The sequence below is a fragment of the Strix uralensis genome, chromosome 8 (genome assembly GCF_047716275.1).
Source record: "Strix uralensis isolate ZFMK-TIS-50842 chromosome 8, bStrUra1, whole genome shotgun sequence".
Classification (NCBI taxonomy): Eukaryota; Metazoa; Chordata; class Aves; order Strigiformes; family Strigidae; genus Strix; species Strix uralensis.
Window position 1 is genome coordinate 30,859,058 of NC_133979.1, and position 103,378 is coordinate 30,962,435.

Here is a 103,378-nt window from a genome sequence, read left to right on the forward strand (position 1 = left end):
TGCCACCCCAGGTCTCCTTCATCCTCCTTCCCACAAGCAGGAATATCTCGGCATCTTCCCCAAACCCACCCAAACGGGCTTTTGCAGAGATGAAGTGGAAGTTAGCTTGCATGAACCATTCCGGGGGTGGCCACCAAGTCACCCTCCAAGAAGCTAGCAAGCCACAAGCACTGTCCCCGTCTCTGCTCACCTGAAGCCCAGCGGCCAGAGGCTGCTCTCCTGCCAGCAGACGTTTGCTCCCAGCAAAATGCAGGGGAAAGTGGGACTTTTTACTGCAAGAAAAAGGGAGTCACTCCAGGGACTGGTGCATGTGCTCAAGAGCAGCAGGAAGAGCTGATGGGTTTTGGCACAGTGCTGAGGCTGAAAACCTAGCTGCAGCTCCAGACCTTGTTTTGCAGTGACCTGTACCAAGAATTGGCTTTTTCTTTTTTCTTGCCAAATGGAAAGAAAAAGAAATCCTTCCAGGTCAGAGGAAAGAAAAGCAATTACCCATGGGTCAAGTGAAACTATCTGATGCAGGGTTGAGTGCACTTTTATACTCCCCAGACCAGGAAAAGATTCAATTTCCATCTGAAAAAACATCTAAAAATAAAAAGACAAAGGTTTTTGGGGTCACTACCACTCAATTTTGGTTTTTAAGCTGAAATGACTTGCTGAATTGAACCCCACTTTGCAAAGCATGGGTCAACCCAAAAGTGCAGAGGAGTGGGGAGGGGACGGGCCAATGCATCGATCTGGAAAATTTCAGCCACGCTGATACAGCACCAGCCCCAGAGGCCACCACAGGGGCCAGCCCAGGACCCCTCATGTCCCCAGCCTGCAGCTCGGGTACCCCAACCTCTGCTCCTGCCAAGCCCGGCTGCGTGCCAGGAGGGGGGTGTTTGGCCGCCTCCGCAGCACTTTGTTCATCCGAAGTGAGCTGTCATTTTCCAGCTTCCTCCCCGCCAGCCAAATGCTTCCTGACAGCCCGTTTAAAACTTACAGCACCCGATTACTGCCACGGCCAGGCAGCTGCTCAGAGACACCAGGAGAAACTCTTCTCTAACCCCCACCCCCCAAAACAAAATCCCTGCCCAGAGCATCACTCCTCACCCTTCCCAAGCACACCCACACCCAGGGGCTGCCAGGGGGAACTGGGGCCCTTTTCGAGCTAGTCCTGGTTCAGCTCTGCTCTCACACACATGGCCCCAGCTGAGGGGACCCCATCACCAAAATGCCAGCACCCCAGGGGGGAGGAAAGCTGCCCGCCCCTGCTCCCCACACCTGGCAGGGCTGACCCCAGACATGGCCTGAGTCCATTAGCGAGTTCCCGGAGCGCACACCTCGCTGGTGTTTTGCTTAACCCCAGCTTTTAGGAAGAGCTGCAGAGCTGCACTCCCTTTCAATTTTTAATTTGCTCTAAACATTTTGGTCCTCTCCCCTGGGGACTCCCAGTCGATAAACTCTGCTGGCAGCACGGCCGCCCCATAGCTATGGGGAAGGTGGAAACTGGGGGCAAAGGCAGCTGCACCCCAAGCTGTTCTCCTTTGGAGGAGCGGGACCCCTTTGCAGAGTCACCCCAAGACAAGGGGCACCCACACAGTGAAAGGGCCCCCAGTGCCCCATGGAGATGCTCCTCAAGGAGGATGGGGGACCCCCAGCCCCTCCTAGAGGGATCTGACACCTGCAAAGGCAGGGTTGGTGCAGGGCAGAGGAACATCACTCTCCTTTTCATAGGACACCCCCGTGGGATCGGGTCCCTCCAAACGTCACAGTTTGCTTGGGTTCACCCCGATGCCTGGCACAGCCGTGCCCTGGAGCAGGGACACGAATACAGAATCACTTTCCAGTCCCAGAGGCGTCTTTCTATTTTTCCACTGCCTTAAGCAACAAATGTACAAGCAGGGACCCGCCGGGCATGAGAAACACAACTGGAGAAACACGACCTGAGCTGCTCTGGGAAGGGAGGTACCACTGCAGGGCTGGGAAGGTCAGCCCAGGTCACCCTGGAGCAGGCGAGTGGCTCTGGGTGGGTTTTCTGTCCCTCAGGTGCTGGGGGCAGGGGGGTCCAGGCTCAGGATTAAGGCTCAGCTCTTCACGCACCTTTTCTCTTGATTGAAAAGGGGTGGAGAACTGATCAAGTACTCGCAGACAACAGGTGAATGGCAACAACTCATCGGAAAAAAAATACCCTGACCAGTTAAGCATCAGAAAATGTACGTTGGATCACAGCAAAGCCTGGTACACTGCCTCCAACAGGTACCCAGGGAGTCCGTGCAAAAAGGGCGATGCGCAGTGGTCACAGCCCAGAATGTGCTCCCTCCCTCCAAAAACTGGCAGATTAGGGAGCTCCCAAGTCACAGGGGACGCCTTGATGCTGCTCAACCCCTGCTTGCTCCCTGCCACGAATTTGCCTGCTCCCTTTCTGCACACATGTGTGCTCCCAGCGTCCACACACCGCGCCTTCCAGACCCCGCCAGCATCTCCCCATCCCCAATTTCCCAGGACAGCCCATGCTGAGCAGCGGTGGGATCCACCCCCAAAAGCCCCCAGTGACACCTCCAGGCAGCTGCGGGACCCGCTGTGCCCCAGGCAGGGAGCGGGGACAGAGGCAGCCCCAGCCGGGCAGGGGGATGCTGCCCACCCAACCCAGCAGAGTCTTCCTTTGCTCCTCACCTGCCTCGCCCTCCCAGACTGCCCACCCAAGAGAGGGGTTTTAGGCTGAAGGGAGCCGAGGCACCAGAGCTGGCCTCAGCCACCACCCAGCAGTGACGGAAACAGGGTGCCAGATCCTCCAGCCCACCGGCCCCCGCTGCAGCCAAGGACAGGCAGGGGAGGACGTGGGGGTCTCCTCTGGACACCGCGCCCCAGCCTCACTTCTCACCTCCCTGAAACCAAAAGGGGACTTCTGCAGCAGAGAGGGTGGCATTGGGGACAAACCCTCTGTCGCCCAGACAGCTTCGAGCAACCTCAGCTCCGTCTCAGTCACTCTCTGCGCCAGACAACAAACACCTGCGGCACGAGGCCCCGGCCCAAACACGAGACCAGAGAATTCAGGCAACCTCTGAACCTCCCGCAGGGCCGCACAGCCCCTGCTCCAGCCACAGCTCCTCACCTCTCTGCTTCCAGCTCCTTCATTAGCCTTCCACATGGTCGTTTCCTAAGAAGACCCACCTTTTCTTTCTCTCTCCGCATTTTTTGGCCCTTTGACATCCATAACCACCCCTAAATGCTGAAATTAAACAAAAAGAGTCATAGAATGGTTTCGGTTGGAAGAGAGCTTTAAAGATCATGTAGTACAATCAATAAGCTTCTTAGGCTGGGCTTTTATCCATTCCAGTATTAATGTTAAGCCTTACCTCACGCTTTTCTTGGTGTTTTGCAGTGAAGCATACCTCGGGTATGTTTGCAGGGGGGCACAGAGCGGCCTTTGAAGCCCCTGAAGACCCAAGGAACAGTTGGAATGCCAGAATGCTGGCATTCACCAGCAAAGCAGTTGAACGCCAGCATTCATACCCAGAGCACTTCTGTTTTCACAGCTTTTCTCTGCATTAACAAACTCAAGCCTAGGAGGATTTCTTGCCCCAGGCAAGGAGCTGCATAGACACAGCCAACGTCACGCTTTGAGCTTTCTCTCACTGGATTCTTTACAGATCTCATTCGCTGTCTGTAACACGGGATTCCTGACGTTTCATGCGTGTGGCATCCTAATTCACCAACAAATCAGAGCGTTCTCTTCTTGGGGAAGGAGGATTCTTTTTGCAAGTTACCAGCACCTCCATGGACCGAGGCCTCAGCTGGGATACAACCACTGCTTCTAACAGCAAAGTGTGTGTAGAGCATCCACTGTGTTAAAAACAAAAAACACCTCCGCACACAGTATCAAAACTGCTCGTGCACTGAAGGAGGAAGGATAGGTAGCCAGTTTCCCTCTCCTAAACTTAACAGATATATATATATATATATCACAGTGTGACACACAGCTGTTCTCCTGAACCATTACACTAAAGAGCAATAAATCAGGACAATGCCAGTACAACACAACCAAACTATTCCTGAAAATAAAAACATTTATCACATGTACTGGGGACATCTGAGAAGATGTCAGATTCCAAGTTTTTCAAAGGAAATGACAGCACGGTCGTGCAGAGGGCCTTTGCTGCTCTAGGCAGCCTTCCTCGGCAGCTGCTCCAGCTTCTCCCCTCTTCTCACACCTTCCTCCTCAGGCTGGGGACCCACTGGAAGTAGTCACTGGAAGTGGCTAAGCGTGCAGCTGCCAACACTGAAGACAGCGTGGTAGGAGGGACGTAGAGTTTCTGAGACGGCCTTTGGTCAGACAGCCCGCTGGCACCACACAGGCCAGCCGCCAGACTCCCAGGAAGGTCTTTGTTCTTCATTTTCTCTTCATCTGCATAAGGAGGGACACAGAAAAGAAAGATGGTATCTACACCGGCAACTTTAAGAGCTCCAGTTTAGATTAAAATCCCTTTTTCCTGGACCTTACCAGGTCACAGCAAGAGGACTGGACTGCACACCTATTTGATGAGCCTGACACAGTACAATCCAAGGGCCTCTCTCCCTCTCCTCCCAGTGCTGACCCCTGTTTCCTCAGAGGTGGGAAATCAGATGTGAATTGAGTAGCTCCTGTCTGGAGAACTGGGCCTCCACTCCAGAGGGCAGACAGCGCTGCTCCAAGGCACAAACAGGCACTGCTTTCAGCAAATCACTTAATCTACCTCGTAAATTGGGCAACTCTCACATGGGTGTTGTAAATTCTTTCATCATTTGGAAGACGAACACCCACAGAGGGACCTTATAAGGTTTAAAAAATGCTTTTGTCCCTTACAGCTGGGAGATTGAGAGACTCTCACTATGAAATGAACCCTGCCTAACGTATGGAGCGGAGAAACAAGACTTCTGCATGAAAGCAGCAGAAAGTCTAGAAAAGACAACAAATATCAGAGAGAGAAATAACCCTCGATTCATTTGTTCCCATTAAGCACTTAGAAAATTCATTTTGCTGCACAAAGGTCAAACCGATGCATTGCATCCAGCCATCTGTTACTGTCACATCTCCATCCCACAGAAACACCACCATTTTCATCTGCTCTAGCAAAGAAGCAGCAGCAGTCCAATAGTGACTGCAAGACTCGTAACACAGCAGCAGACTGCTCAGCTTTCCACTGATTTAACTTTTATTGACAAATCTATTCGTACTGTTAGGGTTGTCCAGCATAAATGGTACTGCCATTAGTAGAAGAGAGGGATGTACAGCTTCATGAAGTTGGGCCTTGTTGGAAAATCTTTCTATCTGATCAGGGTCATCTTGGCTCATTTCTGCTGGTTGCTTGGAGTAGATAAAGGAGGTGTAAGTGTCTTCCACTGACTTGGATAAGACAGCAGGCATTGAGGACTCTCCAAGAGAATGAGGTGTCTGAAAATGTATATAAAAAAACTCAGGACAGGGTGTGATTAGTGCACACTCAGTTCATTAGCTGCCCTGATCTTTATTATCTCTCAAAGTCCACAAAGAACTGGAATGTCAGCAACTGGATGATTAAAAAAAAACAAACCAAAAGAAAAAACTAGTTACTCACAACCTTGGCCAAAGGGCAGCTTTTCCTGCACAGCAAGCTGAAAAGAGTGACAGATTATTACAAGATACAAATCACCATGTCATAGCAAAGAGTTAACAGCTGGGTCATCTCTCAGCAGTCCCACACAGAATAAATGATGACAACAACAGTGGGAGTTTCTGCAAGGGAGCAGGAACCGAGTCAAAAGAAGTTCCTCTGCATTTTTGCTTAAGAATACAAATTAAATTTAAGTTTTGGGGATGACTACCCATGTCTCTGCCACAGACAGGGACTAGAGCCAATGTTTTTATTTGTTAACTCCGTACAGAAGAGAAAAATAGTGAAACGACAAGCAGCAATTCACCTTGCCCAAGCACAGCTGTTCATTATTCAAAAATTAGGTGCTTGCTCTCTAGTCTTCTTCTGTTGTCAAGGCAGCAGAAGAAAGGCATCCATCTTCAGAAGGGGCGAATCACCATCCAGAGGTGCCTCACCGTTTGATGAGAGCGTGTTCAGAGGATTAGCCCAGAACAGAACTATTGTTTTTATAGAAGCAGATTGAAGCAATTTAAATTGGCCCCCACAAGGGGATCATGAGGTGCTTCTGAAGCAGCAAGGAGAGCTACATGGCTGGGCAGGAGAAATTCAGTGCCAACAGGATGCCAAGACAGAGTAGTTTGAGTGACAGGCATCACTGGAGTCCAATTAACCAACTATGCAGCTTGATACCACCAGCCCACTGAGAACCTCTGCCTAACATGCAGTAAAAAACAGAGTGTTAGGACAAGAAAATAATAATCTTTTAACCTTGTTCTTGATCTCCTCTTGGCACCCACACTATCCTTGCTGGGGGACAGGCAGTGTCACTGCCATGCCAGGTCAAAGCAGAAACAGACAGGGTGCAAGGGCAGACACTAAAAATGTCTGTTAGCATTGGAAAAAGCTGGGATGGAAATAATCTTAAAAAGCAGGCTGTTCAGAGAAGAGGCAAACAAGACACGATACCCTAGAGAGTGCTGTGAGGGGCAGGAAGTAAGGTAGTATCTACTCTTCCTCCCGATTCACACAATTAACAACACCACCACTGAAAAGGAAAACGAGCAGTGAAAACTAAAAAGGAGAGAATACTACTTGGTGATGCTGCAAGTGCCACAAAACCCTGAGGCCAAGAGATCAGCAGGAATCAGAGAAAGGAAATCCTCCCGTCTGTCCTCCTAACTAGCTGACTGGTGAATTTTTCCCCCCTAATGTCTATAGACAAGATTATTTTTTCATCCCACACTTTCGTTCAACAGAAATTCTTGTCAGTTCTTCTAAAATCGTTAACAGAGATCACAGCCAGGGACAGAAAACATGCCCAGGACTGATCTGATCCAGTCAGGAAATTCCTGGGCTTCAAAACTCACAGTTTAATACCTGCAGGGGAGAATTTAAGTCTGCTCACGAGGACCCTATTGCTACCTACCCACCTGCCTCCATCTTGTCTCATCTCATCATACTTTATCCCCACGCTTGCTACCAGAAGCTTTCCTCTTGGTCTCACTCTCTCAAGGTCCCTTTTCCCAGTTTGTTTTCTCTCCATCTCTTTCAGGTAACATCCCCCAGAGACACCCATTCTTTCAGCTCTGCTCTAGACTATCTGAGAATCAACCTTCCTCCTCATCCTTCTAGAAGGCATTTTGTCTCAGCCACTATCAACCTCCAGATGTAGAAGGAGCTGTTGTTATCCAAAACCTTGTATGCACGCACCCATTTCCAGCTCATCAAGGCTTTCTGTGGCTCAACAAACCCTGAGTGATATTGGCTCCCCGCTGAACCCAGAGCGGAGCGTTTGCAGAAGGCCACGCCGCGTGCCCTGTCAGACTCATCACCACCTGTTATTTAAGGAAGCAAGGTGGTGACACCAGCACCACTCAATGCCTCAAAGCACAGCCCAAAAGGCAGCCCTCCCAAACTCATCCTCCTAACTCAGGAAGAGGCCCAAGTGATCCAGAGTAGCCCCACAATAACTCCCAGTAACCCTGAGGACTGTGAATGGAGGGGAAAGAAGAGTAGTGAAGAAGGGCCAGGTTTCATCTCTTGTTTCCACAATACCTTGACGTGCCAGGGGAGCACTAGCAGATCATCAACAACACTAGAAACAACAGCAATGAGGAAAACATACAGCTCTGAGCCCATGCTAACAGCCAGTCACTTTTAAAAAAAAAATATAGGTCAAAGCGATCAAAGGGTTATTCAAATAATCTCAATACAAGAACAATCTCTCAACAGCAATAGCTGAGAAAAACGCCCCTACCTTAACCACTGCCATAATCTCTGTAGGAGTTTCACTTGTATCCTCCTGCACAAGTTCAGGGTCTTGGTCTGTTGCTCTTGGGACACTCACTTCATCCAAAAGTGGCTGCACATCATCCCATGTCTCCTTCTTAGCAGACAGCTGCCATTGTTAAGGAGATGGACAAAGCAAGAAAAGGTACAGCTAGTGTGGGCAGAGGAAAGCAGGGTGCACTGAGGCAAATTACAGAGCAATCAGATGATTCCACTCAGAGATTAACCAAGAGAAACATAAAGCAGCTTTTCTGTTCTGTCCTGAAGTTTTAACATTTCTATCTGCAGAAGTTTGGGCTACTTGCAAAGGACAGAAGGAACGTGGAAGGACAGGAAATAATGTGAACAAGAAACTGTCATTTTAACTTCTCTCCTCCACAGTAAAACTTACCACTTGGAAAGTACAGTTTTATCCAAGTAATGTTTTCTGGTTATTGCTTGCTGCCTTCTGAGAAGTCTTACCATGGAGAAATGTCCTAACATAGCAGGGCTGATACTACAGTGTCCAGCCATTCTGCACTTAAGGAGGACAGGGGGGAAAAAAAGTTGTTAATCCTGACAACTCTAAGATTGGACAATGAGAAGGGAGTTCCCCACTGCTTAAGAGGAGTTACCAGAAAATGCCAGCTAAGCAGTAAGAAATGTCCTGTTAGACACATTTCATTCCAGTTCTAAACATTTTGAGCCATTTTGTAACTGTCATTGACGATTGTGCTAGTGATGCACCAAGGAAGAGAAGGAAACACTTCGGGCAGCTAACCAGAACAGCAGAGAAGGAAATGTTTAGTCTTACACAAGAGAGATCTAGAGGACTGCAGTTTCTGAAAAAGGATTCTTATAAGACCCTTGAAATGAGACATGACAAAACCTGGATGCATTTACATTCCTCTAGTCTCCAAATCACCAGCTATGTCTGACATTTACATAAATGTATCTTGCTTCAGTTAACCAGTTAGGGTACTCTCCTGATTTTTCCATTTAAAAAAAAAATAATCACAATACACAGAGATTTGCAGTCTGTCTCACATTGATTTCTTCCAAATACATAAAGATGCTGGTTTGTGTCCTTCAGTTCAGATGATATATTGACGTGCAAGGCCATTAAGAGCCAAGATATACAGCTTACATAGAGCTTCTCTAGCATAGAAACACAGTTGGCTAAAACAAAACCTAGGTAAAATGACTGCTTTACAAGTTACAAACATTACACTAGCTTTTACTCTTATTTCAGAGATGTCAGAGAAACAGCCGCAGAGCAGGCCCGCTGTTGAGGTGTTCAGCAGCTGACATTTACTTAAAACGTGCTTTGGCCCCTGTAGTAAAATGTGTCATGAAAATACTACAATTTAGATAACACAGAAAAGCAGAGACGGTCACTTGCAGACAAGTGTTCCTGGTGTTTCTAACGGTACTACATTAGATTGCACTCTAGACCTGGGTTTTACTTCCTGCTTAACCCCTCTGTTCATCAGTTTCTCCATCTGTTAAATAGCAAAGGGCTCCTCTGTTGAACATGCTCTCAAACCAAAGGTGTAAAGCAGTATCCACATCTGGCTATCGTTCACCTTTAGAGTTATCTTTTTAATAAACTGGAGTTGAATACAACTTACCTCCTGCAACAAACCAGGATTGAAAATTGCTTCCTTTCAGATAAGTTTAGAATGAGCAAGACCCTTAAAGCAAATAATATACCACTAGTTCTGGTCTTCTCCCACATTTAACTGGTACCCCAAGTTATTGCACATCTTTGCCAAACCCCAGAGATGCAACAGGAAAACACATGAAAGTACTAAGTCAGACTGATCTCAAGAATCTGGTACTGGTCTGAGTTCTCAGAGTCCATTCTGTCTCTAACTGAAGAATTATGGTGCATATGGGAGGTTAGAGAAATCACTGAGCACACAGACTCCCTGAAGTCTGCAAAGGGATCAGAGGACAAGCAGCTAGAGATGTATTTATGGTCCACATGTAATTGCTTTTATATTATGGTTCTGCTTGCTTTTTACAATAGCAAAAAAACAACTCCACAAAAAACTGCATGAGACTAAACCAACGCAAGTCTACTGACCGCTGGGGCCAATTTCATTGAACAATAGCTACGCCCCAGTCAAAAATCCCACCTGATCACACAGTTCATCCCCATCCTGCTTTGAGGTTGCTGTTTCACTATCTCCACCTAGAGATTCCTGCTGTAAGCAAAGGCCTGGCTCCACCAGTTCAACATTCTCCTGCTTTCCACTGGGCTGAACATACAAGGCCGAAGGATTCAGTTCCTCAAACCCCTAGGAACAAACAAAAAAACCACCAATATAGTAAAAAAACCCATGTTGTAACTACCACAAAGAATAAATAGGATTCAGCAAATTTCTAATTGGTTTTATGAAGAAGCACGCTACCACCAGTTAGTTCCAATTCCTTGCAGAAATTGTCTTACTACAAAAAAATCAACTCCCCTCCCTCCGGCAACAAAACTACTGAGCAACGCTCTCCTCCCCCCAAAACTGGACACACACATGCAAAAATACAATCATAGGACCTCATCCTGTCCAAACAAGCATTTTGCATCTACTGAATAAAACAACAGATACAAGCACTCTGGGCTGGAAAGCCTGAATTTCTGCTGAGATATAAAATTGTGGCAGTACCTTTTAAAGGGTTTTCATTTCAGTAAGGGTTCTTACTGAAACTGAGCTGAGACATTTAGATAATGACACAGATGGGCCTAAATCATCAATGCTCTCTGCACTGCCTTACAACCTGAACATCTGTCCAAGGCACAACATGCAATCCACCACAGTTATGCTGTCCAATACTGTACATTTCACCAGCAAAGTATAAGACTTTTTAAACCACAGACATTTTCATAATTCAGTTTGTTAATGGCATAACCAATCTCCAATGTCTAGAGCAGAGAAGGCCAAAACTATTTAACTATCCTGTTCCTCACCCAACTGCCCCTGCCACTATGTAACACTACTTTAAGTGAGACACTAGAAATCTGATCAGCTTGCTCTCACTGTTTGGATGAATCAGGGGCCTCCTAAATTATGACTAGGAAAACTTGCTGGAATTAACAACACATAGTCAAGTAACTAACACATCTCTTAACAACCTCTCAATTCCATCTCAGTTTGCCCTTAGGCTGAGAACATCTGTAGCTATTTTACTTTTCCGAATTATTTATACAAGATGTGCACCAGCTTCAGATGATTCCGCAATTCTAACAAGCTAATCAACTTCAAAAAAAATGGGTAAGACAAAACCCTTCCAATCCACTGTTAGAAGACAGGATGAAAATATTAAGTTCTACAAAACCAGAATGTCTCCGTTGCACCATCAGATTCCACCTTAACCAAAAAGCAAGCTTTTGGTAAGTTAGAGGATAGCAGGGAGCACCAGTTTTGCTCTTCACAAAACTACTTGCTTCAAGCTAGAGATCTTCCCATTACAGGCACTCAACCGATCCTTTCCCTGCCCTTCCTTTCAGCAGCACGTGCCTCCCTCCTGACCTGGGAAGGAGTGTTCTCTGCACAGACGTCAGCGCATCCCCCATCCCTCAAGACACAGTGGAAGTAGACATCCTCCTCAGTGGATGTGTCGCACAGGAAGAGATGCAAAATGCCGTTCACATATTCATCCACAATGCCCACAAGTAGCTTAGAGCCACACAGCTTCCTGAAGAGGAGAGTTGCTGCATTGGACCACGTACCCTGAAAAAGAAACAAGAATGTAAAGGTACAATAAATAAACCCACATCCACCGCCTGAGACTTTCCCTTGGGGGCACTTGTCAAAAAGGCAATTAAGCTAGGTCAGGCTAGGGACAAACACAGGAAAGTCAGGTGGACAAGCTTCCCAGCACTGAACTAAAACTACCCAAAGCCAGCAATGCTAGTTACACTGGGAATGCCCTTTCACCCTAAATATCTATTTCCAAACATGGTTCGATGGCATTCACCAGTGATTTTATCACAATTGCCTAAAATACAGTTGTTTGGGGTTTGTTGTTTTTTTATTCCTGGAATCACGTGATCATAAATGCTATAATTATCAAAAGTTTTTAAGAAGCTGCTAAGCCTCACCGCAATGAAAACTGTGATTCTTTAACCCTCAAAAAACAGAGGAAATAACTTTTTAAAAATAAATGTCTTTAAAATACAGAAGAAGCAACTCTGCTGACAAGCTTTCCTTCAGAGATTGTATTTCTCAGGCTTCTTGACCAAGAGGTTTCCCAGCACAGAGGAACTTTTTTATGTCTTCTATAATTCTTTGGCTATGCTGACTGCATCAAAGCAACTCACTTAAAGCTCTGTCATCGAAGAAATTTTTAAAACAGAGGGATGGAGCTACTAAGGCTTCAGAAGGATCCTGGAGAACTACTGGCAGGGGAAGAAACAAGTTTGCTCATTTGCTTAGCAGTAGCTACCTGTTTCTGCAACAATATAAGCAAGAATACCCTGATCAAAAGGAAGCCAGACAGCGGAAGGGTGATCACTTGCAGAGACAGATAGACTTACACAGTCATACTCTGCTGAATGAAAGAGCAGCAGTTCTGCTGTAAACATCAATGGGACCTGAATTAATCCAAATGTTTGCCCTTATCAGGAGAAAAAGCCAACCTCTATTTGATAGCTCTCATACATATGTCAATAAACAAAAGTGCATGTGAACACATACCTCCACGGGTTTTACCCAGGCCAAGGCACATGGGATGGCCTGAGCAGGGAGCTTCAAGTAGCACCACCTACAACACAAGACAAAGCCATCACCATTACAGCAAAACCAGAGCAAAACCAGACAGAAGAGCGGAACTTCCTCCTCTTCTGGGTTTTAAAATCAGTTTAGGACTAGAGGCACTTACTGGATTTTGCACTTATGAATAAAACCCAACAGCAGCTTTCCAAAACACTCCATATCCAGAGAATGGGAACAGCAGAAATGGCAATAACAACTGGTCCCTTATGCCTTCCCTTGTGCAAGCATCTTCCCATCAAAACCCCTCATGATTACAAAGTTATGGACAGAGAGCAATGACTTGTGAACCAAGAATGCCAATAGCCAGGCACAAAGAGGCCAACAAGAGGGAAGAAGCAAATAAATATGGAAAAGGTACTTGAATTGCAGAAGAGAACAAGTACCTCTGACACTGCAAATGCATCCCACTTGGAGCGATGTCTGTGCAGGAGGAGGATTAGGGAGCTTGCCCCAAAGTGACAGAAAGTGGCAAGAGGAAAGTCTGAGGAACGAAGGCAGAAACAGGGAAAGATTTAGCCCAAAGTCACTGTGAGGGAGTGAAGGACAGGGTTGATGCGCAAAGGGCCCAGAGCGATCAGCAAACAGGTCTTAAACATCACCTCAAGCATTAGCATGTAAGCAAGGAAGCACCTGCAAGGCACCGTTAATGGAATAAACCCCCAGATCCTTTCCAGGGCATCTGCACGCTGAGATGTCCTTCCGAAGAAAGATGGACCAGTCAGCTTCATCTTGATCCCTGAGAAGGTGATGGAACAACTAATCCAGGGAACCATTTCCAGGCAAATGAAGGACAAAAAGGTAACTGGGAGTAGTCAGCATGGATTCACCAAGTCATGCTTGACCAACCTGACAACCTTCTACAATGAAATGACTGGCCTGGTAGGTTAGGGGAAAGCAGGGGGGATTGTTTACCTTGACTTCTGTCAGGCTTTGGACACTGTGTCCTGCAAGATCCTTGTAGAGAAGCTAATGAAGTACGGGCTGGATGAGCAGACACTGAAGCAGACTGAGAACTGGCTGAAGGGCCAGGCCCAGGGAGTGGTAGTCAGTGGTACAAAGTCTAGTTGGAGGTGAGGAACTAGCGGTGTACCTCAGGGGTCAATACTGGGTCCAATACTGTTCAACAGCTTCATTAACGATTGGGATGATGGGGGAGAGTCTCCCTTCAGCAAGTCTGCTGACGATACGAAACTGCGAGCGGTGGCTGATACACCAGAGGGTCATGCTGCCATTCGGAGGGACCTCGACAGGACAGAGGAATGGGCAGACAGGAACCTCATGAAGTTCAACCAAGTCCTGCACTTGGGGAGGCACACCACCGGTACATGCTGGGGGCCAACTGGCTGCAAAGCAGCGTTTTTATCATGAGGGTGACCAAGCACTGGAACAGGTTGCCCAGACGGGTCATGGATTCTACACCCTGGAGACATTCAAAAGCCCTCTGGACATGGTCCTGGTCAGCCTGCTCTAGATGGCCCTGTCTGATCAGGGAGTTTTGACAGGATGACCTCCAGAGGTCTCTTCCAACCTCAACCGTTCTGTGATTCTGTCACCCATGTGTAATTTACTTACTTGAGGAATCTCAGCCAAGACTTCCGGACAATTTCGAGGTTTCCGTAATCTGGGTAGAACACCTCTACTTCTTGGTCATTGATCACACGGTGGATGATAATGCGGTACCACCATTTGGACACCATCACACAGCAAAGCTGTCCAGGCTGTACTGAAGACTCAGGCATGATATAACGATCAGAAACAAGTTTATTTGAGTAACAGTGCCTGCAAAAGATCATAACAAAAAACTGTGTTTGGTAGGATGGAGGAGATGAACAAAGAGACATATACAGGGCTTCAGAAGAATCCTGATTTCTCCAAGTCCCCATGACATGAATTTTCAGGAGTTGTTTTAATAGATGCTTTACATCTCCCTTCTGCTACACTTAAACTGAAATGACAATAAAACATGCAAATGCAAACTTTTTAACATTTGAATGATATTCTTGGGGTCCAACAAAAAAAGTTAATGAATGGGGATTAATCAGAGGCTAAATACATTCATTCTCGTCATTAATTTTTAACAATACCTTGACATGTTAGTACTTTTTATGCTCCGGTTTCTGGAGTACTGGCTCACAGTATCTGTCTGCAGAGTCTGTAATCACACTTACACATGCCCCATGGATATCAAGCATTTACTTTGGCACGCACTTAACAGCAATTGTAGCACTGTCATGGTGGAACAGAATCCCAAATGTATAATGCAATGGACACAAAGCCACTGATGGGGCTTTGCTTTCAAATATAGATATGACAAAGGCCTATGACCTGTTGCTTTTGGTACGTGTTCGAGATGGAAGTTAAAGCCTTAACCGAGCACATTAGCAACAGTAGCACAGACAACAGAGAGGTGCAAAGGAACCCTAAAGTTCCTTTCCATAACTTTACCAAGCTTTTTAAAAGTTGAGGACTGTCTCAGACACAGCCAAACCACTGTGAATTGCTATTAAACCACACTTATTGCTTGCTAGTTAAAAGGAATGGGTAAGCATTATGAGTATGTGTTTCAGTACGGCACCAGCATCTCCGCATCAAGTGACCAAGCCAGCAGTGACCATAACTAACAGCTGGGAGTCCTGCTCCCTCAGCGCAAACACACACACACAACGGGTAGTAGTACTAAATCTGCACAGCATGTTCTCACCTCATCTCAATCATCATATCCTGCAGTTTATCAGATGTTTCTCTGCTGCAGATGTGGATGTAGAACTGGCTAGGAGAGATGATGAATTCCACAAAGACGCCCACCATGCACCTTCTCTCCAGTGGTGGTAAACTGCAAAGGCTTCTGTCCTGAACAGCATCTGGGGGGATTTCTGGAGTCATTATCAACTTGTATAGAAGGGACTGCTCCAAATCTTGAGGCTACAAAGTGATAAGAGGAAGATGGCATTCAGATGTCTCGTCATGCACTGAACACACTTAACTGGCCTTTCCATTAAGGTAAAAAAACAGTTTTTGTTTCCTGGGGACTTGCGAATTACTGAATATCAGAGAATCCCAACAAGTTGTGCAAACTTGGATTAAAATTCTCCCTGTGACAGAAGCATTCATTTTCACACTTCTTCTCTCCCTTCCTTCTTTCTTCCCTCCAGTGTAAGAAGGGGTGCAACAAAAATACCTTGCCCATATTCCTGCAAGGAATAAAGGAGAGGAATTGAAGTCACGTCACATATTTAGCCAAAAGTATTGAATGGCTATTGCTCAAAAAGCAAACAAAACAAAAACTCACACCAAAAAACCCCACACCAAACACAACCCATGTTTGTTGGATTTTACCCAAAAGATGCTATTTCTGTGTTCTATGACCATGAAAGAGTATGCGACTGAACCAGCAAAACTCTATCTGAAAATGATTCAAAAGTGACAGAAGGCACAAATGCATCTCACTTTCACACTAGAGCTATTTCCCAAGGATAAAAACAAACAAACCCTACAAATTTGGTTCTTTTCTCACTCAAGACAAATTTGTCCATGAGTGAGCTGTTAGCACAGCTTACAATTTTGTGTTCTTCTTTAACTGCTGAAAACATTATTTCTCTTGAACTAGTGTGGATGGGAACCTTAATCAGACATCAGCTACTTTCACTGCCTCAGGAGCTTTTTTTTGTGCCAACAAACAGCACTCCTCCAGTGATCAGAAGTCAAAATTATTTCCATTTTACACACTGTGAATATGCTACAAGTTACCACTGCATTATACATCAGGCAATGTATGGGAAATTCGTCTTCCAGCACACACCCCATTGCTTATATGGCTAAATTCAACCGCAAACAATGGTTTTTTGCAATACTGGCTCTTTTAACTGTTTTTTAAAGAAGCAGGTAAGAGTCTCTCCTTTGGCAGACTGAGCAAGGGCTAATGCCATTGAATTTTTAGGAGTTAAAAATTTTGACTAAAACATTAAGTTAAACAGTGAGTTAACATTTTTGAGTTAAAGGGCAACTGAGGGAATTCTTGCCTGAGCCACAGCATCACCTCTAAAAAAATCTTTACATTTCATGGATTTCCTCCAAGAAGTGCCCATGAATAGTGGCATTTCTAAAGGACAGTTTTTCTCTGAGAATGCTCTTTACATCAGACTGTTAAGGGCACACAGAACCTTTAAAATCTAGCTCACACATGGGTAGTGACAACAGACATTTCTTTGAAAGACGTAGGTGGTGTGTACTTCGAAACACGTTCACAAAAGTGCAACAAAACTCTAAAAAGATAAACCAACAGACAAACTGTAAAACTAGGCTTACAAGAGGTATGGCTTGCAAGCCTGGCTAACTCCTTGTCCTAAGCCCGCCTGGCAGCTGCCAAGAGTGGTGTGGATGACACCTTTTCTTCTGCTCAGGGCAGCAAGAAAAAGCTGGTGAGAGCAGCAGCTCTATATACTTTTCCCTTCTCAGGGCTGAGCAGACTGACTCAGCCCTTGTCCCTCATCCGCCCCTTACAACACTTCCACTACCAGCCTCTTGCGACCAGATACTTGGACACCTTGCAGCAGGGCGGGGATCAGGTCACATCTTTCCCCTCTGTCTTGCAGCATCCCAATGAAGAAATGTTCATTGCATACCCAAATGAACACGTTCCAACCTGCTTCCTCCTCTTTAGGGCATTTTTGAAACAAAACGACAAACTCCGTGTTTCATGACAAATGTTAGTTGTACAAACATCTTCCAAGAGCTATCCTGCTAGGATCTTTAAACAGGTTCCCTTTGAGACACAGAAGAACAAAAATCTGGGGGTACCTGGACCACATCCCCCCTTTTTTACCCTTCCCACAAGCAGACTTTGTTCGACCTAGGTGAATTCACCATGAAGTTCATCACACCAAACTACAATATCTTTAAAGAATCAAAACAGCCTGCCAAAAATCTCTGAAGTGTATGTTTTATGAAGTGCCGCACAAAGTCCAACTCGTAGTCCCAGGCTTCCAAGTTCATCAGTAACAAAACACCAAAGTCAGGAAGAACTCCTGGGACCCCTTCCCTACCTATGTGCTCCAACCGTACAGCTACAAGACAAGCTTGGCAGAGGAAATAACTCTCAGGAGGAGGCTCTTCCTTAGAAAAAGAAGGCCTAAAGATGCTCAAAATTAAAAAACAGAGGGGACACAACCAAATTCTTCCAATCAGCTTTGGCAGTTCAGAGCTTCTGTACTGTTCTCCATCCCTTTCTAAAAATACACTGCCAAACAACAACAGAATAATCAACACTTTCAAAGTCCAACCAAATAGCAGAGTTGATACTGCAGGAATCAAGGTCTCCAAGGACCATTCCCCAGCTCTGTCACATAACTGCTTGATGCTTAAGCCCTGCCTACTACGGCAGGGGCAATTCCACACAGCTAGTCTCAGACCGAAGTTATTAAAGTCCAATGACAAGTAAGTACACCAAAATCCCCACTATTACTGGGAGCAAGATCATGCTTAACTGACCTCAGATGATCTGCAACATAGATCTCAAGACCAGAAAGAGACAAGAAAAAGATCTAGCTTGGATGGCACATAAAGCTATGTGCCAGGTCACGATGAGTCTGGTCACCTCCAGACTCATCTAAAACAGGTACAAAAATTTTTGGAAGCAGCAGTGCTTCAACAATGCAAACTCAACAGAAACAAAAGCAGTAAAAAGAGTATCACCCACTGGATTAAGACATGAAAAAGCTACAGATCGCTTGTCCAGCCACTTACTTGTTTGAGATCATCACCCAAATTTACTGCTTGTGTTTCCACTGGCTCTGACTTCTCTTCCGCTGTCGGGTGGAAGCTCTCTGTCTCACAGCTGGGTTCCAGAGGAGGTATCTCAACCACAGGTGGTGCTGCTAAGATGATAATTTGACTGTTATTCTTTGTTGGACTGATGCAGTGTTACATATTAAACAGGAAGAGAAGACATCTGAAAATGACAGTCTGAAAGCACTGGTAGTGTTTTCCTCATCTCTCGTAGCATTCACAGCCACCACAGTCATGAGGATTCACTCAAAAGGCATCCTTCACTGTATTAATAAATTAAAACAAAACAAAAAATCACTTGCTCTTACAAGCATGCTAAGGGTTAAATCAATTGCTAGAACGATGCTAAAATGAATTTTCCCCAGAAAAGTCAGGAATTTGGCAGAAACTGTATATGATTTTCTGCCTTCTCTCATAGCTGTTATGGGAATGCTGAGGACATCTGCAGTCTCTTCTGTTTTCTTTTGTGGAACACTGTAGTGTAACGTTCAGCCTAGTGCTAAACATTCAGTCTCAAAAAGCGCATCAGAAAGGCTTTAGCAGCCTGCAGAGCAGACGTTCAGGAAATCCTTCTGGTTTTCTCTATTGCCTAGAATGACTAGAAATTCCAGTCCTACACACACATTCAGAAAGTCCGTACTCTGAATGGGCTAGACATCCCTTCTTTCACCTCACACCAAAAAACGATGGCAACCTGCTGAAAACTTCTGGTTAAGCCCTCTGCTACCAAGACAACTCCCTTGTGACAGCTGCTTCTGCAGCACCCCACAGTCCTTCTGTGCTAAAACCCAGGGGAACCAGGACTACTCCAGCAACTGGAAGTGCAGCAACATCCATGTGAAACACAGTTGCTTGGCCACAGCGCTTGCGAGAGCTACGTGCTTTCAGCTAGATAACGTATCACCTCACCTTGGGGCACCTCTCCCTTCTCTATCTCACTTGCCATGTGCTTCTTCAGGATTAGCAAGGAACCTGCTCTTGTCTGCTCAACCACAATGATATCAGACATGTTTCCAAGGACTTCAAACATGGAGGAAAATCCATATTGCGTATACTGGAACGCCCGGCCAAAGCGTCTGAAGAAGGCCTTATCAAAGTCCGAGAGCAGAAGCGGTGAGGAACTCAGTAGATCCTGCAGCTCAGCCTTCACCACTGCTGGCAGGATGGGAGCCCTGTTCCTCTGAGGCAAGTTCTGTGGATTCTTTGAGGGAGAAGCAGCATCTGCCTTTGTAACAGCACTCTTCCGTGCCCTAGGACCTCTCCTCTGTTTGGTAACCAGTCTGGCAATCGCTTTAGTGTTCTCATCTGCAATGGCTACAACAGAAGGAAATCAACTATTAGACTACCAAAACAGCGCACCATTAAAAGCTCTACACGGGCAAAACTCCTCTTCTTTCCTTTCCTTCCTCTTCCCCTCACCCTTTTCAGAAGCAGGTGTCTCCTTCAAAAGCAATCACACTAAATCGTGGCTGATTTCTAGCAGGCCAACCACTTTTCCTCTCCCTTTGCACACTGGACTGAACCATTTCAACAGCCAATGTCCAATCTGCACCCTCATCCCGATAAATCCAGATCCAGGTAGGAAGGTAGGTCAAATTCTTGGATACAGGATCACCAGCTGTTGCGTTTTGTTGTGAAAACAGGAAATGGCTCGTCGTTCCCCTCAGCCAAAATCACAGTAAACCCCCACTGTAGAGCACCCACCTACCCAGGCAAGGTCTCCCTGGAGAGCAGCCCAGGTCTTTTCCACGCTTTTAAATTACTTTTTCTTGTCTTACTGTAGCACTCTAAATAAAAATATCATTTCACCCTTCCCAATCTTTGCACCCACCATTTGCTTCTATGCCTGTTCCCCAAAGAAAAGGAAAATGGAAAAGGTTCTTTGATATATACTAAACTTCCCATGGGGTCAGGTAGGGAAACATTCACAGCTTGTCCCCAGAGGCCCCATCCCTGGTTTTGGCTCCTGCTATAGTCTGCATTTACAGGAAAAGTGATGCTTACCAGTTCTAGTGTACATATAAGAAATGTTACCGCAGTTTCTAAGCTAAGTGCAGAATGTACAAAAATAACTAGAACCCTGTGTGATTCTTCAGGAGCAAAGAGTGGAAAAGCATTAAAAGGCAGATCAAAATACAGGAAGAAACATCAAAGACAAGAAATTAAACAAAGCTTTATGAGAAAATGAAGGTACGTGACCTGCAGCCCTGGGAATTCATCCTGCACGTCCCCATTTTGGAGCACCACTTCATACCAGTATGTGGTTCCAAACAACTTCACCCATAAGGAAACAAAACCTCACCTTTAAGGATAAAAGTGTCTTTCTCGTGAGGACAGATTCTGACAACTTCAGGCATATCTGCCACCAGTTCCAAGATGGATTGGAAGCCCAGGTCACACAGAGGGAGAGGTTTGCCAATCATGGCCGTGTACTCCTGCTCCAGTTCTGCTGGGGTTAAGCCATCTCCGGCAGCTATTAGCAGCGATCTCACCTCCTTCTTCAGCACCTCCATAAGCTGTGCCTGCTTCAACATGTCTGCACTAAAGGGGAAACAGAAACAAGCAGAAAACAATCTGCTGCCACAGCTGCCCAAATACTGACAAAAGACTTTTTACCATTTAACAGCTGAAGGCTGGTGGGGGTAGCAAGCAGCAAGCCAGGTTCACCAACAGCCATTACCTACCGTCCCCTGTATTACCTGGCCTGCACCCCTGGAACTGCCACCTTTGGCACCCGCTGTCCCAGCTGAGATCATGGCTCCTCCTGCGTTTGCTGCCTGTCCCCATAGGATCACGGCCCCCACGACCCCTGAGTTTTGTGCACCCGTAAACCCCCGCCCCAGGCACTGCCCTTTACAAAACCTGCCTCTCCACAGACCCCTGCGCCCCTAAACCTGGGCCTGGGGGCCCCCCCAAGAGGCCCCAGGGGGGCCGCTGCCGCCTCCGGCGGTCCCCACACGCACCGCGCCATCGCACCGCCTCGCTCCCGCGCGCGCCGCTCCGCGCCTGCGCGATCCCTTTCCCGCCCTGCCGCGGCGCGAGGACGGCGCGGGACCACCCCGCCACCGGAGCGGGGCCCCTGGGGCGCAGCGCGGCGGGCGGGCGGGGCGCTGGCGGCCATGTTTCCTCTCAGGGCGGGCGGCGGCCGGGCACCGGTGGGTGGCCGGTGGCGGGCGGGCAGCGGCGGCAGCCTGTCGCCACCCCCGGGGCCTGCACAGAGCCGCTGCCCCTGCCTTCCGAGTAAAAACGGTAGGCGCGTTTCCCTTCCCACAGGAAAAGTTAGCGCCTTGCAAAAGAGTCACAGACAAAAAGGGACCAATTCCTTTAAGGCGACAACGTTTAAACCCTAACACCAACGTTATTAAGAGTAGTCTTGTAGTTTTTAGTCCCATCTGAGAGGAAAATCCACAGTGGAGGTGCTGAGTGACTTTCCCACAGCCAGAGACTGTGGTAAACTGGGTTGCAATGGCTATTTCCTAAAGGTTTGCAGTTCTTTTGATATCACGGAATCATCTAGGTTGGAAAAGACCTTGAAGATCATCCAGTCCAACCATCAACCCAACATTAACAGTTCCCAACTACACCATGTCCCTCAACGCTATGTCCACCCGACTCTTAAACACCTCCAGGGATGGGGACTCCACCACCTCCCTGGGCAGCCCATTCCAACGCCTAACAACCCGTTCTGTAAAGAAATACTTCCTAATATCCAGTCTAAACCTTCCCTGGCGCAACTTGAGGCCATTACGTCTTGTTCTATTGCTTATTACCTGGTTGAAGAGACTCATCCCCATCTCTCTGCAACCTCCTTTCAGGGAGTTGTAGAGGGCGATGAGGTCTCTCCTCAGATATAGTATACTTCAAATTTGCTAGTAGCTATGGTTAATGATTAGTTAATGATTAGTTCCATATAGGAACAACTGCTAGATCAAGAAGAACAAGCTTCAATCTCCAAACCTTAGAAAATAGGTAGAACATTCTGGACCATAAAGACAATGTCTGGGATCGTTCTGAGGATTAATTATTTGACAACTTGGCAAAGTGACTATTTGCTTACTTAACTTGGCAACGAAACTAACTTTTGAGTGTCCTTAAAGTGAACTGCCTTCATTATAATACTAAAAACCACACCCACAGGTCAAAAAGCCCCCTCCCCTGGTTAAGACCCTTCCCCTGAGCATGTGTAGTATTAGAAGCATTAGGTAAGCTGTATCATACTTGTATGATAGTCACTAACCAGTATCTAACAGGTGTGTTCTGGAAAAGCACTAACTTCTGATTTTTGTGTATAAAAGGAGCATGAAAACCTGCTGTTGGTGTGCTTGATTTGTGGAAAAGTCCACCGAGCACCCAGGCCTGAATAAATACAATATCTCTCCTGAGTGTGTTAAGACTGGGTTATTGCATGCTGGGCATGAATCCGCTTTTCAGGTAACAATTTGAGAAACCCACTCAACAGTGGGGTTGATTTCCATACAGGGACAAGTTTCCATATGACAAGAGGGGCTGAGGTTGCACATTTCGGGACGGCAAAGGTTGCAAAACCATCAGCACATGCTCTCAAAGCATCTCCCCATCCCAAGGTAATAGCCAAAAACATCCCATGGGGACAGAGGAGTCGGGACCCGTTGGTTGAATTAAACATCAGACAAAACCAGAAAGCTGCAGGTTTGTAGGTGTTAATTGTGCCATGGTGCTTCTGAAAAGAAATCAGAGTCCGTGCTGCCCGGCCAAAACCAGACCTGAGCTGCCATTTACTGCTGCTGCTTAAAACATCACCTGCCCTTTCAGCAGCTGGAGACTATCTCCTCCTGCCCCACGCTGGCCAAGTGATTAACACAAAGTGAAAAAGGTCTCTGGAGCACTTCCAAAGCAAATATAGACACTGTATGAATTTGTTAATTACGCCCCATTTCCGCCCAACTTTTCTCCTCTGCCATTCGCTCCCTCCATCCATCGCTTCCCCGGTGACCTGCTGACGAGGCACCCAGCACGACAGAGCAGAGAAAGCAGGGAGCTTGTGCTCCTGCCCTCCCTGCCTGCAATATCCTGACTCTGGGTGGGCCACAAGTCTCCAATAAAACAGGAATCCATGAAAAAACAAGAGCAGCACCTCCCCGGCTGACTTCCCAGCTCCCACCAGCCGCTCCTCCACACCAGAGACAGGGCATCCCCCAGCTCAGGACTGCCCTGTTGACAAGGGAGTCACCGCCTTATGTTCCAGCCTCATCTTGCTGTAGCGTGATTTCTAGCCAGGTGCTGGTTTCTTTAATACAGTCAGTGACTTTAAAGCACTTTAAAAGTGTTTCTTGAGGAGGTTTCTGCAGATGTCACCACAGGCTGTGCAGCATGGAAAGTAAAAGCTCCTGTTTGCTTTGCCACGCTCCTGCTGTGGAAAACTATGGATGCATTTAGGCACAAGCTCTTTTGCGATTTAGAAGACAGATTCTCCAACAGCTCTAACCCTGCAATGGCCTCCATGCTTTGCACCCATTCAGGAAAGTTCGTGGCTGAACTGGGACCAGCTAATTTCCCTCCCTGATACAATGTGAGGTGACCCTAGAGAGAGGGAGTTTGCTGCTGACATCTCACCACTGTGTCAGCCAAAGGGTTTCTAGAGAGCAGACCAATGTGAGATGCTACTCACCCAGCCATTCTCTGCAACACCCCCTCCAAACACTCCCGAGTTAAGCCACTGGTCTCACCAGCAAAGGTTTTTCACTCTGGTGCTTGTTGTTCCAGGCCCCTTTCACCATGTGAGGTCTTCAGAGCCACATGTCTGACAGTGACTTTTATATTGCTTGTCAACAGCTTTGCAGAAACCATCTACTAAAAATCATTTGAGTGCTTTTGATTGTAGTTTATTTCCAAAGGCAGGAAGATACAAACAGAAAGTCTCCCTGTCTATGTTTATCCTTCCTTCCCATCTCCACAGCAGTGTGTGATGAGGGCAGAGCAGCTGGGAAACAGCTTGCTCACTTCACTGTCCATTACATCTGACAAGCCTGCGATAAACTTGAAACAAGCCTCCTTGATCTGACACCTCCCCTTCTCTCCTCCCCTGCCTGGTTTTCCTGCCTGCAGTAATAAATTCAAACACGAATTCATCCTACTCCCACAGGCAGCTGCATGCTCCTTGGCACAGATGAAGATGGATAAGAGGTCTCGGAGCTCTTCCAGAGACACTCATAGGAGACGCAGAGAGTCCCCAGCTATACAGAGCAAACGAGAAAAGAGGGAGAGCAGCAGAGAAGCTGGCAAAGGAAGGGGAGACGTAAAGCAGGAGAAAGCAAAGGAGATCAAGAGCACCGCAGGGACTGACGGTAGGGTGCACACGTCCACGGTGGTGGACGTGGATGAGGTGATATCTGATGAAGAAATGGAGGCAATGGCGTTGCTGGACAGCGAGCGGCAGGAGGAAGGTATGGCTTACGGAAGGGAAGGGACCGGAAAGCTTTGGGCTTTTTGAGCCTGCGTGGGTCACAGTATGACTCTGCTCTCTGCATGGTGACTGTCATCACACCCACCTGGCACAGACATGTAGTTATGCTCAGGATGGGATATGGGAGACTCCAGCCAGCCTCCCAGCCAGCTTCTGCAGTCACTCCAGGCAGACCAGTGCTGTCTAGCAAAGCAATGAACTTTGCAACAAGCAGTTACATCCACAGCATCCTTCACGCTTCAGCTCACTGCTCCCCAGTTCTGTTCATGTTCTATTCTCTTCCTTTTCTTGCTTGTCCTTCTTTAGGCAGATGGAGTTAACTTTAATGCCAGTTCACAGCCCAGAGAACTGCACTGCAGGGAAGAACTGCGCTTGAGGTGCACACTCGTAGCTTCCCCTTCTGGATAACATTTAAGAACAGCTCATCTCCAGGCTGTGTGTTTGTTAGGCAGATTCCCAGCCTGCCACGACAGGAGGGAGCATCATGAGTCTTTTGGCAAGATGACTGGGCCTCTTTGGACCCACCATCACCACAGATGCTGTATTACAGGATGTGTATTACAGGAGCCAGCATCTTTGTCTACTTCCATGCCAGCAGCTCTGCTGCCCTAGAGTGACACAAAGGTTCAGACTTGCTCCTGTCTCTCTGGGAACCAATTTTTCACAACTACCTCTTTCTGTCTCAATTACAGGAATCTCAGCTAGTGAGCAGTGCTGTGGAGCTGTAGTGATCACACAGGTTCTTGGGATCTGAACCTCTCTCGGGAGCTGGTGGCTCTGCAGAAAGCTCCAAAGGCAAAGAAGCAGGGATGAAAGGGCTAGAGGAGATCCAGAATGGGAGGGATGCAGGGATGCTAACTTCACTGCTGGAAAACACGGTCTACTTTCTGGGTCTGGGTACACCCAGAAGTAACCTATCTATTTTCATGCCGTACCTGCAGATTTTCCCTCAGGCAGGAGCACAACAAAGGGCAGCCAGATCGAGAGGACCCACACTCACTTTGGGGAGATGTAGGAAGTAACATTCATCTGGGGCTGACCACCCCAGTCAGCCTCCAGCACCTCACTGTGACTGCTGTGAAGCACACCAGAGATTACAGCAGCACTCGTTGCTTGGTCCCACTGCATTAGGGAGCTGGGAGGTGACTAAAATCCTATTCCAAAAGGACCCGAGATACTCTGATAGGGAAGGGCACTTCAGGATGTGCATGTTGAAAGCTATCTCTTATTTACAGTCTTTCTCTTTGCCATTAGCTTATCTTTGCAGATAAGCTTCTGGGATCGCAGCTCAGCCAACAAGTTGCCCATTCCAAGCCTTTCAGTGCTGCTTGGTAGCCACAGGTCTTCAAGCTAAAGGCTGCTCTCTAGTCAAGGCACTATGGAGAAGCATGGCTCAATTTCTGCCAGTAAAGCAGAGACAAAATCTCTCAGTCCATCCTGGCAGCTCCTGGCTACCTGGGGCAGAGACTATTGTTTAACACAGCTCTAGAGAGAGACAAATTGTTCACATACACTGGGTTTAGGCAAAGGACAACACTGAAGCTGATCTGTGCAGGCACTTGTCAGGCCATCAGTATTTTGGAAGCAGTCCTCTCCTAACACAGTCATGTCGGATTTCTCCCTAGGTGTAAAGTCTCCGGGTCTGGGCATCTGTGAGTGGCTTCTGACCATCTTGTCTTTCCTGTTCGTCCTAATGACCTTCCCCATTTCTGTCTGGTTCTGCATGAAGGTGAGAAGAGTCATGGGGCCTCTCTAGGTTTAGTATTTGGTGTCTGATGTGGATGTAACCCACTGGTTCAGCATGTGTCAGACGTGAGCGTAAAGCTGTTTTGGTGTAAGGCCCTATTTACAGTTCTTTAAATCATCATTAATTTTGACTTATGCTTTATCACATGTTGCTGCCGTAGAGGGCTGCACAGGGGTCCAACCACTGCCTAGCAACTACTCCTGCTGCAGAATCAGCAGGCAGGGGCTTAGGTTTCTCTTTTTTAAAACAAATTGCAAATCAGTTCACTTTCAAACATAATCTTCAGCCTACCCAGCCCAGAGATGGCTGCATTGCAAGGAGCAGCAGGGTAAATGGGTCTTGCATTACAAATTTTGAGAGATCGATCTCTCTGTTAATAGCAGATTTTCCTCTCTTCCTCCCCCTTTCTCAGGTTTATAGCATGGCTACAAGTAGGCATATTTTGATTCCCACTTCTCATGAAATTTCACGTGCATCTTGTTCTCAGCAAGAGTGTCAGTATTATGGGTCAGATTTTACACACATGGTTCCCTTAGAGGAAAACAACCAACACGGAAAGTTTTAGCTCAGGGTGTTGAAGTTTGGCCAAGCAATAAGGAAGGAGAATGCTGGCCTCATCCTGGGAAACCCTGGGCAGCTCTAACGTTGGCTGCTCTCATCAAATCTCGGTCTGTCACAGGGCTGCTCATATGCTGCTCACACAGAAGGTCAGCCAACAGTTCGGGGCCAGGCTCTCTGCGGGGGTAAGGGGACTCAGAGACGGGTGACTCCACTAGCTCACACCTGCTGAAATACTCCCTTTGCAGGGCTTTCCCAGAATGGACTTTCTCTGGTACCAGTGAGGCCCCTTTCCCCAGTCCTACACCTTCCTCTCCAGCCGAGCTTTTATTTCCCTTTGCAGGTAGTGCGTGAGTATGAGAGAGCCATCGTTTTCCGACTTGGGCATCTCCTTCCTGGCAGAGCCAGAGGGCCTGGTAAGGTGTTTACTGAGCCCCTCCCAGCCATGTCGCTCCTCTTCTTCATGCTCTGCCAAAGCTCACATGCTGGTGCCCTCCAAGTAGGCACAGCCAGACAACAGATGGGATATCTTTGCTCCCTTCCTCTTAGGGCCAGTAGATTCTAATGGCTTTTCCCATCACAGAAGTAGCCTCAGAATTTGGGCCTATGTGTTGCTGTTCCTTTGTAGTTCTGCATGCCAAACTCTCCCCTGTTCCCCAGCCAGAGCAGGAGAGGCAATTTCTATGGTTCTGATGATCACCAGCTGCCTTTCTCTTCCTCCCACAGGCCTTTTCTTTTTCCTTCCCTGTCTGGACACGTATCACAAGGTAGACCTTCGCCTCAAAACCCTAGAGATCCCCTTCCATCAGGTATGGCTGCCACTTCCTCTCTATGTTAATTTTTGGGTCTCTTTATCATTACATGTCCCTGTGACTGGTCACGTGCTTGACGACAGCCCTGATTTTCCCTTGATGTTAAGAAAGCAGCTTATGCTTAAGATAGTGGTTCTGGTCCCAGGTCACACAGCACCAATTCATTAGCCATAAGATACTGTTCAGCATTGCCACTTCTCAGGATCTCACTGCAGATTTACATTGGGCTTTCTTCGCAAAGCCCCAGCTCCTGGATTCCTGTGAATATATGAGAAGTCCCCCTTGTATCCCTGCTGTTACACTTCCAGCCTTCATCCCCCCATAGAAAAATTTGAAAAAACATCTCAAAGTAACCCTAACAGCTCAGAAAATAGAAGGCAAAAAATTCAGCCCCTCTTCTCCTTTGGGACCTGTTGTCTGTGCTGCTGCATTGCCAGCAGGACTGTCCTTATCTGGTAGCATCTCCAGGCTCCCCCCCGCCAGTGTACAGAAAATCCTCCTGGAAATACAATAACTGAGCACACACCTCAGGACACAGCCTGTGCGCTCCGAACAGGAACGGACCAGGCAGCAGTAGGCAGGGAAACACAATGTAGGACAGTGACCTGCTCGTTGTCCCTAGCTCAGCAGCTGGACTGAGGAGATGGACACTGAGATGCTACTCAGGGAACTGAGATCCAGAGGTTATATAGTTTACCCAAGGCCAGTCAGTAGCAGAGATGGAAACTACAAAGACTACCATCCAGCTAGTCTTCATTCTCTCAATTGTGTGCTTTTCTGTGCTACCTTAGAGTTGTCAGAACCAGCTCCATCTCACAGAATCATCAAGGTTGGAAAAGACCTTGTAGATCATCCAGTCCAACCATTAATGTAACACTGACAAAGCAGTGGTCATCTCCCCTAATGTCTTCTGCTTAGGTGGTGACCAAAGACATGGTTACCTTGGAGATAGATGCCGTCTGCTACTACCGGTTGGAGAATGCCTCTCTTCTGCTCACCACCCTGACCAGCATCTCCAGTGCCATCCAGCTGCTGGTGCAGACCACCACGAAGCGCCTCCTGGCACATCGAGCCTTCTCTGAACTTCTCTTGGAGAGGAAGAGCATCAGCCAGGAGATAAAGGTGCTTCCACCGTGGGGAGAGAGCAGAGCAAGGCTTGAACTGAGGCTCTAAAGAGAAGCTCAGTTGACCAGTCCCTGAAAATCACAGGCACTGGTTTGTGGAAGGGTACAATAACATCACATGTCTCCTTCACTGAAAAATGGGAGATTCTTCTTATGTTTGTTTTTTGACTCAGATCAGTTTAGGGGAAGGATACACAGTGTGGGCCCATGCTGAGTAGCAGACAGTATGGTGTGAGGGGCATGACGGAGCCACTTAGACCAGCTTCATCAGTGCTTTGTGATACCCCTGCTTCAGTATGTACCCCATACATACCCATTCTCATGAGAAATGTATTCTGCAGCCCGAGTGAGTTGCCATAAAGCCAGTATACCAGTATATATGGGATCTCCAGTAGCACGTCTTTGTGGCCATGACACATGTACATGATGATACCAGTCAGGAACTGAATGTGTCCTGTGGAACTGAACTGGTTCCACGCTTGAACCAGTATGGACTAGTTAAATTGTTCTAAACCCCTGGGGCAAAGATGAATTGGAAGTAAAGTGAGGGAAGTAAATTTATTTCTGAGAGGCTTCACACAATAGCACACAAAAACTAATAAAACTGCCTTACAGTGCCTTGAATTAATGTCTTATTCCCTGTAAGGGGCCTAGGGCAGGGCTGGTGTTCTCCCCCTGTTCTAAAAATATTCCTCTTCACAGGTGGCTTTGGACGCAGTCACAGGCTGCTGGGGGATCAAAGTGGAGAGAACAGAAATGTAGGTATGAAATGCTGGTAGAGGGAGCTTCCCTGGCACTTTGCAAGCACCTGTCCTGCCCTGCTCACTGCTGCCTGCTGTGCCTCCTGCTGTGCCTCTAGCTCTCTTCTTGCTGCTATTCTGCAGAAGGCAGAGCCTCACCTCTCCCCATCCTCTTTTCCCTGCCCCTTTCAGCCTCTGCCTCATGCAAAACTTCCACGTGCAAAGACTGTGCTTGCTCCTGCACTGACAGCCAGGACAGGATCCTTAGCTGGGAATCTCCTCACCATGTCACTGCTGCTGCAGGCAGAGTTTGCACCCAATTCTGGTAGCCCAAGAGGTGTAGCAGGCACCCAACACTCTGCATCCCACCCTAGATCGAAGGCCCAAGGGTCTTAGTACTGGTAGGGATGGGCTCATCACTCAGAAGTCCATGCAGAAAGGTGGGACTCACTCATCACGTAGAGGGCCATGGAAGAGAGAGCCAAGCAGGGAATGAGTAAATCTATGAACAGAAGGAAATTCATGTGCCTACCTTGAGAGCAGTCTTGCAGTGGATTCTCTGCTGTCTCACAAAGAGTGAGTTTAGGCTTAAGCCTCAGAGGCACAGAGAGAAGAGGTCTCTCTGCTCCCTCCCTAGTGATCACACAAGCCTGGTCATTAGAGAACCAGGCTGGAAAAGAAGGATGGGAATGGAGGTAGAAGGCTAGAGTGAAACACTAGATGTGTTTTCACTAGAGTGAAAAGAGGGACACCCAGGGAGCAAAGAACATGAGTGAACTGCTCTGCAGAGACTGACTGATGAGCCCACTCCAAGCCTCAGGCTGACCAACCAGTGCTGCCAGGAGAGCCTAGAGCCCAGCTGATCCCTGTCCTTTACCACCACAGCAACAACGTGCAGCTGCCTGCTGAAGTCCGGCAGTCCCTGGCTGTGGAAGCGGAGGCCCAGAGACAGGCGAAAGTGCGGGTATGCCAACTCTGAATACTTTTCATCTTCTTCCAAAGCATCACTCCTTCCTTGCCCACCTGTGGTTTGAGGTCCCTGGGACATTCCACACTAGGATACAGCTCTGGGAAGATAAGTTTCCTTTAATTTCTGTTCAAGAGCTGTGTCCGGCAAGGGGAGCAGCAGCAAGAGTCTGGGCCAGCCCAGCGGAGCGCCAGATCTGGTACCTGGCCTACAGGCAGGACAGACATACACACAAAGAGGTCTGGGGTTATCCTTGGGCCTACAGTGATCCCCACGGGAAGCTCTTCCTCAGGGTTTCACTCTCCTCTAGGCACCCAGTGCAGGGCTGTCACCACCATCAGGTACCCTGCACCTTGCTCAGCCCAGGCTGGCTCTGTCCCTCACACTGAGCTGCTCAAGAGCCTGGGTAAGGCTGGTGTCCAGCACCCTCCCCAAGCCTAGCCTGGGGGCTGCCCTCTCCTATGCTTTTGCAGCAAGACTATGTCCAGTTGTGAGCCCTGATGGGCCTAGGAAAAACAAGTTAGACTTGAGCTCCCAAACTTTTGTGAGCATCGAGGTCTAGTACATATGCTGTGATCTTCAGAGTTATGTTATAATCACACTGCCCTTGGGAATTTCATGGTGGCAACCTCCCACTATAATAAACAGTCCATCCCTCCTTACTCCTAGCCTCACAGAAACCTTTTTTTATTCCTCTCCTTGGTAGGTGATCGCTGCCGAGGGGGAAAAGGCTGCTTCTGAGTCGCTGCGGATGGCAGCTGAGATCCTGTCCAGCGCCCCTGCTGCTGCTCAGCTCCGTTACCTCCATGCACTGCACTCCCTTACTGCAGAGAAACCTGCTGCTTTCATCTTGCCCTTGCCTTTGGATGCCATGAACCTGGTTTCTCCAGCTACCCACAGTCCTCCAGCAGTGAGCAGCCTCCTCACAGACACCGCAAAGCTCCCAGAAAGCCCAAAAGACAAGAAGGACTCACCCATGCTCTAAGAGCTGCCCCAGAAATGGTTGCCACGCTGGCTCTGCTCAGTCCTGCTCAGAGAGGAGCAAGGAAGCTGGCCCGCTGGCAGCCCACCTGCAGGTCCTGGTCTGGCGGCAGGAGGGAAGGCAGCCCAGGCCTGTAATATAAAGTGGATTGTACATGGGAGAAGCCTCTTGATTGTTTTGGAAAGGGAAAAATACGGAGCACAAGGAGCAGGGCTGGGACACGTGAGCAGGGGGTTGAGGGAAGAGGGGTGTCATCCCTTCCCCTTCACAGGCCCAGAGGCACCTTGACACCATAGGGCCTGGCCCCTGGGCTCTGACCCCTCTTGCCCCATCACCTCGGCAGGAAGGACAGACTTGCCCTTAACTACTTAAATGCCCTTTGCCCCCCAAACTGAAGAGCAGGGCAGGTGGAGTGGGAGCCCGACAGTCGGTGGGGGAACAGGACAGGGCTGAGCACGCAGGCAGGTTGGTGGGTGGTTCTGCAACGAGGGAACGAGCTGGGTCCTACGGTGTAGTCCCAGATGGGGGATTTCAGTCACCACCCATGCGCACACACACACACACACACACAGAGGCAACCGAGGTGTTTAGCCCTAGTTCTAAAACAGGAGGAAAGGGCAGCCTTTAAGGCTTGGCACTTCCCTGCAGGGCACATCAGCTCTGCAGAGGAAAGGCAGGCTGTGCTGCTGCTCGCTTCCGCTGGGGGGTGAGGCAGGACCAGGTCTGAGCTTCTGGCCATCTTAAAATCTTAGAGGTGATCCGTTTAACCAACTCCCCCTGAGCAGACAAGGGGGAATCCAGCACTGCTGGGGAGGAGCCAGCTGAGAGCCTTGAGAACAGTCATACTTTAGCTTGCTGCAGCTGCCTCTACACACGGGGAAGGAACAGAGAAAGCCCTCAAAACTCCTATAATCCTCAGAACTCCTACGTATCTTTCCTGCCAAAAGCTATTTGAAATGCCCAGGGACCTACAGTTACTGCAACCCTTTCCCTTGGGAAAGATATGGAGCACTCTCAGAGGAAATACCACTGCGCCCAGTTTCTCTGATCCTGGTGCTTGCTCCTGCCCTTTTAGTTGACCCGCAGCATCTCCCCTTGCTTCGAAGCAGACCTCCCCTGCACAGCCCTCCCCAGGCCCAACGTTCTGCTGCTTGGTGGCCTGTAGAGGCCAAGGTAGAGGGCACTTTGTGGCCTTTCTCTTACTTGCCCACACAGTAGCTGGCCATCATGGATGCGCCTAGCAGGGGTCGCTCACTCTTCCATTTTCACTCATTTTATTCAGTCCCTCTTTGCCTCCTGGTAACACTCCCACACGTTGGCACATAATCATTGGTAATACTTCTGTTAAATGTGGCGCTGTCAGGAGGATGGCCTGCAGGTACTGGCTTAATACTGCTATGAAGCATGAGGACCCCACTTCTACTAAGTACCACATATTCTGTATTTAACCAGCCCCTTCAGCTCCCTGGAGCCCCCTTCTCAGCACTCAGTCCTCCCATAGTATTCGCTCTACAAGTATTTGCCTTTTTACAGCAAAGACACCTGGCGAACCAGCCCCCTTACAAGTGGCTGGGAAGTGGGAAAAATCCACTTGGGAACTTCTCAGTGATCACATAAGCATCAGATCTCCAGGTGTAAACTCACATCTAAATCATTCCGCCACTGCAGCCTTCTAAGGAGAGGGCATCGAGACAGCTGTGGCTCCTGCTTGTGTGGCTGCAACAGATCTCAGGAGTGATCCACTCATGGAAAACTAGCTCTGGGAAGTGGAACAGCTCGGTAATCTTCCACTGGCGAACATGAGCTGTGTAGTTACTTCTCTAAGGCTGGTTCTGGTTATTTCTCATGCTGCTGGAGTAGGCCCCCGTTACCCTGCCTAGGGCTAAAGGGCGTAATACTACACAGAGTGAGCTGCAGATGATCCTTTCTCTGAACGCTTCTCTGGATGCATTTCTGAATCTGTGTAAAATGATCCATGCAGACCAAGATTCCTTGGCACATCAAAGACCAACACCTCTACAGATAATGTCTCAAGGAACAACACTTAGCCTGAGAATGACACGGCACAACGTCAGGGCACGCACATTACCCTAATTGCACTCATATCTGCAGAAGTCAGGCACAGCTTTTTCAAACATGTAGCTTTTCTGCAGTTACAGAAAAGGCAAATTATAGCTTAGAGGCTTCTCAGTTCCAAAGAATACGCCTTTTGCTCCAGCAGGATCTTCTCTCTTTCACATATACAGAGCTGGCAGAAACTTGTCATTTTACCTTGAGGAGATACTACATTCAAAAACCTTGCAGAAGGAAAACATCATTTAAAAATGTACTTCAGGATTAGTGATATATGATGTTTCCAAAATAGAATTTACTCTGAGGGAGTTGGCAGGGGTTTTCTGAGCCAATGTGATTCCTGACAGTTTCACTGCCTGCTCTTCCAAGTTGAACCCAGGCAGCTCTGCAGAGCCTGGGCCTTGCAGAGCTCTGTAGCTATACAGACTGCCCTGGGTAAGGGACCCAACAGAGGCGGGAGTCCCAGGTGGCCACCTCACCGGGCAGTTTGGCCTGTTGAGGCTGTAGGGGTACTGCAGATGGGGAGCCAGGGGGCTCAGATGCCAAACACAGAAATCACAGGGAGATGGATCATTTAAATGCCATCCCACTGAACTGGCATCATCTGGAGTCTGATTTTGTGACCTTGGTTGCAGGCAGTTCTGTGGCAGCAATTTGAGAAAGGCCTTCAGGATCATGCACAGCTCCAGGCTGCTTCATGCTTTCTGAAAGAGGGACAAAACCTTCAAAAGAAGAAGATTCAAAGACACACAAAAATTTGTCCACACAATTCTGTACAATTTCTTCCTGACCACTAACTGGTAACTGGATCATCTGAACTCCAGAGGATGAAGGAAGTACCCATTATCAGATACACAACCAGGCCATGCTGGCATGAAAAAACATCCTTCATAGGAGAGGAAAGAGGTGCAAACAACTTAATTGCATGATCCAACAGGGATGAGGCAGAATGAGACAGAGCAGCAAGAGATTGATGAACACAAACAGGAGGCAAGCACGAGGGGAGGGGAGGGAAGGAGGGTGCACAGGCAGGAGAGATGTGGGTAGGAGAAATTCAAGGTAGCAATGGTATTACACAGGGAAGACAAACTGTAAAGATATTAGAGCTGTGGGAGGAGACAGAGGACAAGCAAGACAGATGTGGAAGTGGTAGAGCCAGCTAGAAGAACAGCATAAATGCTGAGATGGCAGAGAGATGTTGGGGTAGTAGGTAAGGAGTAATGGCAGTGGATCGGGGGTGAAATACTACTATGAATAGGCACGAAGAAACTACTCAGGCATTGCTGTTCTTTAATGTTTGATTTTTCTGGATCCCTTGGACTGGCCAGAAGTAGAAGCTTTGGGACTTGAGCAGGCCCTGACTTCTGAGACACTTTCTTGGAAACATTTTTCTGAAAGAAAAAAACAACAAACCAAAGCCATTAAAAATACCACAGAGTTAAAATGTGCCCAGGGTGTCACATCCTTAACAAACAAATTAGCCTCTCCTCCTGCTTTGATGTCAGAGAGACCAGATACACTGAAGGACTAAGGGAAGAAGTTTTAATTCCCATTCTTTCTCCTTCTCCACATATTATATCTGTGTGGATTCAGCTGAGAAAGGACACACAGAAATCCTTCCATGCACAACAAACATGTGACCTAAGGAACTCCCTGCCACACCGTATGGGCAAGGTCAGTAAGTCAGCAGTGTTCAAATAACTCCTGGAGACAAGAGTGTCCTGTGTTATAAACACAAAAGTTCTGTGGCCTCTGAGAGTGAAGGGACCTGGAACGTTATTTCTTTTCTACCCCAAAATCATTGATCCCAAACAGATCTTCTTGACTGTAACAGGGAACACTCACTTACAGGGAAGATGAAGCCAATTAGTGATCACCTCGATAGAGGCCCTGTGTCATATGTCAGAATCAAACAAAATTACTTTCTTTCAAAAGCAGAGCACATTCTGTGGTTCTTTCTGTCTTGATCCAAAGTCATGGTAAAAGTCTTATTGCTTGGCATCTGACAAAGAGTCTAGACAAAACCCTGGGATGTGCCCAGGAGGAGAAGGTCCTGCACTAAACGGGAGACGAATGAGGTGTCCTCAAAGACTGCTTCCTTCTCTGAGTCTAGGAGAGGGTTCAGAATATTGATTCTCCTGACCTTGCCCTTCTTTGTGTGTTACTTCTGGGGTGACTTTCCCCTCTTTCTCCAGCTCACTCTCTAGCTCTTTGATTCTCTGCAGAGCTTCTTCCAGCTTCTCTTCAAGACCTTCAGATCTCTCCTCTGCATTCTGAGCATGGATCTCCGTTTCTCTGAAACAAGCAAAGATAAGGCTGAAACCTGAAATCTAAGCAGCTGCTGGCAGGATACCCAAAAGAAAGATTTAGAAAACTGAAGGGTTCAGTAGGACTGACTGACTCTGTAAAACACATTTATGGTTTCAGAGAAGGGCACTGTTAAATGATCTATAAGGGGCATCATGGCACATCTATGTAAACCCTGCAAATTGAATTAATTTTAAAACTCAAGTGTTTTCTAGCAAAGGGTCTTCGCTGATCTTCACTGTGCAAGGATAAATACTGACCACAGTCAATTCTATTAGCAAGACTAAGGAGATGGGCTTACCCTGGATAATGCAAGCTCACAGACAAAACAAGAAGTATGAGGGAATGTAATTCAGAGTGCCCAAGCCTCTTTAGGCACGGAAGAAGTCGTTACCAAACACAAACCTTAATGTGGTTCTGCACAGAGACACTTGGGTGTCCCTTCGTTGTGTTCCCCCCAGTTAGGCACAACATTTCATGGCTGTACCTCCCAAGCTCCCAGGCCCTAGCAGGTACTGGAAGTGCTCAGCTGCGATCACATAACACCTGTGAGTGCTAACAGGACCTGGAGTATTAAGTAGTCTTGCAGAAAATCATCATGAGCACACCTCTGCAATGTACCTCATGAGTACACAAAATGAAAAGTCTGCACACAGATGAAGGAGAGCTGACATGGGTCATGTCTTCAGCCAACATAAATCATTGTCAGTGGCCTGAGACAGTCAGAATGGAAGGAAGGCAAAATTAAGCCAACGGATATTGGATGAAGCAAAACCTTATCAGAGACCAGAACAGGCACTTCCATGGGATGAAACACTGCCCCGCTCATGCCTCCAGCACAGGACCAGTACTCACAAGAGCTGCACCTGCAAATTTTCCAGCACTGCCAGGGCTTCAAACTCTTTCTGAGAAAAGGGAGTCGACGACTTGGTGGCAGTCATCTCCCTCTGTTTGGGAAGAGCAAAACTTTCTATAAGTGAACGTGAAACCAACAGTGCTGCATTTCATCTGCAGCATGTGCCTGGTTTGGTGCTGGTGTCTCAGTGCACAGTCATAGCACACAAGAGCTCTGTATCAGCAAAACATGGAAAACCAGAGGCTACTTCAGGCACTGAACTGATCTTGGCAGTAAAAATAGATTAAAATGCTTTTCTGACTCAGACAGGGAAGTCTCACTGGCTCAGAGTCTTGGGTTGCTGGTGTATTCCCTGAGATATAGAGGTTGGAGATGGCTGTAGCCTGACCAGGAGTGAAAAAACCAACAAAACAATACTCAGAGAACAGAAAGAGGCAGCTCCTCACAGGGTCCAACAGACATAAATCAGTTTTTAATCATCTGAAGAAGACAACCAGGGTTTTTCTGTAAAAGTAACTGTTGAAAGGCTCCTAGTCTAAGCTTTAGAAGGTAACTGTGATTTCCAGGGATTAATTTCTGCAAATCAAATCAAAGCCCATAAAGAAATGCTCTGGCATCTCCCACTGTCACTCTGCACCAGCTGCTCACCTCTAAAGAATGGAGGGCAAGGCACACTCAGCAATGCAGCATGCTTAAGGAGTAGTAAACAATCACTGGATGGTCCCAAAGATCCACAATTCCTGTACTTCTAGGCTCCGCTCTGGATGGCTGACTGGCCAGGGAATGGCTGCAAAAGGCAGACCCTGTGACTTCTGAAGAGCAACTTTCCAAAGAGCACCATCTCAAAGGCAAGTGGAGAAAACAAGGAGGACCTAGGAGGCCAAAACAATCTGAACTTCTTGCTTCCCTACTGTTGTGGGATCTCCCTGATTCTCTGAACCCACTTCAACTCCTCCCACATGCTCTGCACCAAACCATTTTCACCATCTTAGTCTCTGCAGATAGTCCTGGTTCAGACTACACACATCACCCGTTACTGGTCCCACGGAGGTCCTGGGTCTATGGCACTAATGCATGGGTCAGGAGGACAAATTGCAGTTGTGGTAACTGTGTTAATGATTATTTAAAATTGCAAGAAGAGAGGAACTGGAGAGAACACCAGCACCTTGCACTGCCCCAGCAGGTCTGATACAAGTGTTAAAGGGGGTATCATAACAGAGTCTGACTAGACAGCTAAAACCCAGCTCCAAATCTCTGCCAACAGGCCAAAACCATTGGTGTGGTGGAGACTCCTATCCCTGTAACCGACATGATGTCTGACTTCAGAGACTTCAGGTGGATGTTGGAGTCATGTCCTATGTATCTGATCATGTCTGCAGTGGCTGCGTTGTCCTCAGTCAGATAATCCATACCAGCACCTGACTGCTGCTGAGAGAGAAAATTACAAGAAATAGGAGATATCTCTAGCCTAGTGGCATTCAAGACAGCTGTAATGCCGTGTTTCACATCGCATACACCAAGCAATAATTAAAAAGGCCCTGCTGGAAAGTAGCATATTGCAGCTACTAGAGTCACCTGCATAATAGAAAATTCCTCCTTTACTTCTAATGTTTCTTCCTCTGTTATGGGTTTTCTACTGCTGTCAGCATCTTCAGCTTCAAGTTCTTTCTGAGTTGAAGAAATGGTAGTGTCCTTAAGCTTCAATTGCAATTCCTGTAAGGCACCGTAAGGATCAGGTGAGTAGCACAGTCCCTTTGTCCATCCAAATAACCTAGGCAAAACGAACTAGTCTCTGACTTTTTCTTGCACATATTTAGACTTGGACTTCAGCCAGCTAGGAGAGTCCTGAGTATGAATACATTTCAAATCACAAATGAATATGCTAATTACTGAACATTACATAAGCAGGACTCACTGTGGCATACCAGCTTTGTATAGATCATGGCAGGGAGAAAAAGAGAGGCAGCACGCCAGCTATAGCACTGGCTGTACACAAAGTCATGAATAATGTCACTTTGCTTGGGGGTTGAGTTCAGAACTGATGTAAATAAATTGTTCAAGACAATATATCTAAATCCATTTCCTCATCATCTGAATTTAACCTATTTTGTATGAAAGTAGACCAATGCCAGGCCAACTGTCTATAAAACACATCTAATTGTCACAGGCAGTCTCAGACATCCATCTAGCCACATAAGGAACTAAACTAGTAGTTCAGCCTGATCTCCTGGGCAAGGCAACCACCAGGATTCCAGCCAAAGTCCACCCCAACAGATGAAGCAAAAGCTACCATGCACCATGACGAACTGATCTATCAGTGGGGTAAAATCTCCTAGCTCCACTGACGCCCTGGTTTTGCCTTAGACGTGCCCTCACAAGAAGCACTGTGATTTTTAACCAGTTCATCATAACACCTCATAGTTCTTAGCTGCTGCTTTGAATGCGTGTAGGTCTCCATGTGAAACCCTCCCTTAAACTGAACCTCGTTAAGGAAAAGTTTTGAAGCAGACCTTCATTCAAACTGGTTCAACCTAGAACAGCAAATGCAGCCTATATATACCTCTGATCCAAACAGGTTCCTCAGTTCTTCTAAATCCAGAAAGGAGACCGGAGTGCCTTTGATCTCTGAAAGGAGAAGGCTACATGCTTGAATCCAATTACAGCACTCAGTCTGGAAAGACATAACAGAAAATGATCATTTAGGGATTACTGAGCAGAAAAAAAATAGCTGTTATTATATTAATTCAGTCAGCTAAGTAATTCCACCCTTCTGTCTTTATCTGTTCCAGGGACCTACCTGGACCCTTCCATCCTCACCCTACAAAGGAAAAGGAAGACACATTTCTCCAAGCTCTCAGACATGGCACCTGTCACCAGCTAATCACTCCCACCACCTAATTCCTTCAACAAGCTCCTCCTCAGGCCAGTGCAGAACAGCTGTCACAGCTGCTGCCCCAGCCCACGTGGAGAGAAATGAGTGTAAATCCCAGGGATTAATTTTTCACTCACTAAAGTAACACAGAACAGAAGCACAAGTATTTTCAATCCCTGCAGAGAAGCTTCTTACATTCCCTGAGGCAACGCTATTTGCCCTGTGCTCAGGAAAGCTTTAGGCTTCAGAAGGGTCTACCTCTCACATTCCTAAAGCACAGGCAAAGCTCAGCTAAACACTGGCAATTACACCGGTAGCAGTTAAGAGCTTTACCTCCAAGTGTAGAATAAAAAGGTGGTAGGTAGGTCATTTGACTACAAAAAGTTTCAACTGCATCTGTATAAAGGTATATTGCACCAAGTACCTCCAGGAAGTCCTAAGCACTGCTCAAGTCTGGATGTACATGGCTCTGGCAAGCTTTGAACCAGAGATGAACCTACTGCCATTCATATGGAATAAATCTCACAAGAGAGCCCTTATATATGTGCCCCGAAACAGGGTAAGGAAAATATTAAAACTGAACATAGCCTGACCCAGGTTTATTTGCTTCCCAGGACTGCAGAGTCAGTAGGAAACTTGGGGGACCAGGGTAATCCATTGGAGTAGTGGGAGTCTTCCTCCTGCTTGAAACCTTCACATATATTTTTCTCCACCTTTTGCAAAGCAAATGCAGTCTCATCTACCCCAGACCTAGACAGCTGGAAACACAGGCACCTTTTACCTTGATCTTATTCAGCTCCTTCAGCTCAAAATCAGCTTCTGAATCCATCTCAGACTGTTTCTTTCTAACAACGGCATTGACAATCTCATGGCAGCAGCTGCAAAGATGCAGAACGTCAGCAGCCCTGCAGGAGTGCCCTCAAATGTTTTATTCCCTTCAGCCAGGATCCTGCTGCTATCAGCAAGGCACAGGAGCTATCTGCAGACCTCTGCAGAAGAGAAGTCTCCAGAAGAGCAATCCTTGCCTGCCCCACTCCCACAGCGACCTCCCGGACAGCGTGTCCGTGCCAGCGCTGCACTAGCCCACAGCGGACGTGTGAGCACAGATCCCGAATCAGGTGCAGACTTTGCTCCAGGTGTCCTGGACTGCAGACTCACTGCCTGTACTGCCCTTATGTCCTCTGGCAGTCATCCGCAAAGGTGTGGGCAGAGCCCATGCAATCAGATGCAAGCATGTTTTATAGCAGTACTAGGTATAAAGCAAGCACTGCCATTCTCTTTAGGTGTTCCTATCTTATTAGGTTCCCTACATATTCCAGTAAGGTCCATTTAGGACCTGGAAAAAGATCCAAGGACAACCAAATTGATGGGATCTGTTGCCATGATCAATCTCTCAGCACACTACACATTTTCTTCTTGAGAAAACCCCCTTAGATGAAATTGAAAACCTCTGCTGATACCTGACTATAGAACCAGAGAGTCTGCCCATCTCTGCAACGAGCTCTTCAGCTTCATGGTGCAGCTTACAAGCCCTCAGAAGTCTGAGCTCCTCATCCGTCTTGGTGTCTGACTCTTGCCACTGGCGACACTCCCAGGACAAGCGGTCTGCTGTCATGTGTCTCAGCAAATTCACCAGCCACAGGGTCAGGTTTCTGTGCAGTTCAGTCACCTGCACAAAACATTGGAGCAAATCTAAACCAGTAATAAATGGTCTTGCCAAGTAGCCTGAAGTCAGTGCATTTCACATAAGTCAATGTTCTACCTAATTCGATTTGCAAACTGACTGTTTATCATTTTTTTCTCCCATATTCATTCCCATTACAAACACTTCTTTTACCATCATGGATCTATCCTTCGCCCAGTTCTTGTTTAGGATCATATGCTGCTTATCAGCCATGTGGCACTTTCTCTTTTCCAGAATTCAGCAACAAACCAAAAATCACACACCACGCTTATAGAACATTTAAAAAAAAAAAAATAAATCTAGTGAGAGCCTCTAGTCTACAGTCCTGGGAGAAAGAAGTAAAACCACAGAGGGCTAGGAGTGAAAACAGCTCTCTGAACAGGAAATATCAATGTTATTCCAGAGGAAATGCTTGCTAAAGATGAAACAATAAAATTGTGTTCGTGTGCTGTATAGGAGACCTTACAGCTATTTTTAGAGGAGTTCTCGGCTCCTTTGGCTGGAAGACAAAAACCACAACTCAACTCAAACAGGAAAGAAGGTATCAAAACAGAAACAAGCATTCCTCACAGCTATGCGCTGGCCGGATGGAAATGAAAGGGAAGGGTGAATACTAGATATAGTGCTCTTATCCCTAGCAGCTTCAGGCTTGCACTTACTTTTTCATTAAGATGCATGATGTTCTTCTCAACCTCATTATTCATGGACAGAACCCACTGCTGAATCATCTTAAAAAATTCTCTAGGTTCCACCCTGAAAAAAAAACCCAAATCCAGAAACAAAGTGACCTCTAGTGCACCAGACCCGAGGATCTCCTGTCTAAAAGACACCCTTTGCTTCCCAACTCAAGGAAAATAACATATTTTAGTACACCATATGCTGGAAACATGACACAGGCATTTTTGTTAATGCTATAGTTGTGGGCAAACTTGGCATTTGCAAGTAATCTCTTACATATATGTTATGCACGTGCTCTGCAAATAATTTATTTCCTGATGATATTTACCAAAGACAGTAGAGCACCACAAGGAGGAATATGCCCCCACAGATCTGACTGTAAATGAATCACATATTTTGGTTTTTCTTCAAATGTCAAGATTTCCCAAGCAGGTGGCAGTTCTGAGGGAGACAGTGATGTTCCAGGAGCGATACTGAAGCCAACAACTGTTTCCACAGATATTGCCAAATCAAATCAAATGAAAGGCAGTCACCAATCATTTTAACACTTCATGCTGATCACATTTATCCCACTGCCAGTTTCCTGTGCCAGGGTCAGCACAAAAGAACATTTCTCTCTCCTTGCAAGTGTAGTTTAACATACAAGGCCAGCCCAGACACAATTAACACATCTGTCCTTACGGGAAATGTGGTTTCTTATCACTCTCAGCTTCATGCAACTGGCTGGAGCCTATACAGCTCATCACTGCATCCACCTGGGCCAGCCACCCAGGAATCTTGTGATAAAATGCCCGCAGCTCAGCTTTGTGCATGCCAGAACCTCCCTTCGGCTTTTGCACCTTGAATAACCAATCTTCCATACTTCTCACCAAGGCTGTCAAAAACCTAGCTGTGCCTGCAGGGGAAGAAAATATGAATCTTTAATTACAATTCTTTCAGCCAACAAAAACAAAGCTGAATTCAAAGAGGGATGCCAAGAGGGATGAACAGCCTATGTGGGAACTGGCTACACTTAGGACTAAGAATGAGCTGTTTAGTAAGCACTAAATTGAAAGTAACCTGAAAGAAAATGGGCTTGATTTGAAGCTCTGACTTTCCTTCTTGTCTTAGCAGATTTGGCTACCTCATTGCAAAAAGGCTTAATGTAACTCTTTTTAAAACAACTTTGCAGTTACAACTCGATTCTCCAAAGATGCAGGTGATACAGTATGCACAGATGTGCAAAAACACCTGGACAAGGTAGTAAATGACTTGTTTATTCACTCCTCTGGCACATGCCGATGGATATTATCTGTTTGTTGGGGAATATGTTTGAAATGTAACAATGCTTGCTCTTGATAGCCAATGTTTAAGCTTTCTTTAAATCCTGGTGATGTCCTGGCCTCCACGATATCTTATAGCAAAGATGGCATATTAAGCACATGGAGGTTGTGACAATTTTTTTAAATATTTGAATGATGTTGATGCATGGCTGTTTTCCCACTGTACAGCTGTGGGGTAGAACTGGTTAGCTTCTGCTCTGGACTAGGAGAAGTGCAGTGAAGCAGTGTTGGGATGTCCAGACTGGTAAGAAAGGGAAGAGGTTACCCTCTGCAGAGCGGAGCCTTTCAGAGCCCCGCTGCGGGAGCCCCGCTACCAGGCATTAGTTTTTAATGGCCAGGAGTCCAAGAAGAAGTAGTAGGAATAATATTGTTAAAGTTTTCCTGCCATGCAGCATCATCTTAAGAGCAAAGAAGAAAAGAGATGGGTTGCAGAGGGGCATGGGATGAGGGAGAATCTGAGTTCTGATCACTTAGATGTCGTTTGGCTATACTAGACCTTATACAGTATTCTGGATCCTTATTAAACAGCGGCTTGCTTTGGGAAGGCGGGCTGTGTCATTGCATTTGTCTTACAAACTTAATCAAGTTTATATCTTCAGCAAAAGAGAAGACCTAACTGGAGAGGTCACTCTCGTCCCAAGTGCCAATTTCAGAGTCAAACCCATCTTATCCTCACAAAGAAGGTGCACTGTGAAGGCTTTAAGAAGTGATCAAGGAAGACTGAATGAAAGCAAAGACCTTAAGCCAAACCTTATAAATTTCATATAAGTCCTTTCTTGTATCTCTTGTCTAAACCAATCTCATATCTCATTGTTCTCTCTCCATCTTCATTCCTTGTCATCAAATATCAAACCCTTTGTATTTCCAGCACATGCTGCTTGAGACCAGGTAATCAGATCTTAGAAGATAATAAATACTTCAGGTAACTGAGTGCCATTGCCTTACAGGACACAATTACCATGTTCTCACTATTGTCCCTTACCTATTCTTTATAATCTCTTTCATTTTCACTGTTTCTTACCAAAGATGCAATGTAAAGAGAAGGGATACCTTTTCTTTTCTGCTAAAAAGCCATTACATTACAATGCAAAAATGAATCCAAGCCATTCAAAATACAGTGCCTTTTATAGATCAAGAGAATACTTCTCTGTAGTCCAGTTCTCACAGCCTTTGTTAAAATAAGCTAGAATCCCTTTTTCTGGAGTTTACTGGCTGAAGCAATTTTGGATCATATGTCTGTGCTGTGCTGCCTAGCCCTTTGTTCAGATCACAACTAACTATCAAGGCTTCTGACAATCTGCTGTTAACTTTTTGTCATGCTGGTGTCCAGCCAATTATGGCCCCATTCCTCCTTTTTTCTCTCTCTTTCTAATGAGAACTACTGGGAATATTTATTTCCTTTAGCTGTGTCTTCAGATGGACAGACCTATCATTCTATCTCAGCTCCTTTCGTAGGCTGAAATATAACATGTAGGGTAAGGTAATGTAGGAAAAGCACAGGATAACCCTGAGTGAAAGAATAAGATGACAGTATGAGAAGCAGCTTCGCAAACACGAGTAGCACTCCCTGACAGCACATGTTCAGTTTAGCTTTACTCCCCTAAAAGGAAATAAGATGATTAAAAAAACATCAGAGATGAAACTATTCTGAAATCAGAAACGAGTCAAGGTCTTGCAGAGGCAAAGGTTGAGAAGGTTAGTTGCAAATTACCCAAGAGTTGTTTGTTATCTTACACAGGACATGATAACTCTATATCAGCAAAGAAAACATGTATTTACATACTTTTTTATCAGGATAATTCAACATCTAGATTAAGATAACTTTGCGTTAGTGATAGGGTAATAAAAAAAGTATTACCCTCTGAGAGTGTTATCTGGTTAATGATCTTCAAAGTGATGTTTTACTTCACATTTTAAACATCCATTCTTTCGTTTTACATTTATTTTCTTTTCCATAAATTATCCACATAATCACAAACCACCCACACTCTCTCTGAACTTAACACATGACTTCCCTGTGTCATATCCGCATTGCATGTTCTTTGCACTGTACATTTAAAATTTCGGATATTCTTTTTACGTGTGACTGCGAGTCAAGTTTCTTGGAGTTTATCCCTTGAATGCTCTTGATTCCCAGCACATATCTGGAGGTCAGATTTTAGCTTTGGAAAAGGCCAGTACCGATTATGTCAACTGGTCCCTTATTACCCACTACTTTCCTGACATCCCCAAGGAAAGACTGAACTACAGAACTGGTCAGTCCTTACCGTTATTCCCACTTATCCTTGTGTTGTATTGCTGGTGGAGTTCATGTGCCCTTTGGTCGATTTCTGCCAGGGCAGCGTGCTGTGGAGGCAACGCTCCAGCAGAGTCCTGGTGTCGACTGAGCACTGTTTGTCCCAGCTCCGTCCAGTGCTCCTGCAGGCTGGCAGTGTTCCTCAGACCTTCCGTCCGCCCTTGGTGCACTTCCCCTCTGTACTGCTCTAGGTCTTCTTTTAGCATCTGAAAGGAAAGTAGCAAGCTTGCTGTGCCCCCAAAAGTTGGATCACCCCTTGGCTGCTACAGAAAGGTGATGGGAATCAGGTAAGAGAAGCGTGCGGGATCCATGAGCATAAAGATATTGCAAGTGAGTGGATAGCACAATAAACTGGAAACTTATTGGTGACAATTCTGAGTGCTTCTGCGGGTTAATACCATTTATCAGTCACCAGAGCTGTCAGGCAGACAGTGCTCAGATGCACCACTAAGTTTAATGCACTGGCCAAACCATGATATTGGTCAATTATAATTTCTCACGTGTAGACTCTCAGCTTAAGCTTCAGCACAAAAGATTTGACCTGATATGTTTTCGTCCACATTTGTGATGGGCAGAGATGCTGGCTCAGCTAACACATGGGAATTTGCTGAGCAGATACCACTCAATAATATGACCAGTCCCCCAAATCTTACATTTATCAAGTTCTTGATATCTTGTAGGATTTCATCCTGCAGCTTTTCATTCATTGGAGAGGAGCTAAAGCAGAGGGAAAGAAGGGATGAGAGCTGAGAGAAAAAACTCCTTTAGTATCCAAGGTAAAACCAAGAGTCAAGATATATACTCTATGCATACCAAGTTAGTGATACAAATTGTAACTTGAAAGAGAAGTAAAACCCACCAGGCCCTACTCAGCCAGGGATTTTTATTCTCTCACTCAACACAAACATTGGGTGTCAGTTAAGAAAATATGTTACTTCCAGCAAAGACAAAAATCAAATTCAAACATATATTGAAAATGCAGACATTATTAACTCTATGATTGAAATCTATAAAGTGATGTCTTTTGTTAATGCACATGCTGTGTATATTTCTGCATTTTGTACTTGCATTTATGCTTTGTTTTATTTAACATATCACAACGAACTAACAAAAAGCTTGCAAAATATAATGACCTTAACACAGAAGACGACTGGGTTTGAAGCCTCATGAGTCTCACATCTGTACATGAGAGAACTGAATGCTCTATTGAAGCACTAATGCCTGTGCATTCAAGTTAAAATGAATCAAACTAAATAGAAGAATTCTGTTACAGCAATGACAGCTGCACAAAGGACACTCTGGTTTGCAGCAGGAGGGTACAATCCTTGCTCCACTGAATTCAACCACAAACCCACTGGAATTACCATTAGCGACCTGATTATCAAAATAAACGTGTCAAGCAGAAAAGTGGAGCAGCGAGGGACGTGCAAATTGCAGATCATACCAAATCTCACTACACCTGAGAGTCAGTGCACACTTTGCACTGGGCCAGTGAGACCTACTGTCACAAGGCAAAGGTTGAGGGAGCTGACTGCTACCCCTGGTCCCTCTGGGCCACTCACGAGCCACTGCTGTGGAAGTACTGAAGCTGCTTGTTGAGGCTGCTGCAGACAATTCGCAGTTTTCTCCAGCTGGACTCTTCGGAACGTTCTATTTCTGCTCCAATGCGACCCAATCTCTCCCTGAACTGCTCAGTCTCTTCCTGCAGATCAGCCAGGTCTCCTGTGTCCTGCAGGCATTGGGCAAGACAGTGGGAAAAGGGACTGTTGTCATGATTATTTTAATATGAGTTGGAGGAATTGTCCCTTTGCTCTAGCTATTTTGAGATGTGTACATATCAGAGATCTGGGAAATGTCTGTAATTCCACAGCACAGTCCTCGCAAACCCTGTCAGAAAGGACTAGGGTGGCTCACCCTCCCCAGGCATGCTAGAACTGAGAGCTTGACTCCTTGTTGCTTGTATGCTACCGAGAGACTGTACAGCCCCATACCTAAGAGGCCAAAATTACACTAATTACAACTAGTTTTGGTTTTATAGAGAAGGAATGGGGTGAGGGAAGAAAGCCACAAAAAAAGGGGAAACAGAGGAAAAAAGAAAAGTCTGAAGTAGAGAAAAAGGGACATGGAATAAAGAGAGAAAAGCAGACAGAGACTGAACTCATTCAAATTTTAATGCTCGTTTGAAACTAGACTATGATTTGAAAATTGAAATAACAGCCAAAGTACCTAATGCTTTACTGAGACCTGTAGAGCTACATAAATCACACATACACACAGTTTCAACAGGTACCTATCACAGGCAGGTCCCTACCTTTGAGGCCAAGAGGACTATGAAATGCTTGAGAACGTTGGTCAGTGTCTTTTCACTAACATGGAGCCTACGAACCAACGTCAGCTGGTCTCTGTCTATTATCTGAAAGAAATGTTATTATCTGCCTTGTTTTCTTCTGAGAGGAAAGGCATCTGACAGTAACATGGGAGCTTTACCATAAATGAAATGAAGATCAAGTGGTTGAGTCCACTTTCCTTACAATTAAATCTCTAGCCTCCAAGACAGCCCCAGAAGTTCTGCTAACACATCTTAAACTTGAACGGCATGAAGTAGGAGATCATAAAAGAGGGGGACACAAAATCAAGGAAGCACAGAATTAACCAAGAATGATATTTTGTGAGGAAGTGTAAGAAATCTGGCTACGATATTCTAAGTTGTGAGGAATAGGAAACTTATTAGTCAAACTGATCTCTGAATGGAAATATTAATTTCACAGAAGTTCTTCCCTGCATGGAACCTGGAGATCTGTACCAAAAATGCTGTGTGAATTAAACAGTTTCCATTTAAAAAACACACATGTGAAATACAACAGACCTCAGAAAATGAGGTTAGGGCAGGTATGAGATGTGTTACTACCCAATTGTATTGAATAAAATTGTTCTTTGGGATGAAATCTGCCCTTGGAACAAGACTGCTAGCTATGATGGCTTATACCTTGCAACGTATGACTGATCTCCTGCACCTACCTTCAGAGCCAAGTCATACGCAGCTGAGCTGCAAACACCTCTCTCTCGGGCTAGCAGCAGAACTTGCTCTTCCAGTCGTCTTCTCTGCAACTCGTATAACTGCTGATACTCTTCCAAAAGGCTAGAAGAAGGGAAAGACAATGAAATATGTTCATCTGTGTTTCTCATTCACATTTACCATCTTTCTCCCAATTCCTAAAGCTTTTCTTAGACATTTCCTCTTCCTCCTTCCTTCCTCAGTCACCTCCCATACAGCCTGCAAATTCACAGGTCCTCTTCCCCAAGCCCCTATGCCTTTCTGTCGATACTCCCATTGTGAGTTTCCAATCAGTATGAATACAGATGTCTGCTGGGACTAGACTAGCTGTTTCCCTCATGACACGAGGTTCCTGTAAGTGAATCTGCGTGCCTACTCGCTCTCCACAACTCTGATACCAACCACCTAAATCCCTGATTTCTTAAGTATCTGAAGACATCCACAGACCCCTCAGAAGTTCAGAGCTGCGGGCTCTGCTAGACTATGAAGAACTCACTGTCTGTGAATGTGGGGTGAAGGAAAGGGAATACCAGCACCTGAGCAACAAATGCAACTTTCATGACTTAAAACTAGAATGCTTTGAACAGCTTTCTATCTCTTGGAGGAGTTTAGGATTTATAGCAAATTAACAGCATTTGTCATAAACAGCCAAGCTCTTTCCCCAGAAGGAAACCAGTCCTCACCTCTCCTTCCCAACAACCCTGAGAGAACAATACCAGCATGCTGCAGAAATCTCCCAACCTCAGCTTTGAAAGCAACTTACTTTGCATTCGCCTTAGCCTCCTGCATGTCTGCAGCTAGCTCCTCTTGAGCTTTTTCTGCTTCTTTGGTCACTTTGTGGTCATGTTCTCGTACCTCGTACAGCTCGCTGAAACAGCAAGGAACAGTCTTAATGCAGCTTAACCCAACCCAAAGGTCTCTACTCTGGCAAATACAGACCGGTGGGCCCTACGCTATCACACGGGGCTCTCTTCCTCCACACAATCATCTCACTGTAGGTGTGAAAGGCATCTTGAAGACCTCCTCTTCCCATGCACGCGTGTTGCACCAACAACCCCTTTCTGCAGTCCCCCACCAACGAACCTCCAGCACGCTAAGGAAAGAAGGTGGCTTTGACATTATTTGGCACCAAGAGGGTGCAGTGAGAGTGTGAGGAGGCTCAGGTGTCGTCCCTGTAGCTCTGCTTCAAATCATAACACTGTCTCCCTGCTCCTATGGGAGGAAGATTAGAAAACCGAACAAAATCAATGGACTAAGTTTAGGGCATAGAGATAATTTCTTAGCATCAGGCAGGATTCAGACCTGGCCAGCTGTTCAACAGTTTCTTTAAAATAGAGGAGTTCTTCAGTAATATGTCTGCTGACCAACCGCTGTGCCATCATTTGTTTGCAGAGGGTCTTCATCTGTTCAGGAATCCGCTCCAAGAGACTCACGTACCTCTGCCTGCAGTAAAATGAGTAAAAAAGGGTATTTACCTGAAAGCACAGATCTCTCTTACACCATCTGAAGACCCCTTCCTTTCACTGTACAGGAAGGTACCTAGAAGGCAATCTTTTGAGTGTTTGGACTGCAGATTTTAATAACCCTGGAACAATTTAATTGCTACAAATAGTGGTAATCTGAGCATGGGAACCCTGGCCGTTTTCTACGTGTGAAAACTTCCACTGAAAAGTCACACCAATAAGGTGCCCACACTGTCAAGTGTGGTGACACTGCCACAGAATTCAAGCTCCAGGTTTCCTAACAGAGGCTCGTTAGCCCCAGCTGTAAACTAGGTGGGGAAATCCCATTTCACTCCTGGCATCAGACCCCACACCTGTTACATCGCGACGGGCTAGCTTGGCTGGGCCAGGACATTAGGAACGATCTGCAATAGCTGATACCACTCCCAAGAGGGCACTGTCATGAATCAAGAGGGGGGGCTAAGGGTTGGCTAATGATGACCTGAGCTTCGAAAGCAGCTGTCCTCTCTCCACGCAGTCCACGCTGACCTGCCGAATCAGCTCATGGAAAACGATGTTGTAGATGTTCTGCTCCGCCTTCATCAGCTCCAGCGTGTTGTGCAGCTGGCAAAACAGGCGAGAAAAATCACAGCCTTGCAGAGCCTGGTCAGCCTACTCCTTTAACAACAGATCAGCGCCAGTCTTATTTCTTCTGAAGCAGGTTTCCTTCTGAGGCCAAAATACTAGTAAAGGTAGAAGGGGGAAGGGAAAGACCCATCCTGCATGCATTCACAGATTCATTTTCAAACACGTTATGCACTATCCTGACTACTCTCCTGTCAACATCCATGGGAGCTTCTCTGATAATTCTAGCTGGAGTTCCTCCTGAGGCAATGCTCTGCATTTTTCAAAAACCCTTCCCCACCACCAAGCAAGAATAACACAAAATAAGGCAAAGAAAGGTAAGATGTTCTTTGACATCTGCTTTTTAGGTGTATGAAGGTTTCCAATGGCCCATTTTGTAACACAGCAGCCTATCTCCCAACGAAGAGATGAGACAGCGACTGCTTTCATTCCCCCATAGTAATAATACCAAATGCATTCCTTTCTGGCATTTTTGCCAGAAATGTAACTTTCTACACCAGCAAGTTATATGTTTGTTCTTTGTGGATCAGACAAAGATGAAGAGAAGCTCAGGAGAAGAAACTCCTGGTTATTATAAGACCTACAGGCAGCTGACTTGGGCAGAAACTAGCTTCCAGCAGGCACCTTAAGCGCAGTAGGGAAAACAAGATGTTATTTTTCTGGGTGCAAGGAAGTTATTTGGGTACAAGTGAGTTATCCACCTGTGAAGGTCCTGTTACTCTGATTAGCCTGTCTACTCCAGCTTTTTCCAACATGCTGTCCATCACCTCCATCAACTGGATGACCTCTAGCCTCCCAGAAGGTTGTCTGACAGACCAAAAAGTGACACATCATTATTCTGTATAGCATATTATAATATTTTCCCAGGAAATGGCTGTTTTTTTCCAACAACTTCATGCAGGGTGGTACTTACATGGATGGAAACAGACGTAGTTTCTTTTCACGGTCTTCGAGCAGTGTTGTGTATTTTCTGAAACGAATACAAATGTTAGAATTTGATTACAAAGTAATCCTTCCAGTGTTAGCTAAGGGATCCCATGCTCTCCTTCAGTCTCTCTGTCCCATGTACAAGCTAATGAAAGTTGGAGAGGCAGAGGAGGGTCTACAGGGTTGCTCTTCAGTGGGAGCCTAATGAGAGAATTGGACCTTCTGCAGCTGTACCCCCAGCTGGAGCTCCTTCTTCTTGCCACTAACGACAGAAATCTTGTAGGAACCTTCTCCCTTTAAGACCTCTCATGGTACTTGGCAAAGAAGTGACCAATGGATTTAAAAGTTACTGGTGGGGCCAGAAAAGCACCACATACCCACATCACACCCACCCAGAGGCTGATCACAGGATACCACTGAAATAATAAGATAATGTTCTGTTACATCATGTTGGCAAAGAAGCCATGAGGATTTCACCCCAATCTTAGCATTTTAATCCTTGAACAATAAGATAGAACCTCCTTTTAAATTTATTAAGTTTTCTGGAGAGATCAAGGGGAATCTCAGTAGCCTTTATTGGGTGAGGCTTAGTAAACTCAATTAAAAATTCACAGCCTGAAAAACTGGAGGGGCGGCAGGGAGAAGAAAAAAAAAAAAAGATCACAAACAAAAAAACCCCACAACCCCCAAGTGATCAGATTCAAGATGCTAGCAGTTCTATTCAAGCATAAAGCAAGAGTAAGCTTGGCAGGCTCTGGGTAGCTCTTTGTGGCAGAAAGCAATTCTAAAAGAAAAACAGCAAAACAAAATAAAGAAGCAAAAAACTTCCAGAAGTTGCCTCAAGGGATCAAACCAGACTTCAACTTCTACATTCATGTCCAACTACCAAAACTCCCCTGAGAAGCACTACTCATGTACAGGAAATTCTGTTAGCCACCCCAAGGCAGCAGGGACAAAGGAGGGTCACCTTGCTCCACAGGGTTAACTATAGCCTGGTCATTAGCATGGGACTTGCACAACCTCCCTTTTATACTCTTCCATTCCCAACAGCAAGAGGGGTATTTGGCAGCGTCCTCAGCCTCTCATCACTTTATCCCCCTGCTCTGAACAGTTAAGGACAAACCCTTGTAAAACGGAAATCACTCACTCATCGAAGTATTTCAAGGGCAAAACTCCCCGGTTCTTCAAGATGTGAAACTCCTTGGGAACCAGACTATCTGCTAGGGCTGCTCGCTAGGGATGGAAAGAGAGAGATCATGAAACATCAACCTAAAAGACGTGCACAAACTCCCAGTTCCTTCCTACAGAGGACACAGGTTTGGCAGCTGGGAGAAGGAAGCTCACGTAACGGCTTTTCACGCTGCTTTTCCCTTTTCCACTCCATGAATCCAGAGCCTGACAGAAACAACCTATGTCCGAAAGCAAATTGAAACAACTAACACTGAACTGAGGTGGGAGAGCCAGAGGGCTGGAGCCGCAAGGACTGCTGCTGAGTTTTAGGATCAGGGTAACATCAGGACATGTGTATGAGGACCTCCCTTCTCCCAGCTAGTGATACACACAGGAAAAGGCCTGAACAGCAGCACTCATGGGAGTATGTAGGACTATACGATGGCTCCCTCTCTGGTCCCGACAACCCTCAGAAAAAGAGCTTCTGCCAGTCATTGCTTTCTTAGCTTCTTGGCCAGTTGCAACGTCACACAGGTAAGAGACATCCCTGAAGGGAGGAGAAGAGCGTGTTTACTAACCCACCTCACAGGTAGCCCACTGTTCCCTTACTGCCGGTCTAAACCACACGGGCTTGTTCTGCTCAGCCTAAGGCCAGGCTTATGGCCAGGACTCCCTCCCCTGGGCCAAAAAAGACAGATGAGTTTATCTTTTTCAGACAGATTAGCCTCGCATTGACTGTTGCTGGCCAAAGACCATTTTTCATGTCTGCTGCCAACACCCTATCGCATATGTATCCAATGTTTGATAAAGAGCAAAATATTTTTCACTTCCTAGCACCATTAAGCATCACTTATTTACAAAGAAGTTTAAACTCTTCTGACTTAGGGAATAGCTTTCTTTTCTTAATCATGGATCACAGAGCATCCCTGCCAGCCTGGCATCCTGTGGAAGGACAGTTCCAAGAATTGCTCATTTTAGCAACTCTCATATTTATTGTTCCTGAAATATCTTTCCCTTGAATCTCTCCAGCCCGAACTGGGACAGGACAGTTGGTCCATTCATCCAGCCACATTAGATGGCACAGCCACTTACCATAGGAAAAGATCTGCGTTTCCAGCTCTAACGTCTTTCCATCGCCCTGGGCTGCTTCTCCCTTCTCTGCTTACCTTCCAGCGCCCGTCAAACTGACAGGGTGGTCTGTCAGGTGTCTGAACTTGCTCTGATGATTAGGGTAATGCCAAAGCCGAGCGGGGGTTTGCAGGCAGCCCTGCAGACAAGGCACACGTGGCTGTCACTTCTTAGCGAGAAACGTGCCCAGGAGTGGGAGAGGTCAGGATACCTGTCAAAACAAGCTCCGCGTCGTTATTTCTGTCTTGGGGCTAAAGAAAGCGGTGTGGACAAGACAGCCTCTGCAAGGGCTTCACAGCAGCACCAGGGTGCAAGCACATTTTGCAGGGACTGGAAGGCAGCACTTTGGATCTGCATCAAATAGTGTGGTCAGAAAAGTGATGCAATGTAAGATAAATTTATCTTATGAGGTCAGCAAACTTTCCTTTTGCCACGCAGTGAATGAACACACCCCCCCAATGAAGAGATGATTCTGGACAGGAAAAGACAGGAGATGGAAAAACACTCACCCTGAATCCCATTGGGGTTTTGGTGGTTTTCAGGGACCATAAGTGCTCTGAGCTGTAGAGAGAACTACTGGCACAGGTCAGGCTTCAGAAAACCTCCTCTGGAACAAAACTGTGCTCCAGGGAGGAAGAAACAGGCCTGATGTGGCCAAGCATCCTTGAGGCACCACTCAGCTTGGGGATCTCTGGAAAATAGCATGTCAGGACAACTTCAACAGCATTTATTCTGCTGGTGAAAGAGGAAGCAAAACCAATGATAGAATACAGGGCTGAGAAAAACTGTGACAAGATGTTTACCACCTTACCCCAAAGCATGGTCGAAAACACAGGCAGCTAATCCCATTTTTAGTGGTGGTTAGATCTTCAGTGAAGCCTAGAACAACAGTTACCTTCTACCTATGGGAGATAAATCACTGGTCACACGACCGTGGCAAGCTGTCAGGTACACAGGTGACAAGGGATGCTGTAAACAACTAAAATTTCCTTGTCTCCATTAAAGCCATTTCCCTTCTTGTGGATTGCTAGCAGTCGGCTTTCTGCAAAGATACAGGTGCCCTAAAATATCAGCAATTGCCTAAATAAAGGCAAAACTTCACGCGGAGAAGCATCCTGCTGTTAAAGGGAAGGTGGAACGACGGCGAGTCAGCTGTACAACCCCCCCAGCCCCCAGCCCAGCCCTACCTGAGCTGTCCTTGCTGACTGAGCCTCCCCGCCAGGCACCCCTCAGTTTCCTTCCATCCACTTTCGGGCCAGGAACTGGCACTCCAGTTGTGGGCATGGTGAAGGCTTATTTTATTTTAATGTTTAGCCAAGGAAATCTACAGTAACAAAGGATCTAGAAACAGAATTAAACCCACATTTATACTTCACAGGGTTAACAGCTTAGTTATTATTGTGGAAAAAAAACCCCTTAGGCCTGACACAAGGTACATAGTTAGGAAGAAGCCCCGATGCTTTGCTACATCCTCCATAGCGATGCTTGTTTTTCCATCTACAAACTGCATGAAGAACAACTTTCTTTTATATGTTTAACTGTAGTTGTCTCCAATTATTAATCTTACCACTTTTTCTCCTTAGAAATATCTTACTAATGGAAAAAAATGGTATTTCCATTAGTTTCCTAACCTCCATGAATTCTCATCTGAAGCCTTTTACCCCCACTAGCCTTGCTAACATATGCTCTTTATGAAGTGCTCTTGGTATGAAAATTTTCACAGAATCATCTAGGTTGGAAAGGACCTTTGAAGATCATCTAGTCCAACTATCAGTTGTATCTTTGCGTACTGTGGTTTCTAATTAGGTTAACGACATTTCTATGCGTTCAGATCCATGTCTGAGGGTGTAGGTATAATCTGGGAGTCATCTTGCCAGGTAGTTTCTTGTCTTGCTGCATACATAAATGGTTTCTTGGAAAGAAAATACACAAGCTTGCTAAAAAACTTCTGACAGAAGAAAACCTTTTTTTTCCCCCCCTTTAACAGCTCTGTTTGGCAGTACATGATATTCCTGCCAGAAAGGATGGGAAGATTAATGGCACTGTTCTGTAGCAGCTACAGTTTAAGGACACAGACAAGACTTGACTTTAAAGCATGTGGTGCACAGCTGGAAAATATCACATTAAGTTCTTGGAACACAAACCCTTTTCAGTCACAAAATAAAGGCAGAAATCACCAAGATGATATACATTTGGCAGTAGCTCCAATTTAATATACATTAAACTGGGAGAGGTTAGAAACTCTGGTCTGTTCCAAGAGCTATCAACTCCTTCCCCGTGCTCCTCTCCAGCACTTCCAAGGACATCCTCTCCTCTCGGAGACGTGATGGCCAATACACAGCTTCTAAAGCCCCAACTGTCCTTCCCAGCTGGTATTCAACTCTGACATTTCCTGCTTATTTTTAAGACCCGAGAAAAGGCTTGTGTAAAAGTTCCTTCCTCCACACCCAGCCGAGGGAGATGATCTCCCTGCCCTCCAGCCGTCTCGCCTGGCATCTCCAGGTTTGGGTCTGCCACAGCCTGGCTGCCTCCATCTCTCTGCCCTCCTTGCCCTTGGAAAGGGGGAGACTTGCAGCCCCAGGGAGGGGGGGCTGGGGGACTCCCCAGCCTCAAGCCACCCCACCCCCACCAGCCTGCAGCCCCCAGCCCCCCAAGATGGCCCAGCTCTACCCTCCCCACATGGGGATCAGCAGAGGGGCTCCCCAGTACCTGCCAGGCAGCTCCACTCTGGTTTCATCACCATGGAAACACAGGGCTCTCCCCACCTTCTGGAAGATGCCCTCCCTCCCCCCAGCCCAAGGCTCTGACCCACATCATCTCCCCCCAGCAACCACCTTCCCATACCTCACCCTGCCCCCAGCCCCACTCCCCTATGCCCTTTGCAACCCCACGCCCCCAAATCAGGAGCCTCAGAGAAAAAACAGGCCAAGGCAATTTTTTTTTTCCTCCCCTAATAGCAAAATATATTTCAACTGCTGTAATACAGGAGATTATAAACAGCTCTTCTGCGTGACAGGACAGGGTACAGGTCGCATACAGGGAAGGGCTGGTGCCGGGGCCTGGGCACGCAGCAGCGGGGGTGGGGCTGGCAGCAGCGCAGGGGGGCTGCCGGGCCGTCCCCGGCCTGTGACCCCCTGCTCTGCCGCAGGCAAGGGGCAGCGGTGGCTTCTCGCCCCGGCTGCGAGCACAGGAGGAGAGACCAGGCGGAAGGAAGGCTCGGAGGCCCTGCGGGGAGCCGGCTCTTAACCCCGACACTGCAGAGCATGGGGGCTTGCTCACGCCAGGCCGCCGTCCTTCCAGCCCAGCCACATTCAGAAGGCGGGAGCTCACACAGTTGGGTTTTCCTTTAGCGGGTGGGCCGATTCATGTAATCCATGCCATTTCTTATTAGAAAAATACATCAGGATTTCCCCCCTTCCCACCACAGCACGTAGCACATGTCTTGCTTGGATGGCTGTCACGGGGTAGCACACGGTCAGCAGCTCAGAGGCAGGGCCGCTCCACCCCGGGGAGCCTGGAACCGAAATACCCCAACAGAAAGGACGTACTAGGCATGAAGACTCTGCACAGGTTCAGTCTTCCTGAGAACAAACTTATCTGTGTGAAAACCAGGACACATTTCACCATATTAATACTGATTTCTGTGATGTTACTGAGCAAGGAGCTGCAGCTGTACTGGCTGCCATTCCAAAGCTGGAGGCTTCCCACCTCAAAACTGAGGGAGTTACCATGGAAGCAAGCTGCACAGTTCTTGTGTTGGAAAGAGTCACAGACAACAGTATGTATTATTATTAAGAACTTGCAAAGGGCAGGTTGTGAACCTTAACATCCTCATTATTGACCAGAACACCATACTGCTAGCTCTGGCACTCACAGCCTATGAAAACTCAAACAAACATGGTGTAATTGACGCTAACTAAACAAACAGTGTGCAAAAGACTTAGTATTTCCCCTCCAGCACTCTTGAGAAAAATGAAAATAAGCCCACATTCAAAAGCAATTTAAAAAACCCATGAAATTGAAAGTAATCCCAACTGTTAATGCCCTGACAGCATGGTTGCCAGATGCCTTGATCTACAAGGCTAAAAACCTCAACTTGTCAAAAACAAAGGCTAGTTCCAATAGCTGAGCATCCCTTTCTGGTTGCCTTTTGCTTGCCAGATGCTCAAGCCCTCAGGCTTCAAACAGCGAGAATGCTGACACAGTAAATGCTGATATTCTTTGTTAGGAATATGACAATACCAGCTGCAAGGAAAAACACCAGAACTTGGCAAAAAGTGCCATGATTTGATCTCCATTTCAGAACGCTGAGACAGTAGCAAGACCTGACACGGGCATCAAGAAGACAAGTCCCTAATCCATCACACCCTATTTGAGTGCAGTTACATCTGTACAAAAGTGTTTTGAGCACCACAAAGTACTGGACTGAATTTCACCCTATACTAAGGAGGTGACAAGATTTGGCCAAAGGGTGGGGTTTCTTTTTTTTTTGTTTTTCTCCAAAGGAAGCTTAGTTGCTCCAGCACTTCTGTCCCTTCGTCTCACAAAAGGTATGGTGAAAGATTTAGGATTAAATCAAACATAATGAGGATGAAGTAATCCATTTCATTCTCAGGATTTTATATATTAATACTGCCAAGTTTGAGTATATATATGAACTCCTTCCTCTGAAATTAACCCACCTGTTTCAACAAACAAGTTCTAGTACAAGATATTTTCAGAGGAGAGCCACATACACAAACACTGTATTTGGCAAATTTGACCTGACACATCCTTTCTGAAGAGTGGGATTCCTTCTTAAAGAAAACTGAAAACCTGGAAGAGTTTAAGTATCACCTAGGTTTCATGAAATTACTTTTGACTCAGGTTTGTAAAAACAGAAGCCCAAAAGATAGTCTGAAGTGGATTGGGAGACAAGTCTGTCAACAGTCCCAATACTGACGGTATCAAATACCTATGCTGTAAGTCAGTAAGGAAAAACTGTCACCAAAAAGTGCCAATAAAGAACACTTGAGTAGTTCAGAAATGCCTGTGACCAAAGTTGGGGTACCTCCACCAGGTTACCCTCCCTCTCCAATAATGGGAGCTGCAGTTCCAGTAAAACTGGAGAGATACGTACCCAGATACCATCAAAGTTCCCTTTTGTGCTTAGCATCTGACAGAAGAAAACTGAAGGGGACTCTACCTAAATAATAGATATTGAAACACCAAATTCACATAATGCTTCTCCCTTTAGCAGTGTGTATAGGAGGATGTCCTACCTCTTCAGAAAGAGGGCAATACCCAGGAAACTGATCTGCACCCAAAGTCCCCACTGACAGGAGAGCAGACACAGGCAGATGAAAAAGCAGCTCTGACTCCAGCCACCGGCTCAACCCGCATTTCCCACCGACTGCGTTAGGAGCTGCTACAACACACGTTGGCGAGAGGCAGCAGGACATCCTGGCTTACTGAACTGGACGTAGCCATTTCAGATGTACATGCTATGTACCTGTGAAGTCGACTGCATTTCCTTACAGTTGGGTCGTAGCATTTCAAGTCTTTCACACTAAAGAAAGCCTTAACAACTTGTACACCTTAAAGCACCTGCCAAATCAAAGCAAAAGCTCTTTTACAAGTTAATTGTGTTAAAAGAAGTGATTATCTGGAGCAAGAGAAAGGAAGAGCTAGAATAAAATCTATTCCTCAAGTCTCAAAGGCCTTCAGAGAACAAAAATGCTGTAAGTCAGTTAGAAAGTTAATGAATACAGAGAAAACATAAATTTTCAGTGTAAAAAGTCATACAAGGACTGCACACACTGTGCCCTGCTTCTGAACCTGATTCTCCAATGCAGCCACAAGTAAACTGATAATCCCCTCTTCCTCTGCCCATTTTAAATCTGTAGGCAGCCAACATACATGGAATACAGTTCAAAACCATCCAGGAATACTTTGGCTATTTTCAGAGCAAGGAGGCAAATATCCTGTTGCTCTGCCACTTGTCCGCACCATAGCAGCGGACAGGATCACAAAGAATGTAAGTTTTGTAGACATCCCATTGCCAAAAGGGAGAAAAAAAAGATTGCAAAGGGATGGCTAAGGAAGATGGACGGACGCCAACAATGAGCTACTAGCAAAAATCTGACTAGACTATCTATTGTCCAGAAGAGCAGCAGCTTGGGGGATCCCTGGATGAGTAGGATTCCAGTAGACTCCACCTTCAGCTCAATGTTTTACTGGCATGGAAATGGCTCAAAGTGGGACAGCATGTAGTAGATGCTGCCTATGAAGCCTGTTGCAATCCAGGTCAACTGGTTTGCCTCAGTAATGTTTAAAAAAATTACAGTTTCTCCCCAATAATCAGGAGGCACAACTTCCCTTAGAAAAAGTCCGTAGTGAGTTAGGTCATTGGTCCAAATACTTGGAGGACAACTCTGATTTTCTGTGATGACACGGCCAGAGCATACTATTTTTTACATCTTCATATGACATGACCATGAGCGTGGTTTTAAGTAGTCCAGGAACGTGGGCTGCAAAACATGGAGAGGTAGTAAGTTAGTCACAGGCAAACAGCACCAGCTGTGGTGTGGTCTGCTGAAGTCAAACTTCCCTAACAGGAAAGATCAAACCGCATTTTCACATCCTGAAACCCTATTCTTATCCTCCCTAAACAGTGTGGGGAAGTGTGGCGATAGCCACAAGCTGTCTGCTTGCTCTTTCCCCCAGTTCTGATACATCAGGTAAATGCTGTGCTGTATCAAGAAGCCAGTCATTTACAATGGCAAACTCTTAATTGAGGGGAACCAAACTTAAAATAAGAGTTTGCCTGAGGATACCTTTGGTTAAAACTGAAACAACTACGACAATAAGAAGTTTTAAGTACAACAGAATCTGGTGCCAAGAAAACTAATTGTAAGTCAGAGAAACTAACACCAACAAAACTCCAAACTGACCATTTATAGGTAACCAATTCTCACTGCCACCCACTCTAGCCTGGGAGAGGCACAATAGGCTCAGTTTTTGTGGGCCTCCTAGAGAAGCTTCTCCTGACCTCATTGGCCAAGGGCTGCAGTTCCATTCACACAGCCTGAATGGCCTAGCGTACCCTCAAGTAGTGACTTATGTCCTCAGAAATGTGGGAAAAACACCCTCAGTTTCAATACTACCAGCATAGGAAGAGCACTAATGAAAGCACTTTTGTTAGAAAAAGGTTTCCTAGATTCTCTACACTCCTAACGAACTGATACAGCGTACAGCCAGAAAGGCTCGTGCCACTTCTGCCTTTTTCTGCAGAGGACAAGCCACTCGTGTGTCAGTTATCCCATGGGAAGGGTCAGCCACTCACATTTTCCATAGGGCAGTACTGGCGGGCATACCACTCCTGGCTGTAGAGGCAAATGATGACACCTTGGCCCAGGAAGAGGGATGTCCACATGATCACATTCCAGATAGGCCCTTTCCGACGGTCATTAAGGATGAAGTTGAAGACCACTGGAAGGGTGAAATGAGAAGCATCGTTCAGAAAAACTCAAGATTAAAGAATCAAAGACCAACTGATTTAACATGATCTTTCCCTCCCTTCACTTCATCTCTGGAGCAACAAAGCTGCTCCGTGAGGTCAGTATAGTGCCAGAAAATCTGATTATGCTTGGCATTAGAGCAATTACTGTGAGTTGATTCTGACATTTACTTCCAATAAGACTGCCAACAAGCTGTCCCAACTGTATGCCTCTGGGGATCAGTATTGTTTGTGTTAATGCTGGTGACCAAGACCTGCTGGCAGAGGTGGCCTAGAGTTTATCAGAGCCCTCTAACTCGTTCTAGCTCAAAACCCAGAATGAAATGCAAGAGCTCTAACTTCTAAATGGGCTCTCTCCCTCGCTGCAGTAGCAAAGTAAAACTTGTCTTACACTATGACTTTAAAGAGGAAGACTTCCAGCCTGCTGACATGCAGCAATTCAACTAAAGGTTGGCAAAGAGGAAGCAGCGCTATTAAAATACGTACAGTGTCACATGAACAGTGGTCGGTCTGTCTCTCTTCCTCCCCACCCACACCTTGCTCCTCTAAGGCCCAAGCCTGCAAACCCACTGTGTGTATACATACAGCTATTGAGCTACTTGGCTGCAAAAATCCAGTCACAAAGTTTGGACCCACAATTGCGACTCTTGGACAAGAAACAGTTCTGCGTGTTAGTGCCTAATGGATAACTGGCATCAGAAGAGCAAAGCATGCTTGTTTAAAAAAACCAAAAAAGACACAAAATCCACAACCCACTTATATACCCTCTCCTGGGAACTTACTTCCAAAGCACATAAACAGGCAAAAGAGGACTGGATAGAAGTAGCCGAAGCAGATGCTCAGAACATATTCGTGCACAGCAGCTGATACTGTGAAGACAGATAGCATAGCTGCTGCTTTGAACTTCTTACCAAAGAACTGGAAGAGAGAAGAATACCAAGTATTGTAACTTCTTAGTTCAGCTGTTTCAACATCGGTTATTGTTTTTTGGTTGGGTTTTTTTTGTTGTTGTTGTTTTTTTGGTTTGTGGGGTGTTTTTTTTTTTTTTTTTTTTTTAACCTGATCTAAGAGGTGGCTGCTCCAGCCAAGATGCATACATGAAATGTTAAGTGCTTTACAGAGTACCTTGGATTTTAGGTGTTTTTCTTCAGGCATATTTCTGGTGTCCTGCATAAATACTCAGGTTGAGTCCACTCATGAAATATCTACCATAGCTCAAAACAGCACAACATGAGTTCAGACTGTTGAGTCAATCCTTACACTCCTGCGTCTCAGACCCACATTTTGTGCACAGTAAGGACTTGGAAATGAGCACTGGATCTCTAAAAAGCACAGTGGCTACCCACAGCAGCTGAGGTAAGACATTTTTGTGCTTCTCAATGGACAGTGATGCTGCATCTTGACAAATGTACCGTCTCGCTCGGTCGTTAAATGTTTAATTAACAAAAAGAATACATCTGCTTGTTACTCACCCAAAGGAAGTCCCTGTAGGCATAGTAATAGAGCCAGTCATGTACTACCACGTTCCACGTTCGGTAGTAGTTTGCATAGGAAGTGGAGTTCCACCAGTCCTGAAAGCACAGTTGAAACAGTAAAAATCTAATTAAGCATAAAACATTTTACAGGATTCTTGGATATCAAGTTGAGAACTATTGATCAGAATACTACCAAGCTACTATAACAAGTTGCACTGCAAAGTAATGCATTCCATTGCACTTTCTACATTTTACTCTGTATATCAAAGCTTGATTTTATCCCAAACTGCAGTGGCTGATAAAAGAATAAAAATAGTGCTAACGGAGCTATTGGGTAGGTCTGGTGGCTGGTTCTGTTCGTGTGCAGAGTATATTACCTTAAAACCAATTCAGACTGCCAAGTAGAAATCAGGTCTATTCTACAGCACAGTAACAAACTTAAGCCCTAAAAGCACAAAACAAGCAAAACACTGTGGGTGCTTCGTTTGGTAAAAATAACCTTCAGCTTCCTCCTCTTTCCTTTTCATTAGGAAAACAAATTTTAAAAGCTTTTGTCTTGGTTCAGCTAGGATAGGGTTAAGTTTCTCCAGCAGTGGGGAGGGAAGCTCTAGCCAGGTTATTCAGTGCCATGCTGACGTCACATCCGGGGCGCCCAAGCATGGGAAGACTGGTAAACGCGGGGTGTGCGGTCACTCTCCTCACTGCTGTATCGGTATATCTCTTGTTCTGTTCATTGTTATTACTGTTGTTATTGTTGTTGTTCGGTTTGTTGTTGTTACACTGTTGTATTAAATTTTTCCTTATCTCAACCCCGGGTTTGTATTTCACTCCCTGCCCCGCTCTGGTCAGAGGGTGGGGGAGGGGCAGTGGCAACGTGGTCTCCGGTCCTGGCAGGGCCTAAACCACCACAGCTTTATAAATTTTAACTCCTGCTTCTTACCTTGTAGAACATCCTATCTGCAAAGCGCAGCATCTCAGCAAACGCGTTAAGCCAACAGTGAAGGAACGCAAAGAAAACCAGGAAGAGAATCAGTACACCTAGAAACAAGGTAGAGTCAGACCTATTTTGTAGTGTTTTCTCTCAGCTATAGGCAGCAACACATAACAGTCAAGACTGTTACAGGCACTGACACAGATGAGCTTCGTGCCACCTAAACAAAGAGTAAAAGCATTTCAGTTTCTCACCACACCAGGTCATGCTTACCCCAGAGGCCAATAGCAAGGCTGCTGCAGAGCCTAGAACCTGACTTAGAAGATGGTTAAATTCAAATCCAAGCTTTTATTTTGTGCTGTTGATTTTAAAGTTTAACACCATAATGCTGAAGTCTGCCCACAAGACCCCCTTTGCTGATCTGTGCCTGCCAGTAATGCATCTCATATGAAGCACTTCCCCTCCCATCTCTCTTCCACAAAGATATAGTCACTCCTGAATCCGTGTCTTACCTGGCAGAATGGAGTTGAAGATACAGAGGACCAGCCCTCGAAGATTGAAGGTTTCTTGACTACTGTTGCGAAACTGAGGAATGCAGAGTCTCACAAAGATGTAGTAGGCATAGAAAAGTGAACCAAGCACCTGGAACAACAACAAAAAGAAGTCTGACTCTGTAAGAGAAATGCACAATTAACACATCACCACTTGACAGCTCTAGGAGAGGAACAGCAGCTGTCAACACAAGCCAACATAATTTATTTTACATTGCTGCTAATAAACTTCCCTAAGGGTCCAGGCAGAAAGTAAGCCACAGCCATATCCGTAGCATGTTGACAGCCGGGAGCAAAATCAACTTATCTTTTTCACTACAGGAGCTCTAAGTTTCTCCTAGTTGTATCAACTCAGAAGTTATGACAAAAGATTTAAGCCAATGCCGAAGTAAGTGAAGAAAGTACCCTGTGGTCTAGGTCCAAGACAAGGGCAGAAATAATTGAATAATATCCCAAAGGAGATGTTTACAGGTCAAACCATCTCAGCCCTTCTCTGACTTATGAACCCATGTTCTAGAGGTTAAGGTCAAAATGCAAGACACTGCTTTAAATATTCCAACTGCTGTAAGCCAGGTGTGCGCTTTGTCACCCTCTGTTGTCAAAGAGCAAGCAGCCAAAGACCTTTTCATGCTTTGTTTTTTCTTTTTTTTAAAAATTGTTTTGCTTTTTAAAATATGAATGCATTGTGTGACAGTAAAAGTTTCAATCACACAAAGCCATTAGTTGGCAACACGTCGGCAAGAAGCTATTGAAACTCACGTCCAGAAATATGAGGATCAGGTCAACATTAAGCTCAAATAAGCACTGAAGTTTTGGACTCTAGGCGTCATTATTTCAAAATCGGTCCAAATATCTGCCAACAGGTAGCTGTGCCAGAGCATGACAACACATTGGTATAACAAAAGAGGGCCACAGCATGGATATTGCACTCCCCAGCATGTGAAGCTTTTGTTTGTATGGAATGGAGTCTAAAGGCTTGTTTAAGCAAGGATTTTTTTTCCTTTGACAAGATCACTGTTTCTTTTTTTAGTCACTAAAGTATTCTTTTCTGGTAAGGCCACACCAAGTAAACTGTGATTTAATGCCTAAGGGAGAACTGTTCAGCAACACAGTTTAGATGACCTCTGGCAATGCATTCTTCAGAAAGCTGCACTACTCACCTGGGCAAACTTGGTAGCCACATAGCCCCATCTTATCATGGGATTCCTAGGAAAAAGAACACATGGTATCATATCTAAACAGGACCTCAAAGCAGCAAAAACCTCCTTCAATTATTGATTTTACTGACCTATACTCTGAAAAACCCTGGGTTTTGAATTCCCGAGTTCTTAATCGCCTGACATCCAAGAGATGTCTGCCCGGATTGCTGGTTCCTCACTTTCAACTACAGCAGCAGAACTACGGCAATTCCATAAATGGAAAAGTATCTGGAGGACAGCATTACACAGTTACGTAGGTGGTGGCGATCTGCCCGATAGTCACGTAAAGGACTGCTGACTTGACACTGTCAAAGTGCAACCCAGCAAAGTACAGAAAAGTTTAGGAGTTCCCAGTTTTAAAGGCTTCAGCCTACCTCGTCAAACTCAAGAGACAGGGCTGCTTATTAGCACCACATCAAACACCACACATGCCTACTGCAGGAACTGTGCTGTCACTAGATACTCAGTAGCAAGTTCTTAAATTTGTGCACTTCCCAAAGAAATAAAACCGGAACTGTAAAGTCAAAATACTATTAGTGTTAGAGTGAGTTTTCATCAAGTCCTGCCCTTGCCAGGTTACTGACTTAACCATATCTTTATGAAAGCTCTAACTTATAAATTGAATAGATCATATCCAGGGATGCTTATTGCTGGCTTCAGTTTTTAGACTACTTTAATGTTCTATTGGTGTTGCTCTATTGCTCACATTACCTGGGATAGTTGTCTCTGTAGATGAGGGTGGGAGCAAAGAGGAAGTAGAGGTACTGAGAAATTCTGGGAATAGGTACTGTACCTGGAAGAGGGAGAAAAAAAAAAAGAACACTGCAATTTTTTGCTTACTGACAGTTTGGTTTCCCCAGTACCCTTTCACAACACAGAACCCTTATCACCTCAAAAAACCTCAGTCTAGAACTAAAGGTGTGGGATTTGCAGAGAATAAAAAAAACTAGACCTATCAGATGGACTCGCCCCACCATGAAGCATACATAAAAAGTGAGGGTGACTAACAGGCAGTGCAGTGCTAACACCTTGATATCATGTTTCCTTTCCTCCTAGGGAAGCTGAAGCTGTAAAGCCTGTATCAACACGTGGGTTCACATTCAGCTCTGGCATGCCTTGCTTAAAGAGCTTCTGTGCTTCTACAGTTGCTGCCATTTCACTGGGGGTGTGCAGGCAGCCTCTACACACCTAAAAGCAGAAATAAGGAGTCCTGTTGAAGCAAGACTTGAGACACAGAGATGACTTAGACCTGAACAACAGTCTAGCTTGTTGCCTATTACCAAATGAAAAGGTTCAGGCTGAAATTACGATGCAGAAGGTCAGCCTAGAGCCCCATCACTTGCCCATTCAAAGTCACCTACTCAAATCCTACCTCTCCAATTCATGAGGCCAGCTCAAAGCAATGGAGGGAAAACAAGAGCTGGTTATGCACTGCTGGCAAAAAAGGTAGGGCAAATTACTCACTGGACTTGTCCTTTACAGAGGACAGGACTCTGGGCACATTCTCCCGGACAAATGAATGAGCCTTCATAACAAGACGAACCTGTAAAAACCAAGAGGATATCAGCTTAATACTCTTACTTTCCCAACTTCTCAATAAAGAGTGGATCAACCATTTTAAGGCAACACCTTCAACATCTTGTCTTCTCTCCACTTTACTCCTTTTACAAGGAAATGGCTGCTTCCTCTACCCACCAACCTATTTAACTGACATGAATTTAAAACACTGCAAGGTGAAACATGCAGTAACAATCATGGTTCAGGAAAGTCAAAACACATCTCATTTACACTCACAGGACCACAGCGTATGCAAGGACTCCAAATCACACTGTTAAGTCACTAACAAATTAATATTAACTTAAAATTGAAGAAAAACCCCCCTATTTCAATAGGTCAGTATGTTCCAAAGTCTTAAAACCGAAGCCTGAAGCGATTACCAGTACATTGGAATAAGGTGGTGCCCCACATAAATAGTCCACAGCTATGGAGCAGGGGTTTGTTTGTTTTAACACTGAAGGACCAAAAGGAGGGCTAGTCCAAAGTTAATTCTTCAAGCCTATACTCTCAGCCCTGACCATCCTTGTTTTAACCTAATGGTCTGACCAGTCTTCCACACTCTTGCACTCTTCCCCCAAAAAAGAAAATTCCACTTTCAATAAAGTTCTGACTACAAGACAAAGACAGTTGCTTCTTGGGAACAGAGAGGGAAACAGGAACCACTTGTTGATTATGTACTTGCCTTTTCTTTTTTTTTTAAAAGAGAAATGTTACAGCTTCCTTGTGAACTATGGCACAACGGGTTCTTAAAACTGGATTTAAGCATCTAGCATCCACAAGACAACTAGAAATAAATAGAATTTCAGCCATGAAGTATGTTCATAAAAACCCCATAGTAAAATCTTAAATACAGGGTAAAAAAACCAAGTGGTTTCCAGGTCAAAATGAAGTTTACTGTCTACTTTTTCTTATTAGACTTGCTGCCTGTAAGTCTCTCCAAGTCAAAGACAAACTCCACAGCCCTGGCTTAGTTTAATGAATAAAGGCAACACTTGACTCCTTAGGAAAAAGGACGTTTCCATTCTGAAAACAAGAGTCAGTATCTCTGAAGATACTGGGTAGGGACCTACCTGTTCCAGTATTACAATAAAACGGGAAGCTGGAGGCAGGGCATATGATACAGCAATATAGGTTGGTCCAAATCCAAGCCCAGCTGTTTGGAATAGTGTGAACAACATCCCATAGAAAAGAGAGCGGAGTACACGATGGGAGGAACTGCAGTGGCCTTGAGCCCACCAGATGAAAAGGTTGTATGGAACAAAAACTGTGGCACAGAACATGCACAGCCAAGTACAGAAGACGACTGGGAACTTCCCAAAAACAAAGACCAAGAGATCAAATCCTAGGACCAGCCTAGAAGGCACAAGGAAAGAGACAATATTCAGTGTCCATTGTTTCATCAGAAATACTTCCACTCCACAAAGTGGCTACAAAATGCAAAGCTACCAGACCATAACTGTTTGATGGTTTAGATAGAAGTGATTGGGGCAATCTCCAGCTCAGAAACAAGAGCACTGTCTGTGGCAGATTGAAGTGACCATCCTCAAGCACACCAGAAAATAAGAGATGAAGGACTCATGCCATCAGTGCTATCACGCATAGCTTACCTTCAAATCCCACAGAGCTTAAAGCACACCTTCAAGATCAGCATGTGCTGTAAGAGTAGGCTCAAGCTTATCCCTGCTAAGAACAAGCACGTGACTAAATGATCCACTGCTGAACCAGGGTCCAAAAGAGCTTTTGGGGAACACTCCCAGGACATCATCAGTATTACATTAAGAATCAGTTCTTCCCAGGAGTTTTTAGAGGCTTTTTCCCCACCTCTATAAGCTTGAAGCATTTTAACATCTAGCACTCAAACCTACTTTAATTCTACTTTGTGAAATCTGTAGGTATTCCATGTGGATTCAGTTTAGGAGTCACCCAAAAGGCTTAGGGTCATTAGATGGTCAGTACAAATATGTCCAACTAGTGTGCACCAGGTACTTTAGTTCATTAATCAAGCTTAAAATGTAAGGACACAAACAAAAGGATGTTCAACCTTACTGGCTATCAAAGTCACCAGAGCTTACTCCTATGCATAAGCAGCTCTTCTAAGGTCAGAGGAGAAGGTAGTACGGAGTACACCAACATAATTTATTTTTTCTTATGTAGAGGCTCAATAACAAACTGGATTCAAATTATCAGATCTACCTGAGAACACAGCAAAGATTTTTTTTTTAATTAGTTTTTTTCAACTATGCAGAGAATCCAGCCCTATTAGTTGATTTTAGAGGTAAATACATATTCTCCCCCAATGTCCATACACTATTAAGTTAGGATCAGCTAAATGATATTCAATAGTGCATGAGCCTGTTCTTATACCTAGACAAGAGGGACAGTGATTATAATCAAGATACAGCTCTAGGTTTTTTTTTGTTGTTTGGGGCTTTTTTTTTGGGTTTTGGTTTTTTTTTTTTTTTTTACACTGAAGATCAGATAATCAGCAAGATAAACACGTAATCCTACTTGTGTACATGAGATACAGTTTGCCAAAAAGATACTATTTAAAGCAATAAGCAAGTGTGAGGAGAGCAGTCTTTCACAATCTTGCTCACAACTGGCTACCTGCAAAGCACAATCTTAACAGAGACTGTGCCAATATCCTTAAGACTTTTTTTCCACTCAAGAAAACCAAAAAGGTTTATTTTTATTTAAGTACAGTGTTCCAGAACTGTTGTTTTTAAACAGAGGAAAGACTGCTGAAGTATTTGAAGTTTTTCTAAACACAGTCCTCCTTCAAGCAACACAAGCAGCTGAAAGCTGCTGTTTCATTAAATATATTCAGCTAAAGCAGACCACGTTCAGTGATGATCCCTCTCTTTTGCCAGCCTTGTGATGAATGAAGCACATTAGGCCAAACTGTGCTGGCCATAATTCTCATGCAATACACCAATCTGTAGAATTTTTTTAATATCTAGCAATGACCATATCCCCTCCACAGGAATTCCAGCATATATTTTAAGTCTGTCAAGTTGAAAACCCCCTTTCCAACAACAGCCCAAGGAAGGATTCCCCCTTCTTTCCACACCATTCTGCAGTTTCATGTACCGCTGGTGCTCTGGAAGCGAACATTTCCCAGCCCTGGCCCTTGTCTTTCCTAAGCATGCTTACCTTCCTTCATCAATGAAGTCTACTAAAAGTGTGCTGAGGATGAAGACGATGAGAAGAGCGATGAACATGTGGTAGATTGTCCTGATGTGACTCACTTCAAACAGCTCACTAAGGGAGAGATTCAAACGCTATCAGGCCATTCGCACAGCGCATCACCAGTATGTTAGCTTTCCAAGCGTTTCACAGTACAGTAAGATGACATCACTGCCATCCCAATTCAAGAGACTGAAGTTAATGTACAATTCGGGTGCCAATCTACACAGACACCTCCTCAGTTCATCCTCAGACAAAGGATAATTAGCCATTACCTCAGTGGTACTGAGAGAACTGTAATTAAGGTTTACATTCAGGGAAGCCTGCAAGCTGTATTAGAGGTGTTTTAGAAAGAAACAGAGAAGCTTAAACAATTAGTTTACATGGGTTTGAACATAAGACCGTGGGTGGTGGTGGTGAGAATACCTCAAAGCAAAGGCTAGTTATTTGCTGTCAAGGGTATTTTCAGACAATTTAATGGAAAATGTGAAGTTACTCACTCCAAGAGGGACCTCCTGGCAGTAAAGATCTTCCCGTGTTCTGGAGGGGCCCTCAAGGTCCTGCAAACAAAGAGAACATTTGAGACAAGAAAGCTAGTAAGACTTCCAGGAAATGTAACATTGTTATAGGGACAGCTGAAAACTGACTGACTTGGCTTTGTGCTGTTCCTTCTCTGAGCCAGAAGCTGGGAAGTGGGAGGCTGAAGTTGAGGAATCCAGGAGTGCTGATTTTGCCACCAAACTGTTCACAAACTCTGTGAAGTGACTGTCCACTTCCTTCATAAAAGCTGGCTTCAATTGCTGACAGAGTAAAAACGGAGAAGAAAGTTATTTAACTCTCTGGATACATTTTAATAAAATATTTATATTCCCTTTTATCTCAGAGCAGGACAGAGCAGGGCATCAAGAAAACATTCCTGTACCATCTGCCTACAGTTGGAGCCAACTTGGACAAGATCAGGGGCTTATCCTGGCCTGTTCACACACCTCAGGCCAGAGGACTTTGACTAATGTTTATCTTCTCTATCAGATGCAACACAGAGGAGCAAAGTAAACATAGTGATCTTCATATATATACACGTCTGAAGTGGCAGGTATTTCACATTATTCTTACGACTAGAAAAAAGCAGGCAAAGTGAATTCCCTCAAGGAAAGAAAAAGGCAACAGGTGTTCGCTGTATTTCAGTGAGAACTTTGGGAATCTAAAGATCTTAAGATCTCTGGCACTTCAGAAGACAGTGATTTGTAAGACTTCTGAGAATTCAGTTCCTTAACGTCAAGTCCTCAGACACCAAATGGTTTTCCGAATACTCGAGCCTGGTGATGAAGCATAGCTGAAAGCTGATCCCGAGTTCCTGAACCATAAGCCTTTTGAGAATGCTTTGCCAGGTAGCCAACATCTTCAGCACAGGAAATAGGCAAGTTTCAAGAAATAACTTCAAATCTAAGTACATACTGTGTTTTGTTTTTTTATGCAAGTGTCTACTAGAACATCTGTCTGACCATCCTTTTGCCTGGGATTTTTCAAGTTTGCCTCCAGATTCAAGGTCCAAGTCTTTCTACATGATAACTACATGTTATTTCATCAGTCTTCCTACTGATCAGCCACTTAAGAAACAGATATGTTTCCCTGATCACCTTCAGAATTCCCAACTGCTACCTCCTTTCTAATTTTTAAGGCTGAAAAGTAACAAAATCAAGAAATCTATTTTCAAGGAAGAAAAGAAAGAGCCTGGAAGTTGTGCACAAAAATGATGCTTCCTCAAAGGCATTTGTGACACTTGAGCTTATTTGTCAGTAGGTGTTTATGTTTCAGTGCCTAACTGTTATGCTAAAGAAAGCTGGAGAAGCATTTTTTTGCTAAAAAGGAACAGGCACGAGGTCTAAGAAAAGAAGGAAAAGCCAGATAACTGAAACAGGGGCTGTTAGCTCTAAGCTGCAGCAGTGATATGCTTACCTCCTACATGGACCTCTTTCCACAACTGTTTTAAGGGGTCTGCTTCCACTGATGGATGCTTGTCATCCATGATCTATCCTTCATTTTCCAAGCACACATGGATTGATTTTTATACAGTAGATCACCCAAAAAACTAAGCTAAAAGGCCCTCTAGAAGCAAAACTTGTAGGCTAACAAAATATATTAATAGATCATGTATTCTTACAAAACGCTACTGCATAATGTGACAACAGCCCAGTAAGCAAGTTTGTCTTGTATTTCCTGCCAGAAAGCTAATCTGAAATGAGACCACATAAAACCAGAAGACCCTGAAGTCAAGATGCATCAGAACTCTACACTCCTCCTGTTTCATAGTGGTCAGATCCAGAGAGATCTCTTGAAACAGAAGCTGCAGTAGGGGGGAGGAGCAGATTAATATTTAACTTAATAAAAACACTCTTCCCCTATTTGGCAGCTGCCAGCATAGAATAAACAAGCTTCACCAGTCCTTAATGAAACAGAAGCTCTTAGGAGCTGGCTACTCTTAGCTATTGCTTTTCTGGGAGGCAGAGAAGAGGATTGTCTCCGCAAGAAATGTGGACTTGCTCCTTTAAAAACAGGAGGAAAAAAAAACCCCAACACTGAGTACTTTGGAACTACAACCAGTAACAGAAGACTCCTGCGCTCTATCCCTACCAAAGAAGTCAAATAAAAATTCCTGCTCCTCTTGGAACACTCAAATTTCCATGCCAAACAAAGCATTATTAATTCCTACCAAAACCCTGTCTGTTTTTTTAAAGTCTCTCCCCCTTTTTTCAGCCTAATCACCTCTCAGCAAGAGTTTAACAGAAATTACTTCCTTAAGCTACATCTTCCTTTTAGTTAGTACTCTGCTGAGATTGCCTCCTCCTAATACAACCCTCCAGGGCTGAGATCAACATACACATGTGTTTGGATTGGGAGAGCAGGTCATGAGTTCTCATTAGATTAATTAAAATACAACCAGAGCATAGACCCTACAGTAACTGCAATTCTGTACAACAGAACTGCACAGATTGTGCTACATTATCAGCTATTACTACTGCCATTCAAAGGGCAATCATCTACTTGAGCAACTGCCAGAGTAACTGTTAGTGCTCAGTAAGCCAAGTGCATTCCACCCAGTCACCAAAGAAATGAAACTTAAGAGCACACACCTCCCACCAGCCTTCACTACGACAGGGCACGGATACACAGATGGCCTTGCTGTAGTTTCCCCCAACAGAGAGCACTTAACCAGGAGTTTCCTAAAGGATGCCTGAAGTCTCAGACAAGGAACTGGGCAGATCCAATCAACTGTCACCATTAAGTTTTAAACAAAAGAATCAGATCATTACAAAACCAAAAAAAGGGGTCAAGCATGAGAAGAATACTATGCCATAAAACGCTGGCCAATAATTGATGAGACGGCAGAGAAAGTTGAGGGAAGTAACCCTGTAGCTTACTTAAAGAGAAAGTTGCAGAAGTTCCCCAGAATTTACACAAACAGATCTAGTAATTTCAGTCACTGAAATATGACAACGTCCAGCCCTGACCAAGTGACAGAACACACCACTCTCAACTCAGTTTAGGATGAGTAAAGAATTAGATTTTCAGACAGATGCATGAGACATTCTGTGCATGAGCAACACCTAGCACCTAGAAATCCCACTTAAATCAGTGGGCGTTGTCAGTGACCAGCCCTTTTCAGAAGTCAAGCACCTTTCCAGACCTCAGATACCTATCATCTAAGAGGTAAAGCGCAATCCAAGTCTTTGTTCCATGGCTCACACAGCAAAAGGGCCAGGCGCTCCAGATTCTCAGGAATTTTACAGTAGATGGAGGCTTTTACTTAGCCTTATGGCTATTATTGTAGCTTTGAGGCATGTTAAACAAATTTGCAAGCTGCCTAACTCAGAGCTTAAAACCTGAACTCCCTGTGTTTTGGGAGAAATTTCAATAATTAAAGCACTACTGCTGGTTTTCTTCAATTCTCTTTGCAGATAAGAAATCACTTTGTCAACAAACTAGCATGTCTCAAAGCTGGTGGCCAGAAAAAAAAGATTTAGAAACAAGAGACATTCCTGAAGAAAGAAACCCTAGATCAAATTTTCCCCTTGCAACCAACTAGTGTTCCCTGGAACCTGGAACTTACAAAGCTACATGTGCTTAACAGTCAAAGCCTTCTCATGCAAGCATCTGTTGCCAACACAGTGATTCGCAGTGGCTGTTTTGTCTGCAGACAAAAGATAAGACTTGCTCTGTCACGTCCTCAGTAAGAATCATTCAGAGAAACAGTGTATGAAATAAAATTCAGAGCTGACTACCCCTCTAGTGTGCTGAATTTTAGGAGCTTCACCACAAAAAGCAGCACACCTGTTGCAGAAGGCATTTAAATACACTTTAGTTATATCTGTTATAAATTTCACACCACCTATAGAGGTGAAAGAGACTTTTAAACAGGAAAACATTCTAAAGTTGCAAGAAATTTTTCTCTGTCTTATAAGTATCCACTCCCTAATATTCACATCAGGTTGGCACAATTAGATGACTTCATCTTTACCGTGGAATCCTCTGCAATAAAATGAAGCAAGAGTGCAGGACAATTTGCCCTGAAGAACATGCATGCTACAAAACAATGGTTAACAAGGAGAGTGCAGTTCATTGTGAGGTAACTTCATTTAATTTGGGCATAAATCACCTTAACACAACCTAAGACAATGGCAGCTCACACAGATGCAGATGATGTTAGAAACACCCAGTGCTATTTTCTTTGAAGATATTGCTCACTGACAAAAAGAGTGGGATCAAGGCTCAGGAGGACCACCTCCCCAGCCAGGGCAACAGAAGCTGTGGGATACAGGCTACACGCCACCCTTTATTCAAGGGATAGCAGGACACAGAGCGTTTTAAAGTCTAAATATGCAAGCAGGCTAGCTGACGATCACGCTGCCAAAAGTTAGTGGTAAGGGAAGTTCCATTTTATTTACAGGCATCAAAGTTCATTCTTATCTTTGGACTTCAACCTATTGGGGTCAAGTAAGACCAAACTGCATTTGATAATACTACTCTCGTGCAAAGTCAAAAGTGACGAGGAAGAGAGAAAGAGGGCTGTATAAAAGTCACTGCAGTCAAGCTATGACTGAATAGGGATATTTGTGTTCCAGGACTAGTGACTCTCCAAAAGACATTCAGGGTCAATTATGCCACTCCTCCCCACAAGCAAGCATTAGAGTATATTTACCTCAGCTTCTGCTATTAGCTGCATTTTCCTTGTTATCACATGGTCGACATCAACCCGGCCTAAGGAAGGAAAGCAAATATTTAATATTTGCATTTTCAGTGATGCAAGCTGCATGTCTGAAAACACAGAAAGCACAACATACAGTACCTTAGTCACCGATTTTTTTATTCATGCTTCTGACTTCTAAATTCATAAGCTATGACCAAGTATTTTAAATAGCCATTTAGGATCACAGCACTATAAAGTGTTAACAGCTGATAACGTGCTGGATTTTCGAAAGCTTTATTTTCCATCATCAACTCTGCAAATCTTCCCAAGGTCCCTAAACATATTCAGCCTTGAAGCAGCAATTAGAACAACCCTTAGAAGGTCATATCCAAGGCTGATCTTTTATCAGAGCCTTATCTTCTGCAGAGTGAACTAGGCGTAAGATTAGGTTGTCTGGAGGTCTCTACATTGCCAATAGACAAGGCAGTCAAGTCAGGACTATCTGTAAAATAAAGTAACCAGCTCTGAAAGCAGCCTAAATGGCAAGCTGGAAGGTTGTTCTGTGTTCAAACCTGGCTGCTCCCACCCCTTTCATCCCCCAGAACTGCTAGACATGTCTGACTGTACTCCTCAATATGTTTCATCACTTAAGCAAACAGTTAGGTCTAACATGCTGTGAACAGCATCTGACTTATCATTCCTAATACCATTGGCTAATATGTAAAGCCTCAAATATCACCTTTCTTTTGTTTAAAGAACCATACACATCTGAGATGCCTCTATTACATCAAGCAGAACATAGACAAAACAGACATTTCAGACTAGTTGAGTTTTAAGACAATGTCTGCAATGGTTGTAGAGTGCTGGCAAGCCAGCTGGTGTTTCACTTCTCCAATAAGAACAGCAACACAGAAGATAAAGTTACTTAAAACAGAGTATTGCACATGAAGGAAAAGCAAGATTAAAGCAGCAATATCTACCCCACCAAATACTAGTCAGGGTGAAAAGACAGCAACAAACCTTGCCTTGTGCATGGCCTTTGGCAATTATAGCCACAACAGTACCTCACACAGTAACACACGGCCAGCGTTACAACTTGCACATTCAGTATCTAAGACAACATCACCACTTTTAGAAAAAGAGGTTACTGAACTGATTCTCTAGCAACGTTTCCAGTGAAGCACGAGCTAACAGATTTGCAGTAGAGGTGTCAATGTTGCGCTGCTGTGCGATGAGAAGACAGATTCATAGCAGTATCACAGTTCATAATACAGCCTCCCTGTATGTGCGCAGCCTACGCACACAAAATGCAGTGTGTTGTTTTAATAAATGCACGTGCTTCTGTGATACACACTAGTCTGAAGGTGCTCCTATGAGCAACCAGTTGTAAGACCTGCTTTAGAGATTTCTCCAGTATTGGAACTGTAGTTGAGTTAAATGAAACAAGGGGCTTTATCTTCAATGAAGCTATGCTCACTTGTTAGCATTAATTCCCCCCCCACACACACAATCAAGCAGGAAGATCATTTTTTGTCTATAAAAACTGCTACACAAGCTATAGACTTAAGAACAGATCAGCAAAAACAGCCTATTACTTAGCAGCCTTGTAATGTAAGAACAAAGATATTGCTTAACACCATGAGTTTTTGGCTGCATGCAAAGATCCACTTCTACAAAAATAGAATTCCTGGTTGCTAAGCATCTCACCTCCAAGACAAAAAAATTACCTCAGCATTTAAGCTCCTCATACTGTTACACTTGCCAAACAGCAGCACTTTGGAAAATATTTTGAGAGAAGAGTGTAAGATACCACTAGAGAGTCCCTTGTCCCACTCAGCTCGTGCACTTTGCTGGTCTCAAATGGATTCCCCCCATCTCTCCCCTAGTACGTTAAAAAAAAAAAAAAATCAAGTTGTTCCACAAGCAGCAGAACTGTATCCCCTTCGTATCATCTCCACCCCTCACTGCACCACTTCACAATTGTATTCAAAGCCCCCTCCCCCTGTTACTACTACCCTAAGAACCACCTTGTGTTTACCTGCCAGAAAACAGACCAGACAGCTGTTGAGCTCAAAGCACAACTAGCCTTTTCCCACAAAAAGCCTTTTCCTACACAAATTGTGCTCAAAGCACAACTAGCCTTTTCCTACACAAATTCTTCTTTGTGTCTCTTATCCAGCTGCCTGTCTTCAAGACTCTATTAAGGTTGCTTGAAGACGTCCAACATGGTCAAAGAGGACAGGACACATGAGACTTAAGGGACTGCACTATTTCCTTTGTAAGCTAAGCTAAAAATAAGTAACCACTGCTTTGACCGTATATTTCCTGTCAGATCTTTCATTTGGAGCCTCTGTTATTATAATTACCCAAGAGTGGCTCACTTTTGAAATAAAACACCCTTTTCAAGTGACAAGGCCTTAAAGATGGCTATAGTTTTACAGATAACTAATGTACAGCTTTAATGGTTGTACAGGGGACGAGGCCAGCCTCTGACCTGCTGACATAACTGCTAAATTGTATGCAGTGTCCCTGCTATCACTTTATTTGCCCACACACCAGTGTGTACGCACAGACTAGACTACAAACATGGCATCTTTTAAAAGGCTTTAAAATCAAGATCTCTGGCCTTAGTATATGCACCTCATATAACAAAGTAAAACCACCTGTAAGCTTGTTGCTTCTTTTCCAGAACAGAGTCTCCTGTAGAAGAAATCTCACCCCAAAACAACTCATTCTGCCGTGTTGCATTGCCCCATAAACTCAAGCTGCATCACAAGGCAGAAACCAGAGAACACAACTCATCATCTTCGTGAATCATTCATCTTCTGTTGTGCAAGCTGCTACTGTTCTGTGAGGTCATTCGAGAAGAGAATCATCACACGATTTTGAGTCTAAAAGGACTTGTGCACTGTGGAGAATCTAAATCTTGATTTTCCTTTGACACTGAAGAGACTGGATCCCCCTGTATCACTTTAGCATTGCAACATCATTGCAAAAATGGACTCGAGGCTGCACAAGACAAGCAAGCACATCTCTGCATTTAAACCAAGATGGGATGTGCCTTAAGAAAACAGGAAATGTATTTAAAGTCATAAGGAAGAAAATCTTCTTTGAAGACTAGTATGAAATAGCAGCAAATTTTACAGGAGACTGAAGCAGCGTTTGTTTTGAAAGAACTTTGCTCACAGGGAGTTTTAATTTAATGGGAGTTGTGTTCTCTTCCCATCCAAGAAGACATTGATAAGATCTTTAGCTGACCACTTGTCTTGGGCTTGTAGAAACTGATCCTTGTAGGATGTGACACCTCTGCACATCCCAAATTCCAAGCAGGTTCAAGAGTCAGAAATAAAAAAAAAATCAGCAGTTTAAATGTAAGCTTTATTTCCATAGGAAACCAGGCTACTGAAAGAGCACCTGAAGATTGAGAAAACTTCTTACTGTTGAAAACTTGAGCAACTTAAGTCTCACAAAAGATTTACAGACTATCTTTCTTAAAGGATCTCACTGTCCCTCTTTCAACCTAGTCTTGTACATGTTACGGATAAGTAACATTCGAGATGTCTAGAGAAGTGTCCCATTCATACAATCTGTTAGTGTTGCAGCTTGGGATCCAACAAAACCAGCTTCCACTCAAGACACTTGCCAGTGCTCTACTAAGCAAGCTCTCAAAAATTAACTGTGTTAAAAAGGATTCATTTTATTTAACCGCTACAGCCTGCAATTACCACCAAGGGCACAAATGGGAATAAGTCATTTGAGTAAAGCTGTGGTTTGTGTGCAGCGTTACAGTTCCAGCCTGTAGTGACTTCACCCGCCACAGAAGCTGCCTGCAGCCCAGTGCTCTGAGCCATCGCCACTCAAACTGTTCCTGCATTGTGGCAATAAGTTTATTACTGAGCAGTTAGAACAATCCTGAGAGACTACTGCTATCCAAATCCCTGCACAGCATTCAAGACAAAAACGCCTCTTCACAGAAAAGCTAGGAAAAGCACATGAACAAACTTCAGCTTATTGCCACATGTGCTTCAAAAAGAGACACTTCTTATAGCCAAGCACACCACCCACAGTTCAGAAGCATTTTCCCCTAATGATGTCAGGATCTGTTTAGCTTCAGGATCTTCATGGAAAGTCACAGATACAAACTGTACCCAGTACTGCCCTTCTTTTAAAGGGCTTAAAAATATTATCTTCATTATTTCTTGATCAGACATCTTACCATTCAAAAGGTTAAAGCAACACAGGCAGAAGGATTTCATTACTGTCAGATACCTGGATTCAAAGGCTCCTCTCTAAAAACACCAAAAATGTTATCTGAAGGAAAGCAATGTTAAAGCCAACCTAGCGCAAGGCTACAGTAGAGAGAGGAAGTCTTCCATACCTGCTACAATACAACATATGTTAATAATTTGATGCTAATAAGCCTTATTCTTACTTATAGTAATTTCTTTGGCCACTCAGCAGATAGAGGCAAGTTATGACTAGATTGCTCCCACAACTCTGCCGATCTGCTTAAAGAATGCATTGGCCGTAAGTCACCGTGCTGTAGTTGGGCAAAGAATTCAGTTTAAAAAGTTGTTTCTGCAAGGACACAGGACCCAAACAGCCTCTTCACTAGCAGGAGGAGGCACCAGCATTCTGTACATCATGTCACCATGTTCACAGGCTCTTCACAAGTAACTGCTCAGCCTTCCCCAACCCCACAGGTTGCAAAACATGAGAGTGCCTAGAATTACCAGAATCCAGCTAGTCTCAGACAAGACAGCTCTGTTTGATCCACCTCCTGGAAACACATCCAAGATACTCAATTCAAGCAGCTTAATCCCAAATTCACTAATCCGTAAGAAAGAGCCTGTTGATACAATGAACACCTATTGCTGAGTCAGACAGCAAATCCTAAAGCTTTCCAAACTGCTCCCTGTTTTAGAGCTCCCTCCTCCTCCATCTATCAGCAGGCGCATGCAATTCATGCAGCGTCATGAACTTTTGCACTGAGAATGATCAATAGTAACCTCTTCATTGGAAGATAACAACCCCTTTCTAAGATCAGCGTTGCCAAACAGGCTTACTCACACCAGACAAAGATATGCCACATAGCTTGTTTGCAGATCAGTCCCCAGAGACACTTCTAATGCTTTTCTGATTTCTGAGGAAACAAGGTCAGACTCCAAAACCATCAGTTTTTTGTTTTGGATGGTCTAATCTTCACAATTTAGAGGCACTCCAATACAGGCTTAAGAGCCATGTCCTCTCAAACCTTTTAAGACCCTCAGTTTCCATTATGCTCGTTCCAGGTAAGTTTTCCTGCAACCGGTACTGCTCAACAACCCATTAAGCAGAACAGTTTTGTATTTCTTTATGTATCTTCAGCTGAAAACACCTAAACCTAATCTTATTAAAGAAGCCCAGCTTTTGACAGGGGATTATTGCTGCCTAGATCACCTGTTGACTCTATGCCAGGACCAAATTAGTTGTTTGACTATGACACTGGAGCCAATTGAGGGAGGCAAAGTGATATACAAGACTGAAGTTCAGCTACTCTGTCAAAGTAAAATTACAGGCAGAATGATTACAGGATACAAACACATCAAGGGACAGAAGAATTTTTCTGGCAAATCTCAAAGCTATGAATATTTCCACATTGCTATGAAGTTGGGGGTATGTAAGTCCAAACTAGAACTGAAGCAATGAGGCAGTTTTCAGAAGCACTGATGAGGCAAGAAAAAAAAAAAATAACCTAAACTGTACAAATGGAACAGTCAGACCTAACGTAACTCTACAGCCAATACACAGATTAAAATTATTCCTCTGAGCAATTTCAGATCAGCCAATGCATTTGAGTTTTAATGAAGAAAGGATTAAAGGCCTAGAAGTTTCTGTAGAAAGTTCACACATGTCTGCAAACAAGTCAAGTGGCCCTTGACACGTTAACTCTTAAGTTAAAAAGTAGATTGTGTTTGCTAATCTGGGAGGATCAAGGGTGGGAAATCACATTAGCAATTTAGTTTTTCTACACAAATAATTGCCACAAAGACACTACATATTTACTTGCATACGAGATACTGTCTTGACCTGGCCAAAATCCCTTGATCGCAATAAGTACATACATTGTCTAAAATTCTACACAACACCCAGTGTTAAGATGCTACAATATAAAAAGGACATTGCCAGACAGCAGATCATTAGCCTCATGCTGCCTTTGTACACGTCAGGACTAATGCCTTAGAAACAGCTATTCAGAAGTGAATAGCTAGGGTAAAAGAAAGTGAGAAAAGAAGTCTATAGCTACTTCTTTTGAGAAATTCTTCCACCTCAGCTGCGCTTTCACAGAGAGCCCTACCTAGTTATGCAAGCATACTGGACTACATGAAGAGGCCACTACTTGGAACACACGGACACTTCAGCTTTCTAAAGCTTCAACCTTTGTGTCACGGAGATGCTGATCTAACCCCACTGTATGGAGGAATTCCTGACCAGAGGGATGCATCTTCCTCCCAGGCCTATAATGTGGTCAGGCATCAGACTCATGCCTTCTACCTCTCTGCGGCGTTCCTGCTGTCCCCATCACTGTGCCGAGCAAAGAGTCTGCAAAAACTGGTGTCACAAAGACCTGAGTGTTACTTCTGCTGAATTGGCAGCAACCGTGGAAGGTAAGAGGCACCTGATCTTACCCAACCAGGATTCCTCCCCGCTCTCCTTGCTGTCCTTCACTGCAGTTTGTACTGTATTAAAACACTGCATTGGTCTAAGCCAACACACCAGGCACACGTACACACATGAAAGCTCAGTACACTTTCAAGAGATCTACCCCAGAATGTTTACTTGCTATGCACCCACAGTAGCTCACCTGCGGTGACATTATGATGCCTTTCAGAGTTATTAAAATGAAAGGCTTTTAAAGACAGGCACACCCACCTATCAAGTGATAATTATCACAGCTCTTTACTTTTTACCCAGAAGCTTGCAAGAACTCAAATTCATGCATAACAGTTAAGGTGTTTCCACAGATGAAAAGGTCAAAGTCTGCTTCTAAACCCATCATAACTGAAGTAGCCATCAACTCCATGCAATGTTCTAAAAACAGCATTACTGGAACACTCCCATTTGATTCAATTCAAATGATGGTACCACCAACAGCTTAAAATCCCAGTTCTCCGGGTAGTTTGTGGGATGGCTTTCTCTCCAACGTATTTTTTTGCAAGAAGAAACCTGACCTGTCCTAAACTTAAATTTGCTCCAACTCCTGTTTCAGCTGAAAGAAGTACTATGAAATACTGACAATATTCAGAAGCATACCAGTAAGAATGATGTCCTTGACTCACTGGCACCAGGGTTTGGAACTGATATTCATGTGGAACATGGTGATGAACTAGTTTAGTTTTTTTGCTTATTCTGTCTCCTGAAGAGAAAGGAAACAAGCTGCAATTTCATTGCTAACCTCCTTATCATGGGGCTGGAATGTGGCACAGCATAAGCCAGGAATTAGAGACAGTTACAGTGCCCACAGAGTCCACAAGCAAAACCTCTTATACTGCCACACAACTACCCCTGAAACTCAAGGGATGGGACACAGGCAGCAGCAGTGCTTCTACAAAGCCAACTATAAGCCACATAACTTTTAAGGTGACCACAGTACAAATTAATACAAACCCAACTGTTTACTGTTCTATTTTATTACAGCCAAGGTTGAGACTGGATAGAAGGAAGCTATTCTGACATTAACAGAGCCCCACAGGAGCAGAGAATCATTCCCTCTGGCATCCTACCTCCATCTGTCTGTCAGGATGTATACACCAGCTTAGCCTGGAATGTTAAAGACCATTTTGTTCAATCTTGAGGAAGTCACATACTTAAAGCTTGTAAAGGAAGCAAGATGAAGTCCCCAGAAAAAGCACTTACCAGGATTACTCAAAACAGTTGTCAAGATGCATCTGTACCACTTAAAGCATTAAAGCATCTCCTCACACACGTTTGTCCTGCGACAATTAATCACTTTCTTTACTCTAGATCCCTGTAAGCACTGCAGTATACAGCCCCTGAGGAGAAGCTCTGCAGGACAGCATCCAAACAACCTAAGCCTGCTGAAGAAGAGCAGCAGGTACACAGGGAGCTCCACCTTGGCAGCCTTTCTACAAGCACAAAAGCTGAAATGAAAGAGCAAAGAGGCAAGAGCCATAAGCTAGAAAGGACACCTTAGAGGAGATCACATGCCAGAGATGCAACTCATCCCCCGAGCAAAAGAGTCTCACCATTGCTTGAATTCTGAAATGACCTCTCGCTCTCAGGTCTCCTCTGCGTTTCTTCATTCTCAGGGGTCTTGCAGGTTGTAGTGGAGCCAGACTGGCGTTTTCTTACACAGTCTTCACCTGCCATTGTTGCCTAGCTAGACCAGAAAAGGACAGCAGATAATTAATGACAAAAAATTCATTTACTCTTTACATTGTCCAAGAATAAATTTACATAGTCTTCTTTACACTAAAGTTAGACTTTCTTCCCTCCGTTATGAATTCAGAGCAAGGGTAGGGGAAATTAAGCACACACTTGTATTAGTCATTTACTGTGGATCACACTCTCTCCCTTGCAGCAAGCAGTAAAGGAACAAAGTAACAAAACAAGTTCCCCCACCACTACCAAAGGATCTCCTCGCCTCCCTCCTCTCCCTACAGAACTTCTTAAGCCTTTGTGAAATCTTTAAAAGACAAAAAAGCCCATGCAATGCTTTCTGATAGTCGGTCAGACAGCAAAATTTGTCTTCTGAGAGATCTGGCAGGTTTGTTTTACAGAGTCACCTGCATTACTTTTCCTGAGCCAAGCTCCTTACTGTCAAGTTTTCAGCTCTTACTGAAAGAGCAGCTTCCTCAATAGATCCTTGTACTCTGCTTGGCCAGACAACAGTTGCACTGCAAACCTCGGAAAAACAGGAAGAGAGAACCAGGTTTGAACTACGCCAGATTCAATGACAAAGGTCACTGCTGGGGACAGAGCTGCTAGCAGGGAACACCTGAACCACCACAGCCAGGCTGAAAACAAGAAATTCTCAGTTACTGAAAAGGAGAGGAGGAGATTTTAATCTGGTCATGAAGTGACACTCCAGCACACTCTCCATGAGCTCAAGAAGCTCTCAGAGATGTAGCTACAACCAGAGACAATTCTCAGAGCTGGACTCCCAGAAAACCACACCGGCATGCATAAAACCACATTTTCAAACAAACACTTCTCCTTTTTTACATATTTTTTTCACCTTGGCACAAACTCTTAAATAGATGTGTTACACTACTAGCGAACAGAATACACACACCAGCACAGATGAGCTGTCAGAGACAGGCAAGGAAAACTCATGCACTTGTAGAAAAACTAAGAAGGCAGAACATCATTATTTAAGGATGGATTTCCTCAGAATACTAAGACTGGCACTTCTGCAAAAGGGAACTAAGACCATGATCTGACCTCTTCAGGACTCAGCTTCCTATGTTTGTCCCTCTAGTAGAACAATTCTCCCATTCTCCTTTCTGGCATCACAGCATATAGGGGGAAAAACCCTTTTGCAATACCAAACAACAAATCACTAATTCAATCACCAACACTATTTCTTGCAGCACTGCTTCTCTTAGCACTCTCTGTCTCAAGAGATCACAGCCAGGTCTACAAGCTATAAAATAAAGACCACCAAAATGACAAACATCCCAGCTGGCTTTGTATACCACCTGATAGCTCATATTATCATAATTTACATAATGTAAAAAGCAGTTACATGAAAAACAGCAGGAACCAGGCAAGAATATCGTAAGTCTTCCTACAGCAACTACCCTCACCGGCAGAGAAAGGTGGCTGGCAGGACATAACCACTTACCTAGCAGCTCTGTTACTGCTGCAACACTCCTCAATAACCCTCTTGCCTTTAAACACAAGTCAGTCACCATCATGAAGACAGGACTCTTTCCCCCTCCCAGCCTTCCCACAAGGTTCCCAGTACAGACACGGCCACATTACCGTTTTGCCACCTGGGGCTTACAACTAAGTGGAGACCCTGGACAGGCAAACGTGTCAATCTTTCTCCTCTGACACAAGAGGGATGCCCAAGACCCTACCGAAGGATAAGAATGTATCACTTTGATCACACAATAGGGCCCTCTAGAACAGTGGAGGTGGAAATCAAGCTGCCTTATAAATTTGTACACTGACAAACTACTCCTTGAGCCACTAGCAAGCCTCTCCACTGTCTCCTGATCTAAGTTAAGTTGTTCTCATGAGCCACATCTGTCCTTAAAGGTTCAGGTTTTCCATCTCTAACAGAGGACCACAAGTTTAATTATTTTCTCAATATACTTTTCATCTTCTTTAAGAGGTGAAGGCGGCACTCCTTCCTCTCCAGTGCAGAGTGGTTAGAGTAACTCACTGAAAGGCTAACAGAAGGGAATTAAAAATAGTTTCAGGATAGGGGAAGGAAAAAATCATGTTTTTCAAGGAGAAAATAAAAGTTAAAGCAATTAACTTAAAGAGTTGAGTAACTCTTTAATAATTGAATTCAGATAGGCTGAGTGATCACAACAAAGCCTTTTTTACACCAAAACAAGAACTGTGCTAGGGGAAATCTATGAAAACAAACATTTTCCTAGTCTAGTTTCCATATGAAGAGAGGTGTAACATCACAGTACCTAAGCAACTATCAGCACATCAATGCGTAAAGAGGGCATCAGGCCTGCCCTCTAATCTCTGCTAGAACTAAATCAATCATGAACAATGACAGGAAGACTCCAAAACATTCACCATCCCCTCAAAAAAGGAAATCACTCCTCACAATTGGTAAAGTCACTCCGTTCACCCCACTCTGGGCACTTGCAGGACAAGCAGAACCACAAACGTCTCCCATTATCAGATTTCCCAACAGAAACTCCCTGATTTTATAGGCATGACTGCGTTATGGCACTCGTGAAAGGTCTCAAAAACCTTTGGGTTTCTCCATCTTCCCTTTCGAAACATCGGCAATTATAAGAATGCCTTAGGAGAAAGGCAACACCCTGTAGGAAGTACATCTTTGCATTTCAAACGGCTTGGTAGCACAGCGAGGGCACATCTACCTCCAATACTGCTTATGCTTAATAATAACAACCTTATCCCAACCTTTCAGACCTCCAAGGTTTTCCTTCGGCCCTTAGGCATCACATTAACAAGCAGACCCGGTGTGCTACGTCCTGGGTATCAGCAGAGCTCTTCACGAGCCAGGCAGGTACCAAAACAAAGTTAAGGTCATTCCACGGCTTACCCGCAACGCGCAAAACACTCGGCAGGGGAAAAAAAAAAAAAAAAAAAGACGACGGAAACCTGCAGATAACAATGGAAGCTGCTTAAAGCACTGCCGAGGCTCCGAGACCACCAAGTCAGCTCCCTTCTTCACTAACTCCCTAGAAACAAGCGCGGAAGTCTTACCCGACCGTGCCCGCTGTCAGTGACGAGACCCACCCCCACCTCCCCCCCGAGCCTCAGGCCCTGAGGGCGCCCGGAGGCCTACGGAACGCTGCCCCCCTCCCCCAAGCCGCACGGCCCTCAGGAAGGACTCCGGGCACAGCTTCCGCCCCTCAGCAGCCCCGCGCCGGGGGCACGCCGGTGCCGCCGGGACCCGGCCGGGCCTAAAGCCGCCGGCGGGACGGAGCGGAGCGGCTCCCGCAGAGGGAGGGGGTGGAGGTGCCGGCCGGGCCGGGGCCAGGGGAACGGCCGTCCTCACCCCGCGGGAGCGACACCTCAGGACGACCGAGCCACTACCTCCGCGCGCGCCGGCTCCCCACAGCCGCTTCCCGCCTCCGCCGCGCGCTCGCGCGCCGGGGCCTCTTCCCGGGGCTCGCGTACGTCACCGCGCAGAGGGAGGGGGAGCGGCGCCGCCGCCCATTGGCTGGGAGGCGTTCGGCGGGGGCGCGCGGCGCGGGGGCGGCGGGAAGCCGGGTGGGAGGCGGCACGTGAGGCGCACGTGGGGCGCGCCCCCCTCCCCCCCTCCCCGAGTTTCCCGCCTTCCCCCCCCCCCCCCCCGCCCCGAGCTTCCCTGTCAGGTGTCTTGGCGGGACGGGGCCGCTCGCCGCCACCTTATCCCGGTCCTCTCGAGGCGGAAAGCAAAGCGGAGGGAGAGGTGCCCCTCGTCTCTGGGGGGACGCCCAGCCCACGGCCCTGGGCGGGCTCAGCACCCACGGGCAGGCTTGTCCTCGCCCTGAGGACCCCCACACACACACTCCCCCTTCTCCCCCGGCACAAGGAAAACTTATTTCAAGGACCTGGGAGGACACAGAAGTCAAGGCTGGGAGGCCAGGAGGACCTGGTGGCTTTATCTGTCCTCGTCCTTGAGAAGGAAGGCAGGGTTGCTCAACAAGCGCTTCCCCGGCGCCTGGGGTTCGGTACAAACGTGTCCTCCCCAGAGAGGTTCTTCAGCGAGGGCAAATATTTTTAAAGGGAAGTAAAAATGAAGTGCCTGCCAACTTGAGCAGCACCCCCTGCCCCCCATGAAGGGCGGGTTTGTGGCAAGGGGGTGTTCACTCTCACAAGTTTTGCCCTGGGGAGCGTGAGCTGCAGCTCACTGGTAAGGGGGGAGCCAAGAAGGGGTCCTGGCTGGAGCAGTCTCCTTCCAGTCCCGGCCTGCATTCCAGAGGGTCAAAATCTGGGTGAAAGGCTGGGGTTTGCACCCTCGCTTTCTCTCTTTCCCCAGGCAGACACAGGCTCGTGACGGACGGTGAGTCACAAGAACACGTCACCAGCAAACAAACTCTAGTAACCTCTTGGTAGCTGCACTTCACCGTGTAAATGGGAAAGTTTTCCCAAAGTCAGGAGAACTAAGCCACTAATTTCCTACCGGCAAGTACGTGTCTTTCCTTCTCCTCACGACTTCAGGGCTGTACCCTGCACGATACATACCCAGGAGCACCTTGAAAGGTTGTCCCAAACCAAGGTACAAAGCTGCGATGAGGTATTAAAACATTTCTATCACATTTCACCTTATCAGACCTGTTAATAAAACTAATTTTTTTTTGACCAATGCATGCTCGAGACACGCTCTTTTAAATGTGTAACTCTGCTGGAACTATTCAGAAGTTGTTTCTGATAATCTGTGGGGACTCGGAGCAGAGTCACCGACTGACACTGATTTAGTTTGCAGTGTGTGTTCACACTATTATCCTACCACCCATCTTTCATGCTGCTTAATAAGAAAACTCTGTAAAAATTAAAAGAAAAAAAATAAATCCTATCATTGCTGAAATGCAAATAGCTGCATGGGTGATAGCACCAGGAATTGTCACATAACTTTGCCCCTGTCCTTAAGAAGTCAATTTTAACACAATGCTGCTTAGAGATGCTCTCAAGTCAGGCTATACATGATCACTGGTGCCCTCATGCTGAAAATGCTGTGCCAGCTATTTTATTTACACTGAAGTGGTGTCAGCATCAGCTGGGTGAGCAAGTGGAAAAGCAAAAAAAAAACCCCAAAACCCCACGTCCAAAAGTTTCCTAAAGTTCAAAAAATTGTTGACGGAACTGTTTCATCAAATTAGTAAAACCCTAACTCTGGGTGGTAGAAAAATGAGATACCTTTAAGAGGAAGAAAAGTGCACCTAACCTTCAGAGCTAGTTTGCTTGTCTTATTTTGGCCTTACAGAGGCTGTGGATAGGTGTCACCAGGTTTTATTAGCACCTCTTGACAAATCTCCCAGCCAAAGCAGCACAGTGGTCTCTCACCTTTTTCCTAGCAGAGCTGTTTCACAGTCTACCTTCCCTTCTGTTTAGAGGCAATTTACCTGCAGCTCAGCAAGGATGAAAAACAAAGCTCTTGTTACCTTTCTTCCCTCCCTTTACACAAGAAATTGGAAGAAGGCATCGCCACCTCTGCTTTCTGCCACTCACGCCCATTGTTTGCTGTTGTCTTCACCAGTTCAAATTGCTGCACTGTTTCATCAGCTACATCATTTACTCTGCTTGTCACCACACCGCTTGCAATCTCGATTTTTTAGAGTGTTTTACATTAATCCTATGGGTTGCGTTGCTCAATGATTGCCTAACTGCAGCCGCTCCTGAGCACTCCTGCATGATTCACTGCGTGGTCGTTCCCATTTATTGACATGGGAACCTGTGGCCCTGACACACCAACTCTTTGCTTCAGCTCCACTTGCTCTCACCTACCTAGTGCCAGGCAGCAACTTGACTTCTGCAGCAGTGCTTTTCTTTTCTTTTCTTTTCTTTTCTTTTCTTTTCTTTTCTTTTCTTTTCTTTTCTTTTCTTTTCTTTTCTTTTCTTTTCTTTTCTTTTCTTTTCTTTTCTTTTCTTTTCTTTTCTTTTCTTTTCTTTCCTTTCCTTTCCTTTCCTTTCCTTTCCTTTCCTTTCCTTTCCTTTCCTTTCCTTTCCTTTCCTCTCCTCTCCTCTCCTCTCCTCTCCTCTCCTCTCCTCTCCTCTCCTCTCCTCTCCTCTCCTCTCCTCTCCTCTCCTCTCCTCTCCTCTCCTCTCCTCTCCTCTCCTCTCCTCTCCTCTCCTCTCCTCTCCTCTCCTCTCCTCTCCTCTCCTCTCCTCTCCTCTCCTCTCCTCTCCTCTCCTCTCCTCTCCTCTCCTCTCCTCTCCTCTCCTCTCTCCTTCCCCTTTTCCCTTTCTTTTCCTTTCTTTCTTCTTTCCGGTCTTTCTTCCTGTCTGTCTGTCTTGCTTCCTTTCTGTCTTTCTTCCTCTCTCTGTCCTTCTGCCTTTCTTCCTGCCTTTCTTCCTTTCTGTCTTTCTTCCTTTGTCTATCTTCCTCTATTCCCCACCCCTCCTCAAGCAGTCTGCATAACAATTTACAGCCCTCACACTCACATTATGTACCATCACTGTGGCTGGTGACTGCAGACACTCTTGGTGCAGCTGTCACTGGCTGAACCTGCCTTATGCCCATCAGCTCAAGGGGGACATATAGAAAGAAAAGCCTTGGCTGTGAAGGGCTGTGTTCTGCCCAGAGTGGACGGATACACCCGCATGGTGACCAGTGGGGCCTGTGTTGCCCAGGGGAGGCACTGGGGTTGCAGCAGCATGGCCTGTACTGGCCAATGTTAGGGAGAGGTGGGGATGGCGGGGGAGGCAAGGCAGAGGGTTGAGGCTTTCACAAGCCATCTATAAAATCTGTGCCTGGTCCTGTTCCTTCCTGTCATTTTTGGCACGCCTGCAAAATGGATGTGATTAACGCTGCCTGCTTTTAATTCTGTGTAACTATTTTCTATTTCAAGGTTTTGGGTGTCAGTCAGGTCAGGGAGTATGTAGCTATGGCTGTTTCTGAATGATTAATTCCTTTAAAACTTCTATCTGGGTTTTAAAGGCAGTTGCCCGAGAGCCTCAATACTTCCACATATTTTAGTAAGGTGTTGTATGTCCTATAGTAAGCTGTTTAAAAATATGGTTTATAATTTCCCAATATGTGTGCACAATAGCAACATCCTAATGTAGAAATGAAAGAGCTCCCTCAAGTGGTTAAAAATATTGTTACATGTTTCACTTAAATTTTTTCCTTTCTAAAAAAACCCCAAAATGACAGTAATGTTAGATCCATAATGTAAAGCAGGTTATAAATGTAGAAATGAATGAGCTTCCATTTTTGCATAACTAGAAAAAATGGTGTGGATGTAAGACTGAAGCCAAAACTCAGGCAAGTGCTGCAGTTAAAAAAAAATAAAATTTAAAAAACTGTAGAGGACTTCAGCCTGATCTGATGATTGAATTTTGGCAGGAAAACTGAAAACTAATTCCAGCAGATATCACATTGTTGAGGATGCCTGAAGTGTTTATAAATTGTAAAGACTGCCTTTTAAAAACTCTGGTTCAAGTTTTCACAGTTCCTTCTATCATGTCAGGATTTTGCATATAATTACCCTGCTCCTCTTTACTTTGTATGAGGCGTAGAGTTTTCAAAATATTTGGTGAAAGAGATTTAGATCAGCAAACTTTGGAGAAAACACAGAAGCAGCAGGAATTAAACTCCAACTTGCAAGCAATTCCTTGCTCAGTTACTTTCCAAGCGATGAAGTTGCTGGTTTTGCTGACAGATGAAACAGTCGGAAAGAAACAATCGCATGTCTCTCGGCAGAGGGCAGTGGTATCCTTACTCAAACATCACATCACTTTTTGCTACTGAACTGAAATCATCCTTTAAAAAAAAAAACTTAAGCCCTACTGCCAGCCAGCTGGTTGCTGGCTTCCTCTCCAAGCTCAGAAATTCAAGTGTTGAGCTTCTTGCCACGACCAAGCAGGAGGTGCAACAGCCAACTTAATTGCTGCGATTCCATTGCTGAAAAGGGAAACTTACATTACTTTCTGAAGAGCAAATAATTTTTCCTTTCCCTACCATTTTGAAGTAAAAGAATGAATCTTGACAGCTGGGCTGGTGTAATAGTTGGGTTTTTGTTTGTTTAAATTGAGGCGGTTATTTCTTCAGAGTATTTCAAGAGCAGAAGATCCTTCTAATCTGGCTAAACATCAAATGATGAAAGGTATTGAGTCTGTATAGGTATAACTACTGTCTAACCCTGCTAAGCTGAACTGTTTCCTCAAACTGTTCTTTACCATCTGTGACATACCAGCTTTCTCTTTCTTTTAGGCTCAGAAACAATTTCACCTGGGTCCCAACCACAGTTTACAGTATTATCATCATTCTCCTTGTGACACCAGCTCAAACCAATCTCAGATTTATTTTGCAGCATATTCTGCTGCTTATTAAAACTGCATGAAAATATTGAACTGCCTCAATGAGAGGGTCTCTGAAGTTGTTTCAGCAGCAATACACGGCATTAAATGTGCAGTCAGCCCTGGAAGGGTGACTTCAGAGAGATTAGTTCCAGAACAAACAGGTCTAGTTACTAGTATTGACTCTCCTGCGTATTAGGTCTTTCTAAATATTTTTGTGGAAATGCAGCACTGAACTTGGCCAGCGTCTCCTTCCCATTCCTACAGCAGCAACTGCACATGTTCCTTGTGACTCCACAGATTGCCAGCTGTGTTACACAGCTGGGGCCCCTCCTTGTGAAGGTAAGACACAGCAGGTGGAAGAGTAGACATTTTACACCTAGTTTAATGGCTGCTTACTGCTCTGTAGTAGTAATCTCTTCCTCTCTGTATTTCATAGAAATGTGCATCCTTTCTCTTTTTCCTAAGTAAATACAAAATAGTTTGCTATTGCTCTCCTCATAGCTGCTAAGGTGTTTTGGTGGAGAAAACAGTGTACGCCAGTATCTTCTACCATTTCATTGTCTCCTATTTATTTGTTACAGTATAAACGTGCTGATGGACATGAAAGACAATTAGTACTTATAGAATGACTGGTCCAGGATGATTCCCAAGACAGTTGTTTCCAGGTAATCGCACAGTCCTACTATTCTGTACTTTGCAAAGTGCAGGTTATGGGGACTAATAACTTCCTATGTGCAGCAATCAACTTTTTCACTTTTCTAACGTGGGAGATTCCCACAGCTTTCTCCACTCCCCAGCTGTAGAAACAGAAATGTGTTCTTAGGGTGGGGCTTTCATACACAAGCTGTAATACATTTTTTTTGGTAATCTTTTAGACTGTCTTCAAAAATAACATTATGAGGCTGTCGGAAAGGTATTGGACTTGAAAGGTGTGGGGAAAAAAACACTGAGGTGCTATGGTGAGAACAGATCAGCCTCTTTGAGGGAGTATGAGATCCTTAGGGTCATCAAGGAGAGATCTTACAGAGAAATGTCATGTAGGTAGGCAGCATACTTGCAAGGCACATGGGGAACACCATGGAGAAGTCTGGCAGCATTGAAATGGCAGCTAGTATAATGCCAAAAATGGCTGATCTTTGTAATGAAAGACTCCCAAAAATATGAGGATATGGTGAAACTAGGATATAGTACTCGGAGGAGAACAAATGTCTTCATAAAGCCATGGAAGATTGACTCTCCGTTGTAAACTAAGGAAGAAAACATATTTTCAGTTTACAGTGTTGGACATTTCCTCTTTTCCAGCTTGTTTTAATCTCCGCAAGGATAGATGACATCTACCCAAAGTCGTCCCAAGCAGGAGACATTTCTAAATCTGCCCAGCCAGCTATGTGGCAGTTTCCATGGCAATGAGGCAGTGCGTCCTGCTGCTCTCCCTTCTGCGAGAGCCCTTCCCAAGCTTGATATGGACTGACAACGCCATGCCTTTGTAGCTCCCCTGCCAAAAACTTCCCTCTTCTCCGCTCAAGGCCATTTCCGCCTGCTCCTTTCTGCTTCTCCCTGATTTTGGAAACACCTGGCTAGAGAGGGAATCCATCCATGTGTTCACTCTCTGCTGCAGTGTTTCAGGCCAAGGAGGGGCCGCTGCTGGTTACACAAGTTGAGGGACTGGTGAGGGCAGTGGCTTCCAACCTTCCTGCCTTGGAAAGAAATTTTGCGTGGTGGTAAGGGAGAACACTGTAGAGGCCAGGAGCATAAACAAAGCAGAAAGAAAGAAAATCCAGATTTCTGTCTAGTCTCCCAAAAGAATCGGACTGAAACTTGGCACCTTTGGCCTTAGCAACAAGTAGAGCAGTAAAGAATGTACAGACTTGGTACAATGCAGTGCTTATTGAACGAGATGACAAGCATGAAGGAACGCTTCCAAACCCCTGAATTCAGATAGATCTATGTCACAGCTGAGTCTCTGGCACCTCTCAACAGCATTTCACTGAAAGTGAAAAAAATAAAAGTCAGAGTTACAAAGCTGAAAAAGGAGCTTTTGCTATCAACTGAGGACCAGCAAAAATGGGAGGTTATAATGGAACTACACTGGGAGGTGAAGCAATCTGCAGGGTTTGCTGCAGTTGATCTGCATTGGGCTGAGTTGATGTGGTTACAAAAACATCTTTGTGCTCAGCACTATTCCGTTGTTGGCCTAGTGCCTTGAGGCTTACATGCTTTGGAAATACGGATGAGGAGATGAAAACTTGAGCTTGTTTAAAGGATTTAAATCTGAAGATGGCAGGCCCAGGAGAGGGATTCTGAGTTCAGGCATGTAGGTCATGCAAGAGAGGTCTTGTCTTCACTAGCAAGTTAATATGAAGTATAGTAAGAGTGTTCCTGTTAGTTCAACCCTTGCCCACACAAAAAAATTCCCTCATTGCATAAAGTGGCTGGAGAAACATGAATTGACAAACCAACCAGAAAACAGGGTAAACCTTGAGTGAATTCCCTTCATTCTTTACCGCTGCCATTTCTCTACAGGACCCATGTTAGCACCATCTAAACAACCAGCAATGCTCACTCCCCACAGTTTTTCCACTTGTGCTTTCCTCACCGACTGTTTGCTCCTTGCTTCCTGCTTGTGAGTTTATTCACCCAGTTGTAAAAGGCTTCCAGTGCCCATAACAACCAACACCCATCTTCAGTGCAGAAGTCTTTATTATTTTGAAAATGTGTCTAACAAGACCCCATTTTTCCGTTGCCTCCTGATCAGGCACCAAGTTATGGGAGAATCACTGGCGTGATGCTACTGTAGTCTATGATTTTAAGAGGAAAGATCCAGGCTGAAAGCTTTCTGGTGGCGTTCCAAATAAGCTGTCATGAGGAGAGAATCCAACACGCAAGACCTCAGCGCTGAGGGAAAATCAGACGGTTTCATCTACTCAGAGGAAAAGTGTAGAACTATAAATGCTAACTCAGTAACTCCCCAGGAATGAACATGTGCCATGCTGAGATTGAATGCATCATTAGCAAATCCCTGGGGCCGGATGTCTATTTCAGACTGCGCAGTATAACAGCTCCAGGGAACATACAAACAGAGGATGCTGATAATTTCACAGTTTCTGCTTCCCTGTGAGGCAGAAAATAGAAGTGCTCTGTAGCTCTTTCCCAGGAACACAGAAGTAATGTTTTCCAGAGCCATCAAAAGCAGAGGAAGATAGGTGTGTTTGCTGCAAAGTGGGAGAAAGGAAAACAGAACAATCTGCTGCTGTGGCTGCTAAAGGAGTCTCTTGGCTGATCAGTCAAGCTTTGTGGTCTGAAGCTATAGAACTGGTCCCTTGCAGAAGAGACATTGGGAAGGGATATGAAGTTGGCTCAGGTAGACGGAAATCTCAAACGCACATACAGTCCACAGTGGATTCGTACCATACCAGTGTCTCCCCTAGCAGCACAGATTATTAATGCACCTAGTATGTCTGCCCTTTATCACAAGCAACCCATGGGAAAAACTTCCAAGACAGATGACTCAAGGTAATTTTGTAGTGTGACTGCATCCTAAGAAAGAGTAGACAAAAAGGGAAAGGCAGACAGCCAGGCGGTCTCTAGCACACTGAGGTCAAATTCCCCTTTCTGTCACTCTCGGGTATGAGAAAGTTGAGGACGACACAGCGAGGTAACAGACATACACCCGTGTCTGCTGGCAGAGACGGACAAGGCACCAGGCAGACTTAAACACACGCTCGTGTGAGCACAACAATATAATCTCTGACTATCAGAAAGAAGATGCCCGGGTTTCACTCCTAAATGTCTCAACTTCTCTGCATAGTTCAGATTGCACAGTAAATGCCTCAGCTATATGAAATGTGCTGCTGGCTCTGGGGAGGTATTATTTCAGGTTGGCTGCAGCTGGGAGTACGTAGCATGACTTCAGGCCTCATTAGATGCACACTTGACAAGTTTTCTGCACAAACATAAAGGGAAGAAAGGTTTTCTTAAGAAAACAAGGCTCATACAGTTGCCCTATGTGTGTGGGGAAGGGAGTGTCTGTCTGTCTGCCCCAGCTGTCTTTTACAGCTTTTACAGTAACTTTCGAACATGTTGGCCAATTTTATGCAAATCAGACAGAGAGACAGAGGTTCCTATGAGTTTTGTGAAAAATTCAGCCTAGTTAGAGGACAGAGTCTTAATTAATGCTCTGAATGAAGGAAACCTGTAGAAGAAGTCAATTTTTATGAGAATTAGAATTTAAGTTGGCAGGGATCACTCGAGCTCATCTAGTCCAGTCTCCTGCTCAAAGCACAGCCAGCTTCAAAGTCAGATGAAGCCGCTCAGGGCCTCATTCTGAAAACCTCCAAGGTGTCAGAGAATCCCCTCTGGACCTCAGCTTCACAAAACAAATGTATCGAGTGCAACAAATTTGGCTCTGCTCATCAAGGAATTAATTTTCCCCTCTTTTAAAGACGGCTTAGAAGTGGCAGCCGATGGTAAAGCCTGCAACAATCCGCACACCAGGCAGTCCACAGGACTCTGCTTATGTTAAATACAGTTAACCAGCAGCTAGTTACATTATTTTGGCATTCTGTGTTAGTTAATGATTACAAGTACAAAGGTCAGACTCAGAGACACAAGGCTTTGTATATCTCATTGTTTGATTTACCAGAAGCTACAAGGGAAAGAGCGCTGCTCTGTATGAGTGGAAACTACAGGCTACGCATCCAGCCTGACAAGCTAATGAGAGCGAGTCATTCATTAACAGAAGACTTGCTGCTAGGCAAACACACACAGCTGGTATGGGAGAAGAATTTGGATGTGAAATGAGACAGTGTAGTTGTTTTTTTATAAGACATTTCCTACTTCAGCAAGTTTACAGTCTAAATAAAGACCACACAAAACACATTAAGAGCCTGATCAGAGGAAGATTTGGGCTTATGTCTTTTCTGAAAGGTTTGTTAATGAGCAGAGAGGCAGAATTTGCAAAGAGAATGGAAATATTTGCATGTTTAACGGAAGAAACAAGTTTTAAATTTAAGTGAGATTTCATTACAAATGTATATGCTGGTCTCTTGGGTACCGGTCTATTCTGTGCACACACACACATACCTACGCATTCACAGAAACATCTTACAAAACCCTGATGCTTTCTCCTGCTTCAGTTGTACAATTACATTTTTCTTTAGAGTAGTTTCACGCTACTGAGCATTTTTTAAAGAAATAACATTAAAGCTGGAAGCTGAAAAGCATGGACATTTAATACTATATAACTGTGAAGAAGGAACACGACGTCTTTCAAAAGATAATCACGATTTTTGCATGATTAAATAAAAAAGCCTTCCAAAGAAGAATCTATTTGGACTTTGTAGAATGAAACAATAACAATATTTTAGACCAAACTTGGACTTCTAGAAGTGATTTAATTATTTAGGACCATTGCACAGAGCTTGACATCATTCATGGCCAGGGCATTTATCAAAGTGGTCCAGAGCAAGGCCATCCTAAATTTATAACACAAAGCACCAGTCCTGCAAGAAGTTGTACCCTCAGGCTTCCTTACGAGATCAAAGACTAAATTCAGAAGTGTGTGCAACTCAAAACAATACCAGGAGTGCAACCACAGAGAGATTAATTATTGTAACAAGGGCAACTTTGGAAGGCAACAGTTTTCAGAATGATTTAGAAAAGGGAAGTGAGGGTGCCGGGAACTCACTGGCTGGCAAAACACTCTGAGCATGAGTGACAGTCTGAGGAGGCAAGAAGATAGAGGTGAAGGAGGTATAAGGGGAAACTAGCACATGAAACAAAGAGCATGGAGAGGAAGCACTGCTAAGTCTGGAATCTTAATGGTCTTTTCCAACCTAAATGATTCTATGATTCTAATTCCATCTTATTTTAGCTGCATGTCTTACAGAAACAAGATAAGGTGGGGGTTTTGTTTCTGGCTAATGTAGCCTTTATTTTGTTTTGGACTATCACGGCAGTTATTCTAATTCAAATGCAGTACAGTAGTCATCAGAGGAATCTAAGGTGGGATGAGGTCAGTCTCAGAGGCATTGATGGTGGTACCGCAGAATAGTAGTGTGCTCTGAAGCATTTGCTATCCCTTATCTCAATGTCAGCTCTCTGGCTACAAACCTCTCAGGGAGAGAAAACAGAAAACATGGGAAGAAAAGCTTCCATCTGCAAACTAGAGAACCCCCTCACGGTCCAATGAGCTAGTAAGATCTCAAATTAGGAACCAAAAAGATTAGGTTCCTAAAAATGAATTAAGGCAACCCAGGAACTCTGGTGGAGAAACACTCCTATTGACCCACCTGCAGACAAATGCCTAAAAGCCTGAATCATCACCAGCCCTGTCGAGGGACCTCATATTACCTCAGCAAATGTACTTTATCAGTGATCACACTGTGCAAGCTGAGTACTAATTTGCAATTCCCAGCAGATGCAGAGACTTGTCATCATTTTTGTTTGGTAGAGGCAACATTTTCCATGGAAAAAGGCAAACAAACAACATTCTTAATGTCCTTATTAGCATACCCTTCTACAACCTTTCGTGCCTTAAACTGATGCTTGGGAAGGGTGGTGCAGCTGTAGTGCTTGCAGAAATGTATCAGACAGGAAAACAATTAGTGAAGAAGTCCTATAAACTGCTTATTCTGTGTCTCCCCACCTCTGGCTTCACTCTGATGGCGGCTGAGAAAAGGTTATGAGTTATACCATGATGGGTGTAGTTCTTGCAAAACCTCAGCACAGTTGATGTGTTGCTGTTTACAGTTAATAGATACGTACACAAGGACCAGCCACACACTTAAGATCCGTGAGGGTGGTTAGTTACAGAGTATACCTAACACAAAAACAATTGGGACGTCTGAGATGCTGTAGTGAGCTGGCTGTCTCTACACACAGACACACTCATTTTTTCCGCTACAACACCGTACACCCAGGCCCTTTCCTCCCTCCACACAGAGCCCTTTGTTTGCTCACTCTGCCGGTAGGCGTCCGTGTTTAGACTAGTAGTTGGTAGTGTCGGAAGAGTGGTTTGAATGAGGATAACGCTGAAGCAGCACCAAAGAGATAACAAAAGGTTGGTCACACTGTGGAAAGGGCTGAGTTGGGTGGTGGGATGCAGCATTTGGGGGAGGGGGTGTGTGTGGAGTTTTTATTTTAAATATGGTGGAAGAAAGAATCATAAATATGGAAGAAGAAAGTTATTAATAGAGGAAATTTCATCTGTCAAGGGCTGCACATAAACCCTTCTATGCTGTCAGACAAAATCTGTTAGAAAACCACACTTCCCCAGAAAGCTTTTATGCTCACAGACTCTCACTGAGCAGGCATGCGAGTACCCCAAGCTATCTTGCATGCACCGTACCTAAATTCTAATTTAAATCATAGTAATGATTTGAAATAACTTTTAAGACAACACTGAAACACTACCTATTGTGCCATGAAAGTACATTTGCAGACAGTACATTTTAAGAGCTGTCAACTGGAGATGAAAGGGTGAGTGCTTGTACATGTTGCACCAAGACACAACATTCTCCTTTGAAATGGCTCAGCACTTACAAGCTTTCAATGCTTATTGCAGAGTGACTAACCTTGTGTCACAAAGCCTTGATCAGATTTTTAAATCTTTCTTTTCTCTCTCTTTTTTTTTTTTTTTTTTTTTTTTTTATATGTCTTTCCCCAGAACCCCTCCATTAGGGCTAAGAGGTGGCTGCCTGGTTTTCACCCCCGTGAAGTCGGGGTGTTACGGGATGCTGAGCAGCAATGCCACGGGCCATCTAGTGGACATTACACATTGCCTTTGCAGACATCCCAGGGGAGTTACAGCTGTCCCGAGCTCCGCAACTTGTTCTGGTATGGCAATAAAAGCATAAAAATCCTGACACGTTATGTACATGTATCCCTTACTCTCGAGAACTCTCCAAATGCCTCCATCAGGCCTCTGTTGTTCAAGGCATTTAACAAATACCTTAACTAATACCATATACCAGCCAAATGTTTAACACAAATCTGTTTCTCTGTGTAGCTTTGATACACAGAAGGTATATGAGCTGGAAGAAGAGCAAAGATTACTCCTAGAATTAATTTTCAAGGCACCGACAGAGTACTGCTAGTTAATTTTTCCTAAGTTACAAACAGAAACTGCCCAGTTGACTCAACGCTTAGGCTCAGGAGTCTCCAATTTGTCCACAGGCTTCTTTTGGCACAGAACCCTTACTTCAGGCAGATGACAGCAGCATGCTCGTGACATGTAATGCAGAGCACATAAAACTGCTCAGCCAGCAATTGTGTGATTGTGTGATTTTTGGAGCACGCTGTGGATGTGGAGCAGCGCATCGTCAGTGCTTAGAAGAAGCTTCAAGAAATGGATATACGGTGAAAATTTTAAGTTAGCTCAGAAGTGTTTCTAGAAATATCACATTTCTCGTCAGGCACATTACTGTAACCTCAATGCTGCCTTTGTTCCTTGGTCCTTTTTATCCCTTACTCGAACAGCTCATGAGACAGCAGACTGACTGGAAGCCCAAGATTGCCAGGAGGACAGTAACTGTTACTGATGCCTCATTAATGCATGGTGCCAGACCTCTTCAGAAGAAATTACCTTCTGAAAAACAACCTATTCCTGATACTTCATGAGATTGATAACATCACAGCTGATAATAATAGGTAGCATTGATCCAGATTTTACCTCTTCAAAGCACTTCGTGATCTTTGCATGGTTAACAACCATGACACTCTGTGAAGTAAATACTTATTAGCCCCCGTTTTAACAATAAGGAATGGTGCGGCCCAGTATCATCAGTGACTCAGTAGCACAGAGTCATCTTCCAAGTGGGCAGTTTCTTGTTTTTATCCCTATTGCTCTTCTGCCAGGCACTCTAGGGGTCACGAACCAGGGCTCGGCATCCCCTGTTTACATGATACCATACAAACAATGTTGATGAGAGGACCAAGTGGGGTACGGGCTGAGGGTATGGCTTGTTTAGCACAGAACCAGCAACGGCTGGGGCACTGGTTTTGAAGCTTTTTAAACAGGGTACAGCACGATCATAAAATACCATTATACAATAGCAAATGATAACTGTGCTGCAGCCCTCTTCCCCTTGCAACAGGCCTTTTTAGAAAGCCCCTGCCTGACTCCATCCCCAGCTAAGATACTTCCGTGCATCAGACAAGTTCCATGCAGTCCGACATTAACGTAACCCACAACGAGTTGCTGTATGTGCACAAGCTGCTGGTAAAGAGAATGAGGGATTTCATAAGAACTGAGGAATAAGAACAGTGATTAAACGCAATTCTCCTTAGTGCATTTATGTATAATAGTCTCTTGACACTGGCATCTTCTTTTAAAATGCTAATGGCCTTCCTCTGGATAGTTCTTTAGGATCAGTGAGTAAAAGGCATTAGGAAAGAAAAATAGTATTTCTGTTGATTTTTAAAGAGTGGTTCTATCCTATAAGGGAACTGCAAATGGCATGAGGGAGTTCTATGTTTGTTGTCTCTCTACAGTCTCCAGAGAACATATATTTTGTTTACAAGGCAACCCATTTATAAATGCCAAACCCTGCAAATTCTAGCTGGAATGAGACCAGGAAATATCTCCACTGCTGAGTTTACCCATGTGGGCCAGTTCTGCCTGAGACTGTCCATCCTGCAGAGCCACCCTCTGCTCATATACACATAACCATGCCCATACAAGGTCCCGGACCTGGCAATGCGTACCCCCATGCTACACCCCAGATGTTCCCAGCACTATTTTAAGAACTGTTTTGTTGTGTGTTATTAGCAAGTCTGTCTGTAATTCCCGATCTCCCCAATGTTCTTAGTCCATTAATTTAGCGAGTTAACGCATTTCTGGCTCCACGTGCTCCTCACTCCCTTTTACTCCAGCCTGTGTCAGAGTACACACCAGCTCAGCTGGATGAGCCACCCCTATTTTAGACAGAATTATTATTGCAGCAGGGTGCAGTTTGCATGCAGGTGACAGTATGGATAGCATTTTGGTAGCACCTCATGACCCTGGGAAGGTAGAATACAACCTTAGAATTCTTGTCGCTAGGGACTTCATGCAAGAAAGCTGACTTTCACGTAGCTCAGAGAGGAGCTTCTCCTCGCTTTCCCACCTCAGGACAGCCACAGGTTGCTGTGGCTGCTTGGAAGCTGGCTGGTTCTGAGTGTTACCAAGCCAATTTGTCACTGGCATGTCAGTTCTTGGGGCTGTGGTGAGGGCATCTGAGACGAGCGGCAATGAGCCAGCAGTGTGCCCAGGTGGCCAAGAAGGCCAATGGCATCCTGGCTTGTATCAGCAATAGCGTGGCCAGCAGAGACAGGGAAGTGATCTTGCCCCTGTACTCGGCACTGGTGAAGCCGCATCTCGATTACTGTGTTCAGTTTTGGGCCCCTCACTACAAAAAGGACATTGAATTACTCGAGCGTGTCCAGAGAAGGGCAACGAAGCTGGTGCAGGGTCTGGAGCACAGGTCGTATGAGGAGCGGCTGAGGGAACTGGGGTTGTTTAGTCTGGAGAAGAGGAGACTGAGGGGAGACCTCATCGCGCTCTACAACTACCTGAAAGGAGGGTGCAGAGAGCTGGGGATGAGCCTCTTTGACCAAGTAATAAGTGATAGGATAAGAGGGAATGGCCTCAAGTTGTGCCAGGGAAGGTTTAGACTGGATATTAGGAAGTATTTCTTTGCAGAACAGGTAGAATGGGCTGCCCAGGGAGGTGGTGGAGTCCCCATCCCTGGAGGTGTTTAAGAGTTGGGTTGACCCAGCGCTGAGGGACATGGTGTAGTTGGAAACTGTCAATGTTAGGTTAATGGTTGGACTAGATGATCTTCAAGGTCTTTTCCAACCTAGACGATTCTGTGATCCATGATGAAGCAACATTGCCAAAG

The 103,378-nt window shown here is 45.1% G+C and overlaps 4 protein-coding genes across 7 annotated transcripts; 1 reads left to right on the forward strand and 3 right to left on the reverse strand.

Annotated features, from left to right (window-relative positions):
* Positions 1 to 3,253: 3,253 nt before the first annotated feature.
* TDRD5 (tudor domain containing 5) lies at positions 3,254 to 20,955 on the reverse strand. Its single transcript, XM_074877271.1, has 11 exons — positions 20,724 to 20,955; positions 19,304 to 19,735; positions 18,380 to 18,507; positions 15,339 to 15,559; positions 14,210 to 14,416; positions 12,560 to 12,626; positions 11,393 to 11,593; positions 10,006 to 10,165; positions 7,852 to 8,003; positions 5,197 to 5,413; positions 3,254 to 4,387 (listed from the first exon to the last, which is right to left on the reverse strand). Exons 1-11 carry the CDS (start codon positions 20,953 to 20,955, stop codon positions 4,188 to 4,190), a joined length of 2,217 nt encoding a protein of 738 aa, XP_074733372.1. The 3' UTR covers positions 3,254 to 4,187.
* Positions 20,956 to 24,554: 3,599 nt separating this feature from the next.
* NPHS2 (NPHS2 stomatin family member, podocin) lies at positions 24,555 to 31,956 on the forward strand. The gene is made up of 8 exons (XM_074876975.1): positions 24,555 to 24,843; positions 26,489 to 26,592; positions 27,512 to 27,584; positions 27,895 to 27,977; positions 28,899 to 29,102; positions 29,807 to 29,862; positions 30,730 to 30,808; positions 31,518 to 31,956. Exons 1-8 carry the CDS (start codon positions 24,567 to 24,569, stop codon positions 31,794 to 31,796), a joined length of 1,155 nt encoding a protein of 384 aa, XP_074733076.1. The 5' UTR covers positions 24,555 to 24,566; the 3' UTR covers positions 31,797 to 31,956.
* A 3,182-nt stretch (positions 31,957 to 35,138) lies between these two features.
* On the reverse strand, positions 35,139 to 59,781 carry AXDND1 (axonemal dynein light chain domain containing 1). Its single transcript, XM_074877245.1, has 27 exons — positions 59,740 to 59,781; positions 59,510 to 59,562; positions 58,396 to 58,493; positions 57,671 to 57,762; positions 57,275 to 57,426; positions 54,758 to 54,809; positions 53,098 to 53,183; positions 51,937 to 51,993; positions 51,725 to 51,830; positions 50,881 to 51,002; positions 50,239 to 50,379; positions 49,700 to 49,804; positions 48,900 to 49,020; positions 48,193 to 48,294; positions 47,444 to 47,610; positions 46,535 to 46,598; positions 45,853 to 46,087; positions 42,945 to 43,158; positions 42,245 to 42,338; positions 41,362 to 41,570; positions 40,683 to 40,779; positions 39,590 to 39,700; positions 38,605 to 38,742; positions 38,320 to 38,454; positions 37,029 to 37,120; positions 36,010 to 36,161; positions 35,139 to 35,257 (listed from the first exon to the last, which is right to left on the reverse strand). Exons 1-27 carry the CDS (start codon positions 59,779 to 59,781, stop codon positions 35,157 to 35,159), a joined length of 3,138 nt encoding a protein of 1,045 aa, XP_074733346.1. The 3' UTR covers positions 35,139 to 35,156.
* On the reverse strand, positions 58,845 to 90,257 carry SOAT1 (sterol O-acyltransferase 1). 4 transcript variants are annotated; one of them, XM_074876979.1, is made up of 16 exons: positions 89,982 to 90,257; positions 84,077 to 84,210; positions 75,843 to 75,901; positions 71,297 to 71,445; positions 71,146 to 71,205; positions 70,613 to 70,720; positions 68,530 to 68,812; positions 67,367 to 67,445; positions 66,614 to 66,695; positions 65,864 to 65,909; positions 64,665 to 64,794; positions 64,162 to 64,259; positions 63,219 to 63,317; positions 62,529 to 62,664; positions 61,573 to 61,718; positions 58,845 to 60,757 (listed from the first exon to the last, which is right to left on the reverse strand). In XM_074876979.1, the coding sequence occupies exons 2-16, from the start codon at positions 84,198 to 84,200 to the stop codon at positions 60,701 to 60,703; spliced, it is 1,656 nt and encodes a 551-aa protein (XP_074733080.1). In that variant the 5' UTR covers positions 84,201 to 84,210; positions 89,982 to 90,257; the 3' UTR covers positions 58,845 to 60,700. The 4 variants fall into 4 exon arrangements, with proteins under 4 accessions (XP_074733080.1, XP_074733078.1, XP_074733079.1 ...); XM_074876977.1 differs by lacking the exon at positions 89,982 to 90,257 and adding an exon at positions 87,588 to 87,668; XM_074876978.1 differs by lacking the exon at positions 89,982 to 90,257 and adding an exon at positions 87,550 to 87,655 and having other exon boundaries at positions 84,077 to 84,206.
* Positions 90,258 to 103,378: the final 13,121 nt, after the last annotated feature.

Coding starts and splice junctions, on each gene's coding strand:
- TDRD5 (XM_074877271.1), bottom strand. CDS start 20,955: ATGTTGAAGCAGGCACAGCTTATGGAGGTGCTGAAGAAGGAGGTGAGA. Junction 8,004..10,005: donor TGGGGATGAACTGTGTGATC/AGGTGGGATTTT, acceptor GTCCATCTCCTT/AACAATGGCAGCTGTCTGCT. Junction 5,414..7,851: donor AGATTATGGCAGTGGTTAAG/GTAGGGGCGTTT, acceptor ATACATTTTCAG/ACACCTCATTCTCTTGGAGA.
- NPHS2 (XM_074876975.1), top strand. CDS start 24,567: ATGAAGATGGATAAGAGGTCTCGGAGCTCTTCCAGAGACACTCATAGG. Junction 29,103..29,806: donor GCATCAGCCAGGAGATAAAG/GTGCTTCCACCG, acceptor TCCTCTTCACAG/GTGGCTTTGGACGCAGTCAC. Junction 29,863..30,729: donor AAAGTGGAGAGAACAGAAAT/GTAGGTATGAAA, acceptor TTACCACCACAG/CAACAACGTGCAGCTGCCTG.
- AXDND1 (XM_074877245.1), bottom strand. CDS start 59,781: ATGCTACGACCCAACTGTAAGGAAATGCAGTCGACTTCACAG. Junction 53,184..54,757: donor AAACCCCAATGGGATTCAGG/GTGAGTGTTTTT, acceptor TTCCATCCCTAG/CGAGCAGCCCTAGCAGATAG. Junction 46,088..46,534: donor ATATCAAGAACTTGATAAAT/GTAAGATTTGGG, acceptor CTTTCCTTTCAG/ATGCTAAAAGAAGACCTAGA.
- SOAT1 (XM_074876979.1), bottom strand. CDS start 84,200: ATGGCAGGTGAAGACTGTGTAAGAAAACGCCAGTCTGGCTCCACTACA. Junction 70,721..71,145: donor GCCAGGAGGTCCCTCTTGGA/GTGAGTAACTTC, acceptor TCTCTCCCTTAG/TGAGCTGTTTGAAGTGAGTC. Junction 62,665..63,218: donor CCTACAGGGACTTCCTTTGG/GTGAGTAACAAG, acceptor TCTCTCTTCCAG/TTCTTTGGTAAGAAGTTCAA.